The sequence below is a fragment of the Heteronotia binoei genome, chromosome 1 (genome assembly GCF_032191835.1).
Source record: "Heteronotia binoei isolate CCM8104 ecotype False Entrance Well chromosome 1, APGP_CSIRO_Hbin_v1, whole genome shotgun sequence".
NCBI lineage: Eukaryota > Metazoa > Chordata > Lepidosauria > Squamata > Gekkonidae > Heteronotia > Heteronotia binoei.
The window spans coordinates 25,550,445-25,665,580 of NC_083223.1; the positions used below are offsets into that span (position 1 = coordinate 25,550,445).

Consider the following 115,136-nt stretch of genomic DNA (forward strand, 5'->3'; position numbering starts at 1 on the left):
GCTTCTCTTATGTTCTTATATATTTGATTGACTATTCATCCCAGCTGTTGGGATATACAATGATAAAATGCCATCTTTAACTGTTTTAATTGTGTAATTATGCTTATAACTGTTGACTGGTTTGTAATGCTTGTTACCCACCCTGAGCCCGCTTGCAGGGAGGGCAGGATATAAATAAAATAAAAATAACATCTTCAAATGCAAGGCATTTGGCACCTACAAAGAACAGAGAGAGATTGCTTTAGCTACCGTCGAGACACACTTAAAGCAACTGAAGGAATTGTTAACTTACCTTCAGAGAAATGCATACATGTGAAGTGCTCTCTGCTCGTGGTAGCAGCTATTCCCTCACTTCTTCTTGTCCAGCTGGGAGGCAGTAAAGATACCTTGGAGAGGAGTAAAACAAATACTACCTGCTGTCGTCCTCCACAAGTACATGCCATACAACAAAATCCAGCAATCCTCTTGGCAGAATATTATACAGGTTACTGCTGTGCTTTATTCACAGGCATGTAAGTGAAAGTTTAGCTTACCATGTTACTGTACCACACACAAAGGGAACTTCTGAAATCGAGTAAGATTTTTGTTTTAATTTTAAACATTGTATATGCTAAAGTTGGCACAGCAGTTTTATACAGCTGAAACATTAATTCAGAAAGCTCTGAACAAAGAGTGATTTTTTTCAGTTTAAAAACTGAAACTTTGAACAGTGTCAACGTGAAATTTTAAACACTAAATTAAATTAGTCTCTCAAAAATGTTACAAAGTAGTATAAAGAAGTTGCTACTGGTGACTCAGTTTCAAGACATTTTAACAACAGCTTGCTTTAGGAGAAGGCCATGAACAAGCCACGGGTTGCTGTCCTTGTCCATTTCATATTTAATGTTAGTTACCCCATATCAAGACCACAAATTACAACACTAGAACTGGAAAACAGAGAAAACCCACACAAGAGAAAGGATGAGATGTATGTTGACATATCCTTCTAACCCACCCACCCCCTGCCACAATCATACAAATACCCCACTCTAGTAGTCTCAGCACTCACTGTGTACAATTCTGCAACTCAGAATACATACAAACACTGTTCCTGGAAGTATAAAGGTAAAGGTAGTCCCCTGTGCAAGCTTATGGGGTGGTTTGCCATTGCCTTTCCCAGGCAGCTGCACTTTACCCCCAGCAACTGCTAATCTGTAAAATCATCTTGAATTTCAGCCAATATGGTAACTTTGATCGGCTGTAAATAATAATAATTCTTTCTGCAATGCAGTGTTCTCCTGGACCAATTCCTTCACATAGTCTGAAGCTGATATAATCTTGGACCTTTCTTCAAGAAATAACCCTGATCGTTTAAAGATCCAATAAAATTTTCAAAATCAGCTACCTGGAAGAAGAAAAAAACACACTGTGTCATCTAGGCAAACAAATAGGTAATACATGAAATGAAAATTTAAGGTTTAACGTTTCAAAAAATTTACAGCATGGGAGTTTCAAAAGTAGATAGTGTTATAGCATTGTGGAATGCTACTTGAAGGTGTGTGGGTGGGGAAAGGAATCAAGAATAAGCAATGCCATGCTTCTGCCCAGCAGAAAATAGCTTTTGATGTCTCTGTGGAAGTCTTCCACAGAGGAAGCAGATAGCTTTGACAAAAAAAAAAAATTAATTATTATTATCCTGTCAGAACTGCATGAAAAGTCACACCAAGTACTGAGTTCTGGGGAACACAGCTGCTGTCTTAGATCTTTTTAATGAATTCAGAACATTTCTATTCCTCAGTAATGTCCTCTTTAGTAAAGGGAAATTCTTACCACATATTGGTATTATATAAAGTATGGTAGAATGAAGTATTGCCATATTTCATGCCATTTAACAAATATTTGCAGAAAACCACATTAGAATGTGCAGAAAATGACATGGTAGATTACATACAGGAGGATATTATTCAAATTGAGATGCCAGATTTCCCAAGAAGGAAGAATGTAAACAAACAAACAAACCATAGGTAAGATGCAAGATGACACCTGAGCAAGGCAAGCAGCTTCAGTATACATTTTTCAATGTATAGGTTTGAATTCAGCAATCAGAACTAAAACTGTATGTTTGGATCCGTTAGCGATTTTCACAGAGCTTTCGACTCAATTGATAGACAGCTTTTGTGGGACAAATGATTTAAATTAGGCCTTGATCAATGCCTTTTGTTCTTGATATGCAAACTCCACCTCTCCAATTCTTGTCAGGTCAAACTTACTAACAAGAGTGCATTGACACAAAAAATTCCTATTACCAAGGGAGTAAAACTGGGCTATGTCTTGGCCCCTTCCTTGTTTAATTTGTTTCTCACAGACCTGCTCCATTATTTAGCTAAATTAGATGGACATGCTCCTAAACTAAATTCCCAGCCGGTCCCTATTCTCCTATATGCCAATGATGCTGCCGTTTTATACCTCACCAAAGTGGGATTAATGCATTCTTTAACATCTTTTCATTTCATACTGCACTCAGAACTCCTTATCCATCAACTACGACAAAACCAAAATCCTGCTGTTCTCCAAATAATGGAAACAGTATACCTGGAAAATTAATGGCAGATGCACTGACCAAGTTAAATCTTTTAGGTACTTGAGAGTTCTTTTCCATCATAATTTGAAATAGTGCATGCATCGTGATCAAGCCCTTCTTATGGCCAAGAACAAGTTATTGGCATTAACTCATTTCCATTATCAAAGAGACAATCAATTTGTCTCAGACACTTTGTGGATCTTTTGCACCGCATTACTTCTTCAGCTACTTTATGGGATCCCTGTGTGGTTCCAATGTTTCAGCAAAAACACCAAAAAAATAACAGCATTCCCAACCCAGTGCATTATTTCACCATGTGCCGAATTGGGCCTCCACACAGTAGAGTCTAAAATCTGGATTACCACAATCAAACACTGGCTCCACCTTTATTTTCACTCCTTAACCAGCAGTCTGATTTCTCTTTTACTTGCAGACCCTTTTACCCCTAAATGGTTCTGTTTAGTACTCGGAAAAATCAAATCAATTGACATTGATTTATATTCACTGAAAAACTCCAGCTAATCTTACATATTTCACACAATCCACAGGAGAATACTGGATACTGACTCCCAATTAATAATTGCTGGAGCAAGGAGTACATGCTCACCCCACTTCTTGGGCCTTCCTTCTTCCAAATTTGTACAGCTCAGTACTTCTCAAATCTAACAAACCCACATCAACGCTGAGCTTTTGGCCAGACTCAACATATTTCCTTTGTCCGTGGTCTCTGGTAGGTATAAAGGTATCCCTTACGAACAGAAATGGTGCAGATGTGGTAGAGAACCTGATTCTGTATGACACATTCTATTAGACTGCCCATTACTTACCCCCCACCGATGCCGCCTGATCAAACCACTCCTCTTAACCCCCAATCTGGTGACAAACAAATTGATAGAGTTTTTGTTGGCTGACAATTGTCCCTCAATTACTGAGCAGGTTGCAGAGTTTTTGGCCCCAGCAGTGAATGAGAATGGAGCCAGATAGGGGAATACCCTGTTCCACTTTTCTTTAAGTTTTGTTTGTAGCCATTTATCCCCATGCTGCCTGTGCCTGTGACAGTGAATAACTGTGGTTTGTCTGTCCTATTTTGAAGTTCCTTTGGATCTTGTATTTCTTTTTTATTACGACTGGGTTTGGATCCCACTAAGCAGTGAAAGCAGAGAGACAAGAATAATTTCTTCAATTAACTTTTACAACTGTTTTACAGTTGATAATGCTGATAAATTTCATTCTTGCCAAACACGTTATTAGTTTCCAACTTACTTTTATGTTCGTCTCCTTTGCAATTTGCCGTAACTGCTGAAATTCAAAGACATTGTTGTAGGTTCTTTCTGCAACTTGGTGGAGGGCAGAAACAAATCTCTTTGCTTGTGATCTGTTGCTCATACCAGAGCCATGCTGAGAACGTTCAAAATCCAACCTCCCAAACTCATCAGAGTATGTTCCTAACATGCTTGAGACAGAAGAAAATCAAACAAGCGCACACACAAATCAACAGTTTGCAATTACTATTTAAACAAAAGCTACTGAGCAGTGAGCCTCCCTTGAATTCTTTGCAGCTTATATCAGTCTGCCAATGATACCACAGCAAGAAGTTCTTCAGGAAATATTAGGATTACTGACAATGCAATGATTCTAAATTTTAAAAGAATAAATATGGCCAGAACTGAGCTACGCTATTTATTTATGGATGCTCATTGTCCTTCCTTTAGTGGTCAAAGTTATGTCCCACCGATTGGATGCATGGGAATACCTTTGGAAGAACTCAATGAAGATATCAACTTGTCAGAGTATAAAAGAGAACTGCTTTAAGATGATGTATAGGTGGTATATGACGCCGAAAAAACTGGCTAAGATGAGCAAGAAAATGTCGGATAGATGTTGGAAAACATGAAGGTTCTTTCTTCCATATGTGGTGGACTTGTGAAAAAGCGAAAGAGTACTGGAAGATGATACAACAAGAAATCTCCAAAATTCTGGGTTATGACTTCAAGAAAACTGCAGAGACGTTTTTGCTTGGATTACAATTAGAAAAATTTCCAAAGGAAGACAGGACTCTAATTTGGTACTTGCTATCAGCTGCTAGGACATTGTATGCGCAGCTTTGGAAGCAAGAAAAAATACCGGAGAAATGGGACTGGACTTTGAAAGTTTTATCGTGGAGTGAAATGGACAAACTAACTAGAACACTAAGAGACTATGATTTGGAGATATTCAAAAAGGAGTGGAGGAAATTTAAAGGATATATGGAGAAAGAGTGGAATGTAAAAAGACATTGGACAATTTTTTCGCATTAGTGAGAAAAAAAAAGAAAAAGAAAATATATATATTGAATTTTAATCAGTCAGTAGTACCTTTAGTATTGAACTTGAATCTATAACTTCGGGGAAGTCAACATTGGAGGGAGGGGGGATTGAAATGCCATATGGGTTAGTACTGAAATAATTAGGAAATAATTAAGTTTTGTAACCATATGCTATCAATAAATTGTTAAAACACAAAGTATGTCCCACCAATGGAAGATTCCTTGGCTCTACCATTAGTGGAATAGAACTTTTGACCCAACCCCTCATTACACTTGGCCCACCATCTCTAATAGCTGCAAATACATGTTTGCATGACAAACACAGTTCAAACTATTAAGACAGATATTCACCCTAATCTATGTACATGTGGGGCTCCACATGTACACAAAGCTTTGAGTAAATAAAGACAATCCTCTGGGGGTGTACAGAGCTCACTAAAGTAAATGAGAGCACACAGAGGTCCAGGTGCCTATTGGAGTCCCATCAAGTTTTGGTTTCATCCCAATCACATTTTATCTACTGTACATACCTGTATTTCATTATTTCTATGACATCGTAGGCATCTTCTTTGGTGGCTTTTTCCCTTAATTCCAACCTTGAACGGGCCTTAAAAGAGAAATGAATACTAAATTTCACATAATTTCTAACCTCCTATATAATAGCAGAAGAAGAACTTTAGGTGGGAAGAGTTGTCTACATCCTACAGGTACAGATGCAAGCATAAGAACACAGTTCATAGAATCATAGAGTTGGGAGGTACCTCCAGGGTCATCTAGTCCAACTCCCTGCACAATGCAGGAAAGTCACAAACACCTCCCCAACACACACATCCTCAGTGACCCCTGCTTCATGCCCAGAAGATGGCAATAACCTCCTGGATCCCTTGCCAGTCTAGCCTGGAGAAAAATTTGACTGATCCTAAAGTGTCAATCAGCATTCCTCTGGGTGTGTAAGAAAGGACCACAAGATCTAAGCACTGACGGAACCTTCCTGCCCTCTTTTCTCATAATCTGTCTAATTCACAATCAGCACTGCTGTCAGATGGCCATCTAGCCTCTAAAAACCTCCAAGGAAGCCTGTTCCATGGAGGAACTGCTCTGTTAGGACACTATACTTCTGTTGATACAGCCCAAAACTGAATTTGCCTTTTTTAGTTACTGCATCACTCTGCTGACTGATGTTCAGTGTATGGTCCACTAAAACCCCTAGATATTTTCCGCACATGCTACTGCCAGGAAAAGTCTAATAAAAGATGCATTTGGCTTTTCCTACCTAAATGCAGAACTTTACATTTATCCCATTTAAAATTAATTTTATTTGTTTTAGCCCAGTTTTCCAGCCTGTCAAGATAATCTTCTATCCTGTTTCTGTCTTTTTATTTGCAACCCCTCCCAATTTAGTATTATCTGCAAATGTCATAAGCGTTCCCTCTATTACTTCATCCAAATAATTTATGAAGGTACTGAACAAAACCAGTCCCAGGATAGATCCTTGATACACTTCACTTGTCACTTCTCTCCAAAAGGATTGGGAACCACACACAAGCACTCTTTGGGTGCAATCTGTCAACCAGTTACAGATCCACTGAACAGGATCCAAACCACATTTTAGGAAAAGTAAAGGTCCCCTGTGCAAGCACCAGTCGTTTCCAACTCTGGGGTGATGTTGCTTTCACAACGTTTTCACAGCAGACTTTTTACGGGGTGGTTTGCCATTGCCTTTCCCAGTCATCTACACTTTCCCCCCAGCAAGCTGGGTACTCATTTTACCGACTTCAGAAGGATGGAAGGCTGAGTCAGCCTTGAGCTAGCTACCTGAAAAACCAGCTACCGCCGGGGATCAAACTCAAGTTGTGAGCAGAGCTTAGGACTGAAGTACTGCAGCTTTAACACTTGTCAACAAGAATATGGTGTGGAAAGTTATCAAAAGCCTTTCTAAATTCAAGATAAACTATGTCAACAGCATTTTCCTGATTCACCAACAAAATAACTTTCTCAAAAAAAGAGATAAGGTTAGTCAGACATGACCTATTCTTGAGAAACTTATGCTGGCTCTTAGTAGTCACAGCTATGCTCAAGGACCGACTGTTTGATGATTTGTTCTAAAAGTTTCCCAGGTCTGTAGTTACCTGGATCCTCCTTTTTCCTTCTTGAAGATGGGGAGAACATTTCCCCACCTCCAGTCTTCTGGCACCTCACCTGTTCTTCAAGAATTCTCAAAAATAATGGACAGAGGCTAGGAAATTACATCCACAAGTTCTTTTAGTACCCTTGGATGCAGTTCATCTGGCCCCAAGGACTTCATTTCATTTAAAGTGTTTATGTACTACCCCATGCTGATCCTAGGCTGCAACTCCCTTCCCTCATCATATATTCTGTTTTTGCCATGTTGAGCACATTTTCCCTCACAAGAGGAGACTGAGGAAAAGTAGGAATTGAGCCTTTTCTTCATCACCTGTTACAATTTCACTTTCCTGTCCCCACAATGGGCCTACCATGTCCTTGCACTTTTTCTTACTTTGTACATAAGAAACCCTTTTTTGTTGTTTTTAGCATCTCTCACTAGCCTAAGCTCATACTGAGCTTTAGCTTTTCTAACACTTTCTCTACAAGCACTGGTTATTTGTTTATATTCATCCTTGGTTATAAGGCCCTCCTTCCATTTCTTAAATGAGTCTTTTTGATTTTTCAAATCTTAGCTTATGGAGCCACTTTTGCTTCTTTAGGCTCCTCCCATTTTTCATTCTCATAAGAATCATTTGTGATTGTGCCTTCAATATTTAACTTTTTTCAGTTTGAGTACAGCCATATTTTAGCAAGCTTTTCTAAAATTTGTGTCAGTTATTATAACAAAGGACTTCATCAGCTCAGACTGGTAAACTATACTCAGTTAATTCTCCAAGAAGGTGCATGACTCAGTGGTAGAGTATCCACTTGGCATGCAAAAGGATCCAGGTTCAATCCCGGTAATAAGTGATGTGAAGGTCTTCTACCTGAGAGCCTGGATAGCTGTTGCCAGCCTGATTAGACAATACTAACTTTAATGAACCAATAATCTGATCCAATATAAGACAGGTTGATGTGTTCATGTGTACTAGATTCATGACAAATAAGCCACATGTTTGTCAATGTGGGATTCCATTTTAGGGTGCCCCTTAAGGCCTACATGCAATTTTATTCACTCCTTGGATGGGAGTTTGGAGAATACAAGGGAGAGATATTTGGTGTCATGTTTTCTTACACAAGTCCCAGCTTCAATCGCTGAATATCTCAGAGAGTTGGTAAGGCCCTCTCTGCCAACAACATGGGGCTAAATGGACCAGCTATCCACTCCAATGTAGGGCAGCATCAAATGCTCTGAAACTAGGATACGATACAGAATACTTTTGGGGACATAGAGAAAACAGTAATTGGTAAAACTATATAACTAGCTCCTAATTAGAAACAACAGGTTGTATTCAATCTAAGGATGAAGGTGACAAAAATTTTCACCTAAGGGATACAGAGTAATATATACATACAGAGTAATACACACACATATATATACACAGAGGAAGTTCAATTAAAATGATTTTTTAAAAGAAAGGAATATGAAATAAAGCATACCTCTGTAAGACGTATCAGGGACTCAAGCTGCCTTGTAGTGATGGGTGTACCATCTGCTCTTTGGCTTTGTCGCCGGAGCTCAAGGTAGAAATCCTGGAGGACCCTAGCAGCTTCTAGAGACAATTTGGGATGTACATACTGCCGAGCATACCCCACATATTTCCTTAACAGTTGGTGTGGAATTGGGTCAAAACTCTCTCCGGGAATGATCTAAGAATGACAGATATTAAGAATTCCAGTTCAGCCTTGGACACGTAACCTTCCATAAGGTCAGTCAAGGAATGGGGAGCAGCACATGATGAGTGCACTGGTCATGCCCCTTGCCTCCACGAGACTGCTGGCTCATCAGCATCATGCCAACAAGTGGAAGAAACGTGTGTGTACACTCCTTCCCCGTCATCAGAAACATTTGAAAAGCAGCATCCACAATCACCAGGAGGGAGCATATGCATTTGCGCTTTCTCCACATGTAAGCAATGTGCTGACAAGCTGCCAATTGGGTGCAAAGCCAGCACAGTTGTGCATGATCTCCTGCTCTGTATGTTGACTGAATGTGCAAAAGGCTCATGTGCTCCAGGCTAACAAGAAGGCTATCATACTGACAGCTTCTGTAGTTCACTGGTAGGATCTGGAAGCTCAAGCCTAATTGGCTATAAAGAACCCTCATAGCATAGTTCCATGCCTTACAATAGAAAATACAAAAACCCACCACCACCCTTCAGTGCTCAGGAGAAATTTTGGTGAAAGGCTTTTTTGAACCCATCCCTCTGGAAGAAACTTATGAAGTTATTCCCAAGGCTTCCACCAGCCCTCTTGCTATGTATCCATTTGCCCAAGCATGCCCTTGAAGACCTGCATTCTCAGTTCTTACCCTTCATGACCATCAAGATCTGCCAGAGATGGGTTTTCCATCAACTGCTGGAACACCAAGCAACTACCTCCTTATATGAAGGGTCCTTTCCAGCAGTCTTAAAGGAGGCTGTTATTCTTCCTTTGCTGGGATTTAAATAATTTCCACCCAATGTCCAACTTATCCTCTTTGAGCAAGGCACAACTCTCCAGGGCTTTCTGAATGAAACTGATTTCCTAGGTCCCCTTTCATTCTGATTTCTGAACTAGTTATGGCATAGAAACTACTTTGGGCACCCTGTTAGATGACCTGCACTGGGGAGCACATCCTGGCTGTTGCTTCTGGAATTCTCAGCAGCTTTCAGCACTATCAGCTGTTGTATTCTTCTGAGGCAGCTTGAATTTGTTTTTTGTTTGTTTGGGCTGTTGTTGTCTTTTGTAGGGAATTTATGGCATGTTAAGAACTTTGCAAAAACTGGCAGTCCTTGCCACAAGAATAATAAAACAATTGTGTTGAAGAAACTGAGTGTGAAGTGGAGCAGAAAAAGGCAAAAAGAGGTAAGAAAATGATGAGTGAGAGCACACAAGTTGGAGGTATGAGGAAATGAAGGAAAGATCTTTTATGCCTATTAACATCACGAGTGATGCTAAAGCATATAGAAAGCAACAATTCAAAAGGTCAGAATAGGATTAAAGTTCTCACAGCATCACAGACCTGACACAGTAGAGGATTTAGCGGAAGATACAGAAGATAATGCCCAAGCTCCCCGTTCCTGTTTCATACATGGAAGGACAGATAAATCCTTCTGGAGCACACCACATCAAGGCAATCTGTGCTCATTCCATGATGATATGGGATGTTATTTTTTTTTTTAAAAAGACCTGAACAGATTACACTACCTTTAACCTTTCTGATAATGGCTTATCTGGAATGGCTTCAAGGACTGATATGTGTGAATCTTGCGAGCTTCCACGCATCACTATAGCACTGCTACGTCCAGCCTGTTTCCCAGCATGCATCGCCATGACGTGTTCAGACAGTAAGTGGTCATGGTCTTCATTTGGTATGTCCAGCAAGATGAACACCAAATCAAACCGGGACAATAATGCACTTCCCATTCTACAGCATGGGGAGGAGGAAAAACATGCATCAAGCACATGATCTATAACTTTGTAGGATGTTGGATATATGTACTTCTTCTGCAGCAAAGCATTTCAGACCACAATGTGGAAAAGAATTCATATACACAAGCTCTATTCAAAGAAAGCTACGACATATATTTGTAAACCTTGACTAAGATATTGCACAAAAAACATTCACAAGTGGCAAAAACAATGTTGCAAATTCTGGAGAAAATGACCAGAGCCTTCCCTCCCTAGAAGCCAACAGAATAAGTAGGATTCCTACAATGTAGGTTCAAATTTTTGCACAAATGATTGCAGACCTCCCCACCCATCTCATTTTTGCTGAAAATAACAAGAAACACCATAGAAACACTTACTTCAGATTCTCTGATACTGTTTTGGCCTTGTTATAGTGACCTCCAACAGGATTGGCTGCTGCTATGATTGACGTCCTAGCTGGCAAACTGCAAACAATACCAGCCTTTGCGAGACTGATGCTTTGCTGTTCCATAGCTTCCAGCAAGGCTTGGTGCTGGTTGCCCATCTTATCAAACTCATCTATTCCACAAATTCCTGGAAATAATTTTCACAAGGGAGGGTGGGAAGAGAAAATAATTGGCAGGTGCATCCTTTCCTAAACTATCACCATGATAGCAGAAAGCATCAGAGGAAAAGGATCAGATATCATGCAGTGGATCCAGCCACCCTCCAAGAAGCTTTCCTCCATCCTGAATAGGTCTCCTTCCAACATGTAAATTGGAGGGAGGCTCCTTAGGCTGAAGGAAGGCTCCAAACTCTGCTCAATGGAGTAGGACAAGGGTAGGGTTCAACCCCATTATACCCAAAGCAGTCCTTTCAACCTATTTTTCTCACTCTTAATTTTTTTAAAATTTACCTTAAATTTATATGCCACCCACTCCACAAGCGGCGTATGAATCTTAATCTAACAGTGAAAATGAAAGTGACCAAGAATTTATTTTATGCATTGAACTGTTCTGACTAATTCGAGACACCCAACTGATCTAGATAAAAATCTGTACTTCCCCCCCTCAAACCAGTGATGCATACACACACAGCAGTACCAAGTTCCATAATACATGCTCATCTGCACCAACCACATGGCCCGAAAAGGGGAAGGCTGGATTGAATCATCATCCCTACCCGTCTGTTAGTTGAGCAACTGGTGCTATCAAAGCTGACAGCACTGACTGAGATGGTCAGCATGTGCTTAAGTGGTTCCTGCTTTAGCATCTGGAATAGTGAACTTAGCCCTGTGCAGGAGCTACGTACACAGTAAGCACAGAAAACCCAGAAAGGAGATAATAAAGCTTCAGCTCAATGACTTGATTTTGCCCTGCCTTTCTCTCCAGTGGGGACCCAAAGCAACTTGTGTTGTTCTCTTCTCTTCCATTTTATCCCCAAAACAACCCTGTGACGTAGGTTAGACTCAGAGCATGTGGCTGGCCCAAGCTTCCATGGCAGAGTGGGAATTTGAACCTGGATTTCCCAGATCCTAGTCACACTACTAGCCACTTTGCCACACTGGGTCTCCCACTGCCTGCACTGCTGTTGCTCATACACATCAACTATGTGACTTTCCCACTGAAAAGGTGAGACTGTGGGACCCACACAGACCAACAGCCATGTGGGTTGGGAGGGTGCAGGAGGAGGAGGAGGAAGAAGGGGGCAAAATCATTCCCTCCTGCCTCTTGCATGAGTTGAGCTCCACCAACAGAAGAGGAAGAAGGCACTGATTTCAGCCCCTTCCAACGTGCAGGACTCTTACTCCACATAGGTCCTGAACCCTAGAAGTAAATTTTCTCAGGATTGAAAATGGCTGCTGGAAGAAGGGGAAAGTTGGGAAGACTGGTGATCATTGTGCAATCCCTGAAGCATTCTTGTGCTAGATTTAACTCAATGGGAATACAGATTTTTTAAAAATATTGTGCAGTGTATCATTTGCTGAATGAACTGACCAACATTAGCTGAGCCCATCTGTGCAAGAAAGCTAACAGTTTTAGGTAGTACCTTGATCTCCAAGTACAAGGGCGCCAGCTTCCAAAGCAAAATCTCCAGAGGCACTGTCCCTAGACAGAGTGACAGTCAGGCCAGATGTAGTCGTGGCATTGCCACAAACATACACTCCACGAGGAGCAATACTGCACACAGCCTAAACAAATGGAAAGCATTTCTTGAGTGTAATAGGTTTGGGCTACCGTAATTATACTAAAGGAACAAGCCCAGAGAAAAAGGCATGTAATATTTTTGTATTTTCAAGGATATGTGGTAGTGCTATTTTAAAAAAAACTTTGAGTACAGAATTTTCAAGAAGCTGTATTTACGAGCCAATGATCCCATACTTGCAGCATCTGACTCTTCCCCAGTCCTGGATCTCCAACCACCAAGATATGTGGGTCTCCTCGAACAGGAATCCTGTTTTTATCATCCATGTATTTTTGGCATCCTCCAAATAATGCCAGCACTAAGCCAGCTTTCACTATCTGTTAAGTCAAAAAGGAGCAGTAAAGCAAATGACAAAAGAGAGGAGTGGAAACAATGACTATTTCTTCGAAGGTAATTTATTCTGATGCATTCCAGGCCTAAATAATAGGATTTGATATTTAGCTTTGATAGATTATACAAGGGCAGATTTGGTTACATATCTTTTAAAAAATTATTAATTTTCCAAATGAGACAAAAATAAAATACACAAATATAAAAGTTAAATAACTAAGACAGTTCCTCATGGAGAAAGTTATGCATGTAAACCAGTAAACAAGAATGCTAAAGAATTGCTGAGCAAGTCATATGCAATATTCCAAGCAATAATTTATTTACGGAATTCAGGGGAGGAAAAAAACCACCCAAAGCAATTAACATCTCCAACTACCATTACCTAACCCCAAGAGTTTTGAAGCATATCTAACAATGGGTACGATCAGACAGGAATTTTGGTTCACCATAGCTACCCCCCACCCTCAGATTTAATGTGCGAGTTCACACACACACACACATCTGTTTCCCATGGCCCACTCATCCTTAACTCATGGTAGGACATCCTGGGAATGGAGTAAATAGCCACCAGGAACTTCCCAGTGGCAAGTTGTTGCAGCACTTCCAGGTGCATTCCCAGCCACGTGACTGGCCCATGGATGCATGGTGAACAAACAGGAGTGGTGTGAATGCTCTCAGTGTGCATGTAGCCCACGCCTGATTGTAGTGCCATATCTCTAATTAGGGTAGCTTTTTGAAAGCTGAGAGACCGCCACAGCAATCAGTTCATCTGATTCCACCCAATATCATGACTTTAACACTGAACAAAAATGATGACTGCTGATATTTTCAAGTGCTTACAATGTCTTAGTTAGGATGCACTTACCTCATGACCGTAGATAGTAGGACAAAGGGAGCTATAGAGGGAAAAGAAGAATATGATGCAAACATTTAATTTAAAGTAAATAAATACTATACAAAGGTGTATATAATCTGTGCCAATAACCTCATAATCTCCATTCTCCCTCCTTCCCTCAGAACTCCTGGCTCTAAGCTAATGCAAATTCTGCACCAAAACTGACTTCTGCAGCCACACACGTTTGATAGAAGATAGATTTGCATGTGCTTCCCCTGCTAGGTATGGAGTGAGGCAAGGAGTGATGGAGAGTACCAAATTTTTACACATGTGTCAACCCTGCAAATCCTATTGAGACCCCATTATGGCTTCGAAGATTTCGCCAGGCACTGCTCACCAACTTTTGAAACTCATCTTTATAAGCGTAATAGTTAGGAGAAACATGCATTTAAAAAAAAAAATCTAAGATTTTTAAATGCTGAAATCCTTGCCTAATTCCACATTATGCTGCAGAATACAGTTCTGCTCTTATCTTGCCAGGAGTAAGAGAGCTGGGAGAACAAATGTTTCTGTTTACTCATGAGGCTCACAGGTACTCCTGTGCAGACAGCAGAATCTAACTTTTAAACATTTCAGATCCATCAGACACACAAACAAATGTGTATAACAACCAAAGCTGAGCAGTTTTAAAATACATTTTCAACTGGAGTGTTAAGCTTTGTGTCATTAAGACTGAAACACTACATAGCAATTACTGCATACATTTTCTTACACAGAAGCTTGGTGTTTGCTGTAAGCAGAACACCTGAACTCCAAGTAACACTCTGCAAAGTTTTACGATCCTTCTGTTAATAGCACCTCATAAATCCTGCTCAGGATGCTTCCTGTCCTATCCTCCTCCCTCCCAGGTATTGGGTAGAGCAGAGAACAAGGTGGATCTTAGTTTTGACTTGGGGACTAAAAATAAGTGAGAATGGGGGTGGGGTGAGTCTTCAGTAGGATTTTATTCTTCAGTAGAAAAGGCAATTCAAGTGACCTTATAAGCCTCATTATTGCTATAGCCAAAATCCCCCCACAGGAGGAGTAACTAAAGCCACAAATGGCACCCTCTCCTCTCTCAGAAGATTTCCTTAGAGACTTACTGCCTGCTGTTATCACCATAGTGTAGCCCCCTGATATTATTGCATCTGCTACTTTAGATATAAAGCCACAGCATTGTTTTAACTGCAATCCCCACCAACACAATCTTCTTTGTTCTTCAAAACCTGTCCCAGTTGTATTTTGCTTTAAAAAAAGAAAAAAAAGCAGAATGCAAATATAAGTGGCTCTGGAAACTTCTCCTCTTAGGACATTTTCCTCTGTACAGTAGTAGACAAGGTGTCCAAAGTACAGCCATTTACCACTTACAGTTTTCTTGCTATAAACAAGAAAGCACCCAAGGCAGACAAACAATCTCAGAAATCAATGCAGTTTGCCATTGGGTAGTTTTTTCACCACAGTCTACCTACTGGAATAGGAAAAAACATTGTTCTAGAAAATATTTTCGGAGGGTAGCTGTATTGGTCTGCAGCAGAACAGCTACATTCAAGTCCAGGAGTGATTCAGGTTCAGTATGTTGGTCTCACTCCTACAAAAATGATCTCCTCTTCAACTGATATCTATGCTCCCAAAGTACTGTAAGGAGCAGACCGTTCATGCAAAGTTCCAAAAGCCAAAAGATGACACATTTCCAGGTATTGTATCAATTGGATCTTTATCCAAATTATATTGGATTCTAAGAGGGATCCAATCTCAGCAGCATTTCAAATAGACAAAGGTTTAAGCATAAGGTGGGATCAATAGGTCCCACTCCTTAAAGAACTTTGGAAGTATAGATATTGATTGAAGAGATCATTTTTGCAAGAGTGAGACCAACACACTTGTGGATTTGATATTTGGGACTTTTGTATACATGCACATATTGTTTTGTTTCACTTTGGATATATGAGAATATTGTATATTGCCTATTGGTTTTGGACCACAAACCATTTGATATGAATTAAAAAAAGAAACTGAACATAAACCAATAGTTGAGAAAGGTTTTATTGTGCAAATCTGTATAGTGGTCTTAACAGCAGTTTTGTAGGGGTTTTCCCAGTTGACCTATACGCTGTTCTCCCTCCCCCCCTTTTTTTGCCTGATTGCAACCTTTGAAGTAGGAAAACAAGCAACAGCTGATAAAAAAATTCACACCCATTACGTACTTGACAATGAGTCTGAGCAGGTTCTCTTCTGCCTGGATCTCCTGGACAGCATAAAGATCTCTTAGCGAGAACTCCATGCACTGCCGATGCTTCATCCCATGTTCGTAATCCTTTACTTTCTGTCCTTTATTATTGCTGATAGAGTTTGCTTCAATGTATAACAGGAAGACACATTTGTCACTTTTGTTTTTAGATGCCCCTGTTAAAATTATCAAACCAGAGATATTTTTAATGCCTTATTCAAAGCCATGATTTACAAGGCCTCACAAGGCAGGTGGCTGCTAAAAAATTTGGAAATAACTGGATAAACATTATCAGCATATTCAATTCTAAGATAAACCAGGTACTTCTCATTTTAAAATGCTTTACTTCCATAATGGATATTTGCAGAAAACACTGAACAGTATCCAGCCAGTGTTTTTTTGCTAAGAGAGGAAAAGGGCAATCTTGCCCAATTTCCTTCCTTGCTACAGCTCTCTGAATCTTATGGCTTTTTATCCACAACAATCCCATTACTCCAAGCATTAGGTTTTTAGGGGCCACAGGATGTAGCTGAGGAAAGGGAAGAGGAGCTGATTCAATCATGCTGGTGGGACCTAACCCATTGTGCCTTTCTTTTCAGAAAAAAAAATGGGTATCTTCAGTACTCGTAGCAAATGAGAGGCAGAAGTAATCGAGTATAGTGCCACAGCAAACAGTACTTTTTCAGTTGGATCTGTTGGCAGGATGACTAAATATGGTATGTTGAGCATATGGTTAAGTATTTCAGAAGTCACAGCACATAACGGGAGAGAACTTTCTTTTGAGAAAGTGCTGGATCAGGGGAATGCTGCAGACATCATCTATCTTGATTCCAGTAAGGCTTTTGATAAGGTTCCACATACTATCCTTGTTGACAAGTTGGTAAAATGTGGTTTGGATCCTGTTACCATTAGGTGGATCTATAACTGGTTGACAGATCACACCCAAAGAATGCTTGTGAATGATTCCCCATCCTCCTGGAGAGGAGTGACAAGTGGAGTGCCTCAAGGATCTGTCCTAGGACCTGTTTTGTTCAACATCTTTATCGATGATTTGGATGAAGGAATAGAGGGAATGCTTATTAAATTTGCCGATACTAAATTGGGAGGGGTTGCAAACACCGAAGAAGACAGAAACAGGATAAAGGATGACCTTGACAGGCTGGAAAACTGGGCTAAAATCAACAAAATGAATTTTAACAAGGATAAATGTAAAGTTCTGCATTTAGGTAGGAAAAATCCAATGGTTAAAGGATGGGGGAGACTTGTCTTAGCAGTAGTGTGTGCGAAAAGGATCTAGGGGTCTTAGTGGATCATACACTGAACTTGAGTCAAGTGTGATGCGGTGGCTAAAAAGGCAAATGCAATTTTGGGCTGTATTAACAGAAGTATAGTGTCCAGATCACGTGATGTGATGATATAGCTTTACTCTGCTCTGGTAAGACCTCACCTGGAGTATTGTGTTCAGTTTTGGGCACCACATTTTAAGAAGGATATAGACAAGCTGGAACAGGTCCAGAGGAGGGTGACGAAGATGGTGAGGGGTCTGAAGACCAAGTCCTATGAGAAAAGGTTGAAGGATGTTTAGCCTGGAGAGGAGGCGGCTGAGAGGTGATATGATCACCATCTTCAAGTACTTGAAGGGCTGTCATATAGGGAGGATGGTGTGGAATTGTTTTCTGTGGCCCTGGAAGGTAGGACAAGAACCAATGGGTTGAAATTAAATCAAAAGAGTTTCCAGCTCAACATTGGTTTCCTTGGGAGGTGGTTGGCTCTCCTTCCTTGGAGGTTTTTAAACAGAGGCTAGATGGCCATCTGACAGCAATGAAGATCCTGTGAATTTAGGGGGAGGTGTTTGTGAGTTTCCTGCATTGTGCAGGGGGTTGGGACTAGATGACCCTAGAGGGCCCTTCCAACTCATACTGTGTTATTCAGTTGGCATTTGAGAGCAAAGACAAGTGGAGTTTTGAACGTGAAATACCCAACAGATGGCTAATCTAGCATTAAGGACAGCAAAGCCAGATGGATTTTCGGTCCTTTCCCCATCAAGCAAGTCATCTACACATCCAAAAGGGGTTGTGTTTTTGGTCTGTCTTGAAGCAAAGCAGTGACTGCTATGATCACCAAGAAATATGCTACCTGTTCTTGTTTGCTTTCAGAGGACACTGGGACAAGTGCAGGCAGAGAGGAGCCACAAAGATCCTATAGGGCAGAGGTGTCAAACTCATTTGTTATGAGGGATGTGTCTGACATAAATTTCACTTTGTTGGGCTGGGCCATGTGTGCCATAAAATGTAATGACAGCACCTGGTAAGCTCTGAGTTGGCGTGTCTTCACTGCAATGCCCAATGGGCTGGAGGGGGGTGCAGAGGAAAACCTGTATAGGCGGATCAAAGAGCCTGCAGTGCAGCATTAGGCAGACACTCCTACTAGGGAGGCTGCCACTGAAAGGAAGGGGTTCTGCTTGACTACTGCATGCTGAAGCCTTTATCTGCTTCTCTCCCCTGAAGGTTGCAGCCTCCTGCTCCTTCCCTCACTGAGCAGCTTGAGGGCTGGATAAGAGCCCTGGATGGGCCGGCTCTATCCCTCAGGCTTTGTTTGACACCCCTGGATATTAGAAAAATTGAGCTGAATTCTACAAGAGCTGGGCAAAGCATATGCCAGAGTAGAAGCGGTCTTGCCTATCTGCATAAAACAGTTTTGGCTCCAAGTGGACTTTGCAAGAACAGATCCAAACTTTTTATTTTGCAGAGTACAAGTAGGGAGAAATACTAAGTTTAATATTACCCATACCCCAGCTTCAGAATGCTTCATGGTATACAATATTTCAATGCTGCTTTTCCATTTTATAACCTAACCAGAAGTATGTCCTCAATCAAGTGCCAAGACCACCATATAACATCAACAAGACTTCTAGCCAGATGCTGCTATGTTTCCACTTCTCAATGACAACCAGCCTCCCCAACCAATCTGTCAAAACCCCTCCTCTCTTCTTTTCGCACTGCTATTTGCACATCTTGCAGAGATTGTCAGCATTCCTATCACAGCTGACAGGTAGGTACATGGAAGAACAGAGAGCCCACAGCTCAAGCAGCATCAATCTCGCAGTGCACCAGAAGCCTTGCTACTGTATGAGCCTGCACATGAATGCCACTTCTACTGCCAGCACAGTTTTTGTAACCTCCCATGAGGAAGCTCATACTGTGACTGCCCCTTCCATGAGGTTTTCAGAGGTTTGTTCTGGAACAAACTACTTGTTAGCAATAAGATGTACTACCTCCTTAGTTGCTATAAGAAGTGCCTGTAGAACAGGGCTATTATGAAGGGCCTTTAGCAGAGTTGTGCTTTAGTGGTTGGTACATGCAAAGGTTTGGATCCCACCCCCTCCCAAATTGTTCTTAGTGGATAGCAATTTTCTTACTTCCCAGCCCCAAATGTCTCCTGAAATGCTGCTTCTCAGGACCCCCAGGAATAGCATGAGCAGGGAGTCAGAGGTCTCCAGCAGCGGGAAGGGAGAAATCTGCACAAATAGCTCCCTTTTTACAGCAGCAAAACATTTTAGGTGGGATCCAATCCAGTGTGGGAAAGCAGTGGGACAACCAGTTAGTGTAATGGTCAGTGTTGGACTAGGATCTGGGAGACCCAGGCACAAATCCACACTCTGCTATGGAATCTTGCTGAGTGACCATGGGCCAGTCACACACACATTCAGTCTCATCTACCTTACAGTGTTGTTGAGGGGATAGAATGGAGGAGAGGAGAACAATGTAACCTCTTTTGAGTCCCCATTGGGGAGAAAAGTGAGATATAAATGAAATAAATAAAACAAAATATACCCACTGTCTATATGCTGCAAAGTTGAAATGCTTTACATTTTTAATCACTATGCATATGGGTAAGCACACTGGTCTATGCTTAGTCGTATATTCCACTCTGAGGTCATCTGGGTGGGAAAAGCTGATAAATATTTAGCTCCTTAAAAGGAGGAAATACTGAATATATTTGCTTCAAAAGCTACAGCAGATTTGGCATACCTTCCTCAGTGTTGGAGACCTTGACTGTTCCTGAGACAGTAATTACATCTCCTGGAACACAGCTGTCTACAAGATCCTGAATCAGCTCACATTCTATGGTGCGAGGAATTCTGCCGGCTTCTCTGTGATCATCTGACATGAGCTCCTGAATCCTAGAATACATGGCACAACACACATCATTATATTTATGCCCAGGCTTTCTCCATAACAGAGATCCAAAGCAGCTTACATTATTCTCCCTCCATGACAGCCACCTCTCTGTGCCCTAGGTAAGAGAGAGAAGGAGCAGCCCAAGCTTCCAACAAGCTGGGACTTAAAGCTGAATTGGCCAGATTCTAGCCTGAAACTAACCACTCTACTACACTGTTGTTATATAAAGATAGTTAATACTTATAGCCTAAACCAGGAGGCATGTTAAAGAAGATGATACTGGATTTATATCCTGCCCTATACTCTGAATCTCAGAGCGGTCACAATCTCCTTTACCTTCCCCCTTCCTCCACAACAGACACCCTGTGAGGTGGGTAGGGCTGAGAGAGCTCTCATAGTAGCTGCCCTTTCAAGGACAACTCCTACAAGAGCTATGGCTGACCCAAGGCCATTCCAGCAGACTGGCTCTCATAAATGGAGCACAGGTGGGTGGAATCTACTAGCTACTGACAGCCCAAACTGTTTAGAGTACTGCAGTTGAAAGGCAGATTGCCAGCATGTTTAGAAGGCCTGCAGGAACCTGGTTTGATCCCCAAAATACAAATCAAGTGTGTTCCATTGCCAGATCATTGGATGCAATATAAAATAAGCTCAGTTCTGCTGCTGGAAGCACTTGCTGAAGCTTTGGTGCTTATTTTATATGCTAGGCTAAGATCATTTTAAGTATGGTTTCAGTCAAGATAAACATTTCAATTATTTTGACAGACACTGATTTAAAAAGCAGACATTGCATGCTTACTTAATAGACTGCCAGTCCACGGTAATGGTATAAGGAGAACTTCTGTCTACAGTGAATGATCGTCCATGACATTCAGGCAAAGGACACTAAAAACAGATGATATTCAGATTAGTGCCAATGGATGTTTACATTGCAACATCTGAAGTGGCCTCATTTGATTGGGGGGGGCAGTTTATTTGTCCCAAATCACACTTCACAATTCAGTTTAATTTTGCAGCAGTCACTTAGTCTCTTCTCATTACTTTAATATCTATTTAATCTTGCCTAATGAAAAAGGTAACTAACAAAGTTTTTAAGAGGCTTGTTTACCTTTGTAGGTGGTGTATATTTTCCATCAGGCAGAGATACACTCTGAATATTTCCACAGGTGCTGCATGTAAATGCCATCTTGATGCAGAAAGGCTTGATATTACTGACACGCACAACAGTGCCACGCACTGCAATGTATTTCCCATAGCAGTTAGCCCGGATATTCTTTAGTGGAGTAAGTGGCTCATAGTTGTAGACTCTTAAAAAAAAGCGGTTAAGAATGAAATTCCATAGTTGTCATTTAAGTGTACCATGCCCAAAACAGAGCATCCTAATCCTAAAAGATACAATCTACCTGGAATTGGGCCCAAACCCATTATGGGGCTGCCCCCAGATTTACCCTGGAGTCATGGGATTGTCACTCAGAAATTTACTGCAAGAACAACAGAGAAGTCTGCCATGACAGCAGCAACACATTTGGGAGTTGCACCCTTAAGTACTCAGTGCACCCACTGACAACAGCTATCAGTGATGCAGCCTGGCCAGGGTAAGGGGAGGGGGAAACAAGGTGCAGCCTGATTCCTCTGACTCTCAGGAGACTCTTGTGAAACTTCGAGGAAGCTAATTGGGCATGTGCAGATGACTTCATGGGGTTTATAAGCAAATTTTTCAGGGCAGGCCTCGGATTCAGTGGCCTGCGCTCACAGGAGCTCAGCTCCTGAACCTTTCCACCTCCTCCTTCCCACCTTGTCTACTGAATAGTAGGTGCAGCTGCATAACAATCCTGGATGAGCTCCACCACCTGTTTTTCTACAAAACGACCCCTGTTTCAGAGTATAAGCTTTTGTGAGTAAAGCTCTCTTTATCAATTTGTATCTGAGAAGTGAACTTTGACTCACAAGAGCTTTGACCCCTGGAAAATGTGACTAGTCTTTAAGATGGCACTGGACTTGAGTTTTGTTCTTCTGAGAAAGTCCCACTGAATGCAGAGAAATTAGTTCCAAATAAACATGCACAGGACCAAGATATGTGTCCCACTGTAATTAATGGGTCTTGACTAATTTGGACTAAAGACAGTGCCTTCTAACAGCCCCACAGGGCATCTAAGTGGTGTCACCAGTCTTTGCTGGTGCTAGTTTGGTTGACCCCTCTAGGTTGTGCTCTGCATCAACTTTTATTTTCTAATTATTGGTTTCTATTTGCTTCTGTTATCTCCCTCGCCTTTTTTATATGTTTATTTTAGATGCTTCTCCATTTTATTTTGTCTTTTGACTTGGTAATAGTGCTTCTTGCTGTGGAAGCAACCACTAAGGTGATTCAATTTTAGCTGGACTCTGCCAAGCATTTTTCTTTCTTATTTATTTTGGTTGTTAGTTTTACAGACCTAATTCAATACAGATGTTTCAGAACTTTGGCAAGGTTCCTTAGAGTCAGTGTTTTGATGTTTTGAATCCATGGCCCTAAATCAGTAAACAGAAAACCTAACCAGTGAGACAGACACAAACAGTTCTCTCTTGCAAGGTTTTTTGGGGGGGAGGAGTCAATCTCTGCTAATAAAGTTAGATGGCAGGGATCTTTAATTAAAGGATCAGAGAGTGGGATCCAGAATGTGACATCATCAGTAGATCTTTGGATTCTGAAGTGCCACCCCAAACATTGTATCATTTATTAATGGATATAAGAGGGGAAAGAGGACATGACAGGGGAAAGGGAGTTGTCCATTCAGTAACAAATATGGTAGAATCTGAGAAGGGCAATATCAGAAACGGCCTCCTGAAAACAATGCTGACCTACCCCCACAGATATAATGACATGAAATTATATCCATCTTTGCCTCCCCATTTTTTGAATACAGATACAAGATACATTTCAACATCCTTGGCTAGAAAAAGGGAGCATTCATCTCACCACTATACACAAACAAAAATTTACAAAGAGACATGTTACTACTTTTAGAGGCATGTTGAAGATTTTTTAAAAAATGTTACATGAAATCCTTTCAGCTAATGGAGGGAATTGCATGATTGTGTGTAAGCAAGGCAGTTTAAAGAACTGGCTACCTTGCATGGATATATGGCACGTTGATTATGGGTTCTTCACCAATGGACAGTCCTTCCTGTGCCTGCAGTTCTGCTGCATATTTCTCAAGATCTTTGCTTAGGACCTCAAGAACAAAAGAGGCAAAAAACTCTGTGAAACTATACAAGTTAAGAGAGAGAGCAAGAGAGAGAAACATTTAATGCCAACAGTATTTTCCCTAAACATAAGCCTCAGAAGCCTAGAACTCTACTATGTGGCCTTGGATTTCCACATGTTGCAATAACATAATCAAGAAAGGAAGGGGGGGAAATACAGGATTTTAAACATGTGATTCAAATGGATGGATTTTTAAAAAAAGGTACTCAAGGAAGCCACAGCAGCCCTCCTTCCAAGATGCTGCTGATAATATCTGAAAGCAAGACTATTTTACATACGCAATAAAAAAATTAAAGGAGAACAAACTTCCCCAATAAATATCCTTTTTTTAAAAAAAAATCAATCCCTTTTCTAATCTTTGTGTTTTGCATGATGCCAACATGAGTCTGCTGGTTCAGCAGAGTTTTGCTCAGGTCAAATGAAATCAATCTTTTAAGATTGTGGTTCTGTTTCCAAAAACAGGGTTAATAAATTGAACAACTAAGAGATTAAAGCCTCCTCCCCCCCCCAATATTTTATTTTTTAAAATTACACCCTGGACAAAAGATGCTATAATGAAACAGCTTTGTAGGAGGCAATACCACATATAGTTACAAAAAGTGCCATCCTAAACCAAGTTTCACCATTCTAAGCCCACTGACTTCGACACCTGTACAAGGGTATACCTCTTAGGATGGAACTGACAGTAAGCTAGTCCTCATCATACAGAGAAACGTTCTCAGGATGATCATAGTCAGGGCTTTTTTTATAGCAGGAACTCCTTTGCATATTAGCCCACGCCTCCCTGATGTAGCCAATCCTCCTGAAACTAACAGTAGGCTTTGTACGAAGAGCCCTGTAAGCTCTTAGAGGATTGGCTACGTCATTGAGGTGTGGGCTAATATGCAAGAGTTCCTGCTACAAAAAAAGCCCTGATCATAGTACAGGCGGGATGATTATACCACTCAAAAAGCTTGGTAACACAAATCCAAGGCTTTTTGAGTAGGAACGCAGTTCCGGCTAGCTTAGTATCAGGAGTGTGGCCTAATATGCAAATAAGTCCCTGCTGCGCTTTTTTTACAAAAAAGTCCTATGTGAAACAATGGTGATGAGGAGGTGTGGCCTAATATGCAAATACGTTCCTGCTGGGCTTTTTCTACAAAAAAAGCCCTGCCCAAATGTAATTATTTTGTAGAAGCAGACTTGAATTGCAATCATATGTATATTTACTGGGGAAGAAGTGCCATGGAATTCAATGGAACTTAGTTCCAGCACCAGTCAATGTTTAAGGAGTTTAAATAATGCTTTCCCCCTGCAGCCATACTTCTTTTACAGTCATAAACTACATTCTCCCCATGCTTCCTATTCTGTGAATGTTTCATAATCAATACTGTATTGTTCTATACTTGCTAAAGTTATTTACCTGATGAATTGCCAAGCCCATGCAGTCCAGTATTTTCTGTGGCATATCTCTAAATTCGGTGGAAATATCAGGTATTGACTCAACTACTTCTTTAGCATTAATCAGCTCTTTATAATCCACAAGAATGCTTCCCTTACTTTCTATTTCATCCTATAAAACAAAACATGGGAAATTGGATTTGTCATCATATTCATTATTGCCATCAAGTGTTTTGCCAAATATCAGATACTTTTCTCATGGGGCCGTTCAAAGGTGGAGTGAAATTATTTGGGTTGGCTGAGTCATTGGAACCTTGTGAATGGTAGCATCAAGCGTTCCTGTTTTCTTGTTGTGCCATATTGTTATCAGAGGGTGGTAAAAAGTTGTGTGAAGGCTAATACATGAAGTGGATGTGGTTTGGCAACAAGGAGATCCAGGGAAGACAAGGGAGAGGTCTTAGATGCCCAGTTCTCTTCTAGTCCCAACACTGAAGCTTAGACCAGAGACTATTAAAGGGCTCTTGGCCTGTGGCTCTTCACCTAGGGGCTCCCTAAGGACCAGGAACTCAGATCCCTGATTTCCTTGTTCTCCCAATAAGGTAAGTTGACCCTCCAGAAGGGGAGCCACTTAAACAAACAGCATTTAAAGAGGACTGTATATTTTAAATAAATAAATTTTATATATATATATATATATATATATATATATATATATATATATATATATATATATATATATATATATATAAAAGATAGAATGCCAGCAGGGAGGTGAGGGCTTTCCAGTGTTTTGCACTGAGTGTCACATGTACAACTATCTGCCCAAAGGACAGAAGTCTTGGGTGTGTGCTCGATGCAAGGAGCTCCTGGTCCTCAGGGAACGAGTTCGTACCCTTGAGGCCGAGGTGACTGCTCAGGAGAAGCAGAGACGGTCAGTTAGGCACTTGGGGAAGACTCTCGGGGGGTGTATTAGATGAGCCCCGCTCTGAACGTAGCAGCCCTGTTGCTGCCAGAGAGCGTGAGGGTCGAGAGGGGACAGGGCACTGTGCTGAGGATAAGGGGAATGCGCCCTCAGAAGGGACCTCTTCTTCAGTTGGTGAGCAGGAATCCTTTCGCGCCAAGGAACCATCCCTGGGCAGGGGGACGGGGGGGCGGGGTTTGGTAGTTGGTGATTCGATCCTTAGGCAAGTAGACAGCTGGGTGGCGAAACTGCGTACTGACCGTATGGTGACTTGCCTGCCTGGTGCAAAGGTAGCGGACAGTACGCGTGTAGTAGATAGGCTGATAGACAGTGCTGGGGAGGAGCCTGTGGTTGTGGTGCATGTTGCCACCAATGATGTGGGGAAATGCAGTCGTGAGGTCCTGGAGGGAAAATTTAGGCTGCTAGGCAGGAGACTTAAGGCCAGGACCTCCAAGGTAGCCTTCTCAGAAGTGCTACCTGTTCCACATGCAGGGCAGGAGAGACAGGCACAAATTAGAAGTCTCAATGTGTGGATGAGACGATGGTGTAAGGAGGAAGGGTTTAAGTTTGTTAGGAACTGGGATGCTTTCTGGAACAAGCGGGAGCTGTACAAAAGAGACGGTCTCCACTTGTTCCCGGATGGAACCAGGCTGCTGGCGATTAAAATCAAAAAGGTGGCAGAGCAGTTTTTAAACTAAATCTTGGGGGAAAGCCGACAGGAGACGAATTATCTTTGGTTCGGGAGGATTCGTCTCAAAGAGATGAAGGGTTGGCTGCTATTTTTCTACTGGGTAACGGATCAGAGTTGTCCACTGTGATGGTGACAAACAGTATGGACTGTCTGCCAGAGTCTCAAGGTGGCAGGAGGAAGGTGGCAGGAGGAAGGTGGCGGGCCTAGCTTGCCTGGGAAATTATAGATGTTTGTATGCAAATACTAGAAGTGTTCGAAGTAAAATTGGTGAATTGGAATGTTTAGTGTTGGGAGAAAACATAGACATTGTGGGAATTTCAGAAACTTGGTGGAATGAGGAGAATCAGTGGGACACGGTGATTCCTGGATATAAGTTATATCGGAAGGATAGGGAGGGAAGGGTTGGAGGTGGGGTGGCTCTTTATGTCAGAGAGGATATACGGTCCAGTAAGACTGAGGTCAGAGAATTAGATTCCCTTTTAGAAATGCTTTGGGTTGAAATAGAGGGCCCAAAAGGAAATTTAACTATGGGAGTTTGTTATCGCCCACCAAATCAAAAGAGAGAGGACGGTTATAATATGATGGAAGGCTTAAAGATAGCGGCTAAACGTAAAAACTGTGTCGTAATAAGTGATTTTAACTACCCGCAGATTGATTGGGTCAATATGTGTTCTGGTCAAGAGAAAGAGATTGAGTTTCTTGATGCTCTCAATGACTGTGCTATGGAGCAGATGGTCTCAGAACCTACCAGGAGTGGGACAATCCTGGATTTGGTCCTATGTAATGCCCAAGACTTGGTGAGAGATGTAAAAGTGATTGCGCCACTTGGGAGCAGTGACCATAATGTTATTGATTTCACTGTTTGTATAAATAGGGAGTTGCCCCAAAAGACCGCCACAACCACGTTTAACTTTAAAAGGGGTAAATTCACTGAGATGAGGAGGCATGTGAGGAGGAAACTGAAAGGAAAGGTAAATACGGTCAAAACCTTTGGGGAAGCTTGAAGACTATTTAAAACTATAATCCTAGAAGCTCAGATAAAATACATACCACAAGTTAGGAAAGGCACAAACAGGCATAAGAAAAGGCCTGCATGGTTAACAAACAAATTAATGGAAGCTGTAAAAGGTAAGAAGGACTCCTTTAAGCGGTGGAAAACCAGTCCAAGTGAGATTAGTAAAAAGGAACACAGGCTGTGGCAAATCAAATGCAAGACTGTGATCAGGCAGGCAAAAAGGGACTATGAGGAGAATATTGCAAAAAACATAAAGACCAACAATAAAAATTTCTTCAAATATATTAGAAGTAGGAAACCAGCCAGGGAGGCAGTGGGGCCCTTGGATGACCATGGGGTAAAAGGATTACTGAAGGAGGATAGGGAAATGGCTGAGAAGCTGAATGAATTTTTTGCCTCCGTCTTCACTATGGAAGATGAGAACTTTTTGCCCACCCCAGAACCACTAATTTTGGAAGGGGTGTTGAAAGACCTGAGTCAGATTGAGGTGACAAAAGAGGAGGTCCTACAACTGATAGACAAATTAAAAACTAATAAGTCACCGGGTCCGGATGGCATACATCCGAGAGTTCTGAAAGAACTCAAAGTTGAACTTGTGGATCTTCTAACAAAAATCTGTAATCTTTCACTGAAATCTTCCTCCGTTCCTGAGGACTGGAAGGTAGCAAATGTCACCCCCATCTTTAAAAAGGGTTCCAGAGGAGAGCCAGGAAATTACAGGCCAGTCAGTCTGACTTCAATACCGGGAAGTTGGTAGAAAGCATTATCAAGGACAGAATGAGTAGGCACATTGATGAACATGGGTTACTGAGGAAGACTCAGCATGGGTTCTGTAAGGGAAGATCTTGCCTCACTAACCTGTTACATTTCTTTGAGGAGGTGAACAAACATGTGGACAAAGGAGACCCGATAGATGCTGTTTACCTTGACTTCCAGAAAGCTCTTGATAAAGTTCCTCATCAAAGGCTCCTTAGAAAGCTTGAGAGTCATGGAGTAAAAGGACAGGTCCTCTTGTGGATCAAAAACTGGCTAAGTAATAGGAAGCAGAGAGTGAGTATAAATGGGCAGTCTTCACAGTGGAGGACGGTAAGCAGTGGGGTGCCGCAGGGCTCGGTACTGGGTCCCATGCTCTTTAACTTGTTCATAAATGATTTAGAGTTGGGAGTGAGCAGTGAAGTGGCCAAGTTTGCGGATGACACTAAATTGTTCAGGGTGTGAGAACCAGAGAGGATTGTGAGGAACTCCAAAGGGATCTGTTGAGGCTGGGTGAGTGGGCGTCAACGTGGCAGATGCGGTTCAATGTGGCCAAGTGCAAAGTAATGCACATTGGGGCCAAGAATCCCAGCTACAAATACAAGTTGATGGGGTGTGAACAGGCAGAGACTGACCAAGAGAGAGATCTTGGGGTCGTGGTAGATAACTCACTGAAAATGTCAAGACAGTGTGCGTTTGCAATAAAAAAGGCCAATGCCATGCTGGGAATTAGTAGGAAGGGAATTGAAAACAAATCAGCCAGTATCATAATGCCCCTGTATAAATCGATGGTGCGGTCTCATTTGGAGTACTGTGTGCAGTTCTGGTCGCCGCACCTCAAAAAGGATATTATAGCATTGGAGAAAGTCCAGAAAAGGGCAACTAGAATGATTAAAGGGCTGGAACACTTTCCCTATGAAGAAAGATTGAAACGCTTGGGACTTTTTAGCTTGGAGAAACGTCGACTGCGGGGTGACATGATAGAGGTTTACAAGATAATGCATCGGATGGAGAAAGTAGAGAAAGAAGTACTTTTCTCCCTTTCTCACAATACAAGAACTCGTGGGCATTCGATGAAATTGCTGAGCAGACAGGTTAAAATGGATAAAAGGAAGTACTTCTTCACCCAAAGGGTGATTAACATGTGGAATTCACTGCCACAGGAGGTGATGGTGGCCACAAGCATAGCCACCTTCAAGAGGGGTTTAGATAAAAATATGGAGCAGAGGTCCATCAGTGGCTATTAGCCACAGTGCGTGCGTGCGTGTGTGTGTGTGTATATATATATATATATATATATATAAACTTTGCTACTGTGTGACACAGAGTGTTGGACTGGATGGGCCATTGGCCTGATCTAACATGGCTTCTCTTATGTTCTTGTGTTCTAATAGAAGAGTTTTCAGCACACCAAGGTTCACAAAACTATCCACAGCACAAAACCATAAATACAGTAACAGCTAATTAGCAATATAAAAGCCAGTAAGAACACAGTCACAACAGAAAACCATGAAAATACAGTCAGTAGCAAGCACTGAAAATAAAGCTACCACCCAAACCCAAAAGACCTAGCAGAACAAGGCTTCCCAACCCTCCTAACAACCCCTGCAAACAACTGGTCCGCTCAGTCTCTCTAAAAGAGGATAACATAGAAGAAGTGCTGCCATAGGAAAAGCCATTTTACTTCTGTCAGCTTTGCAAGGCCTCACTTGAAGATCTTAGCACATGTTGCAGACATGTGTTGATGTCATAATGCCTTACCTTGTCATAATGGTCTATCAGAGACATGAAAAACTTTTCAAACGCTTCAATCTTCTGAATGAAAGGGAAGTTGTCATCATATGCTGAATTGGATGATTTCCATGAGATTAGATATTTAGTTATTTAGATTCATATCCTTAAGTTCCCCCCCATCTTATGCAACAAAGGTATACACATTTACTCAATATTTAACAGTACTTTTAGCCTGCTCTTCCCCAAAGTAGGTTACAATGCAGTTGAAAACTACAACAATGAAAGCCATCAGTCTAAAATCTCATTAAAAATAACATATAGGCAAAGACCCATTCATAAGAGCCAAGAGCCTGTTTGAAAGACATTTTCAACTTTCCTATTATCAGTTACAAGCTAGGAGCCTAAAAGGAATTGCATGGGGATACACAACTGAGTCATGAAGGGTAATGTCTCAAAGCTTCTACCTCTAGGATAATAGAAGCTTCCAGGATCTTGAGAAAATGTGTCCCCATCTCCCTTCCTCCCATGCTTTACTTACCTCTCAACATTGGGAGGGCAGTAAAAAGGCAAGGGAGGGAGGAATTTCTTCTGGTTGTTGTTTTTTTTTAATATGGTTATTTTGATGCATATCTGAAAAAGCCCAGGATGCAAAAATTCCTATTGTGTCTGTAGGTGGCTGATTTTACTGATCTGCTGATAGGCAGTTAATAATTAATTCAAAGTGGGAGAACTAATTTGAGTTCCTCATGTAGGAGATTGTAATTTGGGCTTCACTTTGCATATTGTGTCCTATATTTGCTGTAAATTCTAGTATGCTTATTGCTCTAATGGACACAATGCACATTAAGATTATGTTCTTATGGTGGCGGCTACAAGCATAGCCAGCTTCAAGAGGGGATTGGATAAATATATGGAGCAGAGGTCCATCAGTGGCTATTAGCCACAGCATATTGTTGGAACTGTCTGGGGCAGTGATGCTCTGTATTCTTGGTGCTTGGCGGGAGGCAAAGTGGAAGGGCTCCTAGCCCCACTTGTGAACCTCCTGACAGCACTTGGTGTTGTTGTTGTTTTTTGGACACGGCGTGACAGAGTGTTGGACTGGATGGGCCGCTGGCCTGATCCAACATGGCTTCTCTTATGTTCTTAAGACTGTACAAGCAAGCCAATTAGAACAATACTACCAACCCCACTGTTTTCACATTGAAAAATGACTTTGTTGCCTTTCCTTTCCTCTCTACCTCTTACTTCTTATCTGCCTAACTGCCGACTTAAGTGCTGCCAAGTAAAAAGAGCTGTGTGTGAGCTGGGGTATATATACATTCTGCTCCCATAGAGCAGAATAGGAGCTCTCTTGTTGGCAGCCAGAGCTGCCTGTCAAGCTTTGAAGGGTCACTATAGGTGTTTCCAGGGCTGCAGAAGTCCATCCCCTCCCCCACCCTGACAATCCATTGGCATCAGCATATCTGACTCACGAACCAGTGCCACAAACTTTAAAAATGCCACAAACTTTAAAAACTGGACAGTTTGTGAGAGACAGAATCTCATGAACCATGAACCAGCCAGTTTATGTCAAAATTAGGTTCATCATGCATGGAATTAAAGAGAAGATTAAGTATGAACGGAATGTTATTCTCTTCTTTGGTCCTCATGTTTGTTTTCTGTACATGCAGACATGCACTTCCTAAAAAAAGACTCACCTTCTGAGAAATAAAGCTTCCAGCCTCTATAAGGAGTAACTGGGTCCAATGTGGCTTGAATGAGCTGGGATGGAGCTGCAAAGTATCAAAACAGTTAGTGATAATAGCAGGCATAAAACATATTAAGTTTATACTTAGAACCAAAGTGAAAAAAGAACAGGGACCATAAAGAAGTAACTTGGGACACATGGTTCAGCTCAGAAAATTTTGATGCACCCCAAATCTCTCCATACATGCCTTGCTCTTCCACAGTATGGCAAGCTGAGAGATCAGCTACTCCATACAAGCTAGTGCAGGGCACACCATAAGAACATAAGGGAAGCCATGTTGGATCAGGCCAATAGCTCATCCATTCCAACACTCTGTGTCACGCAGTGGCCAAAAAAAAAAAAACCCAAATGCCATCAGGAGGTCCACAAGTGGGTCTAGAAGCCCTTCCACTTTGCCCCCCCCAAGCACCAAGAATACAGAGCATCACTGCCCCAGACAGTTCCAGTAATATACTGCGGCTAATAGCCACTGATGGACCTCAGCTCCATATTTATCTAATCCCCTCTTGAAGCTGCTATGCTTGTAGCCGCCACCACCTCCTGTGGCAGCGAATTCCACATGTTAATCACCCTTTGGGTGAAGAAGTACTTCCTTTTATCTGTTTTAACCCGACTGCTCAGCAAGTTCATTGAATGCCCACGAATTCTTGTATTGTGAGAAAGGGAGAAAAGTACTTTTTTCTCTACTTTCTCCATCCCATGCATAATCTTGTAAACTTCTATCATGTCACTCCGCAGTCGACGTTTCTCCAAGTTAAAGAGCCCCAAGCATTTTAACCTTTCTTCATAGGGAAAGTAGACCAGTAGACCACATGAAGCAACAGCAGCCTTACTGAAGCTGTGTAGGCCTGGGTCTGGTCAGCACGTGGATAGATCTTCAAAGAATCCTACATACAACACCTCAAGTCCCATGACAGAAGAGAACATAGATGTAAGAAAACAGATGTTGCTCTCATCCTTCCAACCAACATGTAACTAAAAATAAAAAGCACCAACAATAAAATACAGCAAAGTTACATTGTGATGTTAGCATACCCGATCCTGACTTCCCAGCTGTGTTTTTCCAGTCTCCTCTCTGTCCTCGCCCTTTTCCTCTCTCTTGCCATCCTCCTCTTCCTCTCCACTGCTGGAAGCCTTTTCTTCCTGGCCCAGGTTTTTTCCCTCTGGGCTCAGCACTCATCTCAGGATTCTAACTCATCAACAACCTACAAAGTAATCTAAAGGACAAGTCTGTCATTTGGCAGCATATAAATAAAAAGTATTATTATATAGCTAATGGCATTACCTCTAACAAGAAATGGGTTAATTACAATGAAAGAAAGTAACACCAGATAAAAATGTATGTAAAAGTATGACTGGCACTGTTTCTCTTAAAGGGGCAGGATGGGATGAGATTAGTGGAAATGATTTAGGATTAGTTGATAAGAGGGTCTCTTTGGATACAGAATCTTTATATGATTTTGTTTGCTCCATATTACAATTTAAACTAGGGAAATAACTTGCAGATGCCTTGAAACACAATGAATGGAAGTTAGCTAGATCTCAAGGATGGGCAGGGGAAAACCTTAATTCACTAGAGGAATACAGGTCTCTGCATGTACAAAATCCTACGTCTGATGCCTTGTATTGCTGCCTTTAATGCTGGTGAAAGCCAGGGACTGAAGAGTCAGAACAGGTGACTAATGATCTCACAATACAAGGCAACTTCTCATTGTCCTCATGTCTGTGAGATTTTTTGTAACCTGTAGAGCATCCAACAGTTATTTACTGAAAATAAAAGGCTGAACTACAAACACATCTGATTTTAGTCAGCATACAAATCTGACATTAGTGTGCTACACAATGGGAAGCAAAAGTAGGCATATACTGCTTTAAAAGGGTATTAGACAGGTTAATGAAGGATATTAGTAGTAACTAGCCATGGTGACTAAAGGGAACTTCCACATTCAGAGGCAGTCAGCCTCTGAATCATAGTGCCAGGACTCAGAGGCAACATCAGGGAAGGCCTCAGCCTCTATCCCCGTTGTTGGACCTCCACAAGAACTGGTTGGCCATTGTGTGAGACAGCACGCTAGATGAGATGGACTGCTGGCTGACTCAAGATATGTGGCCAAAGTAGGGGGGGAAACTCTGCAGAAATAACCAGAAGCTGTCTATTGCAATTGATCTAAATGTCAAGTGCTGGCACAGTCCTCCATCAAAGGAAGAAGCAGTAGGTTCTGTCTACACCTGACCCAAACTGTCCACAGCTGGCTCAAACTCCCACTGAAGGCCTATGGCCAACACCAACACTACCAGAGGTAAGGACTGCAGTTAGCTTACTATATGGCTATAGTAGGGCACACACTGATATAATAGGACACATGCTGATGTGTTCAGTTGTATTTTATTATACAATAAGAATGAAGCCATTTTAGTTGCTTTGGAAACAGAAACAGAGTGTAGTAGACATTCCCCCTAATAAAGAGAAGCAGAATTCAGACACCTCTTTCAGCAGCAGCAGGGAGATCTTAAGGACTGAGGAGAGAGCACATGCTAAAGTTGTCCTCTTTGGCCTCCAGGCCTACACAGAAGGCAGCAGTATAAAACAGAGACACAACGGTACAGGAGAAGAAACTTCAGCCATACACACACCACCTAGTAGTTAACCATAAACTCAGCAAACTATTGAGGGGAGAATAGAGCCCACTATCACCATGGTCTGAAGGAGTAACAGCAGCCCAAGCAGTGGTGGCAGCAAAACCTCAAGAATCCGACAATCCCAGGTTTTTATGTGCTTGTAGAAGGGGGGAGGGGGTAAAGAATTCAGACCACAAGCAAGAACTTTAACTTCAGATTACAAAAAAAGCTTCTAGCGCCTTTAAGGCTGAAATGGCAGCCCTTAAAGGATGATATGATATTGGATTTATATCCCGCCCTTCACTTTGGCTCTCGGAGTGGCTCACAATCTCCTTTACCTTCCTCCCCCACAACAAACACCCTGTGAGGTAGGTGGGGCTGAGAGAGCTCTCCCAGAAGTTGCCCTTTCAAGGACAATTCTGTAGAGCTATGGCTGACCCAAGGCCATTCCAGCAGCTACAAGTGGAGGTGTGGGGAATCAAACCCGGTTCTCCCAGATAAGAGTCCACACACTTAACCACTACACCAGATTGACTATATAGTGACATTTCCAAACCCAGAAGTTAATCCTATAAAGACTACCTTAAAAGGTCTTATGTGGTAGGAAGAACAGAATACATACTTCGAATGAAGACACACACACAAGAAGGCAAAAGGTAGAATAGCAGAGGAACGTCTAGGGCAGCAGTAGCCAAACTATGGCTCAGGAGTGGGGGTCTTTTATTGTGTGTGGCTCTTGAAGCCCCCACTGCCCTCTTGGCCAGTAGCTTGCAAATGCATTTAATATTAAAGTTGCTTTCTTTCCACCTCTCCTCCCATGTATTTGCTTTCTTTCCACCTTCTTTGTTTCCATCTTGTCTTGTGGCTCTCAAACATTTGATGCTCATGTTTACAGCTCTCAAACATCTGACAATTCTTCTATGTGGCTTTTATATTAAGCAAGTTTGGCCTCCCCGGTCTAGGGTTTCCCCTTGACCTTTCTACACGTGAGGAATTTTGGGGCAGGAAAGTCAGTATAGAGTAACTTCTAGCTATATAAGCTTTTCAAAACTCGAAGCCTGAAATGAAATGAAGAAGCCCCCACAATGAAAACTAGAAACTTTACGGCAGCCTACATAAATGCAGCACTTACCTTATTACACGTCATCAGACCTCCTATCACTTTCGTTCCTCAATTTCTATTTTGGCGCGAAAACATCAAGACTCCTCCCACATCCGCGAGAGGAGCCGGTAGGCGCGAGGCTTCCCTCAGTTGTCATCGTTACACAGGGAGGCCTGCTTGTAAACAAGAGGAAGCTCCCGCAACGCATGCGCTGTCTGTGCAATACTGACGCACCTACATCCCTAGATGAAGCTGAGGATGGAGAGAGTGAACCGTTGCCCCAAGACATGCGCAGTTCTGTAATTCTAGTCTGCCAGTGAGTTTAGGTGTAGTGTAGGTAAAGGTCGGAAGAGTTTGTATAAACTGGGTAAACTGGGAAATATTGGAGAGGAAGGGGGCATTTTTACTCTTTTAGCAATTACTTTATTAGCAGTGCAAACAAATAACTTTAAAACACATTTTTTTAATAAAAAATTAACCGTTTTCCGTTAGGGAAGGATCCATTGCGCATGCGTCTGAAACGGGATTGAGACGTAATGTCAAAATGGCGGCGAGACCAGAGAGAGAGAGAGACTGGCGGTTCTGTTCCGCCCTTTTGGCGCATGCGCGTAGGCTGCACTTTCGCTCTCCGTGCGGTGTGAGCCGGTGTCCGGGAAGGGGTTACTGTTCCAGTTAGGGAAAAGGATCGCAGCGGCGCCGGTGCGTGGGCTCCATGGAGGAGAGTCCGAGATCCGGCGCCCTCCACGTGATCCGCGAGAGGGACTGGGCTGTACTCAAACGGAACGAAGTTTTCAAGGCAGTGGCCGTGGTGAAGCGAAGGTAAGGGAAGGCAACGGCCAGGCTTACAGAGACTGCCTTGCCACCGCCTCTTTCTTTCAGCGGCCCTGTTATTTAAAGCAGGAGTGGCCAAACTTGCTTAGTGTAAGAGCCACATAGAATAAACGTCAGATGTTTGAGAGCCGTAAGACATGAACATCAGATATTTGAGAGCCGGGAAGGAAAGAAAATAGATGCGAAGGAGAGAGGTAGAAAGAAAGAAACTTAAATTCTAAATGCATTCTCCAAGCCAGCCAGTGGGGGCTTCAAGAGCCACAGTTTGACCACCCCTGATTTAAAGTAAAGGGGGATTTCCTCAGCACAGGGCTAGCTTGCTTTTGTTCTGAGAGGGAATGCCAAGCATTGTTTGGACATTGGAAAATCTTACTGTCATCATTATGGTTGTTGTTATTTTCATCGTCCCAGCTTCCCAAAAGTGTCAACATCATTTACTACCTGATCGTTTTAACAGGAGATGCCAGGGATTGCACATGGCATCTTCTGCATGCACAGCAGGTACTTTAAGACTGAACTGCATCTCCCAGTCACAGAGATCAAAATAGACCCTTTATTGGACAAAGGCATAAATTGAAGATACAATCTTGGTGGAAATCTCCCTCACTAATGTCATTGACATGCCAGTCAGCAGATGGCAGAAATATCAGTGGTGCATTTATGTACTACATGTCTCCCCTGCTTTTCTCCCCAATGGAGAACAAGGTTTGAGTTCAGTGGCATCAAAAGCTCATACCTTGAATAAAACTTTGTTGGTCTTAAAGGTGCCACTGGACTCAAACTTGGTTCTACTGCTTAAGACCAGCACAGCTGCCCACCTGAACCTTTGAGGTAGGTTAGTCCTAGAGTATGTAACTGGCCCTAGATGACCCATGGGGATTTCAATCTGGGTCCCCCAAACTGTGATCTGATAATTCTAACATTACATTGCATTAAGTGAGCGCTTGCTTTTCAGATGTATCCGTGTGTTGATTGTTCATGCTAGGGCCATCTTTCCTAGCCCTCCCCCCTTTTCTGGTACTTTCTTCTGCTCAGAATTTAAAGTGCTTGCTACCTGAACCACACTGCTTTAAGTTACACAAACATATCAGTTCCATGCACCAGAAGTGCAGTGGTAGGATACTACCATTCTATAATTCCATATATTTTTTGACAATTCTTACCTATATCCGTAATTTATTATCCTGGTCAGTGGTGATCATATAACCTTGGTAGGCATACTTATGTAAATTTCTAACATTATTTTGCAGTCGTGAAATAAAACGTTTTGTGTACAAACGCTGATAAGTAAAGCTGTGACTGGAAATGGCTCTATAAATACATATTTGCATTGTCTTACTTTGCTGTTGCTCTGACCTGCAGAGCCTTGGCTATGCCAATCTTATTAGATCTCAGAAGCTTAAGCAGGGTCAGCCATAGTTAGTACTTGGATGGGAGACCACCAAGGAAGTTCAGGGTTGCTACACAGAGGCAGGCAATGGCAAACCACTTCTGTTTGTCTCTTGCCTTCAAAACCCTGAATGTTGACATAAGTTAGCTGTGACATAATGGCACTTTCCATGACTTCCTGTTGCCTCTTCTTTGTTTACATGCACCACATTTACCATGGTCTGTTACCACTGTACTCTCTCAGGAGGCTTTTCACTTAGTCTTTCAGCCAGAGATGCTACAGTGCAGCACTGTGTTGAATGCACAGTAATGATTTTTAAACCATAAAAGTGAGGGTAAGGTTTTCCAAAACTAATTATAGCCACATGAGTGTGCTTTCTTTGCTGCCATGTCCCAGTTGTTACGTGCCTTAAGCAGACAGTAAATTGTGCATGCGTGAATACTGATGTCCTATGTGTTTAGGATTTGCACATAGTATGCAGTGCTAAAATCTGTAAGTAGCTATTTTTACTCAAACCATGGTCACAGGTAATCACAGAGGTATTTTCTCCACTAAGGTTAAATGAGCTGTGGCATTTTCATTGCTTAGTTTTCAGGAGAATGAATGACATTAATGTTGTCTTCTGATCATTCTTTCAGAAAAATTATTTTTGAAAAGCAGTGGTTCTACCTGGATAATGCCATTGGGAATGTTTATGGAACAACCTTTGAAGTGACTAGTGGGGGAAGCCTTCAGCCAAAGAAGAGGGTGGATGAGGCAACTACAGGTAGGAGTCTTGGTTGCCTTGCAGTTATACAAGAAATGCGGTCCTGTATATATGAATATTTCTCTTAATCAGACTGTGATCTTCCCATAATATCAGGCCAACTGGAAGGTTAAGCTCATTTATTTATGTATTTATTTTAGTCAATTGATATTCCAGCCTTTCCCAGAAGCGGGCTCAGAGCAGATAACAACATAATAAAACAACAATTAAAAATTAAAATTAAAATCAGAGCAATATAAAACAGTACAATAATTAGAAGCAAATTATAGATGGCAGTTCAGTTTACAGTATACTGAAGGTCTAAAATACAGTAATTGAGAATAGTAGGATGGTATTGCAACAGCGATGGTATCACAGCAAAGGCCAGTTGATGGGATAGGACACCCACTGCCTCAACCAAAGGCCCAGCCGAATAGCTCCATTTTACAGGCCCTACGAAAAAGTAGTAACTCAGTAAGGGTCTGGTTCTTTGTAAAGAACTGATTCCAACAGACTGGGGCCAAGGCCAGAAACGCCCTGGCTGAGACAAGTCAGACGTCCTTTGGGCCAGTGACAGTCTATAGGTGTTGTGAGCTAGATCATAACAATCTACGGGGCACATATGGGGAGATGTGGTCCTGTAGATAGATAGAAGGGAATCAACCAGATTCAGCACTTCCATGCGTGGAGCAACTTTGTGCATGTCTCTTTGCTACCTTCTTCCCAGCAACCTGTGCCCAAAAGTGTCTCTGAGAGCTGGGGCAGCCAGTGTCTCTGAGAGCCAGGTCGCATCAGGCTTTAAATGTCAAAACTAGAATCTTGAAACTGATTCGGTACTCAATTGGTAGCCAGTGCAATCAGTATACCTGTGGCCAGATGCTTGCCCTTAAAGGCACTGTTATCAACAGCTGAGCCACTGCATTTCTTGATTCTGTACAAATTCCAAATCTGTTCCATGCTATGGTTGGTAAAAATAAAATAAATAGTGGAGGAGAAGTAGAAGGGGAGATGAGCAATCCAGAAAGTGAAAGAGTCTCAAAAGTATATAAACGCTATTGCCATTTATTGTGGATTGTTGCCTTTTGAGTCACTGAGTAGCAGCCTGTCATGTCATTCCATTCACACAAGATGCTCTTATTGCCAGTAAATGGTAGGATCCATCAACTATTTTTTCCTCTCAGGGACAGTCTATATATTCCTTAAATGAAACTGTCACATTTTTTCCATGCTAAAAATATTTTGAAGAGGATTAAGCATCTCCTCTGTGCTCCAGTTTTGTAGAGGATATGACTGTTTTCATGCAGTGTTTTCTAAGAAAGGGCTTCGGTTGTCCTTGAGGACAAGGCTTTAGTATGAAGCTAACTGGGTCCCAGTAAACCATTTGCTATGAGGCAGACTTGGCCTTCAGATGCTCCCTTCTAAGTTGATTATCGTTTCTGGGATAAATTACTTCCCCATGATTTTTTTTTTTAAAAATTGTTGTGTAGCTGAAATGTTTCTGGCAGCTTCAGAAATCTCTTGGTTTACATGGTGACTTATAGTGGCCTTTCAGTTCTGTGATGTTGCCATTAAATGTTTACTTACTGCTTAACTGGTTCAGTAATCTAGCGATGGCAGATCCCCAGCATTAAAACTGAAGAAATATTTCCAGTGTTAGACTTCCTATTTTAAGTTCTTTGAAGGATGTTCTCTACTAATATTTCACAAATGCTGTTCTTTGTGTTTTTTTAAATTCCTAAGAAACTAAGAAAGCAGGTACAGATAACCGGAACATAATTGATGATGGGAAGTCTCAAAAATTGACTCATGATGATATAAAGGCTTTGAAGGATAAGGGCATTAAAGGACAGGTAACTATCATTTGGGACATGCTGCATTGCTCTAGTGGCCCATCTCATACTTTTCCTCCTCACATCTGAGGAAGCTTACTGTATCAGATGGCATCAAAGTGGCAAACGAAGATATACTACCTGGTTTTCTTTAGAGAGACTGTTTTTTCTTGTTCTGGAAAATAGTTTAGGAAATTTAAGTGTGTCAAGAGTGTTCTTTTAATGAGGGGGGGACTGATACAAGCCATCTTTTCCCACACCTTCTCCCTTACCCATCTCCTCCTCCCCCCCCCCCCACCCCCGGCCTGGCGCATAGGCAGTATGTATAGCCTATGTGCAAACCTTCGTTGGCTGGATCCCAAGTACTACAACCTAGAGAAAGCCAAGAGGTCCTCAGGAACCGGGGTGGGGTGGATGTCAAATTATGCGTCTACAGAGGATGGGTGCATGTTGTTCTCTCTTCTTCCAGCACTGGAAGTGCCTGTCTGCCAGCATAATTGCTGTTACCCTGACAGAATAGTGTCTTTGAATCAACCCCACTAAATCAACCAGAAATACTGACTTGCTTAGAAATTGCTTACCTATTTTACTATCTCAAAATGAATCTTTTTAGCACACTTATATTATACATAAAAATGATGCAGAATTCTCTCCCCTATAGGAAATAGTTCAGCAACTGATAGAAAACAGTGCCACATTCAGTGACAAGACAGAATTTGCCCAAGATAAATACATAAAGAAAAAGAAGAAAAAGTAAGTTCAGTAGTAGAAAACAGAATATATAGTGGCTCACAGATTGTTTTCCATTTAAATACTATTGCTGTGCTTTGTTTACAGGTATGAGGCAGTTATTACAATCATTAAGCCATCCACCCGAATTCTGTCAACAATGTATTATTCAAGAGAACCAGGAAAAATCAAGTAAGGCTTAATTTTGTCTTAAGTGTTTTGAGAAACCTGGTGTGTTGGATTTCAAAGTCTTTCCTGGAAACAGTGAAATCTACAATATTTTCTGTGTGTTTGGAGATTCACTTTCGCTTGATAGCAGTTGCAAATCTTGCTTTCTTGCAACTATATGAAACCTTTGATATGAGGATTTCTTCTATCAGGATTAATAACAAATTTAGTCATACTTTAAAAAACAATGTATAAGGAAGCAGTTGACAGACTATAGCAGTGTCCGTTTTTGACATTTTGACAAAAACTAAATACAACACATTGAATATATTGGGTTATGTAAAAACCTGTGATTTCTCAGTGATTGGCTACGCATTTACAATCTGGAAGATTCTGAAAGATCTGTTCATTAGATCAACATTATCTGTATCCTGGGCTGAATAAGTTTGTAAAACACAAAAAATGTGGAATTTGATCTTTCACAGCATGGTTTGAGATCTAGAAGACACAGGTTCTTTAAAAAGATCAAAACAGAATTTTGGATCTAGACATTCAAATTAATTTGACATCTGCATAAATTAGTAGATTTTTCCTCCCTTTCTTGGTACTTGCAAATCCCTGAGTGAACTGAAAAATCATCCAACTGTCCCAAGGTCTTGTTTCAAGGGCTGACACAATACTGAGACTCTGAACAATGAAAGTGATCTTATAGGCTTTCTTGAGGCAGGTCTGGGGACCCAAGAAATGCTGACAGTCCCAAGATTTTCTGATTGTAGAAGAATGCACACACCAGAGCATACTTCAGAGTATATTACAAGTAAAGCTTGGTGAGCTCTACTCCAAAATTTTCACCTGGAGAATAAAGGTGAGATGCGAAGCATTTTGTAGACATCTATGTACCCTGAGAACACAACAACTTCACTGGTTAGCTTTTCAAGTTACACAGTCTCATAGGTAATAAAATGTGTTTAATATTGCTGTTTACCTGTAGCAGCCTAGCAATAATTTGTGCAAACTCAGGGACTCCGTATTTCTGGATACCCATCAAAGTGCTTTATTTGAAGTGCGATGTTGGAGGAGAGCTTTTACTGATACCACAGGCTGCCAAAAAGATGAATAAGTGGACTCTTGAACAAATCAAGCCTGAACTTTCCTTAGCAGCTAAAATGACTAAAGTAAGACTATCACACTTTGTTCACATTATGAGAAGATGAGTCACTAGTAATGCTAGGGAAAGTTGAAGGCAGCAGGAAAACACCCAACATAAGATGTAGTGACAGTCAAGGAAATCAGGGCCCTCAGTTGTGAAGGACATTAATTCATAGAGTTGCCATAAGTCAGAAGTGACTTGACATTAAGCTGCTGGTTTCTGCTGACCTGGAATTAATAGTATGAGTCAACATCATGACTTTAAGCAACAGGCTGAAAACATATATCCATGTTTTAATACTGGGCACGTCGGATAAAAGTCTTCAGAACCATAATGTTTTACTCTGAAGTGTTTAATGTATATATTGCTTTTGAGGGCTGATGAAATAGCATTCCCTGTGCTGGAATCATAAGATTCTTTATTATGATAACCTCCCTGTTATGAAAGAGTACTTTGCAGATCATGGGCAGACACATATTGCCCAACCCTGATTTATCATCCACCTTTGTCTCATTTCTGTTTCCGCAATCTAAATATTTTTCTGAATTTTTTACTTCCAAAGTTTGGGCTATGTGGTATTGCGTAGAAGTGTTATTGCTAAAGCTGAATTATTAACTGATCTGGATTTGATTTGCTGTCTTGCTGACCATAAGCTGTTTTCTGTTTCTAGCCATTTACGATATGATACTCTAGCCCAGATGTTAACTTGGGGAAACGTCCATGCTGGGAACAAGATGATTGTAATGGAAACCTGTGCAGGATTGGTGCTGGGTGCAGCCATGGAACGGATGGGGGGTAAGAAAAGGCAACCTTGTGATATCTTGACCTTGGCATCTTTTGGAATGGGAGTGTTAAATTCCAAATGGTCTGATTTAGAAGTCGTCTTTGGCCTTTTTTTTTCTTGTGTGTGTGTAAGACATTCATGTTGGAAAAGCAGTTTGACAGGGACAGCATTTGTACCAGCAGTGTACGGCCCCAACTAATTTGTTATTAGAGTCTCAAAGGAGCATAAAGTTGGTAATCCACTGGTGACAGAAGAGTAAAAAATTCATGGCATCAAAACAGAAGCAATTCAATAAAAATTGGTCTTTATACAGATGATATTGGGGGGACAGAACACTGCTTTAGGAAGGCAGAACTGTCAGAAATCCTCCCTCCTTGCATGTTTGTACAAGCAGAGCTATTTCTGAAAACACAGCAGAAGCTTGGTGGGGGGACGACACAATTTCTGCTTGCCCCCCCCAGTGTGTACATTCCTCATTGTTCTTGAGAGTTCCCCTGCCCCAGCTCTCAAGAGACACTTTTCAGGGGGCACAGGTTGCTGGGAAGAAGGTAGCAAAGAGACATGCACAAAGTTGATTCACGCATGGAAGTGCTGAATTCAGTTGATTCCCTTCTACTAAATCTGGATCTTTGCTCTGCTGATGGGAGACCTGATCCATCAGAGGAATGCCTCATGCTTAGTGGAAGGCAGTCGCAAGATCCAGCCCATTATACTGTAAATTCTGTAAATATTATATTCAGTTCCAAAAGCTTTCCTGTTCCTTGATTTTAAGCAAGACTTTTAGTGAGGCCTGTCCACCCAAGTGCACGTGTCTCTTGTATTCTCCTTGAATTGCTAATCCATGCTGGTGTACTGTTGTGTGTATGAATTGTCCCTGCTGAAAAGGATTGTTCAGAAAACTGGAAACCACTATAAAATGTCATTTCTGTTTGCATATTTATTTAAAATATTTGTCACCTTTTTACCTTAATGGAACTCAAGGCAGCTTACAATGTCACTAAAACTACAATTATTTCAGAAATACACTTTTACTTGATCTTGCAGTTATTCACTAACTGCCATGTATGAACAGGGCACTGGGTAGAGATTATTGCCCTGCAAAAGAGTTTAGATCCATGTGAAGTGAAATGTGACTCTTGTTTGCAGGTTATGGATCCATTATTCAGATGTACCCTGGAGGTGGAGCAGTTAGAGCAGCCACAAACTGTTTTGGGTTTCCAGAATCCTTTTTCCAGACACTTTATGAGTTCCCTCTCAGCAAAGTAAGGAGTCTTCTTTCTGGAACATTTTCTGTCAAGGCACTGCCTTCAGAGACTGAAGGGGATATGCTAGCAGAGGAAGAAAGCAATGGGGCATTTGATAAAAAGCAGCTTTCCACACAAGAAGCAGATATGGAGTGCAGCACCGACATAGGGATGGAGTCTGGTCTGCCTGATGAACAAGAAATGGTGGATCTTCCCACTGATGGGGAAGCATTGGAGGATGATAAAACAAAAGGAACGGTAAGCTGAGTGACTAGTTCAGGGCCTGAACATAATGAATATAAGCCACTTCAAAAAAAATTAATTCCATGATGAGAGCACCATGCAAGATATTTGTTTGTTTTCCATGTATTGATGCCCCTTATCTAGTTTGTTTAATTTGCTGACTTATGGCAAACCCATAGGGTTTTCAAGGTAAGAGGCATTCAGAGGTGGTTTGGCATTGCCTACCTCCGCATCATGACCCTGGTATTCCTTGGTGGTCAGTGACTGGTGACTGGGCACTCATCCAAATACTAGCCAAGGCCAACCCAGCTTATTTTCTGAGATCTGACAAGATCGGGCTAGCCTAGGCCATCCAGAACAGAAGAACAGTGATACCCATCAGGTTGCATAAAAAGATTTCATGTAGCTTCTTGGTCACAATTGGTTCATAGAACTTTTTTTAAAAAATGTGTTCTTCTCAGGTGCATGACAAACAAAGGAAACAAGAGGAAAGGAGAAAAAAACTGGTAGAAGCTACAGCTTTGTTGAAAGACAAAGATGCTGATGGGTGAGTGTGATTTTATAGTACAAAATGTTTTGCCAGAAGCAATGTCTTACTTCCATTTCAGCAACTCTAAACAAAATAGATCTGTATAGGCTTCTGCCAAAGCAGAGCAGGTCGGGATCTGTCCTTTATGTTCTCAGTCATCATTAAATTCTTGTGGTACAAGGTAACAACTCCTGTTTCAGTGTCTGAGATCACCTCATCTCATTTTCAGACTTCACCTGCTGTTGTTCCAACCTCTTCCTATAAGTTGAATCATACAGTCAGAAGGGACCTCCAGGGTCATCTAGTGCACAATGCAGGAAATTCACAAATACATCCCCCTAAGTTCACAGAATCAGCATTGCTGTCAGATCTAGCCTCTGTTTAAAAACCTCCAAAGAAGGAGAGCCCACCATCTCCTGAGGAAGCCTGTTTCATTGAGGAACCGCTCTGTCAGGAAGTTCTTCCTAATGTTGAGCCAAAAGCTCTTGATTTAATTTCAACCCATTGGTTATGGTCTGACCTTTTGGGGCAACAGAAAACAACTCTGCACCATATGACAGCCCTTTAAGGACTGGAAGATGGTGATCATATCTCTTCTCCAGGCTAAACATACCCAGCTCCTTCAGCCTTTTCTCATAGGATTTGGTCTCCAGACCCCTCACCATCTTCATTACTTGCCTCTTGACACATTCCAACTTGTCTATATCCTTCTAAAATCCTTCTTACAGTGCCCCATTTCCTCTCCCACCATCTTTTCTACTGGACTTGGTTGAGAGTAATTGGCCCAAGGTCACCCAGTGAGTTTCCATGGTAGAATGGGGTCATCCAGATTCTAGTCCAACGCTCTAACCTCTACATTGCACCATCACTCGCAGTGGTGGCACTATTTATCTGCAGCATTTGGGTATTGTGAAGTTTCCTGGCATGTCTTTGCTGCAGAAGTCCCCTCATCAGCCTTAAAACCTTACTTGGACTTTATTCCCGTCCCTTTATGGAATGGTGGTGGTAGGTGCCGTCAAGTCACCACCAAGTTATGGTGACCCTGTCGGATTTTCAAGACCAGACTTGTTCAGAAGTGGTTCACCATTGCCTGGTCTCCCATCTAAATAATAACCATGCCAACCTTGTTTTGCTTCTGTGATCTAATGAGATTGGGCTATCCTGGGCCATCCAGAATAGGACCCTTTATGAAGTACCAATCAGAAATTGCTTTTCCTTATCTAATAAACTATGATGCTTATGTGAACAGGAACTTCTCACCTCTCTCCAGCTGCTTTCTCCCCTGCCCCCCTCCCCAAAAAAATTCTGATCTGAGGGTCAGAGGGCCTACATGAATGGCACAGGGCAAGGGGGGGATCTGCTGTGAGAGGGAAGAATTTGTGGGAAATCATCTCCCCCCTTCCCGGAGGCACACCAAAGGGCCTGAGCATGGGTGGAAGCTGATTGCAGGACACAAGCCATTACTCTCTTAACTGATGTTGTAGGAGATGTAGCTAACCTGTGTACCACTTTCTCTTGCAGTTTAATTGTAGCCAGTCGATTCCATCCAGCACCTTTATTACTTTCGTTATTAGAATTTGTTGCTCCCTCAAGGCCTTTCGTCGTCTATTGCCAATATAAAGAGGTGAATCCAATACATTTTTCTTCTTTCTTCTTGAAGTTTTCAGATGAGTTCATTTAATCGTTTGTTTCCTCTCCCTCAACATATTTTTTAGCCTTTATTGGAATGCTACACAAAACTGAGAGAGAAGGGTGGTGTTGTTAATCTGAAGCTTTCTGAAACCTGGTTACGCAACTATCAGGTAAGAAACCATGAATTCAGGTCAGCCAAAAGCTATTCTGGAGGTGTACTCAGGAGAGGGCTGTGTTTCAGCTGCAGAGCATCTGTTTTGCATGCAGAGGGTCCCCAGTAGGGGTGTGCACACATTAAAAAGGGGGTATGTTTCAGGATTGCTGAATGTTTTCAGCTCCATTATGCCCTTTGGGGACCATTATAGTCCATGGTCCCCATAGGCCGTAATGGAGATTTGAGCAGGGGTATCTGGGGCTCTGGAGGTGGCTGGGTTTTTTTGTTTTGTTTTTGAGATAATGGCACCACATCTGCAGCATTGCTGCTGGTATCTCTCCTCAAAACCCCACCAAGTTTCAAAAAGATTGGTCCAATTCCATGAGCCCCAGAAGAAGGTGCCTTTAAATGCCTTCTCCAAGGCATGAGTGAATGCTGAAGCTTACATGCACACAAAAGCTTATACCTGCTTAGACTAGCAGACCCTGCTCTGTCCACCCCTCCTTGATGTTGCCAACTCCTGGAGGGGTTTGCTGCTCCCTTCCACTAAGGTAACTCATTGCCACCACCTGCTTGTTTTAGGGATTTCTCACTGGGAGGAACAGGACTCCCAGTTCCCCTTCCTAGTTCTGAAGCGTAGCCTCAGTGTTTCCTGCTACCCAATGACTGGTTACCATGGGGACCAAATACAACTCTGGGGCTCCCCTGAAGAAATAGCCACACACACACTGACTGCTTTCCTCCCGACCCAGGGGTCCCTCTTGTAGTAGTGCGTCCAAGATGGTGGGAAATTCTAGGTGGTACAGAGACTGGAAACCAATCTCCAAAGTAAAAAAAAAAAAGATTTATTGAAAAGAAAATATTTACAAGCAACCTTAAACACAACACTAGATCAGCAAATGGATTTCAAAAGAAAATTGGTCATAAACACAATCTTTTTTGCCTTTTCCAGACATACTCTCTCATCTATTTTCTAGTGTAATGTTTCCCAACCTGTGGGTTGGGACCCAAAAGTGGACCACCAAGCCTCTGAAAGTGGGTTTCAGGCCAGCCTTTCCTACTGGCCACTTCTGCACTTTCCATTGCTCTCTTTTGTATTTTGAAAACCAAGATGCAACCCTGGAAACAGTATCTTCTTTCAGGGATGTCAAACTACCAGCCCGTGGGCCAGAACCGGCCTGCTCAAGCCTTTAGTCACAGGCTCACAGCAATTCCTCCCTCCTCCCCCTCCTGTCTTCACCATTTGAAATTCAGAGGCTGATGATGACATTCCCAGCTCCTTCTGCCGTGTGGTTTCTGGGCTTGCAAAGCTGCAAGGAAAACACAGAATGGATTTGCCACTGAGGTCTTTGCACCAACAGACCTTAATGAAAAATCCATTCCATGCTTCCCTTGGAACTTTGTGCTGCAATCTGTTTTAACGGAGCAGAGCTAAGGCAGCGTTTTGCAGTGTTTGTGGCCAGTCGCAAATAGAATTGATGCTTTGAACCAGATTGCCTCTGCTGAATGAAGGGGTGCCTAGTGAGTACTCTAACCTGGGAACCCACAGCCAAAGGGGGTGCGAGGCTATTACACTGTAGAGCCATTGTCAATCTGAGTAAACCTGGGAGTGGGGTGGGGGGAGAAGCTTGCAATTATCAGCCATTTCAAGTTTTCCCGGGCTCAGCAGTTTATATTTTTAATTTCTGCTGTAATCCTTGTGCTTTTTCTTCTTGCTTTACTTTAAAAATTGCATTGCTGAATCCAAAATAACACAAGAGTTTTAAGAATGTTTGTATTTTAAGTAAAATTAATATATTTAACTGCCTTTATCTGTATCCTTTATACAGTTTATAGCTTCACTACCTGGCATTACATTCTACGCATGGCTCAGCCCTACAAAGTCCCATTTGTGTCAACTCTGGCCCTCATAACAAATGAATTTGACACCCCTGAATGTCGTAGATTCCCCCCACTGCATATATATGTTGATCAAGGAAAACATTCTGGTAGTTACCACAGTGAATTTTTTAGGGGGGAGTATTGGAGAAGGAGAGACTGGCCAAAGGCTAGAAGGAACCATCATATGCGAAGGCAGAGTATGTTGGAATGCCACTTGCTTGGGGTTCATAATGAGAGAAGCTGAACCCTTGGTGCAATATATGTTGACTTCTCCAAAACATCTAGTTGGCCACTATAGAAAATGAAATGCTGAGCAGGATGGAAGCCAAAGTCACAGTTTGTCTAGGATGTCAAAAAAAATCAAGGGTCACCATACTTGGGAGCTGCTGTTCTACTGAAGTTGGGTGTTTGCTGAATCTAGTGAACTGTTTTAATTGGAGGCACTCCAGTTCCCAGCGTGTATTTCCAAAATGGTGTTGACCAGGGCTTTTTTTGTAGCAGGATCTCCTTTGCATATTAGGTCGCACACACCCTGATGTAGCCAATCCTCCAAAAGCTACAGGGCTCTTAGTACAGGGGAAAGCTCCAGGAGGATTGGCTTCATCAGGGGTGTGTGGCCTAAAATGCCAAGAAGTTCCTGCAACAAAAAAAGCCCTGGTGCTGACAATTTTCTGGAAACCCCTCTGATGTCATTCTGACAAATACGTCTCTAGTTGCTGAAACAATGCTGAACTGCTCAGTGTTCAAGATGGTATGTAAACACACTTCTGGGCATTCTTTTAAAGATGAAACATCAGCCTTGCAGAATAAGGGTTGGATCCTACTATTCTATTGGCAACAGAGCGAAGAGGCTCCCTTTGACCTCCAGGAAAAAATTATGTGGGCAATCCTGGGTTCAGCATGGGCAAAAGTCATGTGGAACAAGGATTGCAGCAAGCAGAGGAATTAGGCAGGCTTGAGAGGGAAAGTAGCTGGGATCCAGCCCCAAGGGATTTTCCTCTTAGCCTATTCTAGGTGAAGCTGACATGTTCCATTTCTTGTTCTTTGAAAAGGTCTTGCCAGATCGAAGTCATCCCAGATTGACCATGAGTGGTGGTGGAGGGTACCTGTTGACAGGCATCACTGTAATAAATGAGAATCCAAAAACTGATGACCACTCAGAACAGAAAACTGAAGAACCAGCACCCAAAAAACCTAAGCTTCAGTAGCCCTTAAAGAAGATGTTTTCCTTTCATTCCTTCAGACCTGAATTGCCTTGTGTCCTATTGCTAGCTGTATTTAAGAGCATAGAAAAACATACATGCCTTTCAGTGGCTGCCGGAAACAGTGGGAATGTATTTCAGCAGAGGCTGGCGACTGAAAAGAGGCTTTAAATAGTTAAATGCTTTGCTGTCCAAACCAATCCAGATATTTGTAGTGCCATAGTTTCAGACATTTTAATGTTCAGGTAGTGAAAATAATGGGGGGGGGTTGTCATAAACCGGCAGTAGCCTTTCTTGAGGTGATTCAAAAATGGTCAGGTTCTCCCATTCTGTTTTAAAGAATGGGATTTGAATTTAAGCAAGAGTGTTGTTTCTGATTGCATTGGCACCTTCTGATGAGAAAGTTTTGAACAATACTGCCTCTGACACCTTTTAACAAGGTGAAATGAGTATTGCAAAATCATGTGAGTGTTATAGATGGACATAGACTCTTGATGCGAGAATGCCCTTCCCCCCCTTTATGTCTAAATGCAAGGACTAAGAAATCATGAGTGCATGCTGTAAATTTCAAAGTACAAATAATTTCATTTTTGCTAACTTTTTCATGAAAGTTGGTTTGCCTTTTTTTAAAAAAAAATTACAACTTTTTGTATTATGTGAATTTATTATCTGTAAATCTGCATTTCAATAAATGCTAAAGATTTTTTTCCCTAAAAACCAGAGTGATTTTCTTCTGAACATGAAAATGTGTTGATGGGATAGAAACGTGAAGATACTGGGGTTCTTTCATTGTAAGCCCCTCTGAGGATTGGTGGGGTGGAGCAGGGTATAAATGTACTACCCATCCTGGCCTACCACTCTGCTGAGTCAAGTTTGAAGCCTTCCAGCAGCCTGACAAGCCTCCCCTAAAACTCATGTGGCTTTTCTACCATGGGAAGAGAGACATAATCTGAAGGGAGGTTTCCTTAGGCTGCTAAAAGACTTCAGACTTCACAAAGTGGAGTGGTAGGAAATGGGCCAATTGGGGCAGGGGGGTTTATTACCAAAGATTGATTCTAGTGACATAGAATATAACAAAACTGTATTGATTGAACTGCATTTTTTCTGACATCAACCCCTGATCTCTTTCAAGTTAACCTTACACATTTTTTTTATCCTGCTCTTCCTCCAGGGGGTTCTATGTGAGGTAAGTTTACGTTGAGTGAGTTTCTTATCAGAGGGGGAGATTTGAATGTTGGTCTGTCCAATCTTAGTCTGAGGCTCTAATAAAGGGGAGCAGCCATGGCTCAGTGGTAGGACATCTGTTTGGCTTGCTGAAGGTCCCAGATTCAATCCCCAGTATCTTCAGTTGAAGGATATAGCAATGGATGATGTGAAAGAGCTCTACCTGAGACCCTGGAGAGCTGCTGTCAGTCTGAGTAGACAGTATTGACTTGAGATGAAACACTAAAACTAGCCCATCAGGAAATATTCTAGTTCAACTTGCTCAGTGTTTTTGCTACTTTTCTACATGCAGGGGTTTAATGGTCAACATTTAGAATTGTGATTTCTCCTGTCCTAAGTTTTGAAGCCGTACGGTCCATTCACTTGTCACATTTCCATCTTAGTATGCTATATACATTTGGGCAACATAATTTGAGGGGATACGTCACTGCCAGTATTTTGGTTTTGTACTCAAAACAGTATGTAAAAAAATCCTTCATTTATATAGGTTTAGACCAGCGCAGAAAACAAGTCACATTGGCTTAACTCACATTTGTGAATCCATCTCTTGAATACTTTATTCAATTTTTGTATTGCTGTTGGACATGGCTTTAGTGGTAGCCCTTGCAATTAAACCACAGTTAAGAACTCCAACAGGCCAGACAAAGACCATTTAACAAAATACAAGTTTTAGGCTTGTGCCGCCTCAGTTTGCCTCGGGACTGTGCAAAGAAGGGAAGGGTGGTTTAGCCCTTCAACCTTCCCTGGCATTCTCTGTTCCTTTTAAAAATACCAGTGTCAGAGCAGAGACTGGTTTTGAACAAGCTTGTCCTTTAAAAATATTCTTTCTTTTAAAATGCTAATAATATCAGAGTAGAGGAGCCTATTTCCAACATAAAATCAGGTGGCAGTTGAGGGATTAAATACTCCTTTGCCTGAATAGTCCTAAAGCAAACTAAGACTGCAGAAGCTTACAATTTGCATTTTATGGCTGGAATGAGCCTCCCATTTGTTTCATCTGTTTGAGCTCCGAGAAATTTTAAGTACCTTGACAATAACCGCTGTGAGCCTGCAGCTTAAACATTCTGCATTTTGCCAGAACAGCAATTTTATATATACGGCCAGGGCTCACTCACTAATTGTGAGCTAACACCGGCAAATCTCAGAGCTCTCATGAGAAACAAGAGGGTGTGGAGGTGGAAAGGCACATACATTCGAAAACCTTAAGATTATTTGCTCCTTGTTTATTTCACAAGGCTGCTGTGAGGGTAAGTCACAAGGCTGTTTGCTTTGAGGTAGGTTGGAATATAAACACGATATATTTGGGGTGGTGCTCGGGGGGAGGGTGTCTCAGTTTCTTTGTAGAAGTGATATGAGGGGTGTAGGTGCTTAACCTCTTCCTGGTGGGACGAAATCCAGTATTGGTCCCCTTTAGCTAAACTTCCACCTACAGGAGAAAAATGATACCAGGTTCATGCATCTTTCTAAAAACTGAGAAAAGCAGTTTTTAGCTGGCAAATTGACTGCAGGGGTACTGTTTTCCTCTCACCACCCATCAGACTTCAAGCCCCTTCCCCCCCCCACTATACTAAACTAAAAGCCAAAACCATCAGGAGATGGCAACTTCAGGGCTGTGTTTTAAATATAGGAGGTTTAAGCTTACATGTGTAGTATAGAATGTTAAATGTAATTTAGATATGCCATGCCATGCTAAACACAAGACCCAAACTACAACTCCACACACCCTAACAAATACTCATAAATTTTATATTTGTTAGGGTGTGTGGCAGCGTGGTTTTGGTGTTATGTTTAGCACAGCATACCTAAGACCACAGCCTGGGTTAATTTTTGGTGCAGTTGAACCTCTTCGGGGGGGGGGGGGGGGGGTTGGCAAGAGTAAGTAATTGGTTGCCCTTTACTGGATCAGGATAACTAGAAGAGTCAGAATTTCCTTAAGAATAATAAATTAAGGGATTAGTTAAACAAAAGAAAAGTCCCTTGGTATCCCTTCCTTGCCAAGTGTTTGATCATGCAAAGCAACCATTAGCTAATGTGTACTTCTTCACTCTCTAAGAAAGCTTTGAGAATACAGTTTACAGCAAATGCAGAATGATGGATTCTTCATGCAGCTATTTTTTTCAGCTAAAGCTAAGATTGCCAACTCCGGGTTGTGAAATTCCTGGAGATTTGGGGGATGGAGACTGGGAAGGGCGGAGTTTGGGCAAAGGAGACTTCAGTGGGGTATAATGTTATAGAATGTATCTCCTTAAGTAGCCATTTTCTACTTAGCCAGAGGAACTGATCTCTCTTATTTGGAAATCAGCCATAATACAGCAACTCTAGCTTTCTGTTTCAAGCACTCGAGCAGCACTTCCCTCACTCAGTGTTCCATAAAGGAACAGCAGCCTCAGACACTCAGTAGCAGAAAGAAGCAGCCATCTAGAGTAGCTAAAAGGCTCATAGCCATGTTGGATCAGGCCAATGGCCCATTCAGTTCAGCACTCTGTGTCACACAGTGGCAACCCCCCCCCTAAAAAAAACCCAGGCGCCATCAGTGAGGCCGGAACACTAGAAGCCCTCCCACTGTGCCCCCCCAGCACCAAGAATACAGAGCATCACTGCCCCAGACAGAGAGTTCCAACGATAAGCTGTGGCTAATAGCCACTGATGGACCTCTGCTCCATATGTTTATCCAGTCCCCTCTTGAAGCTGTCTATGCTTGCAGTCGCCACCACCTCCTGTGGCAAGGAAATCCATGTGTTGATCATCCTTTGGTGAAGAAGTACTTCCTTGTATCCATTCTAACCCGACTGCTCAGCAATTTCATTGAATGCCCACGAGTTCTTGTATTGTGAGAAAGGGAGAAAAGTACTTCTTTCTCTACATATAAAGCTTTGAAAGTGTCGCTTTAAGGAACTCTTCTGCAGAGCTTGTGTACTTCTTAGAATAACATACAATGGGATTCCCCAACATGGTGCCCACAGGTGCCAAGGGCCCACCAACACCTTTCCTGGAACCTGCCAAGTAGGGTTGCCAATCCCCAGGTGGGGGCAGGGGATCCCCCGGTTTGGAGGCCCTCCCCCCGCTTCAGGGTCGTCAGAAAGCAGGGGGAGGGGAGGGAAATGTCTGCTGGGAACTCTATTATTCCCTAGGGAGATTTATTCCCATAGAAAATCATGGAGAATTGATCTGCGGGTATCTGGGGCTCTGGGGGGGCTGTTTTTTGGGATAGAGGCACCAAATTTCCAGTATAGCATCTAGTGCCTCTCCCCAAAATACCCCCCAAGTTTCAAAAAGATTGGACCAAGGGGTCCAATTCTATGAGCCCCAAAAGAAGGTGCCCCTATCCTTCATTATTTCCTATGGAAGGAAGGAATTGAAAAGAAGTGCCATCCCTTTAAATGTGATGGCCAGAACTCCCTTTGGAGTTCAATTATGCTTGTCACAGCCTTGGCTCCACCCCTAATGTCTCCTGGCTCCACCCCCAAAGTCCCCAGATATTTCTTGCATTGGACTTGGCAACCCTCCTGATAAGTATTTTTAGAAAGTGGGCAGGAGCAGGTGGGGCTTCTGCTCTGGAAGGCTTCTGATTGACCACTAGAGATTTGATTGGTTGTGCAGATTTTTTAAAACATTGCTTTTCACAGCAGTTGCCACTGGCTTGAAGGTCAGCTGCGGCAGCTGTTTTGTGGCTGGCTCCGCCTCTTGCAGCAGCCATTTTGTGGGAGCACCCACTACACTGTGTTGGAGTTCCAAAGGTGCCCGTAGGCTCCAAAAAGTTGGAGACTCAACACACAGCAAATATATATATTGCATTTAGCAGAATAATAAGTGCTGACAAGTTGCAACTGACCTATAATGACTGTCATAAGGTTTTTGAGGCAAGTGGTTAGAGGATTAGAGTCTATGTGTAGTGTAGGGCTTGCTTCGTTGATATTTTCATTGTCTGGGCCCGTGGCAAAGAAGTCCTCAAAAGGTTTCACCAGGCTTTCAACAGCTTCCACCCCACCATCAGTCTTTATGAATTACTCTACACAAGAACTTCCTGGACACTGCATTAAGGATACATGAGGATTACAAATGACCGTGTCACACCCTCAGTGGCAAAATTCATAGGTGCAATTATCAAGTACAAGAGAAATAATACTGAGTAAGGTCTTTAATTTTTTTAATTCTATCTTCTACTTAAGGCAATAGCTATATAAGGGGGGGCCAGCTTGGAGAAGGCTTTTCTCTCTTTAAATCACTTCTCCAAGCCAAGCCAGCCAGCAGCTTGGAGAATGCATTTAAAGTTACTTAAAATGACAAGAGAATACCACTGGTGGTCACACACAGCTCACAACTCAAGCCAGCTCAACATATTATTAATGACCTACAACCCATGCTGGATAGCGACACCTCTCTCACACGGGCACCTTTTCTTGCTTACAGAAAGCCTGCTAAGCTAAAATGATTTCTCACCCACAATGATAAACGGCTTCACAGTAACATGGACTCTGGCGTCAAGGCCTTCAACAAACGGAGATGTCAGCTTTGCTCTCATACAGATCCTAGTGACACCATCATTGGACCCAGCAACATCAGTCACACAATCTCCGATTCATCCTCCTGCTCATCCTCCAATGTGATTTATGTCATCATGTTCCAGCAATGCCCTTCCAAAGGTGACATGATAGAGGTTTACAAGATTATGCATGGGATAGAGAAGGTAGAGAAAGAAGTACTTTTCTCCCTTTCTCACAATACAAGAACTCGTGGGCATTCGATGAAATTGCTGAGCAGTCAGATTAGAACGGATAAAAGGAAGTACTTCTTCATCCAAAAGGTGATTAACACATGGAATTCACTGCCACAGGAGGTGGCGGTGGCTACAAGCATAGCTTCAAGAGGGGACTGGATAAGCATATGGAGCAGAGGTCCATCAGTGGCTATTAGCCACAGCTTATCCTTGGAACTCTCTGTCTAGGACAGTGATGCTCTGTATTCTTGGTGCTTGGGGGCACAGTGGGAGGGCTTCTAGTGTCCTGGCCCCACTGATGGACCTCCTGATGGCACTTGTTTTTTTGGCCACTGTGTGACACAGAGTGTTGGACTAGATGGACCATTGGCCTGATCCAACATGGCTTCTCTTACGTTCTCTTATGTTCTTATGCGCACTCAGGCCAGTTCCTACAACAAAGAATAAATGGACATAAGTCTGACATTAGAAACCACAACATTCAAAAACCAGTGGGGGGGGATTCTTGCTCTTTTCTAAAGCCATAGTTTGGGCACTGTTTTATTACAAGTTCATTGACTTAGAAGAGGTCATCAGTGACCCACGAAGGCAGTAATGGGCTCAGGACAAAATATCAGCTCCTTGACCCCCTGCATTGGTGGATGAAGCAAAGTGCAGAGAGAGGGAATAGAGCTGAAGGGTTCCCTGCTTGAGTTCAAGCACCCTGACCTTGTTACCCCAGCTACATACATACAAGAGTGGGCACAGCATCCTGTGCATGTATAAACTCCATGCACAGATGCCATCCTGGCGATAAGGAACTGCTTCTCTCTCCTGAAAACACAGAAGGTCTATTGGATAAAGTGGCCATGATGTTCGTTGACTTGACTGATGACTCCAGCGTAGTGTAGTGCTTACACAAGGATCTGGAAAACTCAGGTTTGAATCTACCCTCTGTTCTGGAAGTTTGCACATTCAGTATAAATAAATAATATAACTTTGCTTCCTGCAACTAGCATGGCATTCTGCAAAGAAGACAGCAATGTTATATTTTGGACAATGGTTTTATTTCAAAGAGAGACAAATAGTACATTTCTGAATAACACAAACACAAGTTATTGCCACAGACATGTTAAAACATCTGCCTTGGATGTACACTGATCATTCATGCTAATCTGATCTTCCTAGCACACTTGCAACATAAAAAGACTTGCAGCTGCATAAATGGTTATATATTTAGTGCACAGTGAACAGCGTTTCTGTTTGGAAGGGGATGAGAACATCAGTGATGGCAGTGATTTTTACCAATAAATATAGGTTTACCATCAATACAGCTAACACTTTACCATACCCGTGTTACTCCAAGGAAAGTTCATCCCTGCCAGTTATTGCTGAACTTCTCCGCCATTTTCTGTAGCTCCAAGTCCATAGCGGCCAGGTTTTCCAGTTCTTTCTCCTGCATAGCATGGAAAAGGAGATCCTAGTAGTTCATGGAATCACAGACTTCAATTCCTTTTTACAAATTATTATGGACATTTTATTGTGCTTCAGATTAAAAGGATTAACATAACAGCAATCTTCGCTTACATCCAAGAACTGTTGCCACTGCCCAGGTAGGAAAAAAATTGCCTCTGATCATGGTTCATTTGCACATGTTAATTTGCTCAAACAGTGCCTTTTCCCTGGCCTCTACCACCACACTGCTCACCTCTGGCAGGACTGGGGATTGAGGCTATTGAAATGCAGCTATTCTGTTCCTGTGTTTCAAGGAGGCTGAGGAAAGCCGTTCTGTTCTATGGAAAGATGTCCTGTATGGGGTACTGCTATCTTATCTGCTATGGCACTGGTCTGCAATTTCCAGAGCCATGGTGGGGGGGGGGGAGGAGGAGGAGGAGAAGATGATGATATTGGATTTATATCCTGCCCTATACTCTGAATCTCAGAGTCTCAGAGCGGTCACAATCTCCTTTACCTTCCCCTCCCCTCCCTCCCCCTCCCCTCCCTCACAACCCTGTGAGGTGGCTGGGGCTGAGAGAGTTTTTATAGCAGCTGCCCTTTCAAGGACAACTTCTACGAAAGCTATGGCTGACCCAAGGCCATTCCAGCAGGTGCAAGTGGAGGAGTGGGGAATCAAACCAAGTTCTCCCAGATAAAGGTCCTTGCACAACCACAAATATATCAGGCAAATATATTGCATGCTTAATCACAAATATATCAGGCAAATATATGAAGCACAAATATATCAGGAAGAAGGTGAGCTAGAGTCACTGGGGTTAAGACCAATATTCCCTCTAAACTGCAGGGTCTTGTGAGCAAAAATTCTACTTTATGAGCTCCTGGCATTAAAGTGGTGAGCCACTGCATCAATTAGTGTGCTCTGGGGCCATCCTTCCTGTGCTAAGACAATTTGTGCGCTGGAGGCTAAAAATATGTGAGCTAGCTCACACTAACTCAGCTTAGAGGGAACACTGGTCATGACCTCACTGGGGTTAAGACCATAACCAAAATTGCTGGGGACCGCCCAGAAGAAGAAATCAAGCACCAAGAGGCACAACATTGTGAGGGGAAAGAATATGATGTCTCTGTCTCTCTAGTCCAGCGATCCCCAGCCTTTTTGGCACCAAGGACCGGTTTTGTGGAAGACAATTTTCCCACAGACTCGGGGGGAGGGGACAATGGTTTTGGGATGATACAATTGTGCACTTCATTTTGGTGTGCTGGTTAAGTGTGCAGACTCTTATCTGGGAGAACTGGGTTTGATTCCCGACTTCTCCACTTGCAGCTACTGGAATGGCCTTGGGTCAGCCATACCTCTCACAGAGCTGTCCTTGAAAGGGCAGCTTCTGTGAGAGTTCTCTCAGCCTCACTTACCTCACAGGGTGTCTGTTGTGGAGGAAGAAGATATAGGAGATTGTGAGCTACTCTGAGATTTTTGAGTGGAGGGCGGGATATAAATCCAATGTATCATCATCATCATTATTTTATAATATATAATGAAATAATTATACAACTCATGGCCCAATTGCTAACAGGCCATGGACTCACCATAAGTCACACGCAACTTGATGGCAAAATGTTGATGGTGATGGTGAAGATGAGGGGGAGGGGGAGGAGGAGGAGGAATGGCTCTATAATCGGGGGGGGGGGGGTTGCTGCTGGGAGCAGTCCTGGCAAAGCCTGATGATTTCTTCCCACACTCTGTATACAGGCTCTGTCCCAGACTTCAGAGCTGCCATTCATTGGCGGTAGCCCCTTCCCACCATTCAGCCATAAGTACTGAGAAATTAAGGGGCTAGCCTGACTAGTACAGATAAATTGTGAACACTGGCCATTGGATATTCCTTCAGTCCTCACATTTCAGCTAATGCAGCAGTATCGTCACAGAGGTGTGTCCTTAAACCATGTTGAAACATTGGGTATTTGCATCCATAAGTAATTCCATAAGAAAAGATGCTGGTACTCATATAGAAGGTTGCACTGATTTCTACCAATTCCCTCTTCAAGACTAGGGAGGACCTCCAGAAAGGTGCTGCTACTCCCTACTGGTGCGTACTGCCACAAAAAAGCCCTGTGTAATACTGAAAAACACAATGAAGTGTTTCCCATGCTTGTTTGTTCCACTGATGAATGTAGGATGGAAAGCAAAAAGGAAACATCTAATACATACTATACAAGTGAATTTTGCACTTATGTTACAAGCCAATTTACGTTAATGGCACTGTTGAGAGAGGACAGCAGGACCCTCTACCCTCTCAACATACCCTCTCAACAAGACCCTCTACCTTCTCAACATACACTGAATGGGGCCCAGGTTTTCTGGCAGGGCCCGCTGCAGCTCACTTGCTTGCTCTCCACCTCCCATGCTGCATGCACTGCCCAGTTCCACTGGGGAAAGGCTGCAAGCAGGTGTGAGCATGGGCAGTGGGAGAGTGTGTGAGCAGGTGGGAGGCACTCAGGTGGGTGGGAGGGAAAGAGTGCCTGGAGCTGGGCACGGGGGGGGGGGGGGCAGGCCCTGGGAACACTCTGTCCGGGGGCCCCAAAAACCTGGAACTTCTCCTGGTTGAGAGACAGATGGGCAAGATCTTCTGTGACAGTTATGAAGATGGAAGGCTGAGTTGGCATCCCAGAGACTGGCAGAGCATGGGAAGGATACATTTCACAGGATGGGTCATTTACATCTCAGAGGGAAAATGTACCATCTCTTTGATGTGTTAACCCCTCTTGATTAGAGGAACAATGTTCTGGCGGGCTTAAACTCCAAGATCTGGCTCCCAGATTGGCTAATGTTCTATAACTCCATGTAAGAAGAAGGGCTAAAAAGGGAATTGTTCCTTTGTGTGTGGGTTGATGGCTGTGATGAGAGATGAGAGTGATGCAGGAGGTTGCTTCAGGTGAGACACTGGGAAGGTACACTGTGCAGTCAAAAGCCAGCCTCCCTCAGAGGGTGAGCCAGATGCTCAAGGATGGTGAGTTAACTACCTAGAAATCCATCTTTCATATTTGTTCACCTTAGTTATCTGTCCTATGTATGTTGTAGTTAAAGTTGTTTAACTAAGAGTCTTGCACACTTCCTTACCCACTCACTACCTTGGATACTCAGCAGCATGAGGATAAGATTCTCCTTTGGCATAATTCCCTTGGGTGGCACCAAGTGGGAGTGGGACAGGGCTTTTTTGGTAGAAAAAGTCCAGTAGGAACTTATTTGCATATTAAGCCACACCCACTGGTGTCACCATTGTTTCACACCAGGCTTTTTCTGCAAAAAGGGACTTATTTGCATATTAGGCCACACACCCTGATGCCAAGCCTGCCGGAACTGTGTCCCTCTGCTTTCCTGCTAAAAAGAAAAGCCCTGGTGGTAGATTTCCAGACACAGAGGTGGTGGCATGCTACCAGAGATAAGACAAGGCCAGAGAGAGGGGAAGTCTGGGAAAGAAAACACCCTTTCTTTTACAGTGCAGCCTCAAATGAGAAAGAATTCAAAATCTAGAGTTGCCAATCACTGGAGAGTGGCTGGAGAACTCCTGGAATTTCAACAAACCTCCTGGTGACAGAGATCAGTTCACTTGGTGAAACTGGCACTTTGGAAGGTCGACTCGATAGGATTATATCCCACCGAAGTCCTTCCCCTCCTCAGTCTCTGCCCCCAGATCTGCAGGTATATCCCAACCCAGAACTGGCAACCCTACATCAGATCTTATATTGCAAAATTCAGTATTTTTCTTAAGAACCCACTCCTGCTGACGCTTTTTGTGGATGAAAGTGGAGCAACATCAGGAAACTGTGTAATTTGCATTAAACACGAGTATAAAGGACATCTGGGGCAGCTAAGTACTATGTGAAAGCCAATTAAAGCTACATCATTCACTCTAACACTCTAGCCTGCATTCAACCATCATGAACAGAAGCCAAACAGAATTTTCCTATATTCCTCTCCATTTCTGCAGCCCATTCCAACACCTAAAAATACCATTCTTGGAGTTGTAAAGTCTGCATGGAGATAAATCCATGTAAGTCAGGGGGCTAGAATGAGGAGGGATGAAGGGATGAAATGACTGCCTTCTCTTATGACATCTGTGCTTGTGGAAGGGCAAGGAGAACAGTTTTACCATGTCCCAACACCATTACAACCTCCAAAACCATGGCTATTCCTCCACACAGGTCCCACAATCCTGGGTGGTTAGAAGTGACTCAGCGGAGTTGGAGGAAGAAGAAGAAGAAGAATTGCAGATTTATACGCCACCCTTCTCTCTGGGAGCAGAGACAGGTGAGTGTTGATTTTACTTTTCCTAAACTGCTGGGGAGAATTAACTGAGGTTGTTGTGTGAGAGAACTGTGTGAGGGTTGCTGTGTGAGAGAATTCTGTGAGTGAGTGAGTGGAGCCTGCTGGAAAAGGGTTTCTGTTTGCTTCTTGTGTCCTTTGTCTTGTTTGTTGCTGAGAGAGAAGGGCTCGTTTGTATGGGAGTAGTTGCTGGCCCCACCCTCTATGGTTGCTCTGGCTGTTGAGTCAGAGGTGGAGGCTCTGAGCCTTTAAATTTCAACAGTCCTCCTTGCAAGAGTGTGAGCCAAAGGACAAGAGCTAAAAGGCTCCTGCTCTGTGGCTCTATAGGAAAGTGAGTAACTCAGGTAGTCTCAAGAGGCAGTTTGGCAGTGGAGTTTTCAGGAAGTCAAGATAAACAGAACTAATCTTAGATTGTAGCAGCATGGCTGGTGAGGGAGCTGAAGCAGTGACATGTAAAGTCTGTGAGATGTTTGTATTCTTACCTGAGGGTAACAGCAAATATACTTGCAGCAAGTGTAAGTTGGTAGCCCTACTAGAAGGGAAGACTTGAGGCATGCTTGTCCACACTGTAGTGTATAAGGGAAGGTGAGGATTTCATGGATAGAACACATAAAGTGCTCTTGAGACAACAGCAAATGGAGGAGAACCCAACAGAGGAGGAGCGCATGTGGAAAAATGTAACCCACAGGAGCAGGAAAATCAGGAGAGATTCTGAGCCTCCGCTGCTAAGCAATCGGTTCCAGGATCTCCCTATAGATACTGATTCTGAACCACAAGAAAAAGGGCTACTTGAAGGAAGTTTCTCAGGTTCTGGCCCCCTATTCCCGCCTCCCGGGCTGGCTATACCGGGACCATTTAGAGGTCCTGGTTTAGCCAGCCCCGGAGGCGGTGGGCCGCGGGCACCGGCGGGGAAGGCGGCGAGTGAGGGAGGGAGCGTCCCTGCACCTGCGCGGGGCTCGGCGGTGGTGGTGGAGGCCTCTCCGTGGCCTCCGCTGGTCGCTGGAAGCCCTCCAGAGACTCTGGAGGGCCTCCAGCGACCAGCGGAGGCCGCGGAGAGGCCGCGGAGCACCCGGCGCTGGTCCCGGAAGGCCTTCCGGGACCAGCGCCGACCAGCGAAGGCCTCCCCGCGGCCTCCGCTGGTCCCTGGAGGCCCTCCAGAGTCTCTGGAAGGCCTCCAGGGACCAGTGGAGGCCGCGGAGAGGCCGCGGAGCACCCGGCGCTGGTCCCGGAAGGCCTTCCGGGACCAGCGCCGACCAGCGAAGGCCTCCCCGCGGCCTCCGCTGGTCCCTGGAGGCCCTCCAGAGTCTCTGGAGGGCCTCCAGGGACCAGCGGAGGCCGCGGAGAGGCCGCGGAGCACCCGGCGCTGGTCCCGGAAGGCCTTCCAGAGCCTCTGGAAGGCCTTCCGGGACCAGCGCCGACCAGCGAAGGCCTCCCCGCGGCCTCCGCTGGTCCCTGGAGGCCCTCCAGAGTCTCTGGAGGGCCTCCAGGGACCAGCGGAGGCCGCGGAGAGGCCGCGGAGCACCCGGCGCTGGTCCCGGAAGGCCTTCCAGAGCCTCTGGAAGGCCTTCCGGGACCAGCGCCGACCAGCGAAGGCCTCCCCGCAGCCTCCGCTGGTCCCTGGAGGCCCTCCAGAGTCTCTGGAGGGCCTCCAGGGACCAGCGGAGGCCGCGGAGAGGCCGCGGAGCACCCGGCGCTGGTCCCGGAAGGCCTTCCAGAGCCTCTGGAAGGCCTTCCGGGACCAGCGCCGACCAGCGAAGGCCTCCCCGCGGCCTCCGCTGGTCCCTGGAGGCCTTCCAGAGTCTCTGGAGGGCCTCCAGGCACCTGCGGAGGCCGCGGAGAGGCCGCGGAGCACCCGGCGCTGGTCCCGGAAGGCCTTCCAGAGCCTCTGGAAGGCCTTCCGGGACCAGCGCCGACCAGCGAAGGCCTCCCCGCGGCCTCCGCTGGTCCCTGGAGGCCCTCCAGAGTCTCTGGAGGGCCTCCAGGTACCAGCGGAGGCCGCGGAGAGGCCGCGTAGCACCCGGCGCTGGTCCCGGAAGGCCTTCCAGAGCCTCTGGAGGGCCTTCCGGGACCAGCGCCGACCAGCGAAGGCCTCTCCGCGGCCTCCGCTGGTCACTGGGGGCCTTCCAGAGTCTCTGGAGGGCCCCCAGCGACCAGCGGAGGCCGCGGAGAGGCCGCGGAGCAGCCGGCGCTGGTCCCTGGAGGCCTCCAGAGGCCAGCGCCGGCAGCTCCCTCCCTCCCTCGCCGCGAGGCCGCCGCCGCAGGACTTGCCGCCGCTGGACTCTCCGCCGGCCTGGAAGCAGGTAAGGGGGCCGAAAGCGGGGGGGCTGGGGGCGGCCTTCCTTTCTTCCCTCCCTCCCTCCCTTCCTTCCTTTCTTCCTTCCTTCCTTCCTTCCTTCCTTCCTTCCTTCCTTCCTTCCTTCCTTCCTTCCTTCCTTCCTTCCCTCACTCCCTTCCCTTCCTTTCTTCCCTCCCTCCTCCCTTCCTTCCTTCCTTCCTTCCTTCCTTCCTTCCCTCCCTTCCTTCCCTCACTCCCTTCCCTTCCTTCCTTCCCTCCCTCCTCCCTTCCTTCCTTCCTTTCTTCCTTCCTTCCCTCCCCCCTTCCTTCCTTCCTTCCTTCCCTTGTGGGGCCCAGCGGCACGCTGAAGCAGCCTGTCGGTCACTTCCGGGTTCCTGTCCTGCATCTCGACCTGTGTTATTAGTGACAGGCTGCTTCGGCGTGCCGCTGCGCCGGCCCCCTGGGCCCCACAACGATGGGACTGATGCCACAGGGACGGGCTCGAAACACTCTATAACCCCTCAAAAGAACAGCAGTCTAGCTCGCTTCCCCCGAGCCCTGCCTCCATAAGCCTCAAGGGGGCTCATTTTGCGGCATCTCCCGGCGGGAGGGTGGCACCCGCACGGGACACATATCAAATGAAAGAGGGGGCGCAGGGCTATCAGAAACAGCCGGCGGAGGGAGTCGGGAGACCACCCCACTGGGGGATCCACACCCCGAAAGTGATGAAGGTGGCTCAGATAGAGCCAACAGAGCAAACAGGACAAAAGAAATAGGCTGCATTATGCAGCACAGTTGAGAAAGTGCCTTATCCCATATACTGATGAAGTATATACAGGATTTCAGAACAAAATTGTTTCCGGCGGTGATATTTGGGGGATTTTTGGGGATGTCACAGGAAGTGCTGTGAAGTCACTTCCTGTTTCCGGCAGTGGCATTTGGGGGAAATGATGTCATTTGGGGGAAATGATGTCACTTCCCATTTCCGGCAGGTGACGCGGGGAAATGATGTCACAGGAAGTGATGTCACTTCCTGTTTCCTGTGGTGGCATGACGTCACCGGAAGTGATGTCACTTCCTGTTTCCGGCGGGGGCGCGCCGCGCACACGCACCCCTACCTTCCCCCCCCCCAACGTGCCCCTGGCTGGCCTTCAGACATTATGGTCACCCTATATGGGGCTCTGGGTCAGAAGGTGAAGGAGCTGAGAGCACAGGTTGTGTTTTCTTCAGTTCATCCTGTCGAAGGCCATGGCTTAGGATGTGAAAAGAATACTGCAAATAAATGATTGGCTATGTAGATGGTGTCATCAGGAAAGGTTTGGATTTTTGGACCATAGCTTATGCTTTCAAAATAAAGTTCTTCTATTGGGAGATGGTTTACACCTCACAAATATAGGGAAAATGGTGTTTGGTAAGAGCCTTGCTAACCTAATAAGGAAAACTTTAAACTAAATGGTATGGGGGAGCAAAACAATAATTCAAAGCTTATTGTGTTGTCAATAACTTGAGATAAGGACGCTAAAGTTTTGTGGGGAGTGGCACATATGCTAGGTTACATTAGCTTGCAGTTACATAAGGAAACTAAAACTTCAGGGTGCATAAAACATGGATTCCGATGTCTGTACAATAATGCACAGAGTATGGAAAGCAAGCAAGAGGAATTGGAAATCCTAATACAGGAAGGGGACTATGACCTAATAGGCATTACTGAAACTTGGTGGGATGATACTCATAACTGGAATATTAGAATTGAGGGGTATAACTTATTTAAAAGAGACAGAAAAATAAGGAAGGGTAGAAGCATAGCATTATATGTGAAAGAGATATATACTTGTGAGGAAATATGCAAATCTGAACATGGCAGTTCAGTTGAGAATCTTTGGGTAAAAATAAAAGGAGTAAGAAATACCAGTAATAGTATTGTGGTGGGTGGTCTGCTATAGACCACCAAGCCAGGCAGAAAACTTAGAGTGCTTAGTTCTTGTGGCCCTTTCTTACACTCCCAGGGAAATGCTGATTGCCACTTTGAGGTCAGTCAGCAGTTTTTCTCCAGGCCAGTTTGGTAAGGGATCCTGGAGGTTTTTGCCATCTTCTGAGCGTGGAACAAGGGTCACTGGGGATGTATGTACGTGGGAGAGGTATTTGTGAATTTCCTGCATTGTGTAGGGAGTTGGACTAGATGACCCTGGAGGTCCCTTCCAACTCTATGATTCTATGATAAGGGACTCCAAAAGCAAAGCAGAGTCCAGGAACATGCCTTAGCTCAGGCACAGATGGTCAGATACAAACCACTGATGGTAATTCTGTATGATATCTGGATGTGAACAGGGAGGGCTTTACCTATATTGGGCTGGATCCTGCAAATCCATTCTGTCAATGGCAGGAGAGCCTTTTCCACCAGTGTAAGGCATCTTGGATCTGGGGAGTGCCATCAGTTACCTGAGCTGCAGGATCCAAACCACTACAAGGTGCCTATGGAATATCTCTGTTATATGCCACTAAGTATATCTATACCGTAGAAATTAAACTTTGATTTTAAGCCAAAACTGTTCCATTAGTCTTTCATATCAAATCATAAATATATACCTCCTCTTGTGTCAAAGGCCTCTGACCAAGTTTGCCCTCATCGCTTCTTATCATGTTCCCCCTCTTCACATCTTCATTGGAGCTGTATAGTTCTGGAAACTCTACTGATTTCTTCCTGTAGCTCAGAAGATGGGCAAGTTCATCCATCCTGTTGTACTGTCTCTTAACATCAGATTTGTGGGTTTTTTCATGGTGACTGTTCTCTTTATGCTTGTGATTCAGGCTGTCCATAAGCTGCTTCTTCTCCCATGGCTCATAATCATTATAGTCAGGAAAGAAATCTCTCTCATCCAGATGGGACCTGGGTTCTTCTTCACTTTCTAGAAACAGGTTGGCCATATCATCTTTCTTTTCAGTGTGGTGGTTCTTCCATCTGAGCTGCTGGTAGTAAGGGATGTATGAAGCCGCAGCTCTTTTCACATTCTGTACAAGATAGTGGCTTCTTGGGTAGCCTTCCTCAACCAGGAATGTCCTTTTATTAATACCATGTTTTTTCCCCTCACTGTGATGTCTCTTTTCAAGCTCCTCCTCGAGGACACTAGGATAGTGCCGTTTTTCTTCCCTGGCCTCCTCTTTGGGACTGTAGAACCTCTGCTCTCCCTCCTCCATGTCCATGCTTGGTGACTTGGGGATCTCCTCCATCTGTAAGTGCTGCCATTCTCTGCCAAGATACTGTTTCTCATCCTGGCCCCCATAACTATGTTGCTTGCCCATATATTCCTCACTTGCTTTGCCCTGAGGGTTCCTTTCTTCATGATAGTGTCTTGCTTCCTTTAGTGGCTCAACATGGAGTCTTTTTCTCTCATAGTGATGCTGTTTCTCTTCACTTCCCCTTCCATGATGTCTTGTATCTTCCTCCTCTTTGCTGTGATACCTTCTGTCATAGTACTCATTACTCCTGCCCCTTCCCTCCATTTCTTCAGAGCCATGTATCTCCTCAGAGTTTCTTTTTTCCTCATAACGATGTCCTGTCTCATAATAGTGTTTGGGCCAGCGGCTCCTTTTATCCCAGAAGTCATCTTCTTCCTCACTTGATTCTTCAGGAGAATCCCTCTTCTCACCATTATGATATTTTCTGTTTTCAGAAGAATTGCCCAGCTTCGGTTTCTGGTGGTTCTGTCTTGGTTTGTGGTCTTGTTTTTCTACCTCAGCTTCTTTCTCGTAAGAATCTTCATATTCTCGATGAAAATTACGGTGATACTTTTCACTGCTCTCTTCTTCTTCCTCCTCTTCTTCCTCCTCCTCGCTTTTTTGGTTTTCTTTTTCTTGGCTATGTACACTTTCTTCAGACTTCTTTAGGCCCACAGAATGTTTGTAGTCACCCTCAGCCACCTTTCCAACTGTAGAAAGAGACTTTTTGTCTAGAGATTCATCCTCCACCTCTTCATTAGGTTTCTTTTCTCTGCTTCCTTCTTTGCTGTGGTAATTACTTGTATAGCTTCCATGTTCTCCATTTCCTTTCTCATCCTCATTCTTTTCCTGCTCTTTGTGGACTGGGGAGGCAGCTTGTTGGTCATCTTTTTCCTCATGTGTTCCTTCCTCTGGGTGCCAGCTTTCCCCTCCTTTGGTTTGTGTTTTAAATTCTTCTTCATTCAGTTGTTCCTTCATAATCCTTTCTGGTGGTCTCTCCAGTTCATTGGATTCTGATGAGGGCCTTGTGTTAAGTTCTCTGTCTTGGACTAACCTTTTCTCTTCTGGCTTTTGTTGGCTGCCTAAACAAAATGAACAAAGCAAGTTGTGGGTTTTTAATGAGGCTGAGGGTATGATTGTGTCTGGCAAAAGATGCCTTCCACCACTGAGTGACTCCCACTGCTCCCCCCCTCCCTGGCTGCTCATCTGGAAAGCTGAGGATCAGATAAAGAAGATCAGTACCCAAGGACTACTTTTTCTTTCATTGTCACCTGATTACCTAACAATGGGAAAACATGCATATGTCACCAATGATTCTGTTACATAAAAAGCAAATAATACATGAATGCCAAAGAATTTGACAACAAAAGCATTAAAAGGAGACTGTAATTTTGCATTTCAGAAGTAGGCATGTCTTAGCCCTGTTCTTCTCTAGGTGATGTCTAACCAGAGCACAGTAAAGCGATACCATTACTTTGCATGATCTAGACACTACTTCTGCTGAAGCAGCCCAAATAGAGCCATGCACAGATCAAACAGCAAAAGACTGGGACCCACTTTCACAGGTTTCGCAACCAACTTTTGGATCAGGACCCACATGTTGGGAAATGCTGCTTTAAGTGGAGATGCCAGAACCAGGCCTTGAATTCAGCAGTAGCTCACAGGAGCACAGCTCCTGAACCTTTCTGATGCACCCCCACTCTTCCTCCCCACCTTGTACATTGAATGGTAGGTGCAGCTGCATAACAGTCCCTGGATTAGGAGAGCAGGCAGCCAGTCGACCACCAGGAGCTTTGCCATGCCCCCAGCAGCCCTCATTAACCCCTGGAGAAGCCCATGCCACCATTTCTCCACTTTTTATGGGATTTTGGATGGTAGGTGGCTTACTGGCCTTTTGACTGAGGGTGGGGGGGCATGGCCAAGGAAACCCCATGTGAGCAAGGCCTGCTTGGACTGGCTGGATCTCTAGCCAGCCCAAGCAGGCCCCACTTGCCTGGGGCTCTCCTTTCTTGCATTGGGTTGCTTTTGGCTGGTGTGGGGGCAACATATGCTAATGAGTTATGCTAATGAGCTCCACCACCTGTTTTTCTACAAAACGACCCCTGGCCAGAACATTCTACAATGCTGAACATACCCTCCATGGTACACTGTTTCTGGGTCCATCCCATGTCCATCCTGCATCCTGTAAAACCAGATATGTGCTGGGAATTCCATGTTTAGAGTTCCTAGCAATTTTTGAATCTTAATTCCCAAGCACATGGGGGTCTGATTCAGGTTGAGACTCCAATATGCAGGGAAAGGGGGTGTAGACTATTCCTCCTGCTGTTTTCTCAACTTGAAAAGACAACAGCAAGCTGCTATCTGCTCCACTGGGGAAACTTATGATGAGTTATACATATGTTTCCCTAACAGAACAGTGTCTCCTTGGAGTCATTTTGGTTTGGGAAAATGGCATGGGAGTGGAGAGGCCCCCTCTCCGTGGTCCATAGTCCCAATCTGAATCAGGTCCCCATGTGCCTGAGAAAATATAGAACTCCAGTGCACATCTATTTTGAAAGATCTGGGCTGGACACTGATATAGTATAATGTGTTATTGGGTCCTCCCCCACTGCTAGGCAAAGAATACATGATTTCCATTGCTACCCCAAAATTGACCTTGATTGACACTAGAATGATTTTATTCTAATTCAGATGGCCCACAAACTCACATAAAGAAGGAGAGATAAAATGTTAAATTAATACATTGCAATAGGGAACTTCTTATTCCCTTGTACATGTTAGGAGACTTTTCTGACGTCACAATCACAGGATTTGCTTTCATTTTGCTGCCCCTCCTCCTATGACCAGGGTCACATGCTATATTCTCCTTGCAAAATGCATAACTGAGGACAAGCTTGCCACCTCATGTGACAAAGCTTTTGGGGTCTGAACCAATGAATTAAATGATAATTTGTCATTTTCTGAATGGGCTCTTGGAGGGTTATAATGTCATTTGTGAAACAGTCATGTCTACCAAACAATGTTATTAGATAAAGGCTGAGATAGACGAGTCTATCAGATTCTCTTTAGATTGGCGCTTACTTTTCTTTAGAAACTCCTTGCATAGGGGATTGATCGGTGGAGCATTGGGTTTTGATAGACCATTCAAAAGGACCTCTACAATGCATCGTGTAACCTAGAGGGGAAAGGAGTTAGGAGAGAAAGTCAACACCAGATTGAAATTGTATTTAATACTAAGAATCTTTGACTTCTTATAGAGAGAGAAAAATAAGTTAATGTAACATACAGCATATAACTCCCTCCCATACACATATATGAGCAATTGAATGACCTTCTTGAGAAACTAAACTAATGCTTTTCTCAGATTCAGGATGAGAAGATGCATAGAAGTCACTTCAGAACAAATATGTTTTGGAGACAAATGGTGAAGAGGAATTAGTGACATATTGTATTGGTTTTCTCTGTCTTTCAATACTCGAGTGGGCATGCATTTTAGAATATGAGAGAGGATCTGAGAATAGAGGTTCCTACAGATGAGACTTCCAGGTAAATTTCAATATATGGGCCCAGATCCCAGGTCTCTTCCAAGGTGGAGATCCTTCACCCCATTCCACATTCACAAACTAATTATAGAACATTCTCTTCTTCATTTTATCCTCACAACAATCCTCTGAAGCAGGTTAGACTGAGAGTGTGGGACTGGCCCAAGGTACCCCTGAGAGCTTCCATGGCATGTGAGGATTTGAACCTGGGTCTCCCAGGTTTTAGTCCAGAACTAGTGAGAGCCAGTATGGTGTAGTGCTTAAGAATGTTGGTCTAAGATCTGGGAGATGTATATTTAAAAGTAAGTTGAGAAAGAAGAGTAGTTATGTATGGTATTGATGCCAACAGGCCTGGAGGACAAAGAACTTTGCCAGGATAGGATAATAGTCTCTGTAAGATATGATGCTATTGGTGTGTGTTAATGGATAAATGGTATGTAAAATTTGCTATAAGTGTTCAGTCTGGATAACGGAACAGGGTTACTATCTTGAATTTTTGTAGGGATACTTTCCTCGACCATGATCAACTGCATAAAGACTTTGCATCTACTGAACTTATTTTGATTATTTGAACCCCTTAGATTGACCCTAGTTCAATTGGAGGCCACTCTGAAGGTCATTCACTTGCATCTGAAGAACTGTCCTCCATTGAAATAAATGGGGATCCCTACGTTGTGAAGGAACTCCATGTATACTTTTGGTGTATTCAACAAGGATTAGAAGACAGTGATAATTGGAGGCAGGTAATTTAATTTATCTTGGCTCAATTCCCATGTTAACAATACTTTTTCTACTTACCATTTCCTCAACATGATCATCTTTTTCCACTGGTGCCGATCTAACACCTTCAAAGAAGAAAATTCAGAGTCATGGACGTAGAAAGCAAAAACAATCAAGTGGAATCTTACAAGCTGAGATTGATGTACTATTCTAAGAATGGCAGCAGGACACACCTCTTAAAAGCATTCAGAGACACTTGCTTGCAAGGTATTCAAGCCATTTTTATTACAATTAAAAGGGATTTTGGTCTTCCCCTTTATTCTGAGGTTTCCAGACCTTTTTAATAATGACACCCAGCAATACATTGCTATTTTTTTCATTTGCAAGTTCCAGTCCTTGCTCCAAAATCAAAATGACCCCATGTGCTGCTTGCCTGCCAGCATTGAAGACATGGAGTTTGCAGCATTAAGGGAGAAAATGTCACATACATCTCCAGTAGGGGTGGGCATGAACTGGAAAATGGAGGTTCATGGTTCAGAATCATGAACTTCACAAATGCCTCCATTGCACAAACTGGTTCATACTTCAAGAAGTTTGTGGGGCCAAAGACCTATAAAAGCCTTCAGAGCTCACTCTGGGAGCTCAGTCGGGCCAGCTTGACCTTGAGGTACTGTTAGGCCAACCACATGCCTTGTTAACCTGTGTCTATCGTGGCAGGTGAAAGCCAGCAGAGACGGAATACAGGGCCCCCTGATGGAATTATAAATCTGTCTCTCAGTTCTGGAGTCTATCCAGGGGGATTAAAGGAGGCTGTAGTAACATTGCTCTTGAAAAAGCCATCTTAGATCCATGGAAAAGGAAAGGTCCCCTGTGCAAGCACCAGTAGATTCTGACTTTGGGATGACGTTGCTTTCACACTGTTTTCACGGCAGACTTTTTACAGGATGGTTTGCCATTGCCTTCCCCAGTCATCTACACTCCCCCCCCCCCCCCAGCGAGCTGGGTACTCAATTTACCAACTTCGGAAGGATGGAAGGCTGAGACAACCTGAAAACCCAGCTTCCCTCGGGGGTCGAACTCAGGTCGTGAGCAGGGCTTAGGACTGCAGTACTGCAGCTTTAACACTCTGTGCCACGGGGCACTCTTAGATCCATGAGACCTAGCCAAATTACTGCCCAGTTTCAAATCTATCATTACTGGGCAAGATAACTGAAAGAGCAGTGGCTGAGCAGCACTAGGACACATTGGCCCTAGACCCATTCCATTCCAGTTTCTCCCCTGGCCAGGGGATGGAGCCAGTTCTGGTCATCATCACAGACAATCTCCACAAACAGCTGGATGAAGGTGGGTTGGTGCTGCTTTTGTTGTTAGATGGCAGTGTTTGGCACGGTCAACTACAATCTGTTGGCCCACCACCTTGCTGATGTAGGAATTCATGGAGTAGTCTGGTTCACTTCATTCCTCCAGTGTCAGGGACAGAGGGTGGTGCTAGGAGAGAGGGTGTGTTGCACTACCACCCCATGTTGTGCAGGGTCCCCCAAGGGGCACTCCACTGTCCTTTATTTAACATCTATATGTGGCATCTTGCCCAATTGGTGCAGAGTTTTGGGCAGGGTTGCCACCAGTACGCCGATAACATCCAGCTATACCTACTAATAGATGGATGGCTGCTGCCCCATCCAGTTTGGCTGTGGGATTGGAGGCCATGGCTGGATGGTTAAAGCAGAGCCATCTGAGACTGAATCAATCAAAGATGGAGGTCTTATGGCTTGGGGTGGGGTAACCTGAGGTTGATGTGCCAATTCCCAGCATTGAGTGTCAAGAGCTTGGGTGTGCTCTTGGACTCTGCTTTATCAATGGAGGCCCAGGTTGTAAATGTTGCCCAGCTAGCATATTTCCAGCTCCAGCAGGTCAGGCAATTAGTTCTCTGCCTTTCTAGCCCTGACCTGACCACAGTAATCCACATATCGGTCACCTCAGGGCTGGATTACTGCAACTCACTCTACATAGGGCTATCCTTGGAGCTGATCCAGAAATTACAGTTTGTCCAGAATGCAGCAGTGCAAGTACTTACAGCTACCCCAATGACATCATGCATTTAACCTGTGCTTCCCAGCACTGGCTCCAAGTATAGTACTGGATTCATTTCAAGGTTCTGGTTTTGACCTATAATTCCTTACCAATCTGGGACCAGCAGACCTGTGGGACTGCATCTCCCAGTATACCCCACAAAGAGTATCACACTCAGGAGATCAAAATATATTGGTGATCCCTGGCCCAAGAGATGTCTGACTGTCCTCAACTAGAGCCAGGGGTTTTTTTGGTCCTGGACCCAGCCTGGTGGAACTCCCTGCCTGGTGACATCCATGCCCTATGGAACCTTGCTCAGTTCCACAGTGCATGAAAAACAGAGATGTTCCACCAGGCTTACAGTTGAGGGCAGCAATGGCTATTTACCATGGACTCTTCACCATGCCTGGTCTACAATTTGCCCTATGAAGGAAGAGGAATCTTGTATATGCTATCAACTATTTGGAAGATGCATATCCACAACCAATGGGTTAAAATTAAATCAAACATTAGGAAGAATTTATGAGGAATTAAGAACTTAGGAGCATTAGGAAGAACTGATAGAGCAGTCTCTCAGTGGAACAGGTTTCCTCGGGAGGTGGTGGGCTCTCCTTCCTTGGAGGTTTTAAACAGAGGCTAGATGGCCAACTGACAACAGTGTTGATTCTGTGAATTAGGCTGATCATGAGGGGGAAGTCAGGAAGGGCTGTATCAGTGCTTAGTTCTCGTGGCCCCAGGGAAATGCCAAATGCTACTTTGGGGTCAGGCAGCAATTTTTCTTCAGGCCAGTTTTGCCAGGGATCCTGGAAGGTTTTTTTGTTGTTGTCGTTGTTTGTTTTTTGCTATCTAGAGGATGTCATAGGGGATGAGTGGAGGGGGGAGTTATTGGTGAATTTCCTGCATTGTGCAGGATGTTGTGTCAGGATGGGCCTGACATGCTGTTTCTGTAACATGATATCCTATGTGTATCCTGACATGCTGTTTCTGTAACGTGATATCCTATGTGTATCCTGACATGCTGTTTCTGTAACTTGATATCCTATGTGTATTCTGACATGACCTCCTGGTTCATGAGAAACCTGATTACAATGCTTGTCTAACAGACCTCTGACTTCTGAACTCTATAACTTTTAGCTCTGGCCTCTCCTAACAGACATAACTATGTAACCACTAAGAAATGTGCAGATGGAAGAGGGAGGAAGATATATGTGCAATCCACTGTAGTCTAGACAGAACAGGTACTTATCATGCTGCTTGGTAACACTTAAGGAGGACTTAGCCATTGACCTTAATCCTCCAAATAGCCCTATGCAGTGCCATCTGTGGGAACTAGCCCTGGGTTGGCAGGAGACTTTTTGCACACATTTTTTTTTTACTATAACTGCTTTGTTCTTGCTTTCATCATTCCTGGTTTTGGCTGTTCACAGCACAAGGCAAATGCTCTGTATCTGAACTCAATAAACATTTTCCTCTTTTAATATGAGAACTGGTGGGTCAATAACTGACAGATCCTTACTGGTTGGACTGGATGACCCTGGAGGTCCTTTCCAACTCTATGATTCTATTGATTTTATTTGTTATTAATTATCTATTATTGTATATTTTAACCTGTTGTATGTTCTGGAACAGGGGTGGCCAAACTATGACTCAGGAGCCACATGTGGCTATTTCAGGCCCCTGCCACGCCATCTTCAAGCCCCCACCACCCCATTGGCCAGCTTGAAGAAGGCATTTTTGTCTCTTTAAATCACATCTCCAAGCCAAGCTAGTCAGTGGCTTGGAGGATGCATTTAAAGTTGCTTTCTTTTCCCCTCCTCTCCCCTTCTGTTTTCCTTCCTTCCTTCCTTCCTTCCTTCCTTCCTTCCTTCCTTCCTTCCTTCCTTCCTTCCTTCCTTCCTTCCTTCCTTCCTTCCTTCCTTCCTTCCTCCCTCCCTCCCTCTCTCAAGCATCTGAGGTTTATTCTATGTGGCTCCTCCATTAAGCAACTTTGGCCACCCCTGTTCTGGAACATGATGTACACTGCCCTGACCCCTTCAGGGAGAGTGGTTTATAAACTGAACAACAGCAGCAGAACTAATTGGACAAATAAACAAGCTGGAGAATGAATCATCTGGTGGCCATGGGCATGGGGCTTTCTCCACCTTCCTGTCCCAGGAGAGTTCTTCCGGGTCCTGTTCTCTGCTTCTGCACCACCCCCTCATTAGCTGACTCACGCTCACTTCTCACTTCCATGAGTGTAAATGACTCATTTGGCAACATCTTTGGTCAGAAGCCAGAAAAGCATATGCCATTGGTTGCACATTGTAAGCAAAGTGGGGAGTTTTGCCAAAGGTGTTTTTAATAATGAAAAAGGGATTGTGAAGATAACAGCAATCCATCTGACACAGGGCATATTTGCAGAGAGAGAGAGAAAAAAACCTCAACACAGGGCAAAATATTAGACACCATCATTTCGAGTGATTCCTCCAAGATTAAGCGTTGGAGCCAGAATCCAATTTCCTCCCCCCTCCCAGTTGAAAATAAAGATCGTATTGACTGCTGTGTCGCATAATGCTTGTTCCAATTCCAGGGTATCACAGACCTCATCAAAAGCTACGAGCAGCTGAACCTTTCTTAAGCAACATTGAGGTATCAGGAATATATAATATTCAGTGCTTCACTGAAAACAGTAACAATAATATTAAAGCAGAGTGGAAGCACAATGATTAAAACATTAGAACAGCTCTCTTAGTATTTATGCGCTTGTTAAATTGTTGCTGCAGTTATCCCCGGGCAAATCAGTCCTACCCAAAGAGATCTGTCATCCATTACCATGTAACACTAGTGATGGGATGCAGCTACCTCACTGCCTCTAATTTGATTATCGTTTGCCTTAAATAAAAACATCAAATAACATTAGCTCTAATTGTTGTAATATTATTGCTGTGTCTAATGTGTAATAACGATGCTTGACCACTGAAGATATGGTCGAATTGCCTTTGGTCAGGGTCACATAAGGTCTATGTTTGAGATTACGCTACGATTTGAATCTGAACTGCGGTTATATTTGGGCTCAGGGCTTTGTTTGTAGAAAAAGCCCAGCAGGGACTCATTTGAATATTAGGCCACACCCCCTGACATCACCATTGTTTCACACAGGGCCTTTTTTGTAGAAAAGGCTCAGCAGAAACTAATATGCCTATTAGGCCACACCCCCTGATGCCAAGCCAGCTGGAACTGTGTTCCTGCTCAAAAAAAGCCCTGTTTGGGCGTGTAATTGTTTTTAAACTATTTTCTAATAAACACATGTATTTTTGTATAATATACATCTATGTCTTATATTCAGTTTATTTTAATACTGCACCCTTTAACTTGGATTCATTTAACCTTCTAAGTTCTTAACTGAGACTGAGCTATTGGCCAGCACCAAAACATGAGCACATCAGTGTGTGTATTGTGTCCTCTGCATTGTTCTCCTTCCAGCCTCTTGGCTGCCCATGTCCCCTTGAAACTCTACCACATTTGCAGCAATGGGACAAATCAAAAGCAGGGTGTGTCTGTAAAGCTCTGGCAAGTTGCAGCCAATTTATGGCAACCCCAGGCAGGAGCTTTCAAGGCAGAGGTGAAAAGCAGAGGTGATTTGCCACTGCTTTCCTCTGCAGGCTTCCTTGGAGGTCTCTCATCCAAGTACTTACCAGTGTGAACTCTGCTTAGTTTCTGAGATCTGACAAGATTGTGCTATACAATGTCACCTTCCAGAACTAAATCCTCACTTCTACTGTGGAAGTTTGCTGGGTGACCTTGAGCCTATCACAAACTCTGAGCCTGGCTACCTCAGGGATACGCCAGACTCAGAGTTTGTTGCTGTGGGAAAATGGAGGAGGGGAGAACCATGTTCTAAGCTGCTTTGAGGGAGAAAATGAATAGATACAAATGCGTAGGTGAAACTAAGGAATGGTACATATAGCATTGACTGACTGGTAAATCAAAAATAGGCATGTGCAGTTAGTTAGATAGATCTAACATGGAACTGCTGGATTTTGTTCTAAAAAAAAATAAGGTCATGTCTCCGCAGGGCTTTTTTTGAGCAGGAACGCAGTTCTGGCTGGCTTGGTATCAGGGGGTGTGGCCTAATATGCAAATGAGTTCCTGCTGGGCTTTTTCTAAAAAAAAGTCCTGCACACCTGCATGGTGGAAATATCCTGTGAGAAATTGTAATGGCCACTGTCTTAGAAAAGAAGATTAGTCAATTCATGAATAAGGAAAGCTCCATCAATCTCTATTGGACACAGCAGATGAACCTTGAGATTCAGAGCCTCTGACTACAGTGGCACAGAGGAGAGCGGTTGTTTCCATCCCCCATTTGCTTCAGGAAGCATCTGACTGGTCACACTTGGGAACCGGACACTAACCTTGCTAGTCTAGCAGAGCTTTCCTTATGGTCCTAACCTCACTGTCTTCTTTTATGCCTCATTTGTGACAAGCTAAAGCAGAAGGGAAACCAAATAAAGTGGAACATGTTAGTGTGGTAATGAAGAACTCTTTTGACATACTCAAGAGATCACAGACGTCAGGAAGCCAAATGCAGATTCTCTGCGCCAAAAATTTTAGCATCAAAGGCTGGCTGCCACTGGCTATCTGGCAAAGGACCACAGAAAGCAGTGGAATTCCTGGAGCATGGCTTTCCCTGGGAACATCTTTTCCCTGGTATGAACTCTGCATTGAGGGCACAGAAAGAGTTACTTTGCAAATTTATTATGTTGACTTTCTTTCCTGGAGGCATCTTTCCTGCATCTTTGGAGTCTCCTGAGCAATACAGAAGCAGAGCACTGAATCTTCTTCAGCACTAGCTGTGCCATCGTAAGCAGAGTGACACCCTTTAATGGATTTAGAAGGATGCACTTAACAATGGAGTATAAATCTTTTACAAATACCACAATGGCGCGAGTGGGAAAATTTACTATGTGAAAAGGATCTGCTCTGAAATACATTCAGAATCAGAGTGTGCACAGCAGTATATTTTAAGAGTATTTCTTGGGATTATCGTCTGTTTAATATCTCATAATAATTGCCGCAGGTCAACAATGCAGAAAGGACTTTTAACTCAGTAGTTTATGCCTTGCATAGTCCCAGATTCAGTTATAAGCTTCTTGAAAAGAGCTGGGGGGGGGGGGCTTGCACTGGAAAACCGCTGGCAGATGGAATTGATGACGAGATCAACGATCAAACTTTGATGCTTCTATGTTTGTGAACGTCATGAGCTGAGGACCAACAGCCAGAGTTTTCCAAGGTAAATGGAATTGTATGCTTAGTGCATTTACAGAGCACTTTCCTGGGAGGAAGCTCCACTTCAATAGACCTCAGAAGGATTCTGAGCAGTGTTCCCTCTAAGCTGAGTTAGTGTGAGCTAGCTCACAGATTTTTAGCCTCCAGCTCACACACTTTGGTCTTAGCTCAGAAAGGATGACCCCAGAGCGCATTAATTCATGAAGTAGCTCACAACTTTCATGCCAGGAGCTCACAAAGTAGAATTTTTGCTCACAAGACTCTGCAGCTTAGAGGGAACACTGATGCTGAGTAGAACTACTGCTATTAATTTAATATACTACAGCAACTGTCCAGTGTATAGAACTAGTAAGCCAGCCAGAAAGACACTTGCGCAGAATCACATTTTTGTTTTGAGGTATGTAAAAAAAGAAGAAGGTAAAGGTAGTCCCCTGTGCAAGCACCAGTCATTTCCGACTCTGGGGTGACGTTGCTTTCACAAGGTTTTCACAGCAGACTTTTTACGGGGTGGTTTGCCATTGCCTTCCCCAGACATCTACACTTTCCCCCCAGCAAGCTGGGGACTCATTTTACCAACCTTGGAAGGGTGGAAAGCTGAGTCAACCTGGAGCTGGCTACCTGAACCAGCTTTCGCTGGGATTGAACTCAGGTCATGAGCAGAGGGCTCCGACTGCAGTACTGCAGACTCCTTTAACTAGTGAAGGGTGGGGTATAAAACCAACTCTTCGTCTTCTTAAAATAATTCATTTTTATGCAAAATTACCTTGAGGAATTCCATTGCCATGGAAACTTGCAAAGCCTAATGTATTGATTTCTTGCTAAGAGAATACAACTGTACAGGGATGTTTCATCAGGGGGCTGCACACATCTCACAGATTTCATATATCCAAAACAAAATTTCTGGCAGCTTATTTGGTACAGAACTTCAGCAGCAGAGCACCTGCTTTGCATGCATAAGGTCCCACCTTGTTCAGTCTCTGATGTCTCCAGTTAAAGAATCTCAACAAGACTAGGGAGGCTTCCGGCTGAGACCTTGGAGAGTCACTCCAAGTCAGACAGGCAACATGAGGCTTCGTGGATTTAGTGACCTGACCTGGTTTAAGGCGGCAGCTTATGTTCATCATCACCATCAGGGGTGTCAAGCTCATTTGTTATGAGGGCCAGATCTGATATAAATGAGACCCTGTTGGGCCGCCATGTCAGGTTGGACCAGGCCATGTATATACCTATTTAAAATTAGGTAGCAGAGATATAAACTTTATAAAGGACATAAACAAACACATTTAAAAAAAAAACACCTTAAAACATTTTTAAAATGTTAGCACTTGTTCGTCTTAAAGGTGCTTTCTTTGTATCTCTCCCATGGGTTCCAGGGAACTGGGCAAAGGAAGCTCTGGCTGCTTCCTTCCTTCCTTCCCCCCTCCTGGTCCCCTGGGGAAGAGAGGCTTGGCTCAGTAGCTCTGTTGTGTGATTGAGGGAGACTGGAAAAACAAGTTCTGCCATCCCCTCCTCCTCTCCAAGGGAGGAGCCTTAGCCAATGGAGAAACAGAGTTTTTGCTCTGCAGCTCCTATGCAACAGAGCAAGCCTTTCAAAGCAAGCTGTTATGCAGAAGGGAGCAGATGACAGCCAGTTGCTCGGGGGCCTGATAGAAGCCTCTGGGGGCCTGATTTGGCCCCCGGGCCACATGTTTAACACCCCTGTTATAGATATTTCTAAGCTTCATGTGAGAAACACTGGAAACATGTGGGCTCTCTTCTGGACCCCATGATCTATACTGGGTGCAAGAGCTCCTAGAGCCATGCAGTAGTTCCCTGCTTGCAAGAGGTTCCTCACTTGTTACAACAACAAACAGTTCCATGGATACCAGAGCTGCACATGTTGACTGCTGAGTGCACAGAGGAGATGGATTGAGAAAACCTTGCAAAAACCTCCTAGGGTTTAGAGAAGACTTCTTGCCAAAGCCAATGTACGACTGATGGTCCATTCTATAAGAATTTCACCTATGCTCTTCTACCTTTGTGTTCTTATTTCCTCTTATTTATCTTCCCCAAATTCTCTCTACTTCTTGACATATTCTAAAAAGAAGGAATCTGAAAAAATACATTGGATGGGAAACCTGCAAATTAAGCAAGTTAATAAAAAAAAAAAGTATATCTCCATAACCTATATTGCTCTCATGCATTTCTAAAAAATGCAATACTGAATGTTCTCAGTATTCAGCTTTGGATTATGTGAAACAGAGCAAGAATTGCTGCTTAATAAATATTCATTTCCGTGGAGGCCTAGCTTAATGAAAAGTCACGATAGGAGAGTCAGAATATCAAAAGAAGCAACCTAAAATCCTTCCTTTTCCTTTTTCAGAGTTCCTTTGATCAATAGATCCTGAGCAATGACTAGAAGGGTATTAAATTAGTTTCTAAAGGAAAATATGAGAGAGTATATTTGAAACACTGTCTAGCATCAGAAAGGTAATAACATCCCTTTAAAAATTATTAAATGGTAAACATGATACAACCTAAAATCAATGGCTAACAACAAAGAATATCCAACCAAGATTGTCTTCCAGTGCAATCTCATTTAGAGTTACTCCATTCTAAGCCCACTTAAATCAAAAGTGCTTAGAGTGGAATAACTGCATAGAATTGCAATGTTAATTTACTAATGCATGGCCAGCAAGGAATAGTGGGAGGGGGTCAATAAGTCTGAAGTTGACCCCAACCCAAATCCCCCCTTATAGAATGCTGTGATCTCACAGGAGCTGGAGCAGCCCAGTTCCTCTGTTGACTCTCAATTTCCCTCAGATTCCCTTTGATGATACTCAAGAGCCCTCATCAGATCTAGAGTCTACACATATGAACATATGAAGCTGCCTTATACTGAATCACACCCTGGGTCCATCAAAGTCAGTATTGTCTTCTCAGGCTGGCAGCGGCTCTCCAGGGTCTCAAGCTGAGGTTTTTCACACCTATTTGCCTGGACCCTTTTTACACAATGTTTATCAGGTTGTTGCAGGGAGATTTTCACTTTGTTTCATATTTTTTTAAAAAGAATGCATAAGTATTATTTTCTGCATACCCGGGGAGTCCACCCAGCATGCAAAACCCAATGTTTTGTTGGTGTCACCTTGCCCTGTACAACTGCCATAACATTAGACCATCAGCACTGGTATTAGAAGGAGCAATGACCCACTACCCACCAGGTTAGCATACAGTACAAAATTTTCAGTGCGTTGTTGACCTGCTGGATCAAATAGCAGTAGATTTCAAGAAGCCCTGACCTGGATAGCCCAGACTAGCCTGATCTTGTTCGATCTCAGAAGCAAAGCAGGGTTGGCCCTGGTCAGTAGTTGGTTAGGAGACCACAAAGGAATACTACCACAATGGAATGCTACACAGGAATGCTACACAGAGGCACTACCTTTGAACCTCTCTGGCCTTGAAAACCCTACAGGGTCACCATAAGTTGGCTGTGACTTGAGGGCAAAAACAACAAAAAAGCCAAGATATGAGAGGAGCCCAACTCTTGTGCTTTGGAGTGATATTCACTAAAGGAGACAGAGGCATTTCAGGAAGAACCTTTCACGTTCCCTTCCTGGCTGTGTCTTAATGAATTAGCCTAGTTTCAACCAATGCAGGAAGTACAGTTCCATCAAAATTCTCTGGCTGCTTCTAAACCTCTGGCTGCCAGAAGCCAGGTGGATGGATTGTTGTTCAGGCCCTCAACAACAGCAACTGTGTACCCCTGCTGGAGAAAAGGGGAAAAGGCTAGATGGGCCATTGATCTGACACTTGCTGAAGCCAAATTTTTTAAATGCATACTGAAAGCAGTTCTGCTTCAGCACCATGTTCAATATCTGTCTGCAAAATTTCAGCTGTGAACAAATAACCAGATAATTAAAATATCTCACAAATAATAGTGAAGATGAGATAAGAAATGATCAAGCAAAACTCAAAACAACAGCAATGCTCTCCAACCATTAAGCGCCATTTCAGGAAGGAGGACATTCAATGATGAATAAATGATGCTAGCAACACTGAATCTAGTTTTGCACTGTCTGCTGGGATAGTAGGATATTAAAAGTGTATTTCATTTGAACGTCAAATTCCCCATCCATCAATTCTGCACAGATGAATAACCCATAAAATTTCTGCAATCCAAACACTGCAGTTGTTGTGAGTCTTTTATCAGGAAGTGGCACACACGGGAGCTCATAATTAGGAATAAATATACGTGATAATTTTAGGGAAGAAGAAGAATTTATTATTATTTATACCCCCTTTTCTCTACCATAAGGAATCTCAAGGCAGTTTACAGTTGCCTTCCCTTCCTCTCCCCACACATCGCTTGTGTGGTAGGTGGGTCTGAGAGAGTTCTGAGTGAACTGTGACTGGCCAAGCTTCATGTGTAGCAGTGAAGAATCAAACCCTGTTCTCCAGATTAGAGTCCACTGCTCTTAACTACTACATCACACTGGCATAAATCTGTGCATAGTTTATGCTTGGATTACTAGAAACTATTTGCTGCTGTTTGCCCTTTCAGTAAAGCATTGCAAAGAAGCCTTTGAGTCCCATCAACACCTTTGCCTGCCATTACCATCATGAAGTTATTATTCTAGCATCTCACTTCCATTTTTTTGTCATTGAGTCACAGCTGACTTATGGTGACTCTGTGGGGTTTTCAAGACAAGAGGTGGTTTGCCATTGTCTGCCTCTCCATCATGACCCTGGTATTCCTTGGTGGTCGCCCATTCAAATACTAAAGAGGGACAGCCCTGCTTAGTTCCCAAGATCTGATGAGATCGGGTTAGCCTGGGCTACCCAGGACAGGGCCCCTCCAATATGTGTGTGTGTTTAAAGTGTTGTCAAGTAACAGCTGACTTACGGCAACCCCAGCAAGGGGGCTTTCAAGGCTAGTGAGAAGCAGAGATGGTTTGCCATTGCCTTCTTCTGCAGAGTGTTCCTTGGTGGTCTCTCTTCCAAGTACTGGACCTTGCTATAGTTTCTGAGAGCTGATGATTTCATTTTCTTGTTTAAAGAGCCATTATTTGGTCCCATATTGAACTATATTTGGCTCTAGAACCATAGACTGTATTTATCGCCTACAACAGCAGTTCTCAATTTTTTTGAAGTGGGGCTAACTTATAAACTTACTATACCCACTTGCAAAACAGTTGACATGGAGTAAGTCTATAAGAGAGCCAGTGTAGTGTAGGCGTTAGAGTGTTGGACCAGGATCGGGGAGATTCAGGTTCAAAGCTTTGCTCTGATATGGAAGTTTACTTTGAGCCAGTCCCACACTCCCAGCCGAACCTACCTCACAGGATTGTTGTGAGAATAAAATGGAGAGAACAGTGTAAGCCACTTTGGGTTCCCAACTTTAGCTTCTCATCGGGGAGAAAAGTGTGGTAGAAATTAAACAAATACAATTAATAATTCATTTTTCATTTTTTGTATTTAGTGTATATAGCATTACGAATCTATTGGCTGCATTTCAATGCCATTTTGCACATTCTGCAGAGGAAAACCCAAATTTCCCTTTGAGCATCCACAGGGAATGCTCCTGTTCCTTCCTCCAGCCCTTCTGACCCACCTATGAGACAGTCACAGCTCACTGTTGAGTCTCCAGACCCATAGTTTGGAACCCGCTGGTTTAGAGCTTCTCAGTATCCTTTAGCACATAATGCCCTCCCACATCACCTGCAGAGGCTGTGGCAGTGGTATTGTTGCTACAGTTCTGACTGAGTGAGTGGACAGCCATGGTGGCAAATAAAGACTCTAGAAAATGGAAGAAGCTTTGGCTAGCACAGCACCCCATGATGACTATGTTGAGTCTTCTTCTTTTGCCAGTTCAGTCTTCCTGGTTTTTTCCTTCCCTCCCAGAAAAGGAGAGCTAGTCTTGCATGTGTTTTTGGCATCAAGATTGTTTTATTTAGGAATATAGAAAAGTAATAATCTGTCAATCCAACAAAAACATTTTTGTGGGGTCCCACTGACACAGAACCCCAAGGTGGTTTCCCCACCCAGCATCAAGGATGTTCAGGCAACTACATTGTCATCACTGTTGTCTAGGAAGGTTTGTATATCAGGATGTCCACTACATCTTCTCCATCATGTTTTATCTTCTGCCCCTTTCCCACCAAGCTCAGAGTGATATGCAATTCTCCCTTCCCCTGTTTTATCCTCACAATGATCCTATGAGATGTTTTGTAGCTGACAGAGAGAGGCTGGTCCAAAGTCAACCAAAAGAGATTCATAGCCAAATGGGTGCTTGAACTCAAGTCTCTAGTCCTAGTCTGACACCCTAAACCATGCCATGCTGGTTCTATCTATTAAAGAGGCATCATTTTCCATTTGCTTCTATGGAAATACCTTCTACCCTGTTACTACATCACCAGCCACTTTATAGAGTCCACATCTCTTTGAATCCCTAGTTAAGTGTCCAGGTTCTTCATGAGCAGTATTTAAGAGACTTTCCCACACAGAACACTCTATCTTGCCTTTACCAGAAACCAGCCTTTCTCAAGAATAAATTGGATCCCCCTGCCCAAACCACCAACCCCACTTCCTATGGAATTTTGGTCTGCTTGAAACCTGAAGAGCATATAGTCCATGTACTAGGATCAAGTGTTTCATCCTAGAAAAAAGGTAAGTATGATGTAGCCTCAATTCAGTTGCCACAGAAGTGGAGCTAAACAGCAGCAAAACTTCTGCAATGGGTACAGGCTTCAAAGATAAAACAGGTGCATGTTTAATATTTATATAGCATTATCAATCTATATAATCAGGCAGGTAAATTTCACTCCAAGAATATTTGTTTTAATGAGACACAACATAATTTTAAAAATTGAACATCTGGCATGCCCTAGCTGAGCTATAATTAATAATACATTTAATGACCCTTGCTGATCAATTTGACCAAACACTGTAACTAATTAGCAAAGGTGTGAAAATATGGGTTGTCATTTCTCCTGGTGTTATTCTGTTCCTGATGTAAAACCAGGAACTTTCCTTCAGCACTGGCAAATGCTTAATTTGAGAGGAGTGGCAGTGTCCCTTGATATAGTTTCAGCAGTAAATAATTGATCAACATGTGGGTGTATTTTCAAACCACGGGTTTTGTGTATGCCTAAGCAGTTATTGCACAGAGATCCTTATCATGCACATAGTCTCTCCTCCACACAAGAACTTGGCAATGTGTAAGGAAAACACACACACACTGTACAAACTACACTTTACCTTATATGCGGGCTTGAGCCACCCCATTGCCATAAAGAGATCTTACACCGATTCCATGCACACAGTTGCATGCATCAGAACTCCAGCGCCTGTTTCTCAGCGGCGCATCAAACCAATGGATTGGGCTGATCTCCAAAGCACTGAGAATAGTGCTTGTGCCCATTGAGGAATTGAAGCCGAGGAGAAGCTGACGACTGCTGGCGCTCCCTCTGGGCATGGGAGAGAATTCTCCATCCTTAGACTGAAGTGAGTCTCTCGCCCCAGGGGGTGTCTAAATAAACCGGAGTGGGGTGGGGTGGAGGAAGGGAATGGCTGAGACTGCGGAGGGATAAATGGAGCCACCTGACCCTACTCCAGAGAGCGATGTGGGCGATTTGGGTGGGCTATTCCCCTGCGGTAACCCGCTCTGGCGCAGACCCAGAGACCTTGGGGGGTTCCAGCTGGCCGGGCAAGGGGCTGAGAGCGTCGCCGCAGCCTGCCCTCCGCCCGCGCCGCTGTCCAAGGTGCTGATCTGCCCGCGCCCCGCCGCCCTCGCTCGCTCGCTCGCTCACCTGCCAGAGCCGCGGCTCCGAGGAGGCTGAGCAGCGCCACGGAAGGCATCCTGAGCCTGGCTTCGCTGCTCGCGAGGGCTGAAGCTGCTTCGCCGCCGCAGCTCCGCGCTATTTAAAGGAGGGGGAGCGAGGAGGCGGAGGGGGGGACACGCCAGAGCCAGGCGGGGGCAGGAGTCTGCGTCATCGGCGAGCCCCCAGGGAAAGAAAGAGGATCGGGGCGGAAAGTCCCCGGCAGATGCCGAAGACATTCTCCAGCAGCAGCAGCCCCTGAGCACAGCCCTCGTCAGCCACGGTCCTTGGCCATCACTACCCTCCCTTTCCCCAAAATTAGCCCTTAACACCACTGCAGCAAGAACAGGCTACATGATTTGGGATTTGTCGTTTACCTTGAAGCTTCTCGCTTCTTTAAATCCTCCCCTACCCTTTTTGATAGGGATTCCCCTTCCCCCTTTCCTCCCTAACACCAGAATACAAGCCCCTTCTCTCCCTACCCCCAACTCCGTGTTTGTAAAGGTGGGGTGCAGGTAGAAACAAACTGCACTGAGCGTGCCCAGCAAGGGTCCCCCAAGGTTAGGAAACTCCAGATCTGCCTGCAAAACAAGGGTCTTCTCTCCTCCGGGTTCATTCATGGATCCCAGCTCCGGCGCTCCCACTCCACCCGCCCCTCTCTCTGTGGAGATATTTGTGCCAAACGAGCCCCATCTGCGGCAGCGTTTTGTCACCTCTGCTGATTTTCTCCGACGAGCCAACAGACACACAACTCCACCGGGAGGTCTTTCAGCCAAAACCGACGCCGCCTTAATAGCCTCTCATTTAAGCATTTGTTACAATGGAGCAGAAATGGAACAGACCCCAGAGAGAGGCGGACACACTATACACAAGGTTCTCTTCTATTCATCGCAGTGCGATTATTCCTGGGGAGAATGAAATGACCAGCGAAATCTTCTCTTCAGGTTAAGAGTCCTGTCCTATCCTTCCCAAGTCCAAATATTGTCTAGAAATAAGAACAAACTCTTTGTGTCTCTCTGTTAACAGTCTACTGTGTTTAACTGAGGCCAGCTGTAGCACAGCAAAGGCCCAGTGGGGTGTTCCCAAAGCAGAGCAGTATCCAGAAATGCACAGGAGAAGTAATCACAGTTTCCAGCTATGAGGTTACACTGGGCTGGGGGCGAATCATTCTTATATTTGTTTTTACTATTTGTATGTGATTTTCTGTCTCTCTTTATTTTATTCACTTCACTTATGCTAGCCTTTCTTCCCAAAGGAGATTCAAAGAGGCTTACATTGATTCCCCCCTTCTCCATTTTATCCTCAAAACTCTGTGAGGTAGGTTAGACTGAGAGCAAATGACTGGCACCACAATCACCCAATAAGCTTCCATGGCAGAGTGGGGATTCAAAATTGGGACTCCCAGATGTTAGACTAACAATCTAACCAGTACAACGCACTGTCTCTGGACTCAGTTACTATTGTTTCAATCACAGCATGAGGCACACAAAAAATTAAGGGCAAAGGTATGGTAAAAAATAAATAATATGCATGCTTACTTAGAAGCAAGTCCAATTATGTTGAATGGGTTTTACGTCTAGATAAAGCAGCATAGGACTGCAGCCTAAGACAAGACAAAAATCTCATGGTTTTAACATTTTTAAATAGAAATGTTTAAATAGAAAAGTTGTGGTGGAAGGAATTACATTTGTGGAAATGCTCTCATCTACATGAGCATTGATGACCCAGGGATTCTGTATTATCTTGTTACATTGCAGCTTTATATGTTATGATCTTTTGCATTTTTCCCCACACTGTAACCTACCCTGACTATAAAAAGTAAAAGGAAAAAATACTATCAACTAACTTGTATTACAATGGCAAATCTTCCAGTTGGTTCTACAACCCTGAAACTATTGCATTGTTTTTTTAATGTCCCATCTGTCTATTGTATTGACAGAAAAAGAAGACTTTAGATTTATACCCCACCCTTCTCTCTGAATCAGAGCAGCTTACAATCTCCTATATCTTCTCCCCCCACAACAGACACCCTGTGAGGTGGGTGGGGCTGAGAGGGCTCTCACAGCAGCCGCCCTTTCAAGAACAACCCCTGCAATAGCTATGGCTAACTCAAGGCCATTCCAGCAGCTGCAAGTGGAGGAGTGGGGAATCAAACCTGGTTTTCCCAGGTAAGAGTCCACACACTTAACTGCTACACCAAGCTACACCAAACCGCTACACCAAACTTACTCCATGTAATCCACCTTGAGTCCAGGTGAGAAATGTAGACTATATATAACATAAATAAAACCAATCTAGTTATCCTCAAGACAAATAATCCGTTTGGAATATTATTTCTGTTGCAACTCATATACCTCTGGGTTCATTAGACTTTTGTCATAATGGGCTTCTGGTGGGGGAAACAACAGGCCAAGCCTCCCCCAAGATTTATGAGGATGAGCGGCATACCCAATTGAGCTCCTGCTTGATCTTACTTTGGGAACTAATAGATCATTGAATTAAAATGGAAGAGAATGGCTTGGATCCACCAGAGGAATATCTGTGGTAAAATAGAGAAGTGTTTTGGTCAATTCCTGCCCCCCCCCACACACACACACTTCTGCTGCAGACTGTTGACTCTCTCCCTAGTTCCTTTCCCCCTGGGGCAGCATTTCAGGGGTATCTGGACTGCAGCAGGAGGAGGGATGGGAGGGGGAGGACTCCAGGCTCAAGGTATGGAAATTGCTGCTCTCTGCTAGATCTAAGCCTATGTGGATAACACCATTATTTGCATTTTTAAAAGGCAAAGCACTGTTGCCAAAGCACAAAAGCAATGTTCCAACAATATTTGAATGAGTCAATTGATGACCCCTTGGAGAAAGCTACTGATGCAAAGTGGTGTCGGTTTATTACAGTGTGTGAATTATGCCACTGAGAGAAATTGGTAAAACGATTCCTAGCACATGGAAGAATTAACTCGAACTTACAATGGCCTTCACAGAATAGCCTTGGAGCAAGATAAGTGAAAACATCATTTCTCCACTCTTGAATGTAGTTGTTGAAGCAAAAAAACAAAAACAAAAAACCCCAACTCTCACACTGCAGGTTGCTTAATAACAAGAACTCCTCCAACAATATTGTCACAGCACAGATTTAGCCCAGCAGAGGAATCAAGTTCTTTCAAGCAGACTTTCATTCTGCCCCACCAAATCCACACAGATGATTCAGTTCTGCAGGAACCTGGAAGCCTTTTTTTACCATTGATGCATGAAAGAGTACTTTCAACATACTCAAGAACAGAACAAGAAAGAACAGACAACATCTTCACAATATACCATCACACAATCTACCACAATGTACCATCACACAATCCACCAACCCTCCAACTCACCAATGGACAGGATACTTACCACCACATATCATCAAAACAATGCTACAAAAAAAAAACAGGAGAGAGAGAGAGAGACTTCACGTAGACCCCTTCTTATGGTTTCAATGCCACGCTGGATCTCTACATACCTTTAATGAATGCTATGGTTTTCAGCATGTTTTATTGTAAGTTTTTTTTAAAAAATAAAATCATTTATTTATTTAAAAAATAAAATCATTGTGTTTGTGTTTTGCCATAGAGTCCAAACTGGCATGATCAACAAACAACATTGTACAGCAGAATCTCAATCAGGCTGAAGTGAAGGCCATAGACAGTCTCAGGAACAATCCAGATATTATAATTTAAGAGGCAGACAAAAGTGGAGCCATTATCATGAATAGATCAGTCTACATACAGGAGGCTCAAAGACAACTCTCAAATACAACTGGACTCAGATCCCACATAGGAATACAAAAAAATAAATAAACAAGATAAAGGAATTACCCTTGCACGTTCAGGAACAAATCCAGGACATTGCACAATTAAGGAAACAACTGCCCATCAATCTTCAATTTTTACATATTTCCTCACTATGTTTCCCTCCTGAATTAAGCCCAAAGAAATGGTAACCATATAAACAAAGCTTGTTAGTCCTGCTTGGTCCTTTAATTTGTTAAAAGTCTTCATTATGTTGTATGCTAATTTACAACTCACCCTCTATCTATATACATGGACTGGTAATTTCCATTTCATTGTATCTGAAGATGTATATGTGCACACAAAAGCTTATACCTTGGATAAGACTTTGTTAGTCTTAAAGGTGCCACTGGATTCAAACTTTGTTCTGCTTCTGACCAACATGGCTACCCACCTGAAAACATCATCAACAGGCTAACTAGATTCCAGTTACCAGATAAGCATGCTACTGACATGACTTCTGGCTACCTGTAGTAGATAGCAAATCCAAAGTGAGAAACACAGTAAGAAATGAACAACACAAAAAATAAGTTGGTGTTGTTTATCTCTAGCTGAGGTAAACAACATATTCCTTTTCCATTTTTATGGGACTATATGGTTCTTAAATAGCTCCATGGAAGAGAAAAGCAGATTGTTGTGACTTATCCTACACATTCACAAAAACCAACAGACCACTCACAGAAGAGATGCCATGGCCCCCACAGCTTAGAAGTTGACCACTTTGTGTTTCTGAATGCTGTTGATATCTACAAAAAGGCTCATGATGGATATCTTTTCTATGGGGACAGATAGTTTCATGGTCTTACTCAGATGCTATACCATATCACCATTTGTCACCATACTCTGAAAGCAAGGGGTCTCTCTTCCTCTGTATATTCATTTGCAGCCCGATCACAAGATCTGCTGCACCATCTTGTATGACCTTTGAATGGTTAATATCGTATCAACAAAACAAGTTATATTGCAAGCAAATAGATCCGTGCATGTTTTTAGAATGGGCTTGGTAGTATCTATTCTACTCATATAACTTGAGAGCTTGAGGCCAAAGCACAGTCTAACCCCGTATGGTCCTGTCAGCTTATAAAAATATGTTGTTAGAATAGCCAGTGATGGAACATAGAAGAACATACAAAGAGCCTGGCTGGATCAGACTTTGTGGTCCATCTACTCTAGCATCCTTTTCCACCCAGTGGTCAACCAGCTGCCTTTGGGGGCCAATAAACAGGGTGCAGAGACTTAGTCCTGATATTGCCTCCTAACACTGGGTTTCAGAGGTTTGCTGCCTCTGAATATAATGTTTCCGTAACCCATCATTCCCTATCCCTCTCCTCCATGAATCTGTCCTACCCCCTTTTAAAGCCACCTGTGCTCATGGTCAGCAGCACTGAATTCCACTATATAATTAGTACTTCCTTTCATTCACACCACAACAGTAAAGAGAGTGAGAGAGAGACAGACAGACCACAACTTTGGAATTAACAGAATTAGAAATGGAATTTCCACACTGTATTCGTAACCAGTGTTCCCTCTAAGCTGAGTTAGCATGAGCTAGCGCACAGATTTTTAGCCTCCAGCTCACACATTTTTGTCTTAGCCCAGGAAAAACGGACCCAGAGCAAACTAATTCATGCAGTAGCTCACAACTTTAATACTAGCAGCTCACAAAGTAGAATTTTTGCTCACAAGACTCTGCAGCTTAGAGGGAACATTGTTCTTAACCTGTTTGATCCTGAAAAATGTCCCTGTTCCTCACATGTCCTGACAGCTCCTCAGCTATGCCCTTGCTCTAGGCAACAAATATAACATCTTTGTTATAAAGATGCTTATGCATGATTTACAAAAGAGAAAAATATCCACACTGAAATCTAAGTCAGAAATAGTTCCCCCACAGATGACATTTGAAAATGGTTCTGTTTCTGGTGGGCTCTCCTTCTTTGGAGGTTTTTAAACAGAGGCTGGATGGCCATCTGACAGCAATGTGGCTCCTGTGAATTGGGGGAAGGTATTTGTGAGTTTCCTGCATTGTGCAGGGGGTTGGACTAGATGACCCTGGAGGTCCCTTCCAACTCTATGAGTCTATATTTCTCATGGCGTTTTATAAAAACTGATTTATTTTTATGACAGCGTGATGGTGGCTTGGTCTGATTAGAAACATTGTCCTCACATCTGGAGTTGTAACTCCTGGAATCAATCACTGCAAATTTCCCCATTTGCACTCTGGAAACGACAGACCAGGTTATCTGTTTGAAAAAGACAACAAAAACAGATCATAGCCTGTGATGGAAATTGAACTCTGCAAATTTCTTGTTCTGCTGAGCCAGAATGGGCTGACCTGGTGGTTCTTAGATAACACCACAGCTGCAGAGAGGAATCAAGAGCTGGGAACCTACTCCCAGTTAGCCACAGTCCATCCAATTTCATGAGTTGCACCTGTGAGAAAAGGCCAAAACTAGCTGCAGATAGTTCATCCTGGTCAGACCACCTCTTAGATCATTAGCCCAGTAACTAGCATTACATCACCACCCAAGGATCCTATTGGTCTTTCAGGCCTGAGACCACATTGGACCTTTGGCCATAAAGAAGTTAATTTCTAGCTCATTGTTAGCCTGATGGTGACTGTCTGAGACTTCACTATTCAGTCACTGTCTTGCTCACTGAAGCCATCTTAAAAGCTTGCTTGCTGCAGGCCAAACAGCTTGCTGGCCTATGCTGACTCTGGAAAGAGATGCTTTGGATTATTGAGAGTCTTCAGCTGAGAATGGGAACACCTGGTAATTAGGAACCAATGTATTACTGTCTAGTTAGTCCCTAATGTGCAGCTTTCTTCTTGTATGCCTCACAGTTTTTTTTTCTTTTTGAAATATTCTTGTGCCCTATTTAATAAATAAATATATTTTAATTTACTTTTGTGGTTGTCTTCAACTGGCTTCAGTATAAGTCCAGCATCTTAGACTGGGTGACCACTTACCAAGACAATTGCTTTTGTGAGAAAAGGCCTGCATGGTTAACAAACAAAGTAATGGAAGCTGTAAAAGGTAAGAAGGACTCCTTTAAGCGGTGGAAAACCAGTGCAAGTGAGATTAGTAAAAGGGAACACAGGCTGTGGCAAATCAAATGCAAGACTGTGATCAGGCAGGGGACTATGAGGAGCATATTGGAAAAAAACAAAGACCAACAATAAAAATTTCTTCAAGTATATTAGAAGCAGGAAACCAGTCAGGGAGGCAGTGGGGCCCTTGGATGACCAAGGAGTAAAAGGATGGGAAATGGCTGAGAAGCTGAATGAATTTTTTGCCTCCATCTTCACTGTGGAAGATGAGCACTTTTTGCCCACCCCAGAACCACTAATTTTGGAAGGGGTGTTGAAAGACCTGAGTCAGATTGAGGTGACAAAAGAGGAGGTCCTACAACTGATGGACGTATTAAAAACTAATAAGTCACCGGGTCCGGATGGCATACATCCGAGAGCTCTGAAAGAACTCAAAGTTGAACTTGTGGAACTTCTAACAAAAATCTGTAATCTTTCATTGAAATCTGCCTCCATTCCTGAGGACTGGAAGGTAGCAAATGTCACTCCCATCTTTAAAAAGGGTTCCAGAGGAGATCCGGGAAATTACAGGCCAGTCAGTCTGACTTCAATACTGGGGAAGTTGGTAGAAAGCATTATCAAAGAGAGAATGAGTAGGCACATTGATGAACACGGGTTATTGAGGAAGACTCAGCATGGGTTCTGTAAGGGAAGATCTTGCCTCACTAACCTGTTACATTTCTTTGAGGGGGTGAACAAACATGTGGACAAAGGAGACCCGATAGATGTTGTTTACCTTGACTTCCAGAAAGCTTTTGATAAAGTTCCTCATCAAAGGCTCCTTAGAAAGCTTGAGAGTCATGGAGTAAAAGGACAGGTCCTCTTGTGGATCAAAAACTGGCTGAGTAATAGGAAGCAGAGAGTGAGTATAAATGGGCAGTCTTCGCAGTGGAGGACGGTAAGCAGTGGGGTGCCGCAGGGCTCGGTACTGGGTCCCATGCTCTTTAACTTGTTCATAAATGATTTAAAGTTGGGAGTGAGCAGTGAAGTGGCCAAGTTTGCGGATGACACTAAATTGTTCAGGGTGGTGAGAACCAGAGAGGTTTGTGAGGAACTACAAAGGGATCTGTTGAGGCTGGGTGAGTGGGCGTCAACGTGGCAGATGCGGTCCAATGTGGCCAAGTGCAAAGTAATGCACATTGGGGCCAAGAATCCCAGCTACAAATACAAGTTGATGGGGTGTGAACTGGCAGAGACTGACCAAGAGAGAGATCTTGGGGTCGTGGTAGATAACTCACTGAAAATGTCAAGACAGTGTGCGTTTGCAATAAAAAAGGCCAACGCCATGCTGGGAATTATTAGGAAGGGAATTGAAAACAAATCAGCCAGTATCATAATGCCCCTGTATAAATCGATGGTGCGGTCTCATTTGGAGTACTGTGTGCAGTTCTGGTCGCCGCACCTTAAAAGGATATTATAGCATTGGAGAAAGTCCAGAAAAGGGCAACTAGAATGATTAAAGGGCTGGAACACTTTCCCTATGAAGAAAGGTTGAAACGCTTGGGACTCTTCAGCTTGGAGAAACGTCGACTGCGGGGTGACATGATAGAGGTTTACAAGATAATGCATGGAATGGAGAAAGTAGAGAAAGAAGTACTTTTCTCCCTTTCTCACAATACAAGAACTCGTGGGCATTCGATGAAATTGCTGAGCAGACAGGTTAAAACGGATAAAAGGAAGTACTTCTTCACCCAAAGGGTGATTAACATGTGGAATTCACTGCCACAGGAAGTGGTGCCACAGGAGGTGGTGGCGGCTACAAGCATAGCCACCTTCAAGAGAGGTTTAGATAAAAATATGGAGCAGAGGTCCATCAGTGGCTATTAGCCACAGTGTGTATATATATTGCCACTGTGTGACACAGAGTGTTGGACTGGATGGGCCATTGGCCTGATCTAACATGGCTTCTCTTATGTTCTTATGTTCTTGTTCTGCAAGCCTACCTTGCAGGGCTGACTTTCTTGTTTAGTTCTGGGAGAGTTGGAAGCTTGCCTTTTGGCTTCTAATAGTTGGGACAGTCTAAAGAGCTGGTGGCAGCTACCAGACTGGTGTGTGTGGAATCACACCCCAAGGTTTTGTAATTTTATGTCCCTTAAAACAAAGATCCTTGTCCCTGGCCTGGCCTTGGGGCGTCTTTGACACGCAGCAATAAATTGTGGTTTAAATTTAACACAGGTTCAGAAATAATCTGAAAGAAGGCACTGTTTTGCAATAACTGCTTAAAGCAGGGGCAGGTACTTTTTGAAGGGTGAAACTTGCTCCCCAGGCAGAAGTGACGGCTGCTTACACTACAAGAAAATGAGAATCCTTTAGAGAACTACTGTCCTTTTTATTCCCGAGTGTTAGAGAATCATCCATGTGTGCCTCTCTTTGTTGAGCAAAGCATTGCAAATTTAGACAAGACTCCAGATGAGGCTCTAACAGCCCTTGGGGTAGCTCCTAGCAGTTTTCCCACTGATACAAGAGGAAGGACATGCCCCTTTGGATCCCTGTGCTGAGGATCTGGGACCCCTGTGGACAAAAGACCATGTGAGGCAAAGCCACAGCAAGCAGAACTGGAAGAGACTGCTCCTCCTCCCTTGTGCACCAATGGAAATGCTTCTAGGAACCAACCTCTTAGTTTACAGAAAACTCCTGCACAGATATAAATCGTGAGAACTGACAAAATTAAAGATTAGCAGGAGGCTGAAATGGAGGACATCCTTAGTACTGAGGGAGAGGTATGTGAAGACAACAGGTACAGCTCCACCATTAGGCAGGGTACCAAAAAGGAGAGGGGGGGTCTTCTCTACTGGCTTAAAGGGATGCTTAAAAGCATCCATTTTCTCCAGGGGAACGGATCTCTGTCATCTGGAGATGAGTTGTAATTCGAGGGGATCCGCAAGTCCCACCTGGAGTCTGGCATCCCTAGCTAAGAGGTTCAAAGTCATCCAGCAACTTTCCATGGTGGAGTGGGGATATGAAATGGGGTCTCCCAGATTCAAGTCAGGAACTGACCACAACTCTACACTGACTCTTATGAGCAGGGCTGAAGCTGCTTGTCTAAGAAACGGGGGCAAATCTATAGAAAGAAAGATAAACCATACCACTCTTTTCCTGCTTCCGATACTTGGGCAGAGATGACAGGTAGCAGTGATTTATCCATTAATGCCCAGTTCCCTTTTCGTAGTCTCAGTAAGCTGAGCTAGCCAGACTGTCTTAATAATTCACATATTTAAATATTTATAGAGCTTCATTTCTAAATAAGGCTATGGCCCAATAAAGAATGTTACTTTGGAGGGTGCTAAGCTGTGCTAGAAGATTCATGGAGGCTAATTTCAGCCATGTAAATTAAAGACCTCTGTATGCACATCGTAATATAATATCTCCACAGAAGCTATTAGCAGCTTAGTAAATAAGCATTTTTTAAAAATGAAGTTTTTCCTGACATTTATTTGCTCTTTGCTCTGTACTGAAGCTCCGCGCTGTGTTTCTCTCTGCCGCCTCTCATATTTATTCATAATAAAAAGTCATAGAAAGGCTTTGGCAAAACCCCTGCATTCTAAAGAGGAGCGCATAGCAATTCTCCCTTACAGCTCACTCATGCTAGGATTTCTTTCTTCTTCTTCTCCTCCTCGCCCAGCTCTGGCTGATGTACAGTGACATTAAAAACATTTTCCAGATAAAAACAATAAACAAAATAAAAGCAGACAGCAAATACTGATACATTAATCATCCAAATTATAGACTGCCAGCTATTTTGCGGGAAGGGGGAAAGGGGGCAAAGCAAGCATGAAGAACAAAGAAGGGTGCCAGCCAAGATGGAAACTGTTGTCCTCAGCTAAAAGCCTGGCAAAACATCTGTCTTGCAGGCCCTGCAAAATTGCATAATGTCCCACAGGGCCCTGATGGAATTTGGCAGAGAGTTCTACCAGGTTGGGGCCAGGACCAAGAAGGCCCTAGCCCTAATTGAGAACTGACGGATGTCTTTAGGGCTTGGGACCACCAGCAGGTTGCTGAATGCCCTTCTGGGAACATAACAGAGGAGACAGTCCCACAGATATGTTGGTAGCTGCCGCTCAAAGCCTTATAGGTCAATATCAGAACCTAGAACTCTACTTGGTATTCCACTCAAAGCCAGCATAGCTGCAAAGTGAAAGCAGCTGAGTCAGGGTGTCTGCTTGGATTCCATGGAGCAGAATGGGAACTCTGTGATTGGCTCCCAGAACAACCAATCAAGCTATGGATAACTGATATGGGTGTTTCTAGGGCTCCCAGAAGTCCATGCCCAGCATTGCTTAGGAATTGATTGAATTGACAATAGGTTGTCTGGAAAAATGAACTGCAAAAATGAGACAAACAAACCACTAAGGAAATAAGGTGGTTTGTTCCTGGTTCTATCATCATGTGTCCAAACGAACTGGTTCAAAATGAACCATGAACCAGCCCTGTTCATGTTTGAACCATGGTTCATTTTTTGGTTTATCCCATCCCTAGGTGGGGTCATGTCCTGCCAGACTATCAGAGAACCTTGTTTTCAATGGAAATGCCAGCAATCAGACCCAAGTCACAGACCTATTCTCTTATTCTAGTACAGAATTCTCAAGGCACCATTGAGGCTACTTTGCACATGGATGGGATTGAGTGCATGTGTAGTAACTACAGGTGGTGGCATAGGCATAGCATGGCACTCACACTACCAAGTCTGCAGAACACACTAATCACAGTTGCAGAACTCAACCAGTCACCCAGCATCTTGTGCCGCTTTTCCCTCCTGCTGCTGTGGATCAGATAAAACTAAAAATCGAAGGGCAAGTGTCCCTCTAGTGCAGGGGTGTCAAACTTATTTATTACGTGGGTCAGATCCGACATAAATGAGACCTTGTTGGGATGGACTATGTGTGTCATAAAAAATGTAATGCCCAGTAGTAGAGATATAAACTTAGCACTTGTTGGTCTTCAAGGTGCTTTCTTTGTATGTCTCCTGTGCAATCCAGGGAAATGGACAAAGGAAACTCTGGTTCTTTCCTTCCTTCCCCAAGGGACTGGGAGGGGGAGGAGCCTTAGTCAATAGAAAGAAGAGAGGATTGGCTCAGTAGCTCTGCTGTGCAATTGAGAGATATTATCCCTCCACCCCTCCTCCCCAAGGAAGAAGCCTCAGCCAATGGAGAAAATAGAGGCTTTGTTCTGTAGTGCCTATGTGATTGAGCAAGCCTCACAAAGCAAGGCAAGCTATGATGCAGAAGGAAGCAAGAGAGAGAGAGAAGGAAGCAGATGCCAGCCAGTTGCTTCGGGGCCTGATAGGAGCCCTTTGAGGGCTTGATTCAGCACCCAGGATGCATGTTTGACATCCCTGCTCTAGTGTTTCTAGTGCATCCAAATCCTGCCCAGAAGATCAAAGCAGTCTCTCATTGGCCAGAAGTCAGTAGGAGAGCCAGTTTGGTGTAGTGGTTAAGTGCACAGACTCTTATCTGGGAGAACTCAGTTTGATTCCCCACTTCTCCACATGCAACTGCTGGAGTGACCTTGGGTCAGTCATAACTCTCTCAAGGCTGTTCTGTTCAAAAGCAATTCTTGGAGAGCTCTTTCAGCCCCACCTACTTCACAGGGTGTGGGGAACAGAAGGAAAAGGAGATTGTAAGCCGCTCTTAGACTCCTTCGGCTACATCCAATCTCCTCTTCTTCTAGGTGCAGACTCTCACCAACCTCCTCCAAATGAACTATGTGTACCATTTTACTGTGTGCTTTTGAAGCACTATAGAGTAGACAAGTTTTCTGGCTAATAAGCAGGCACCCTTATGCTCAGAGTTTGGAGCATCAAAGTATTATAGTCTGTGCACAGGCTGCAAATCTAAAAGATGCGTGAAGTCTGTTTGCTGTTTTTGCTTCTGCCTTTTGCCTCCTGGCAAATAGGATCTGTGTCCCAATGGTGATATTAATGAAAACTCTCCAAAAGGTTAAACGAAAAGGAGGTTTTGTTTTTCTCCCACACCAATGTGGCTCTATCGCTGAAAGGCTATTAAATAAAACACAAGCCTTCCTGCGCTGTCATGATTTCTTCTTGCTGGGCAGCTTGAAGCAGCTTAAAATCCATCTCAGACAGCTCTCAAGCTAAAAGAAGTCTATGTAGATGGTGTTAAAGGATCAACCCTTAACGAAAAGCCTGGATGAAAAGAAATGTTTTGGCCCAGAGGAGAGGAGAGCAGACACCAGGCAAGCCTAAAGGGAGACAACAGCCCACTTGGTTTTGAGACTGTCTTGAGCGCTGGCAGTTCTACTAACTATGTTTGGTGGTGGAAAGTGTTTATTTTAATTATTTTATTTACCTTAAATTTGCATGCTGCCCACTCCATATATGGACTCTGGGCGGCTCACAGTCATAATATAATAATAATACTTTATTATTATAAAATCAACACATATAAACAATTTATAATTTAAAACAATTTAAATGGTGCTATAAAATTTCTTACAAAGGTGGTCCAGCTTCATTTTAGCTCTTAATTCTTTGTATAGCTCTATTGGGTGTCATATAGGTAGAGGATAGTATTCAGCGGCAAAGTAGGGCAGCTCCTCATGCGTTAGTTTCTGTAGGCCTGCTGAAAAAGGTTGGTTTTACAGGCCCTGTGGAATTGGGAGAGATCCCACAAGGCTCTCATGGCCTCTGGAAGTGCGTTCCATAAATTAGGGGCTGCCACCAAGAAGGCCCTCGCCCATGTTGTCAAGTCACAGCTGACTATGGTGACCCCATGGGGTTTTCAACACAAAAGATATTCAGAGGTGGTTTGCCATTGCCTGCCTCTACATAGTGACCCTGGCATTCCTTGGAGGTCTCCCCATTCAAAAACTATCCAGGGCCAACATGGCTTAGCTTCCAAAACCTGTTTAGTCAGGGTAAATCAAGCATTTCCGCACCCTTGCACCATCATGTGTACAGCATGCCCTACCAATCATGGCTGGTTCTACCCACCATATGGTACTATATTTATTTATTTATTGCTGCTGAAAGGAGGACTGACCCTGCCCACTGGACAAATCAGGCAGAGATCAGTGGATTTCCCAAATAAAACTGTAAATCAAAGGAGATGCTCTAGTATTTCCATTTATATGCTTATCCCCACACTCAGTATTCAAAATCTGCCCCAAACCCCAACACCATCTCTCACTGGTGGCAGCTAAGTCAGTAAGCATAGATCCCATCATCTCTTCCTAAAGCACAACACTTTGCACCACAATGCAGCAGATGTTTTCTGGTAAACCACCTGCATAAACAGTCATCTTATGTCTACACTTACGGTCCAGCAAACCAGGATCTGAAACCTAGGACTGTGCCTGCTCTTTCACAGACAAAAGAGGGAAGACGTGACTCCTTTGAATACTGAAAAGACTGTGGTAAGGATTATGGGACCCCTGTGGACAAAGGCCAGGTAGAACAGTGACTACAGTGAGGAGGGACATCATAATGGGTTTAGCAGAAAAGCTGGTAGGATCCAGCCCCATGAATTGAAGTTGTTTTATTAACCACAGTCAACTATGGTTTCACATGATACCCACGGATATGTGAAGCCACCTTATACTGAACCACACTACTGACCTCTCAAGGTCAGTATTGTCTACTCAGACTTGCAATGGTTGTTCAAAGTCTTACGTTAATGTCTTTCACATCACCTACTTCTTTAAAACTGGAGAGTGAACACAGAACCTCTGCATGCCAAGCAGATACTCTACCACTGAGCCATGGCCCTTCCCCAAATGATGTATGAATGCCAACATTCTGGCTTAATCCTAGCTTGTTCCCCAGTAAGGCCTTCCTCAGGTACAGAGGTGCCTGGCCAGTGTGAATGAGATTAAACCAAAATTTGTTGACACAAACCATGGGTTGCGATAATCTGTGAACCAAATCCTGATTTCCCAGACTACCTGCCATTAAAATAAACAATGTCTCTGCTATATGTCTGAACTGAACTTGAGTATGGGAAGCACTCTGATCATTCAGAATATCTTAATAAATATTAAATATAAAAAAGAAAGCCCTGACCTGGCTAGCCTGATCTCTTCAGATCTTGGAAGCTAAGTAAGGTTGGCCCTGGTTAGTATTTGGATGGGAGACCACCAAGAAAGTCCAGAGTTGCTATGCAGAGGCGGTCAAGGGCAAAAACCACCTCTGAACTTCTCTGGCCCTGAAACCAGCTCTGCATGTCTCTTGCCCCATGGGGGTTGACATAAATCAGTTACAACTTGATGGCATTTTCCACCATCACCACATAAACAAGAAAAGATGAAAAAGAGGCCTTTTTTGGAGAATGTCAGAAACTCAAATTTCACACCCAATATTCCCTCTAAGCTGTGCACGTCAGGGGCTGCTCATTAACACAAAAAGCCTTGTACAACAGCATTCTGGAGCCATATAGGGTCTTGCCCATTTTAAGATTACTTTCCATATTCTCAAATATGTCTGGCATATTGGCTGTAATTCTTTCTTAATCTGTTTTGGAATACATAAAAGTGCCTATGTGCACTCTGATTTATTCTACTGCAGACTGTTTGGATTCATTTAAGTGCAAACTGTTTTGAAAAAAAGAGGTTATGTTAAAGTGCATGTACTCTTCTGCATTTTACTGCAGTCTGTTCAAAGGTAGAGGCTTTGGAATGTTAAAGTACCTGTGTGCACATATTTCTCATTATTGACTGTTCAGATGTAGAAGCTACTTAGAAGTAGAGGCCACAGGTTTTTCTCTGCACCCCATTATTTTCTTGTAATAAATGTTTTGATAGCATAGTGTTTATTGTTTCACCCTGATGTTTCTTCTGTTATAGCTTTGCTTAAACTCAGGGAGCCCCCTTTTTTCAACATTTTAAGATTACAGCAGTTATATTCTGCTCAGGATGTCAACTGCTCTGCTCAGTAGGGGAAAAATAATTAGAGGGAATATTGCTCACAGCTCCAGGAAGGTACACCCTATGATTCCCGAAAAACAGAATATTCACCAAAAAATTGGGAGGTTGGGAGAATTTAGTTCTGTTCATTCTAATGTAACTGTCTGAACATTTACTATCTTCCTGTAAGAGAGATGCATGTTTCCTAAGCATCACTTAAACTGATGTGCATGGTTCATAAACAGCCAAGTCAGATATGAAAACACCTGCCTCTACGGCTGATGGATGATGTCCCTGGATGACATGTCAACCAGATGATTCTGGTTTTAATAGCATTATGGCTTCTGTCCCTGCTGGTTCTACCAGAGCCATGTGAGAGATCTGTATCAATGACCCACTCCCCAAGTTATCTTCTGTACAGCTCTATAAGAGAAGCCAATCACGCTAATGAAATTAGAAGCCTTGCTGCCCTGGTAACGTTGAGAGGTACACTGAAGCACACAAATCATCGCTGGAAACATCACCACGCTACAACAGCTGCACTTATAACATTCCTTTTAAAAAATGCAATGAGGATCTTTATAAGCCTTTCACTTTGGAGATGTCTTTGCAGATAGAATCCCTATGGTGAGTTGAATTGGAAGATTAAAAAGGTACCCAAAGACACAGGGGCAGACTGGTCCTTTATTTTATAGGGAAAGTTCCTAGTGTGCTGAAGGAAGTCCAGGAACAACCTGAAACCCAAGGGTATTGACCCAAAGTCTTCTTGGCTTGGTCTTGAACAGTGGTGATAACAAGGGGTTATGCTTTCCTTGCCCTGACCTGGATAACCCAGGCTAGCCTGATCTTGTCAGATCTCAGAAGCTAAGCAGTTTCTGAACTTTCTTCAACAGCATCTGTGGAAATTAAATGTTCCCCCACTAGTTGCTTAATGCTGTCATTTCTTATGTCACATTTGGGTTCATTGGTTCTCTCATGCAATGACCAACTAGTCTGAAGTACCATACTGGATTCATGCTCAGAAAACAATTATTTTTCAAGCACACCTGTTGGGGACTTAAGGCTGGAAAAATAACCATTTCTGGATATGTCTTTCAAAAAGGAACTGTAACATGGAAGAGAAGGGTATTACCACTTCTGTAGTATGTTTGGTGAGACAACAAATGGGAAAAAAGATAGTAATGTTATATAGATCATATAGTTGTGATTGGACATTGCTTCCTTTGGGAGTGCAGAATAACTAAGGAATTTGGGGGTAAGAATTAAGAATTTGGGGGTAAGAAAGTAAGAATTTGGGGGGGGGGGGCATTCTATAGAAGTTATTCCAAAAGGGTGGCATGATACAGATTAAGCTTGGTAAAATGGAAGTAGACAGATTTTTTTTTCTTCCTTTGAATGAACACATTAGACCAGCATTAACACACATCAATGAACACATCAGACCAGTATTAAAAATAGCCAATGGCTAAGAACACACTGAATCAAGTACATCTGAAACAGGTTTTTTTTTTAAAAAAAAAATTAACTCACACAATTGCCTACACATAACATAAAAAGGGGATACATTTATATAGCCTACAAGTCGGCTGCTGCAGGCTCATTTTAGTAACCATATGCCACGGCATATTCCTAGACTCTGAAGTGTTGGAAAATGCAGAGCCATCAAGGACAAGAGAGCTGATGCAATCCCTTTCATTATAACAGTCGTTATTTTAAAAAATGAAACAGATCAGCATTCAGTGGCCTGGCAGAGTCTGCCTTTACCTAGCAAGCACCAGGCAGTCTTTTTGCATGAACCAGTTCCTCCTATATTTCTAGAAGTGATCTAGGCGAGGCTTAAAAATGAGTGTATGGGATGAGGCTGAAGTTCCTCCATTTACATCTCCTAGTTATTTGTTTGCAAATCCAGCAACAAATATCAGTGATACTAAAAAAGCTCTGTCTCTCAAGATAGGCTTTTGACCATCACAACTGATACCTCCCCAGATTTGAGGATGCTGTCCGGCAATTGTACCTCTACTATTCCCCTGGACTTAGTGTTATCTGTTCCAAAGCAGGGTGTCACCAGAAGAAATAAAAATTAAGCAATGGGAGGAAGATGCACTGTCCAAAAGTCTGGTCAGTCCTTAATCATATACCCTTAGACTGTGACCTGCATAGATGGCTCTGTGGTATGAAGCCTGGTTTCTGGGCCAAGAGATTCCAGATGCCACCAGGAATGTCATTGGTTCCATATCACTAAGACAGGAGTATCAAACATGCAGCCCAGGGGCTGAGTCAGGCCACCAGAGGGCTCCTATCAGGCCCCTGAGCAACTGGCTACCATCTGCTTCCTTCTCCCTCTCTCTTGCTTCCTTCTGCATAACAGCTTGCTTTACCAGGCTTGCTCAATCACACAGGAACTACAAAGCAAAACCTCTATTTTCTCAATTGGCTGAGGCTCCTCCTGTGGGGAGGTGGGGGGGGGAGGGAGAGCTTGCTTTGCCAGGTTTTCTCAAGTTAAAACAATTTTATTGGTAATATATGGTAGTATATTCAATTTCTTACATCATTAATAACTACCTTTTCCCTCTGTCCCATATATTACTTTCTACCTACCCCTCCCCTCGTTACTTGACCCCTGCCGGTGTACTATACTTAAGATATTAGTATTAAAGATACCCTTAATTAATAAGAACCAATATTCATATTCTCCTCCCTCTTATACTTAGTCATTATCAAAAATTGTCCAATGTCCTTTTATTTTCCACTCTTTTTCTATGTATCTTCTGAACTTCTTCCACTCAATCTTAAATACTTCTAAATCATAGTCTCTTAAGGTTCTTGTTAACTTGTCCATTTCACTCCATGTCATAACTTTTACAATCCAATCCCATTTCTCTGGTATTTTTCTTGCTTCCACAACTGCGCATACAATGTCCTATCAGCTGAGAGCAAGTACCAGATTAAAGTCCTATCTTCTTTTGGAAATTTTTCCGTTTGTAATCTCAACAGAAAAGTCTCTGCTACTTTGTTAAATTCATATCCCAAGATCTTAGAAATCTCTTGTTGAATCATCTGCCAAAACTTTTTCGCTTTTTCACAAGTCCACCACATATGGTAGAAAGAACCTTCATGTTTTTTACATTTCCAACATCTGTCTGGCATCTTATTGTTCATCTTTTCCAATTTTTTAGGAGTCATATACCATCTGTACATCATCTTAAAACAATTTTCTTTAATACTCTGACATGTTGAGAGTTTCATAGAGTTCTTCCACAAATATTCCCATGTATCCATCTGAATTTCTTTATTTACATTAATTGCCCATTTAATCATTTGAGATTTCACTACTTCATCTTCTGTAGACCATTTTAAAAGTAACTTATAATTTTTCAAAATTAATTTTTCATTATCTCCAAGCAGAACTTTTTCCATTTCCGTTTGTTCTCGTCTTATTCCTTCAGTTTTAAGATCATTCTCCACCAAACTCTTTATTTGTTGCATTTGAAACCAGTCATACTTATTGTGGAGAAACGCCATTTTAGTCAGTGGTGGTGCTTCATTTGGCAGGGGTCAGTAAATCCCTCAGCAGGCTTTGTAGCCTTCCCCTCACTCCCCCCCTCCCTTCCAGAGCCAAACCAACAACGCTAGGGGGAAAATCTCCTAGAGAGGCAGGAAGTGCTTTTGTTCTTGGCATGTGTGTTAGCAGGAAGAGAAGGGCAGTTGGAAGCCAGCGCTCGAGCGAGCATGTGGTGAGCAATGGAGGCTCCTGCCTGGGAGGCCCCAGGCAGGCAGACTAAGTAAGTAATTCACAAGACAGGGCAAGTTTAGATCAGGGCCAGCAGGACGCGTTTATAACACATTTTGTTTGTCAGGCTGTTTGCTGTGCGTGTGCTGTGCTGTGCTAACTTTTTAAACGCAACTGTTTTTGTTTTGTTTTTCTTTTCCTATCTTTTTCTCTTTTAAAATAAATATATTTTTACTGTTTAAATGCTGGCAGTCAATCTCTGTACCACCTAGATCCCCAGACCGCTTTAGACCACGCTGTGTTAAGAAGGGGGCCCCAGGTGAAGGGGGGGAAGGCATGCAGTTGGATAAGGTGCCAATCCTCCAGGGGTGCCCCAAAGAAGTGCTGAGGTCTCTGTGAAACCCAAGTGCAGGGTGGCAGAGGACCTGGAGGCCTGGCCTCACAGCTGGAGAGGGGGGTTGGGAGTCCTGTTCCTCTCAATCTGAACCCCGGGACTGAGCAGGTGGTGGCAGCGCGCCCAAGGGGCAGGAGGAGAAATAGCTCCCTCCAGGAGTTGGCGACTCAATAGGGAGCTGACGGGACCGGGTCTGAAGGCAGAATCGGGCCGGTTCCATCACACTTATAATTCAGCTCCTCAGCAGTTTTCAACTCTACTTTCCTGCTTTGTATTTTTAATAATTGATTGTATGACATCCATTTTCCCTCTTCTAACTCAGCTGTTATTTTTATTACTTCTGCAGGCACTATCCATAGTGGTTTTCTCTCATCGCCATATTTCTTATACTTCATCCAAATATTTAACAAATTGTTTCTTAATGGTGAGAGAAAAAACCATCCATCTTTTTCTTCCCATAGTACATATAAGCGTGCCAGCCGAATTTATTTCCATGACCTTCCAACGTTAAAAGTTTTTTATTCAATAACGTTACCCAATCTTTTATCCACACCAAACAAACTGCTTCATGATATAGTCTTAAATCTGGTAGTTGAAAACCTCCTCTTTCTTTAGCGTCTGTTAAAATTTTCATTTTAATCCTTGGTTTCTTCCCAGCCCATATAAATTCTGAGATCTTTCTTTGCCATTTATTAAATTGTTTGCTGTCTTTCACAATCGGGATTGTTTGGAATAAATACATTATTTGCGGCAAAATGTTCATCTTAATTGCAGCTATTCTCCCAAGCAAAGACAAATTAAGCCTGTTCCACTTTATCATATCTTCATCCATTTTCCGCCATAACTTTTCATAATTATTTTTGAACAAGTCAGTATTCTTCATTGTTATTTCCACACCCAAATATTTTTCTTTAGAAGTAACCTCACATCCCGTTAGGCTCTGCAGTTCCTTTTGTTTATTTACTTGCATATTTTTACATAAAAGTTTTGATTTTTCTTTATTAAAGTCCCACCAATTCTCCAAATTTTTGTATTTTAGCTAACAACAAAAGTGTTACTTGTATAGGATTTTCATTCATAAACATTATATCATCTGCAAATGCTCTATATTTATAGGTAAAACCTTTAATTCTCATTCCTTCTATTTCTTCATCATCTTGTATTTGCATCAGTAAGATTTCAAGAGTCATTATAAACAACAATGGCGAAAGCAGACAACCTTGTCTTGTACCTTTGCTAATTTTCATTTCATCTGTGAGATCTGTTTATACATAACCTTGCACGTTGTTCAGTATATATTGCCTTTATCATTCTTAAAAAGTTCTCCCCCAACTTTATTTTTCCCATTACTGCAAACATAAAGTCCCAGTTCAGATTATCAAAAGCTTTCTCTGCATCCACAAAAAATAACGCAACTTCCTTCTCTGGATGTCTCTCATAATATTCTACAATATTTACAGCAGTTCTAATATTATCAAAGAATTCAGGTTTTCATGGCTGGTAACATCATTAGGGTTTGTAGAATCTTTCGGGAGCAAGTGCCGTGTTCTACTGGAGAAAGTTTTCCTTCCAGACGTTTCATTCTCAGCTGTGGAGAACATCCTCAGTGGCGTTGCAGCCGGAGCAGGCGCTCATACCTTCTTGGCTGCTGTGCATTGAGTGGGGCCAGGGCTGCTGGAGAGCTGCTATTTGTAGGCCGGAGGGGGTGTGATGAAAGGGCAATTGTTTTGTGGATGTGCCCATTGTTTGGTGGGGCTTCCTGGAAGGGTAGTGATAAGGAAACTGGCTGTTGAATGTGACCATTGTTCTGTGTTAATTGCTGGGAAGGTTTGAAGGGGTTTGAAGATAATGCACAGAAGCCAAGAAAGTCTGAGCGCCTGCTCCGGCTGCAACGCCACTGAGGATGTTCTCCGCAGCTGAGAACGAAACGTCTGGAAGGAAAACTTTCTCCAGTAGAACATGGCACTTGATCCCGAAAGATTCTACAAACCCTAATGATAGTTCTAATATTGTCTCTTATCTGCCTTTTGGGAAGAAAACCCGCTTGATCTTCCTTTATAAAATTTATTAAATATTGTTTAAGCCATTCTGCCAGGATTCTTATATATATAATCATTATTTAATAATGAAATTGGTCTATAATTCTTTACATTCGTGACATCTCTATCTTCATTTGGAATCAGCGAAAGTACAGCTTCTTTTCATGTATTGGGTATTTTCCCATCTGATCTTATCGCATTCATCAATTTTTGAAGTTTCGGTACTAATTCTTCTTTAAGCATTTTGAAAAATTTTGCTGTGTATCCATCTGGTCCAGGTGCCTTTCCAACTTTCATTACATTAATCGCTGCTTCAATTTCTATTTTTTCAATTGGATTGTTCAAAATTTTTTCCATATATTCAGTTAAGGGTGCTATTTTGATTTTTTGCAAATATGTTTCAATCCTTTCTTTCTTTACTTTGACACCCTTAAATAAATTAGCATAATACTTAACAAATTCTCATTTTATTCCTTCTTGATCCACCTTCTCTTTTCCATAAACCACAATTTTGTTAATAATTTTACTTTCTCTTTTTTTCCTCAGTTGCCAAGCCAAGTACTTTCCAGGTTTATTTGCTCCCTCAAAAGATTTCTGTTGTAATTTTTTCAAATTCCATTCCATTTCCTTATTTAACAAATGTCTCATTTGTGTTTGCAATATTGTAATCTCCCTTATAATTTTCTTTTTCCCTGGCCTTTTTCTTAATTCACCTTCTTTTTTCTTAATTTCATTTTGAATGTCCAAAAATCTGTTTATCTTTTGCTCTCTTATCTTTATTATTCGGTGTTATTAATATTCCTCTCACTGCTTTATAAGCATCCCACACCATCTGAAATTCTATATCTTCTTTATCGTTTATATGGAAGAAAGCTTTAGTTTCATTTTCTAGAGATGTCACTATTTCTTTATTCTGTAGTAAATCTTCATTTATCCATCTTCTCGACTTTTTAGACAATTTTGTGATCCACATTATTGGGTTATGGTCAGCTCCTATTTTAGGTAAAATCTCTATCTTCTTTGTTATGTCCCAAGTCTTTAGTACCCCACAACATGTCCATTCTTGAAAAAGAATTATGTCTGGTTGAAAAAAAGGTATAGTCCTGTACTTCAGGATTGAACTTCCTCCATATGTCCTCCAAATTCTCTTGTTTAATCAGCTCAAAAAATGATTTTGGCAATTTCCCTTCTTTATCAATTTTTTTCTTCCCAGATCTATCTAGTGTATTTTGAATTGTTCCATTAAAATCCCCCATCAACAAAATTTGCTCATAAGTCACTTCATCAAGATGTTGCATAATATTTTTAAAGAAAGTGTCCTTTGCACCATTTGGAGCATAAAGTCCCACCAACAAAGTTTTTTTTAGCATTCAATAAAATTTCCACTGCAATGTATCTTCCATCTTTATCTTTAAAAACCAATTTCGGATCTAATTCTTTTTTAATATAAAAAATGACTCCCCTCTTCTTCTGTTCAGCCAATGTATAAAATTCTAGTCCCAACTGTTTATTCCATAAAAATTTAAAATCCTTTTGTCTAATATGCACTTCTTGTAAACAAACTATATTACAATTTTGTTTTTTTATCCAATGAAATATTGCCCTTCTTTTTTGTGGTGAATTTAGTCTATTTACATTCCAATATATTAATTTGTAATCCATCATGGTGCAAATTCTTTATTTTCTCCATAAAATCTACGCAGTTCCTGTGTGTTTGTAATTGTAATCCTTTCCCCTTGAAGTTCAAAGCTCAAACCTTCAGGTATTATCCATCTGTATCTCATTCCGTTGTCACGTAAGTTTTTTGTATGCGTTCCTGTCATTTAACACTTGTCTTGGCAACTCTTTCATAATTCTTATCCTGCTGCCTCCCACTATCAGTGTTTTTTCAAAATTTTTGTTCATGGTTTTCCCCACCATTTTTGTCATAAATCTTACAACCACATCTCTTGGCCGCTGATGTTTCTCTCTGATATTATAATCCTAGAGTAGGCTGTTTGCTTCTCTTGCTTCCTTCTTCTTCCTCTGGTACTTCCTGCTTTTCCTGCCACCAAGTCTCGTTTTGCTGGTAGAGAAATCTTGCGATGTCTGACATACTTCCTGTGCTGACTGTGAATGCTGCAGATCTATGACAATGGGGCTACTTCCTCAACCACAGATAGACAAAACAATAAATTCCTTTTTCCTTTTAGCACTGTCTTTCAAATTTACAAAGTTCAAATTTAGCCCCTTTCTTCTCCTTTCAGGCTTCCATTATATCCAACTCCCACCTTTTAATTTTGTTTTGTTTAGCTTTAATTAGTCCCGGAGTGAAAAGATAGTGATCGATACTTTTTTTTTTTAGTTTATCCAATTCGACACCAGTCTTTTGTAGATTAGATGTTTAAAGTTGTAAAAGAAGACTCGGATCCTGTTGAGCTTAAGTCAAATAAATGACTCTGGAAACTTCTGTAGACGATGAATATGCAACTTCTCTCTGGAGATCCCTCAAAGGAGCCCCCTCCGGAACTCCCTTTCAGCCAAGGTAAGTTTCCTCAAAGTATCTGTGCATATCTTGAACAATTCTCTAGCTGAGAAAAGTAGGCAGAAGGCATTAGTTTGCCTTTTACTGCCCCAAACAGAAGTGCCAGCCTGCTCCCGTTAAGGAAAGCAGCTCAGCTCGCTATTTTCCAATCATGGAAGAACCTTTGCCAAATTTTCTCAATTACACAGCAGAGCTACTGAGCCAAGCCTCTCCTCCTTCTATTGGCTGAGGCTTCTTCTCCTCCTGGTCCTCTGGAGAGGGAGAGAAAGAGCCAGAGCTTCCTTTGCCCAGTTCCCTGGATCCCATGGGAGAAATACAAAGAAAGCATTTTAAGATCAATGGGTGCTAATGCTTTAATCATTTTTTAAAAATATATTTAATTGTTTGTCTGTGTCCTTCATAAAGTTTATATCTCTGCTACTCAGGGCTTTTTAGGTAGAAATAGCCCAGCAGGAATTTATTTGCATATTAAGCTTTACAGCCCTGATGTCACCATTGTTTCACACAGGGATTTTTTGTAGAAAGGGTGCAGCAGTTTACAGTGCGGTCCTAAACAGAGCTGTATCTTTCTAAGCCCACTGAAATCCATAGCAGGGTGCAGTTCTGTTTAGGATTGCAGGGCAAGTTCTCCAAAGGGAAAGGAAGCGCAAAAGAGAGGGGTGAGAGTGGGTGATCAATGGATCCTGTATTTCCAGTCCAAAGGCCATACAGTTGCTTAATCAGAATGGTCAGAAAGGGACAGGTCATCACAGGGACCACTAGCCCCAAACTGAGTTTGGAAGGTTCTGCGGAGGGACTCTTTCTCTCTTCTTTGGACATCATCTTCACAGCAGGACGAGAAAGAGGACAAAATCCAAACAGTACTGCTGGGTGACAGGGAGGGTTTAAACCTTTCCACTTTCACCCATTTTCCAATTGAAATGCTATTTTCTTTATAAGAAAACATATTGCCCTTGTATGTTTCCTTGTGGCGGGGGGGAGGAACGGTATGTTTCCTTGTGGAGGGATGGTGGCTCAGTGGTAAAGCATCTGCTTGGTAAGCAGAAAGTCGCAGGTTCAATCCCCGGCATCTTCAACTAAAAAGGGTCCAGGCAAATAGATGTGAAAAACTTCAGCTTGAGACCCTGGAGAGCCGCTGCCAGTCTGAGTAGATAATACTGACTTTGATGGACCGAGGTTCTGATTCAGTATAAGGCAGATTCATATGTTCATATGAAACAGCACTTACAGGAGGCAATCTACATGGGAGGCAGACCTTGCCCAAAGCTGTCGTCCCAATTCAAGCCAATCCCCATAACTGCTGTTTAGACGCAAAAGTGCAGATCTGATGTGCTTTACCAATGTCTCTTTTAGCTTGGCTACAGAAGCTTCAGACAGTGGCTAGTGCACCTTGGGCAGGAGGCCACAGGACAGTGTCCAAGGAATCTTCCTTGTGGAGATTCTTCTGTGTTCTACTTGCAGCCCAGCTATGTTGATGAGAGCTGTACAAAGTATTGTGGCGACAAAAGAGGCTACATCAGCAACCCAAATATCCGAATCTGTTCACAGCCAGTGCCGAGGCTGAGAGCGAGAAAAGGAATGTATAATTTAGTGACTCTCAAAACTGAGTGGGCAGAAAACCTCACTTAGGCAGACGCAGACTTACATGGTCCTCTAGGCAGAAAAAGATGTTCACTTGGCATAAATTGCATGAGGGAACTATTTTTGCAGGAACAACCACAAAATGGTTTTTAGAGGTAGCATGTTCCTGCTACTCCTTTACAGCAGCTTTCTTGCAATTTGGGTAGATGATCCAAAGCTCAGGTTAAGCAACTGAAAGGAGTTGGGATCTGGGAAAGAATGTAGCACTTTTTGGTAAAAATAATTATGTGACAATGGTGAAAAAGTTCATTTACCTGGATTGTCTTAAAAAATACAGAAGGTGATTGCATGTCTGTAGTCTGTAGAAACCTATGAGGTTAACAAATACAGAACAGTTTTAAAGTGTTCCCACGTTGATCTGCAGTACAGGAGCCAGATTTGAGGACCTTAGAGAACAAAAAAAGAGTTGCAAAGGTATAACCCAGTTTGGAGAGCCAGTTTGGTGTAGTGGTTAACAGGCCTCAGATTCAGCGGGAGCTCACAGGAGCACAGCTCCTGAACCTTTCTGAGAGTTCTACCTCCTCCTTCCCACCTTGTCCATTGAATAGTAGGTGCAGCTGCATAACAATCCCTGGATGAGCTCCACCACCTAATTTCCTACAAAATCACCCCTGGTGGTTGAGAGTGGCAGTCTCTAATCTGGAGAACTGGGTTTGATTCCCCACTCCTGCACATGAAGCCTGCTGGGTGACCTTGGGTCAGTCACAGCTGACTCAGAGCTCTCTCAACCCCACCTACCTCACAGGAGTCTGTTGTGGGGAGAGGAAGGGAAGGTGATTGTAAGCTGCTCTGAGACTCCTCCATGCAATGAAAAGGTAAAGGCAGTCCCCTGTGCAAGCACCAGTCGTTCTCAACTCTGGGGTGACGTTGCTTTCACAATGTTTTCACGGCAGACTTTTTACAGGGTGGTTTGCCATTGCCTTCCCCAGTCAACTACACGTGTAGTGAAGGGTGGGGTATAAAACCAACTCTTCTTTTTCTCTCAAGGGTGAAAGCTCCTTAAGTCTCTAAGGGAGAAATGTCAGACATATGGCCGGATCTACCCCTGTAGGCCTCCAATCAGGTCTGCTTCTTCCTCCTTCCTGTTCCTCCTCCTTCCTGTTTCCAGTATTGGGGTTGGCTTTTGCCCAGTCTCTCCTATTTCCTGCTTTACAGAGGAGAGAGAGAAAGCCAAGCCTCCTTTCCCTCGATTGGCTAAGGGCTCCTCTCCCTTCTCTGGCGATGGAGAGGGGAAGGAAAGAGCCAGAGAGAGGAGTCCTGAAGCTTGTTTAAGATGACTGTTTATTCCACGCAGGGCTTTTTTTTAGCAGGAAAGCACAGGAACGGAGTTCTGGCTGGCTTGGTGTCAGGGGGTGTGGCCTAATATGCAAATGAGTTCCTGCTGGGCTTTTGCTACAAAAAAGGCCCTGATTCCAGGTATAAGCTTTTGTGTAAGAAACCTAAAAGGTTAATATTTATTTATTTATTTATTTATTTAGAATTTATATCCCGCCCTTCCCACGAATGGCTCAGGGTGGCTTCCAATAATGAATCCAACATAAAAATTAAACAATATTTAGGCATGTAAAGGGTTAAACATTTAAAACAGATAAAACAGATAAAACCTTAAAATTAATAAATAATCCATGTGTATATAAAAGAGATCTGGCAAGTACGTTAAGTTCTCAAGCTAGGTATAGGCTAGCCGGAAGAGGGTCGTCTTACAGGCCCTGCGGAACTGGACAAGGTTCCACTGGACAATATGCAATTAAAGGGCCGAACATTAAAAACAAAGTGTAAAAAAAATAAATTAATTAACATACATGTATTTATTGTTGAAAGCTAAAACCATTTAAGGGCCAATCATAAGCTTCTATCCTATGTAAAATCATAAAACCTCAACAGGAACCCACTCAACTTGACCTGATGCATTTCGACCTAAATTGATCAGAAAGGTAAGTGCACATATTGGCTCATAATACAGAACAGAATAAAACAATAGAACAATGCTGGACCACAAGGAAATTTAGTGAAGTGACAAAGGCTTAGGGCCTCTTGTTCTATAGTCTTATGTCTTAATCAAGAGCATTCCTATAGCATTCAGTGTTTTTTTGTAAGCCACGTGGTCCAGAATTGATCAAGTAAAGTCAGAGCCTATGTGCCAAGAGAGAAGCAGGGAAAGAAAGAACAACAGAGCATGCCACAGAAAGAGAGAGAAAAGGAGACATGGCACTTGGAGAGATCCCCCTTTCCAGTTCTAACAGATGGGCGGGCAGGAAGAAACCTAAGAGCACAGCTTGCATTCTTTATTAGTGGAAGGGAGCAAGAGCCCAGTAGCTCCGTAACAACTAACAGAACTAATGGCAGGACATGAGCTTTCATGAGTCACTGCTCACTTAAGAACATCAGAGAAGCCATGTTGGATCAGGCCAATGGCCCATCCAGTCCAACACTGTGTCACACAGTGGCCCAAAA

General features: G+C 43.1%; 3 protein-coding genes across 4 annotated transcripts; 1 reads left to right on the forward strand and 2 right to left on the reverse strand.

The window, feature by feature from the left end:
• Positions 1-570: 570 nt before the first annotated feature.
• MCM8 (minichromosome maintenance 8 homologous recombination repair factor) lies at positions 571-35,642 on the reverse strand. The gene is made up of 19 exons (XM_060232700.1): positions 35,518-35,642; positions 32,802-32,983; positions 31,717-31,791; positions 30,047-30,129; positions 24,888-25,037; positions 23,350-23,453; positions 21,350-21,548; positions 21,041-21,126; positions 20,092-20,243; positions 16,038-16,236; positions 13,825-13,855; positions 12,806-12,946; positions 12,474-12,615; positions 10,823-11,018; positions 10,221-10,440; positions 8,472-8,681; positions 5,396-5,472; positions 3,824-4,013; positions 571-1,384 (listed from the first exon to the last, which is right to left on the reverse strand). The coding sequence occupies exons 2-19, from the start codon at positions 32,944-32,946 to the stop codon at positions 1,292-1,294; spliced, it is 2,493 nt and encodes an 830-aa protein (XP_060088683.1). The 5' UTR covers positions 32,947-32,983; positions 35,518-35,642; the 3' UTR covers positions 571-1,291.
• TRMT6 (tRNA methyltransferase 6 non-catalytic subunit) lies at positions 35,637-50,715 on the forward strand. The gene is made up of 11 exons (XM_060232712.1): positions 35,637-36,306; positions 38,347-38,474; positions 40,194-40,303; positions 40,944-41,035; positions 41,120-41,203; positions 43,000-43,124; positions 44,260-44,615; positions 45,062-45,147; positions 46,651-46,753; positions 46,845-46,931; positions 49,849-50,715. Exons 1-11 carry the CDS (start codon positions 36,200-36,202, stop codon positions 50,002-50,004), a joined length of 1,434 nt encoding a protein of 477 aa, XP_060088695.1. The 5' UTR covers positions 35,637-36,199; the 3' UTR covers positions 50,005-50,715.
• A 6,299-nt stretch (positions 50,716-57,014) lies between these two features.
• CHGB (chromogranin B) lies at positions 57,015-86,626 on the reverse strand. Of its 2 annotated transcripts, none has more exons than XM_060232725.1 (5): positions 86,576-86,626; positions 71,532-71,578; positions 70,273-70,366; positions 66,562-68,273; positions 57,015-57,374 (listed from the first exon to the last, which is right to left on the reverse strand). In XM_060232725.1, the coding sequence occupies exons 1-5, from the start codon at positions 86,622-86,624 to the stop codon at positions 57,291-57,293; spliced, it is 1,986 nt and encodes a 661-aa protein (XP_060088708.1). In that variant the 5' UTR covers positions 86,625-86,626; the 3' UTR covers positions 57,015-57,290. The 2 variants fall into 2 exon arrangements, with proteins under 2 accessions (XP_060088708.1, XP_060088716.1); XM_060232733.1 differs by having other exon boundaries at positions 57,313-57,430.
• Positions 86,627-115,136: the final 28,510 nt, after the last annotated feature.

Coding starts and splice junctions, on each gene's coding strand:
- CHGB (XM_060232725.1), bottom strand. CDS start 86,624: ATGCCTTCCGTGGCGCTGCTCAGCCTCCTCGGAGCCGCGGCTCTGGCA. Junction 70,367..71,531: donor ATGATCATGTTGAGGAAATG/GTAAGTAGAAAA, acceptor TTTCCCCTCTAG/GTTACACGATGCATTGTAGA. Junction 57,375..66,561: donor GGCCTTTGACACAAGAGGAG/GTATATATTTAT, acceptor CATGCTATGCAG/GAGAAAGAACTGGAAAACCT.
- TRMT6 (XM_060232712.1), top strand. CDS start 36,200: ATGGAGGAGAGTCCGAGATCCGGCGCCCTCCACGTGATCCGCGAGAGG. Junction 45,148..46,650: donor AAAGACAAAGATGCTGATGG/GTGAGTGTGATT, acceptor TTTCTCTTGCAG/TTTAATTGTAGCCAGTCGAT. Junction 46,754..46,844: donor TCTATTGCCAATATAAAGAG/GTGAATCCAATA, acceptor CATATTTTTTAG/CCTTTATTGGAATGCTACAC.
- MCM8 (XM_060232700.1), bottom strand. CDS start 32,946: ATGAGTGCTGAGCCCAGAGGGAAAAAACCTGGGCCAGGAAGAAAAGGC. Junction 16,237..20,091: donor GGTCTCCAACACTGAGGAAG/GTATGCCAAATC, acceptor TAATTTTAACAG/GGGCATCTAAAAACAAAAGT. Junction 12,947..13,824: donor CTACTATCTACGGTCATGAG/GTAAGTGCATCC, acceptor TTGACTTAACAG/ATAGTGAAAGCTGGCTTAGT.